Genomic DNA, 136,540 nt, shown 5'->3' with positions numbered 1-136,540 from the left:
TAATGAGTGGGAGTTGGAGTAGGGGCTTCAGAGAGATCCTTAAGAGTGGTCATCTAGAATTGATGTTTAAACTAAGATCTGAAAGAAAGAAGTTAATCATGTGAACAGCCAAAAGAAGAGCATTTCGAAAAGAGGTATATGAAGAAAAATAGGAGATATGCATAGAACTATAGAAGAGGGAATGACCAGGGCAGCTTGCTACAGGTAGAGGAGTGTAAACATCAGGGAATAAGTAGGGAGACAGGCTAGCTCCTAGGAAAGTAGCTGCCTGTGACTACTGAGAGGATCTAGAAGGAAAAGGAAGGTCGTATGGTAAAAGATAAGCAGGAGAGGCCGGGCATGGTGGCTGACACCTGTAATCCCAGCACTTTGGGAGGCTGAGGCTGGCAGATCACCTGAGGTCAGGAGTTCAAGACCAGCCTGGTCAACACAGTGAAACCCTGTCTCTACTAAAAATACAAAAATTAGCCGAGCGTGGTGGCAGGTGCCTGTAGTCCCAGTTACTTGGGAGGCTGAGGCAGGAGAATCGCTTGAACCCAAGAGGTGGAGGTTGCAGTGAGCCGAGATTGTGCCACTGCACTCCAGCCTGGGTGACAGGGTAAGACTTCATCTTAAAATAAATAAATAAATAAATAAGCAGGAAAGACGAGAAAGTGTTATCAGAGTTGAAATAAAGGTATGTCTCAACCCTCTTCTCTCCCACCCTCACCCCCACCGCTACCACCCCCAAGAAAAACAAACAGGAAAGGCCTTGCTGTGGACAGCTCCGCTTTCTCACTCATCTGACAGTATCTGTGTGTGTTCTATGTACTAGGTAGTGTTTTGAGACAGTAGGCGAGAACATAAAACAAAACATCTCTGGTGGTGTTGACATTTTAATTAGGGGTAGGTGTGTACAGACAGTAAACAAAATTAAAAAGTAAAAACGTCGGGAAGACAGAGCTGCGAAGACAGCTGGGAGTGCAAGGGCTGGAAAGTGTGGAAAGGATGGTGAGAGTTATGTTTTATTTTATTTTATTTTTTAATTTTTGAGATGGAGTCTCACTCTGTCGCCTAGGCTAGAGTGCAATGGCATGATCTCAGCTCCCAGCTTCACGTGATTCTCCTGCTTCAGCCTCCCAAGTAGCTGGGATTACAGGCATGAGCCACCATGCCCGGCTAATTTTGTATTTTTTTAGTAGAGACAGAGTTTCACCATGTTGGCCAGGCTGGTCTTCAACTCCTGATCTCAAGTGATCCACCTGCCTCGGCCTCCCAAAGTGCTGGGATTACAGATGTGAGCCACCATGCCTGGCTGAGAGTTCTGTTTTTAGACAGGATAGCCAGGGAAAGCCTGGCTGAGAAGGGGGCACATCTGAGCAAAGACTTGGAAAAGGTGACAAGAAAGCCACGTGGCTATCTGGAGCACAAGTTTTTGCGGCAAAGGCCCAGTATGGCCATGACCATCTCCATAGGCCTATGAGACCAAGGAGTGGTCTCTATGTGAACCTTCCACTAAATCCCATCTGCCCATCCACACATGCCTACAGAAGTACTTCCTGCACCCTCTCTCACTTCACCTTCCTGAATATCAAGTTTCCATGGCTCTCCACCTCCATTCAACCGGAAAATCACATCAGGTTTAGGAAATAAAAGCCCTGTTCACAAAGAACAGAATGAGAAATGGCTGTTTAGGATAGAAACCCATTGCCACCTCAGGGTTTAGTAGCAGTGCCTTACTTTCTAGGGGGGAACATGAAACTGTCCAGAAAGCATTTGCTACTTTCCAGAATCACATACACAGCTCTCTGAAGGGAAGTCAGGGCAACTTTCTAGAAAATCTGAGTTAGGTCTCTTTGAAGTGGTTCACGTGTTCTTTCCCTGATGAATATCTGGGAATGTCCTCCATATGGACCTGGTGTTCTTGTGGGTTGAGGGAAAGTTCTTGGCTTAGAGCAGTGGAATATGGAGAAGGTTCCACACCTCAGGAACAACCCCATGAAGCCATTTTCGTTTATAGCTTTAAAAATAATGAATTTGTATCCGTTAATTATATTTCTGTGCAATTTTGTTGATTTTGATGAAAATACAAATTCAACTGGAAGAGTTTTAGATAATATAAAACACAACTATAAACATCAATAAACAGTTTTTTAGAAATCCTTAAAAAGATAAATTATGATGGCTTTGGCTTTTAAAAATGCAAAATAGGCTGGGCGCGGTGGCTCACACTTGTAATCCCAGCACTTTGGGAGGCTGAGGCGGGCAGATCACCTGAGGTCAGGAGTTCAAGACCAGCCTGGCCAACATGGTGAAACCCTGTCTCTACTAAAAATACAAAAATTAGCTGGGCGTGGTGGCGGGCGCCTGTAATCCCAGCTATCCAGGAGGCTGAGACAAGAAAATCGCTTGAACCCGGGAGGCAGAGGTTGCAGTGAGCCAAGATTGTACCACTGCACTCCAGCCTGGGGGACAAGAGCAAGACTTTGTCTCAAAAAAGAAAAAAAAAAAAGAAAAGTAAAATAGTGAAATGTATAAAGCCTTCATTTTCTGTATTTAGTTTCTAAATGCATTATGAAATGCATAAGACATACAAGAAGCATAAAGACTAAAGCAAACACCTATGGACCCACCACCTAATTTAAGAAATAAACATTAACACTAAGATTGAAGCCCCTCCCTCATCTCCTCTCTTCCCCTCCATGAGGTAACCACTGTACTAAATTTGGTGTTCATTACTCCATATATTTTAAAATGTGCTTCCTCATTTTATTTGCAGTTTTAAAAATATTTTAAAACATTCTATGTTCACTGGAGACAACTAGGAAGTATAAAAAGGAGATAGGCCAGGCACGGTGGCTCACACCTGTAATCCCAGCACTTTGGGAGGCCGAGGCAGGCGGATCATGAGGTCAAGAGATTGAGACCATCCTGGCCAACACAGTGAAGCCCTGTCTCTACTAAAAACACAAAAAATTAGCTGGACGTGGTGGTGCGCATCTGTAGTCCCAGCTACTTGGGAGGCTGAGGCAAGAGAATCACTTGAACCTGGGAGGCAGAGGTTGCAGTGAGCTGAGATCGCGCCATTGCACTCCAGCCTGGTGAGAGAGTGCGACTATGTTTCAAAAAAACAAAAAAAGAGATGGAATACTATGCAGCCATAAAAAATGATGAGTTCATGTCCTTTGTAGGGACATGGATGAAGCTGGAAACCATCATTCTCAGCAAATTATTGCAAGGACAAAAAACCAAACACCGGGGGGAGGAGCCAAGATGGCCGAATAGGAACAGCTCCGGTCTACAGCTCCCAGCGCGAGCGACGCAGAAGACGGGTGATTTCTGCATTTCCATCTGAGGTACCGTGTTCATCTCACTAGGGAGTGCCAGACAGTGGGCGCAGGTCAGTGGGTGAGCGCACCGTGCGCCAGCCGAAGCAGGGGCGAGGCATTGCCTCACTAGGGAAGCGCAAGGGGTCAGGGAGTTCCCCTTCCAGAGGTGACAGACGGCACCTGGAAAATCGGGCCACTCCCACCCGAATACTGTGCTTTTCCGACGGGCTTAGGAAACGGTGCCCCAGGAGAGTATAGCCCGCACCTGGCTCAGAGGGTCCTACGCCCACGGAGTCTCGCTGATTGCTAGCACAGCAGTCTGAGATCAAGCAGCAAGTCGGCAGCGAGGCTGGGGGAGGGGCGCCCGCCATTGCCCAGGCTCGCTTAGGTAAACAAAGCAGCCTGGAAGCTTGAACTGGGTGGAGCCCACCACAGCTCAAGGAGGCCTGCCTGCCTCTGTAGGCTCCACCTCTGGGGGCAGGGCACAGACAAACAAAAAGACAGCAGTAACCTCTGCAGACTTAAATGTCCCTGTCTGACAGCTGTGAGGAGAGCAGTGGTTCTCCCAGCACGCAGCTGGAGATCTGAGAACGGGCTGACTGCCTCCTCAAGTGGGTCCCTGACCCCTGACCCCCGAGCAGCCTAACTGGGAGGCACCCCCCAGCAGGGGCAGACTGACACCTCACACGGCCGGCCAGGTACTCCAACAGACCTGCAGCTGAGGGTTCTGTCTGTTAGAAGGAAAACTAACAGAAAGGACATCCACACCAAAAACCCATCTGTACATCACCATCATCAAAGACTAAAAGTAGATAAAACCACAAAGATGGGGAAAAAACAGAGCAGAAAAACTGGAAACTCTAAAAACCAGAGTACCTCTCCTCCTCCAAAGGAACGCAGTTCCTCACCAGCAACGGAACAAAGCTGGACGGAGAATGACTTTGACGAGCTGAGAGAAGAAGGCTTCAGACGATCAAATTACTCCGAGCTACGGGAGGATATTCAATCCAAAGGCAAAGAAGTTGAAAACTTTGAAAAAAATTTAGAAGAATGTATAACTAGAATAACCAATACAGAGAAGTGCTTAAAGGAGCTGATGGAGCTGAAAACCAAGGCTCGAGAACTACGTGAAGAATGCAGAAGCCTTAGGAGCCGATGCGATCAAATGGAAGAAAGGGTATCAGCCCTGGAAGATGAAATGAATGAAATGAAGCGAGAAGGGAAGTTTAGAGAAAAAAGAATAAAAAGAAACGAGCAAAGCCTCCAAGAAATGTGGGACTATGTGAAAAGACCAAATCTACGTCTGATTGGTGTACCTGAAAGTGATGGGGAAAATGGAAACAAGTTGGAAAACACTCTGCAGGATATTATCCAGGAGAACTTCCCCAATCTAGCAAGGCAGGCCAACATTCAGATTCAGGAAATACAGAGAACGCCACAAAGATACTCTTCGAGAAGAGCAACTCCGAGACACATAATTGTCAGATTCACCAAAGTTGAAATGAAGGAAAAAATGTTAAGGGCAGCCAGAGAGAAAGGACGGGTTACCATCAAAGGGAAGCCCATCAGACTAACAGCGGATCTCTCGGCAGAAACCCTACAAGCCAGAAGAGAGTGGGGGCCAATATTCAACATTCTTAAAGAAAAGAATTTTCAACCCAGAATTTCATATCCTGCCAAACTAAGCTTCATAAGTGAAGGAGAAATAAAATACTTTACAGACAAGCAAATGCTGAGAGATTTTGTCACCACCAGGCCTGCCCTAAAAGAGCTCTTGAAGGAAGCGCTAAACATGGAAAGGCACAACCGGTACCAGCCACTGCAAAATCATACCGAAATGTAAAGACCATTGAGACTAGGAAGAGACTGCATCAACTAACGAGCAAAACATCGAGCTAACATCATAATGACAGGATCAAATTCACACATAACAATATTAACTTTAAATGTAAATGGACTAAATGGTCCAATTAAAAGACACAGACTGGCAAATTGGATAAAGACTCAAGACCCATCAGTGTGCTGTATTCAGGAAACCCATCTCACGTGCAGAGACACACATAGGCTCAAAATAAAAGGATGGAGGAAGATCTACCAAGCAAATGGAAAACAAAAAAAGGCAGGGGTTGCAATCCTAGTCTCTGATAAAACAGACTTTAAACCAACAAAGATCAAAAGAGACAAAGAAGGCCATTACATAATGGTAAAGGGATTAATTCAACAAGAAGAGCTAACTATCCTAAATATATATGCACCCAATACAGGAGCACCCAGATTCATAAAGCAAGTCCTGAGTGACCTACAAAGAGACTTAGACTCCCACACATTAATAATGGGAGACTTTAACACCCCACTGTCAACATTAGACAGATCAACGAGACAGAAAGTCAACAAGGATACCCAGGAATTGAACTCAGCTCTGCACCAAGCAGACCTAATAGACATCTACAGAACTCTCCACCCCAAATCAACAGAATATACATTTTTTTCAGCACCACACCACACCTATTCTAAAATTGACCATATCCTTGGAAGTAAAGCTCTCCTCAATAAATGTAAAAGAACAGAAATTGTAACAAACTGTCTCTCAGATCACAGTGCAATCAAGCTAGAACTCAGGATTAAGAATCTCCCTCAAAACCGCTCAACTACGCGGAAACTGAACAACCTGCTCCTGAATGACTACTGGGTACATAACGAAATGAAGGCAGAAATAAAGATGTTCTTTGAAACCAACGAGAACCAAGACACAACATACCAGAATCTCTGGGATGCATTCAAAGCAGTGTGTAGAGGGAAATTTATAGCACTAAATGCCCACAAGAGAAAGCAGGAAAGATCCAAAATTGACACCCTAACATCACAATTAAAAGAACTAGAAAAGCAAGAGCAAACACATTCAAAAGCTAGCAGAAGGCAAGAAATAACTAAAATCAGAGCAGAACTGAAGGAAATAGAGACACAAAAAACCCTTCAACAAATAAATGAATCCAGGAGCTGGTTTTTTGAAAGGATCAACAAAATTGATAGACCGCTAGCAAGATTAATAAAGAAAAAAAGAGAGAAGAATCAAATAGATGCAATAAAAAATGATAAAGGGGATATCACCACCGATCCCACAGAAATACAAACTACCATCAGAGAATATTACAAACACCTCTATGCAAATAAACTAGAAAATCTAGAAGAAATGGATAAATTCCTCAACATATACACCCTCCCAAGACTAAACCAAGAAGAAGTTCAATCTCTGAATAGACCAATAACAGGAGCTGAAATTATGGCAATAATCAATAGCTTACCAACCAAAAAAAGTCCAGGACCAGATGGGTTCACAGCCGAATTCTACCAGAGGTACAAGGAGGAGCTGGTACCATTCCTTCTGAAACTATTCCAATCAATAGAAAAAGAGGGAATCCTCCCTAACTCATTTTATGAGGCCAGCATCATCCTGATACCAAAGCCTGGCAGAGACACAACAAAAAAAGAGAATTTTAGACCAATATCCTTGATGAACATTGATGCAAAAATCCTCAATAAAATACTGGCAAACAGAATCCAGCAGCACATCAAAAAGCTTATCCAACATGATCAAGTGGGCTTCATCCCTGGGATGCAAGGCTGGTTCAATATACGCAAATCAATAAATGTAATCCAGCATATAAACAGAACCAAAGACAAAAACCACATGATTATCTCAATAGATGCAGAAAAGGCCTTTGACAAAATTCAACAACCCTTCATGCTAAAAACTCTCAATAAATTAGGAATTGATGGGACGTATCTCAAAATAATAAGAGCTATTTATGACAAACCCACAGCCAATATCATACTGAATGGGCAAAAACTGAAAGCATTCCCTTTGAAAACTGGCACAAGACAGGGATGCCCTCTCTCACCACTTCTATTCAACATAGTGTTGGAAGTTCTGGCCAGGGCAATTAGGCAGGAGAAGGAAATCAAGGGTATTCAATTAGGAAAAGAGGAAGTCAAATTGTCCCTGTTTGCAGATGACATGATAGTATATCTAGAAAACCCCATTGTCTCAGCCCAAAATCTCCTTAAGCTGATAAGCAACTTCAGCAAAGTCTCAGGATACAAAATCAATGTGCAAAAATCACAAGCATTCTTATACATCAATAACAGACAAACAGAGAGCCAAATCATGAGTGAACTCCCATTCACAATTGCTTCAAAGAGAATAAAATACCTAGGAATCCAACTTACAAGGGATGTGAAAGACCTCTTCAAGGAGAACTACAAACCACTGCTCAAGGAAATAAAAGAGGATACAAACAAATGGAAGAACATTCCATGCTCATGGGTAGGAAGAATCAATATCATGAAAATGGCCATCCTTCCCAAGGTAATTTACAGATTCAATGCCATCCCCATCAAGCTACCAATGACTTTCTTCACAGAATTGGAAAAAACTACTTTAAAGTTCATATGGAACCAAAAAAGAGCCCGCATCGCCAAGTCAATCCTAAGCCAAAAGAACAAAGCTGGAGGCATCACGCTACCTGACTTCAAACTATACTACAAGGCTACAGTAACCAAAACAGCATGGTACTGGTACCAAAACAGAGATATAGATCAGTGGAACAGAACAGAGCCGTCAGAAATAATGCCACATATCTACAACCATCTGATCTTTGACAAACCTGAGAAAAACAAGAAATGGGGAAAGGATTCCCTATTTAATAAATGGTGCTGGGAAAACTGGCTAGCCATATGTAGAAAGCTGAAACTGGATCCCTTCCTTACACCTTATACAAAAATCAATTCAAGATGGATTAAAGACTTAAATGTTAGACCTAAAACCATAAAAACCCTAGAAGAAAACCTAGGCAATACCATTCAGGACATAGGCATGGGCAAGGACTTCATGTCTAAAACACCAAAAGCAATGGCAACAAAAGCCAAAATTGACAAATGGGATCTAATTAAACTAAAGAGCTTCTGCACAGCAAAGGAAACTACCATCAGAGTGAACAGGCAACCTACAAAATGGGAGAAAATTTTCGCAACCTACTCATCTGACAAAGGGCTAATATCCAGAATCTACAATGAACTCCAACAAATTTACAAGAAAAAAACAAACAACCCCATCAAACAGTGGGCGAAGGACATGAACAGACACTTCTCAAAAGAAGACATTTATGCAGCCAAAAGACACATGAAAAAATGCTCACCATCACTGGCCATCAGAGAAATGCAAATCAAAACCACAATGAGATACCATCTCACACCAGTTAGAATGGCGATCATTAAAAAGTCAGGAAACAACAGGTGCTGGAGAGGATGTGGAGAAATAGGAACACTTTTACACTGTTGGTGGGACTGTAAACTAGTTCAACCCTTGTGGAAGTCAGTGTGGCGATTCCTCAGGGATCTAGAACTAGAAATTCCATTCGACCCAGCCATCCCATTACTGGGTATATACCCAAAGGACTATAAATCATGCTGCTATAAAGACACATGCACACGTATGTTTATTGCCGCATTATTCACAATAGCAAAGACTTGGAACCAACCCAAATGTCCAACAATGATAGACTGGATTAAGAAAATGTGGCACATCTACACCATGGAATACTATGCAGCCATAAGAAATGATGAGTTCATGTCCTTTGTAGGGACATGGATGAAATTGGAAATGATCATTCTCAGTAAACTATCGCAAGAACAAAAAACCAAACACCACATATTCTCACTCATAGGTGGGAATTGAACAATGAGAACACATGGACACAGGAAGGGGAACGTCACACTTCGGGGACTGTTGTGGGTTGGGGGGAGGGGGGAGGGATAACATTGGGAGATATACCTAATGCTAGATGACGAGTTGGTGGGTGCAGTGCACCAGCATGGCACATGTATACATATGTAACTTACCTGCACATTGGGCACATGTACCATAAAACCTAAAGTATAATAATAATAATAATAATAATAATTACAATAAAAGAAAAAAAAAAAAAGAAAAAAAAAAAAACAAAAAAACAAAAAACAGTTGAATTATATAAACTTATAATTAAAAATTATGTTAAAAATAAAGGTGACACATATTGAAAAAAAAAAAAAAAAAAAAACCAAACACCGCATGTTCTCACTCATAGGTGAGAATTGAACAATGAGAACACATGGACACAGGAAGGGGAACATCACACACCAGGGCCTGCTGTGGGGTGGGGTGAGGGGGAAGGGGTAGCATTAGGAGATATACCTAATGCTAAATGATGAGTTAGTGGGTGCAGCACACCAACATGGCACATGTATACATATGTAACAAACCTGCACGTTGTGCACATGTACCCTAAAACTTAAAGTATAATAATAATAAAATTAAAAAAAAAGAGAGATAAAGAAAAGTGTATAAACTGGCCTGGCACGGTGCTTCATGCCTACAATCCCAGCATTTAGGGAGGCTAAGGCCAGTGGATCACCTGAGGTCAGGAGTTCATGACCATCCTGGTCAACATGGTGAAACCCCGTCTCTACTAAAAAAAATACCAAAAATTAGCTGGGTGTAGTGGCACATGCCTGTAATCCCAGCTACTGGGAAGGCTGAGGCAGGAGAATTGCTTGAACCTGGGTGGCGAAGGTTGCAGTGAGCTGAGATTGTGCCACTGCACTCCAGCCTGGGCGACAGAGCAAGACTCCATCTCAAAAAAAAAAAAAAAAGAAAAAAGAAAAAAAGAAAAAGAAAAGTATATAAGCTTTCTAGTCAAAGATAATTAGGGGTAATATCTTGGTGTTGGTCCTTCTTTTTCTATGCATATATGTGGAACTATATTATAAATGTATTCAAGTTCCAAACACTTTGTAACCTGCTTTTATCATTTCGCAATATATCATCATCTTTCTAACTCCGTAAATATCACTGCTAAATGTCACTGATAAACTCCAGTGGAGCCTTCTCAGGCTTTGTCTTCCTTGATTACTTGGCAATTTTGAGTGCTTTTCGACCATTCCCTCTTTCTTGAAAATCTTTTGACTTCTGTGACACGGCTGTCCCCTGGCATTTCTCTGACCTCTCTATCTCCATCTACTCATTCTCCTCTCGTCCGGTCTTCACGCCCGTTAAATCTTGATCTTCTGTGACCCATCACATGAGATCAGATGTGGAATTTTCCACTTGTGGCTTTAGCTCAGCACTCAAGAAGCTTCACATTTTGGAGCATTTTGGATTTCAAATTATAATGGTCAATCTGTATATACATTTCCCAATCCACTCAAACCCTTGTAAAAGCATTTCAGAGAAGCCCCCTCACTAGGATCCCCATCACCCAACTCAACATACCTACTTTAACTTTCTTTTTACCACAGGAGTCTTGCCTCACTAACATAGACCACTTAGGAACTTGACATCCACTGCAGTCAATCTCTTAGACTTCCTGAGGAATCGGTTATAGCTGGTTATTGAAAATGAACATATTTATCTTGTCTAATGGCTGGCACCTGGTATCTTTGCTTCCTTCTTCAGCTCTGTGTGATTTATTATGTAAGACTTGCAGAGGGGGTTATTCTTAGAAATGCAGGCCTGGGGAGGAGGGGGTGGGTGTGCCTGAGCCCAGAAGCGGGCCAACCCTCCCGCTGGCCACCCTGGCATCGTGACACCCCAGATGCATTTCTGGGATTGGTGGGCCTGACAACTGTCTGTGCCAGGCTGCGGTGCCCAGCTTTCTGCCATCTGCCATATTCTTTCCATCGCAAGATTCTCTAGCATTGCCAACCTTTCTTTTGATTCATGGAATGCTTCTGTGTCTTTGTGTGGCAAGCACTCAATTCTCTCTTAAAACTTAGAGTTTGGCCAGGCGCAGTGGCTCACACCTGTAACCCCAGCACTTTGGAAGGCGGTGGTGGGTGGATCACCAGGTCAGGCATTCAAAACCAACCTGACCAACATAGTGAAACCTCGTCTCTATTAAAAATACAAAAAATTAGCCGGGCATGGTGGCAGGCACCTGTATTCCCAGCTACTGGGGAGGCTGAGGTGGGAGAACTGCTTGAACCTGGGAGGCGGAGGTTGCAGTAGCCGAGATCATGCCACTGCACTCCAGCCTGGGCGACAGTGCGAGACTCTGTCTCAAATGAAACAAACAAAAAACAAAAACTTGTCATCAGTAATATTATTTCTTTGAAACTCCTTTTAAAGCTTGACATCAGTGATATTACTTCATTTATTTGAGGCTCAAACCCCTGCAAACACTATCGAGTCATTTTTGCTTTATACGTTAAGAATGCTGATATTCTTCCAATTTGATCAATTTCTAATTCCAAGATTTGATCCTACTAATGGCCATTAGGTGAAGCCAATACCCCAAAATTTAAGGTCTCCACTACTACATGCCATATTGGGAGATATTAATTAAAAGGTAAAATGGCCATTTCCTATTTTTAGAAGGAAGTGGAACAGTATCCACATTAAAAAAAAAAAAAAAAAAAAAGCTCTGATAACCAAATTTAAATGGGAAACAAAGGGAAAACTATCAAATCCATACCCCACTCTGTCTCCATTACTAATGTGCTCAAAAGTCCATTGGTATCTTTTCTGAAGATAATAGAGTAAAAAAGAGGTCCATTGGAACCCTAAATTTGTTCCAATCTCATCTTGCTGAAAATGGTAGAATGTATTAGAGAAATACCTGACCCTCAATTTACTTTTAACAAGGCAGTAAAAATTCGGAACTCCCAGAGACAGTCATCAGCCAAAAGTTTGTCAAGTCTCTTTTATTTCCTACTTGACATTATTTAGCAATATCACATATAGTCCACACCTATAGATTCTGTTGCGTGTTTTTCCTCAGGTTGCTTTCAAAAGTCCACAGATCAAGTCTTCCCTGCTGTTTGTCTGCTCTAGGGTGGACAGAGTAATAGGGTTGTTAGTAGGTTGGGGAGGGTCTGTGTAATTCAGCTTCTTGAATCTGACTTGAACTTCCAGAGGAAATCCATCTCAATTCACTGGGAATCACGTAGGACAATCTAATTCCAGACAGCCTTTCACAACCAAGTCCTTTTCTGAGCTTCACCCTAAGCAAAGAGCAAGAGAATGCAGATGCCTAGAATCAAGGTCATCTAGTGCCTAACCTTTAATAAAATAAAAATATAGGCCGGGCGGGGTGGCTCATGTCTGTAATCCCAGCACTTTGGGAGGCCGAGGCGGGAGGATCACAAGGTCAGGAGATTGAGACCATCCCAGCTAACACGGTGAAACCCCGTCTCTACTAAAAATACAAAAAATTAGCCAGGCGTGTTGGCGGGCACCTGTAGTCCCAGCTATTTGGGAGGCTGAGGCAGGAGAATGGCGTGAACCTGGCAGGCGGAGCTTGCAGTGAGCTGCACCCCAGCCTGGGCAACAGAGTGAGACTCTGTCTCAAAAAAAAAAAATAAAAAAAAAAAAACAGGACTGGGCCCAGGGAAGAGAAGAGTTTTTGGAGTCAGGAGGTAAAGTTCGGCAATGGGGATCATGTTAAGGCAGACCTTAAATATTCACATAATTTTTCACTAAATAGGGAGCTATTTTAGGTCTTGAGGAAGGCAGTGATGGGCAGGGAGGGGTCATTTGCAAAGACTGGCTTAACAGTAATATGCAAAATGTAACTGCGATAGAGGCTCTTGGTATTAACCAACTTTCGAGGTGCTTGTTTACTTTCCTAGCTTCTAGGTGCTGGGTTCTGGCTTATTAGATGTGGACAGAAGTGATGTAAGCCTGGGTCTAAGAAAATATCCTACAAATTCCTCTAGCTTTCTCTTCCTTCCTTGTGGTGACTTTGGAAGCCAGATGTTCCAAATAATGAGGATAGAATAAGACAGAGTAGTTCTCATCAGGTTTTAAGGGAGACATAGCTCTCTGTGGGCTTGTTACTGTACCACAGCTTAGCACATCCCTCTTCAATAAAGCAGGAAGAATTGGAATTAGGAAGCACTGCTGCCAGGAGTGGGAGCTGGGGATGATAAAAGTATAGGCTGGGCTGTCAATTCAGAGAAAGTATGCAAATCCAAGAGGTGTTTTGAATGGAGAGAATTTGGTAAGTAGAAAAGTCATTCACTCATATAAATATTTATTGAGCACCTATTAGCAAGGCACTGTGTGAGATACAAAGACCTGTAAGTCACACCTCCAAGTGCTTACAATCTAGTTGAGAGGATAATACATATACATAAATTATAAAAGAAACAAACCATCGAGCATAATGGTAAAGAGAATAGACTTTGAAGGTGGACCTGTCTTCAAGACCTGGCATCACTTTTTACCAGCTGGTTCACCTTGGGCAAGTGATTGAATCTCTCTAAACCTCAGGGTGCTCATCTGGAGATGCAGATGGTAACAGTGCCTATTTCATATGGTTGGTGACAGGATCAATTAATCTACTTCCTGTAAAACCCTTAGCTGAGTCTTTACCTCATCGCAGGTGCTCAGTAAGTGCTAGCTACTAGCAGTGGAAGTAAGAGATCTAAAAGCTGGGACACAAGAGATCAAGATTAGTGCCCCAAAAAGCTCCAAGAGAGGGGGACTAACAGCCATCAAAACAACTGTTCTGAAAAAAAAACAGTACTGCTCTGATATCATTCTGCCTTTCCCTCCTGTTGCAGCCTCCAGTTTCTTAAAGTGCAGTGATAGCTGGGGCCTAGGTTCTCAGACAAGAGGTGTGCCTCCTCCTAACATCTATCCTATGGTCTGACAAACCTCTTCAAAATTTTGTATCTTTAGAGTCATCTCCATGGCCTTCCCTACAGTTCTATAACACAGCAGGAAGGGAGCGCTTATTAAACACTCTGGCACAGAGGCGGGACAGGACAGCGGCAGCCAGAGCGGGTAGAATGAGCAAATGGCAGCTTTAAGATAGGGGAGATCTATCTCAAATTTGTATGGAAGTTCTTGTCCTACCCAAGCTTTTGACCGACTCAGTCTATTCCCTGTTTGGCATAACGCCGTTGATGTTGAATAACAGAAGATTTTGAACTGAAAACTTTCCCACACACACTGCATTCAAAGGGCTTCTCTCCCGTGTGGACGCGCTGATGCCGCGTGAGCCGGCACCGCTGGCTGAAGGCTTTCCCACACTCACTGCATTCATATGGCTTGTCTCCAGTGTGGATCTTCTGATGCTGTGTAAGGGATGAGCGGTCAAAGAAAGCTTTGCCACACTCATTACACTGATAGCGAGGGTCCCCAGCATGAGCTTTCTGATGTCTATTCAGTGACGAGACACCATAGAAAGCTTTCCCGCACTCGTTACACTCATAAGGCTTCCTGCCAGTGTGGATTAGCTGATGGCGAGTAAGAATGCTTTTCTGGCTAAAGGCTTTCCCACACTGATGACATTCATAAGGACTTTCTCCAGTGTGAATTCTCTGGTGTCGAGTAAGGGATGAACGGTCAAAAAAGGCTTTTCCACACTCATTGCACTGAAAGGGTTTCTCTCCAGTGTGAATTCGCTGATGGACAGTTAGGGACGAGCGGTCAAAGAAGGCTTTTGCGCACACGCTGCACTCATAGGGGCTCTCCCCAGTGTGTGACATCAGATGTCTGCTGAGGCTGCTCCTGTGGCTGAAGGCTTTCCCACACTCGCGGCAGTCGTAGGGCTTCTCCCCAGTGTGAGTCCTCTGATGGCGGGTGAGGGATGAGTGGTCAAAAAAGGTCTTCCCACAGTCACTGCATTCCTGGTGTCTCTCTTTAGTGAGAATTTCCCTGGGCAGGGCTGACCCTCGCCGCAAGCCTTTGTCCCGGGAGAGGGATTTCTTATGAGTCTCCCCTGAAGGGCTTTGCTTTTCTGTTCCCATCCTGCCATCGGGTGTATGAACTTCAAATTTAGGACACAGAGGACTTTGCCTTCCAAGGCATTCCCTCAATGATCCTTCTGATTTTTCGTTTGAAGCATCATGAATCTCAGGCTTAGTTTCCCAGTCTGGAACAAACAGAAAACAGATGCAGTTTTTTTCCTGGGCTAGGAAATATTACAGAAAGAAGAAATGCTCCGATGAGTCTGAAAGTAATGTATGGTCACTGCATTGCTTGCTCCCACAGATAGTCTTACACTGCAGGGAGGGACTAAGACCTGGGAGTGAAGAAGGTGGCAGGGAACAGAATGGATGGTGGACACCTCAGAAAACAGGAGAATGTCCACTGGGAGCATGGCCAGGACAATCAGGAGAGCATGCCGAATGGACAGGATGGCACTCAATAGAAATAGCAAAGTGTGGCCGGGCACAGTGGCTCACACCTGTAATCCTAGCACTTTGGGAAGCCAAGGTGGGCGGATCACCTGAGGTCAGGAGTTCGAGACCAGCATGGCCATCATGGCGAAACCCCGTCTCTACTAAAATGCAAAAATTATCCAGGCGTGGTAGTGGGTGCCTGTAATCCCAGCTACTTGGGAGGCTGAGGCAGGGAGAATTGCTTGAACCTGAGAGGTGGAGGTTACAGTGAGCTGAGATAGTGCCATTGCACTCCAGCCTGGGCAACAGAGCGAGACTCTGTCTCAAAAAAAAAAGAAATAGCAAAGTGTGAGTGCACAACGTTACAGACATGAGAAAGTAACACTTGGTGAATATAGATGAATAACACGTTAAGGTGTCGAGGGAAAAAAATGAAAGCTATTGGGTGGTATACAATAAATAATAAAGCAGAAGACTTGAATTTGAGAGAAAGATGATATCTGTTATTTCCCCCATCACCCAAATAACAAAAAGCCAAACAAAATTCCATTCTGTCTTGTTCACACTCAGTTACCTAGAGAGACACTCTCTGGCCATTCTCTCTCCTCAGACCCATGAAGATCTACCATCCACGGCTTGTCCCCTCTCTTCAATTGGAAAATCACATCAGGTTGAGGAACTGGAAGGCCTGCTCAAAGAGAAAGAAACAAAGCAGGTGGCTGTGTGTGATAAAAATAATATCACTCTCCCAAAGCTCAATCCCAGCCTCTAAGACTTTTTTGTTGTTGAGACAGCATCTCACTCTGTCACCCAGGCTGGAATGCTGTGGCCTGATCTCGGCTCACTGCAACCTCCATCTCCCAGGTTCAAGTGATTCTCCTGCCTCAGCCTCCCAAGTAGCTGGAATTACAGGCGGGTGCCACCACACCTGGCTAGTTTTTGTATTTTTAGTAGAGATGGGGCTTTGCCATCATGGCCATGCTGGTTTCGAACTCCTGACCTCAGGTGATCCACCTGCCTCGGCCTCCCAAAGAGCTGGGATTACAGGCATGAGCCACTGTGCCTGGCCACAGCATCTAAGTCTTTTAGAGAGAAAATGCAAAAGGCAGAACACACAAGCCAAGAATGCAGAGTCCAAAGCAGAGGAACCTCTGGACGGAGGCCAGGACTCAGGCTATAAAAGGAGCAAGTGGCACACAAGGTCAGAAGGTTGAGAGAACCCGTGTGGATTCGTGTGTGTGTATTCTTCCCTGTGAAGTGAATGGGAAGTTCCCAGTGTTAGCAATGGTAGGATGAAGGTCGTTGGCTTAGGGGAGATGAGAATGAAATTAAGTCACCTTGAGTAAAAAGTGTATCCAAACTGCCCATTTTTGTTTATTTGTTTGCCTTGAGCATTATGCTTTCATTGAAACAAGTCCATCTGGTTCATTCTAGGAAAATTAGAAGTGTATACAAGCAAAAAGAAAAAATCACCTTGCGTACAGTGTATTTTCTTTCTTTCTATTCAGATATCCAAAGATACCCATAGATACATTCTGTTAAAAACTGGATAATGAGGCTGGGCACACTGGTCCCGCCAGTAATCCCAGCACTTTGGGAGGCCGAGATGAGTGGATCACCTGAGGTCAGGAGTTCGAGACCAGCCTGGCCAACATGGTGAAACCCCGTCTCTACTAAAAATACAAAAATTAGCAGGGCGCGGTGGCCCATGGCTGTAATCCCAGCTACTTGGGAGACTGAGGCACGACAATTGCTTGAACCCTGGAGACGGAGGTTGCAGTGAGCTGAGATTGCATCATTGCACTCCAACCTAGGCAACAGAGTGAGACTCTGTCTCAAAAAAAACCCAAAAAAAACCAAACCTGGATAATGAAATGATGCTGATTTGTAAACTTGATTTTTTTCACATAATAAATTTAAAATACTATTTTATTTCAATCAGCACTGATCGACTTCACCATTGTAATGGCTACGGGATATGACATTGTATGGATAACATAATTTATTTAACGAATTCCCTTATGATAGAAATTTAGACCATTTTTAACGTTTTGCTATTAACAAACAATAGTGTGATGAACATCTGCATACACCATGGACTGCTAGTCCTATTATTTCCTTAGGATAAATTCCCTGAAGCAAATCTATCCATTTTTGGTTATATTAAAAAATAGATCCTGGAAATAGGCTTGGGCTCTAAACTTCCCTTTTGTTGAGGCCCCAACTTGGGAAACAGGCACTTTCTTATTGGGCCCAAGGATTGTCTACCAGGTTTTCTGTGGATTCTCTGTTGACAAAATGGCCACACCCAGCATCTCCCTGTGGCTGTCTGTCCCTGACCTCAGGGGTTCTATTTTCCTCAATATGCCATCTACTAAAGCCTGTAACAAATGCTCCTTTGATGCCTCCTGAATATTCCATTCTGTTTGGGAGACAATTGGCCTGATTAAGTTAATCTGGGGGGTGTTAGCCTTACTTTTTGACCTGCCTGGTAGGAAATCTGCAATGTGACTCCTTTTACTGCCATCTGCTGCTTATTTTAAGCCGGCTTCTCAATCTGGGCACTCTCTCAGCCTCTCGTGAAGCTCCTAAGAGGTTCTCATAACCTCCAGGAGCCCAACTTTACTTTTCACTAACACCAGAATCAGCAGTGACTTAATTTCTCTTTGTCACACAAGTCTCTATAATTACAAAGTGTCTTCTGTGAGCATCTAAGACTGTACCTAAGACAAATATTCAAAATCAAACCTATATCTGGTGACCTCAGAGGCACAACCCTGAATTCCGACAAGATGGCCCCCTGCCCCAGCGCATACTCCTCTGGGTGAGCTGAGTTACCTGACTGGGGAATTGGGAGAAGAACTGGGCATATGGAACTCAGTGTCTTCTGCCTGCCCCTCTGGAGAGCCAGCTCCCTGTCTCTAACACACCTTCAGCTCCGTCCCTCAGCCCTCGCTGGCCCTCCCTGGCCCTCCCTGCATTTTGCCAGGGCTGGCTGCTGAGCAAGAGAGCCTATGGTCGTCCAGCACTGCCCATGGCTGGGGAGGCATGTCTGCCCAATGCTGGGGTACTGAGCCCGCCGTTGCTGTACTCTGATGCCACATCTTTCAACTCTTACTTTCTCTCTCAGGTGGCTCAGAACTCAGCGGGGAGGAGAACGGTATTAATTCCTCAGCCCTCTCAGCCCCACATTAGCATAGTACAGACTGTACCTCCTCATGGAGGCTCCCCTTACCCAGTGACACAATGCTGTTATAGTTCTCCAGCATCACCTCCTTGTAGAGGTCCCTCTGTGTGGGGACCAGATGACTCCACTCTTCATCTGTGAAAACCACGGCCACATCTTCGAATGTCACTGATTCCTGAAAATACAATCACATTCTCCCTTACTCTTAACCCTTCTCTTTACTTGGACCAGACCAAAAATGTCAAAGATGACAGCCCTGGAGGACGCATGGTGGGAGGGAAGAAAAACAGTTCCGACTGAGTAGAACTTTAAAGCATTTGGGAAAAGTGGCCTCATCACCCAAGACATGAAGTTCTTGGTCAGAATCTCACACCACTATACTTACAGCTGAGCTTCTGAATATCAGACTCTTTTTTCAGACTTCTAAAAACAGCACAAAAAAAATTCATGTGTACCCTTCACCTGGCTTCCTCAACTGTCAACATTTTCCACATTTACTTTATTTTTCTGTCTCTCTCTAGATACACATTCTCCTATCCTTTTCCTAGGCCTCTTGACTAACTTGTCAACATCATGTGTCTTTAATCCTAAATATTTCAGTGTGTATTTTGTAAAAACAAGGTCGTACTGTTGTTATAATCACAATATAACTATAAAAAACGGAGAAAATAGCATTGATCTTATACTATTGTCTAATCTACAATCTTACTCAAATTTCACCAATTGTCTTTTTTTTTTTACAAATCCTTAGAATAATGGTGTTGATTAGATCATCTGTAGGATCCCTCTCATTTCATTCTAATGCTCTGTGATTCTGTAAGATTGCATCTCTTTACCTCTAGTTCTAAAACCTCAGATGAGTCTCCAGTGTGTCTGCAAAGTTCTAGGCCAGGATGCAGAATTTAAGACTCTGCCCTCGGGCAGGAATGGAGCAAGCCACACAGTCTCTAGCACAGGAGACTCTCTTCAGGGCTCTTAGCACCCCACAGAGGTGCTCTACAGTGTGTATCACATGCTCCAGCCTAGCCCCACACTCCCCGGAACACTGGGGCCTCCTCTCAGTCCACACATGAATGTACCAAAGGGACAGTCAGGACCAGAACCAGCCCACTATTCCCCAAACCTTCCAATCAGACTCTACCATTGGCTTCTAGGCAAAATCACTCACAGTGAAGGCTCCAGGAGTTGTAAGCCTGGTGACAAGCTAATGGGCACATGCTCACAGCAAGAAAAGGTCACTAAAGGATACCTCAAGTCAAATAGGAAAGAAATACTCCCTATGGAGTCCTTCAACTGCCTGGCTGGGTCTGCTCAAAGAGGCTCCAGGATACAGAAAGAAAAGTGGTTACATTCTGGAGACGAATGAGTATTTCGGAAACACAAAGTCCACCTCACCTGGCATCTGGTGGTCGGAGACACAGCAGCCATTCTCTCCTGTGTGCTGTCCTTGCAGACAAGGGCAGAGTCCTAATGAAGCAGAAGTGGGGGATGAGAAAGAAGGTAGGAGAAAGACCAGTCCTGTCGCATAGTCTTTTGACCCATGAAGCACATATCCCAGGGGGATATGTCATTCTCAATACCTTACAAAAGGGGGTCCAAGTAAAGCAAGGCCAGGAACAATCCCAGACCACCCCAGAATTAGAGCCAACAACCATGGAATTGAGAGTTAGACCACAATGTGGTGGTGGTTTTTACCACGATGCTAGAGGCAGAGTTCTATTCCTGAGAGTCAAAAACTGTGTAAGATTCACACAGTACGTATAAATTCACATTCAATATTGCCCTGAATGATTACTGGGCAAAAGACATAAGCAATTTTGTAAATGACTAAATGGACAAGACATATCAAAGACAATCCAGTCTCTTCAAAGGAAAAATACCCCACTCGTAGCCCTTGCTAAAGGAGCATCCCTTGGGCAGCCAGGTTTTGTACCATGTGACCCTGTGTCTCATTCCCGGAGCCACACTGATTAGGCCACAGGTGGGTAATGCATACATGACTAGTAGACTGAGATGTGATCTGGCTTGAAAAGATGACATCCTTCCTTGGGAATGTGAACTAAGAAATGTCAGGACAAGTGGGTGACGAGCTGAAAGGATATCATGAGGTCCCGAAGTAGCCACAAGGATCGGGGAACCAAAGTTACCAGCAGCAGAACCCATGGACACATGGGAGGTAAAAGGTAGAGAAAAGGTCATAATAGACCACGGGACCAGAGGCAGGCAGGGGGAAGCCCAGCACAGTGCCATCAGTGGTGAAACACTGACGCAAAGACCTAAGAATTCCTGGGGAAGCCCTCATCTTGCCTAGCACCATCCATGGGCTCCAATTTCCATGCAAACCAGCCTTATTTATTCATAGATTGCCATAATACTCTAACCCTCTTGGGCTCTGTGCAAGATCTTATCACTAATTCCCTTTACTGGGATTAGCTAAGTCTCAGTTTTTCACAATCAAGAGTCTAATTAAAACAACAGACCAGGCACGGTGGCGCATGTCTGTAATCCCAGCACTTTGGGAGGCCGAGGTGGAAGGATCACTTGAGGCCAGGAGTTCTCGAGACCAGCCTGGGCAACATAGCAAGACCTCTGTCTCTATAAAAATAAAAAAATATAAAAATAAAACAGGAGCATTAAATCCCACATTTCTGGGATTTATGGTGGCTGGGAGATGGTGTGATCCTGGTGAGGAGGAGGAAAAGGCATATTTGTGGTGCACTGACCATAAGGGGATATGGTCACTGCTTCTTGTGACTCACTCATCCTTCTACTCAACCAGCATTTATTCAGCACCAACTACTTATATCAAGCACAGAAAAACTGTCAGACACTGTCTTTGTCCTCCAGAAGCTATAGCTTAGCACAGAGAACAAACAAGTAAATGAAATAATATTTCACTCCAGGATGTGTTAAGAGCAGCAAAGCGATATGCACAGCAATCCATGAGAGCACCTCAGAGGCTCACCTAACCCAGCAGGGAGGGATGGAAGGAGGAACACTGCAGCTTTCTTGACAGGAGTGGGATCTAAGCTAAGTTTTCATTTGTGGGAGGAGCTAGAACATTCTAAATCTTGAGAAAAAAACCTCAAGTTTTTCAAAAAGAAGGAGGCAGGTCTTTACATGGAAAGGATTAACAACAAAAATTAGCTTAGAATGGTAGAAGTCTAGGCTGTGAGCAGTGCTGTGGGGAAGATGAGGGAAAAGAGGTAGGCAGAGGCCAGTTTCATCGAGGAGAGCTTTGCACGGCCCTTTCTCCACAAGCATAGAGATTACTGAAGGATTTGAGTGTGGACATGTCATCACATCTGTGCTTTAGAAAAATCACTGTGACTTATAGCAAGGGCCTTGAAACTATACTGTTTGACCCAGCAATTCTCTCCTAGGAAGTTATACTAGGAAATAAGTAATAATATATACACAGCTTTTTATGACTCATCATTAACACTAACCCTTATTGACAGCTATGTTCCAGGGTACTTCCTAAGCACTTTATATGTATTATCTCATTTAATCTTTTCAATAAGGCAGCAAAAATTTGAAATACCTTAAATATCTGGAGACTTGGTTAAATAATTTATGGCCCAGTCCATACATACAATGGAACACTATTAAACATCATCTTGGCCTGGCACGGTGGCTCACGCCTGTAATCCCAGCACTTTGGGAGGCTGAGACAGGCAGATCATGAGGTCAAGAGATGGAGACCATCCTGGCCAAAATGGTGAAACCCCGTCTCTACTAAAAATACAAAAAAATTTAGCTGGGCGTGGTGGCGTGTGCCTGTAGTCCCAGCTACTTGGGAGGCTGAGGCAGGAGAATTGGTTGACCCTGGGAGGCGGAGGTTGCAGTGAGCCAAGATCGTGCCACTGCACTCCAGCCTGGCGACAGAGCGAGACTCCATCTCAAACAAACCAAACCAAAACAAAAAAACCCATCATCTTAATAACAACTAGCATTATTGAGTATTTTCTATTTGCCAGGTATTGTGCTAAGCGCTTTTTATAAGGCGAATTTAACTCCATCCTCATAAATCAATAAGGTAGGCACTATCTTACAGATAGGAAATTAAGGCTTTGTAAGAATCTGAGGTAGAACTTGAATCCATGTCTGCCTGGGAGGTTTTAACTTTCATGCTATCATGATTTATTTTCATGAAAAGATAGCCACATCAATTACAGACCAATAGACTAGAACAGAAAATCCCAAAACACATCCAAACATTAGGGAAGCCTGATGTATGACTGAGGTGGCATTACAAGTCACTGGGGAGAAGATCACTAGTGATAAACTGCAAACAACTTCAATGTCCATTAATCAGATAAAGGATTTGTGAATATATATACATATATGAATATCATACATTATCTCATGTTAACAGAGATAAATTGCAAAAACATAATTACTGGGAAAAAAATAAGTTACAGAATTACTGTATAATATTTACATAAAATTTAAAAACAGGTAGATAATACCTACAAAAATCTATTAACACATGGGACAGTAAGCACCAAATGTGTACATATCTGAGAAGAGAGGGAAATAAGACTGGGGAAGGATACCCAGGATACTTCAGCTTTATCTGTAATGCTTTGTTTCTTATAAAAAAAAAAAAAAAATCAACAACTGAAAAAAACCCACAAAGAACGGCCAGGCGCAGTGGCTCACACCTGTAATCTCAGCACTTTGGGAGGCCGAGGCGTGTGGATCACTTGAGGTTAGGAGTTCGAGACCAGCTTGGCCAACATGGTGAAATCCCGTCTCTACTAAAAATACAAAAATTAGCCAGGCATGATGGCACGTGGCTGTAGTCCCAGCTACTCCGGAGGCTGAGGCAGGAGAATTGCTTGAATCCGGAAGGCAGAAGTTGCAGTGAGCTGAGATCACGCCACTGCACTCCAGCCTGGGTGACAGAGTAAGACTCCATCTAAATAAAAAAAAAAAACCCACAAAGAAATTCAAAACATACTAAGTGAAGAATGCACACTTTTAAAATTACATATTTGTACATGCACATTATGTATAGAAAATGGAAGAACACATATTAAAATGTAAATGAAATTTGAGTGGTGAGTTATAAGTTATTTTTATTTTCTTACTATTCTTTATATATTTTTTTCAACAAGAGTATGTCCTTATTTTGGTGTACAGAAAAAAATAACAGGAAGGAAAGAAGGGTGGTGTGCAGAAAAGTTATAGCAGACCTGAGACTGCTATTCCTAGAAAGTTCTGCTTGCATGCTGGCCCTTCGCTGGCAGCTGGAAACTTCGATTTTGAGAGGGTTCCCCAGTTCCCTAAGAGAGAACGGGGGTCTACTATGCCTAAACTATTTGTGCAAACAATGTGGTTTATGGTGAACATGTGCTCTCCTATTGGAGGGTCTGGGATTTTGGTATGTGTTAGGCAGACAGTGCCTATGTGACTAGCCCTCAATAAAAAACATGGGCTCTAAGTCTCCAATGAGCTTCCTTGAGCAGAGACATCACACTTGTTGCTGCATTTTCATTGCTGGGGGAAGGAGTGTGCTCCATGTGACACCCTCATGGGAGAAAGAGAATAGAAGCAAGCCTATATACGGATTCCTCTACCCAGCTTGTCTTTTCCCCTTATGATCTGGCTGCCTATCCTTGCAGGGTCATCATCATACTCTTAGCCAGAAGTACAACTACGGGTCGAGTCTTGAGTCCTTCTAGTGAATCCCTGAACCTGGGGTGATCCTGGGGACCCCAACACAGGTGGCCACGCCACACTGAGTGGCTATGGTGTGATGGGATTACAGGAAGGAAAGAATGGAGGTGAGTAGACCATTGATGAGAGTGTTATAATTAAATAAGAAAGATGACAAACTGAATGAAAGCTGTGAAAGCAGAAATGGAGGAAACTGCTGTCAAGCTATTAAGAAGAACAGACAGGCTGGGCGCGGTGGCTCATGCCTGTAACCTCAGCACTTTGGGAGGCCGAGGAGGGTGGATCACGAGGTCAGGAGTTCAAGACCAGCCCGGCCAAGATGGTGAAACCCCATTTCTACTAAAAATACAAAAATTAGCCAGGCACAGTGGTGGGCACCTGTAATCCCAGCTACTCCGGAGGCTGAGGCAGGAGAATCGCTCAAACCCGGGAGGCAAAGGTTGCAGTGAGCCGAGATCACGCCACTGCACTCTAGCCTGGGTGACAGAGCAAGATTCTGTCTCCAGGAAAAAAAAAAGAAGAAGAAGAAGAACAGACAATACACTGGCTGGAAGAAGAGGCTGAAGGTGATGTGGGCAAAGATGATGCCCCAGTTACCAATGCAGCATGGATAACGATGCCGTTCATGGAGATAAGGAACAGAGGAGGACTGAAGGGAAAACCAATGAGTACAGTTTTGGACATTCAGAATTTGAGCCGACCCCCCATCTTTGAATATGAAAACTCAGATGACTCTGGCTCCCACTAGCCAGATAAATAATAAAAATCACTAGTGCTAAATAAAATAATTTGAACTTTGAAGGACTATGAGTTTCATACTCAAAATAGAAAAGTTAATATAAAGTATGCCATAAAAGTTGTAATACAAGGAAGGCAATGTTTAAAACTTTACTTATATAAAAAGGTACTTTTTTCTATTAATTGTATGACTATTCATAAAGTATAGATGTACCCTTGGGATATATACTTGTATCTACTCATATAAGTATGTAAAAACAAATTTGGAATGGGAATAAACCAGGTAATTCTAGATACAGAACTACATACCCCAAACAGGGAGGATTAATCAGTACTGGGGCTACACGTAAGTATCAAGTAGAAAGAGAAATGGGCTCTACTAACAATGAACCAACCTCTGGTTCCAAAGAGGCATAGTAACTGTGCAGACTTCATCCTTTCTCCCTTAGGAGATGTCTCCCTACAGCTAGACTTATGAATCAAAGACAGAAATAAGGAACAATTAAGTTTTCAAAAATGTCAAAAGACCAGATCAATAGATATTTACTGGTCTGTTTGGTAGCATTTAACTCTATTCTATAAAAGGTCTATCATATTCTTGGATATTTGGGGATTTTCTGTTCTAGTCTATTGGTCTGTTACCTATGCTATCTTTTCATGAAAATAAATCACTATAGCTTAGAGTTAAAAGTTGCCAGACAGCTCAGGGTTATTTAACAATGGGTTCACACTGGCCAAGCAAAATTTTAAAAGAATATTACCTTGAGTGTGAATACCAGTTTGCAAAAACTATGTGAAAAGCAAAAACTTATTGGAAAAACAAGTTTAGCTAAGTATAAGCAAAAAACATGTAAACAAAAAAACACCCCCAACCTAACGGGAAGAGATTAGGGTTTGAATCTTGCCGGGAGGAGGCAGATACAAACACAAACAGAAACAAAGACATGTCAATTGATAACCAGAGCATGCAACATGTGTTGTCTAAGAGTATTCTTTTCCTTTTTGGTCTGTTAAGATTCATCCATCCCAAGAGGGTATCCAAATATTATTCTTAGGCCCTAGAAAGAAGTCAAAATTAGCATTTAGAGATACAGGAAAGTGTAGTCATTGGGAGTACAGGCTCTGGAGACAGACTACCTGAAATCAAAATCCACCTCTGCCTCTTCCTACCGGTGCTACCTCAGGAAAGTTTCTTAACCTGTCTCAGTCTGCCTGTTTGCAAAAGTGGAATAACAGAAGTACTATCTCTTGCAGTTATCTTGATGCTTAAATAGGGTAATACATGTAACACATTTAGAATAATGTGTCAAGTAAAGTTAGTAAAAGCTAATGTAATGTAATAAGTAATGTTATAATTCTAGGAAGGCAGACATACTGAAAATATTAATTACACTGAGTTGTTGCATTTTTTTGTTTTGTTTTTTTGAGACAGGGTCTTGCTCTGTTGCCCGGGCTGGAGTGCAATGGCATGATCTCGGCTCACTGCAACCTCTGCCTCCCGGGTTCAAGCAATTCTCCTGCCTCAGCCTCCTGAGTAGCTGGGATTACAGGTGCTTGCCACCATGCCTGGCTAATTTTTGTATTTTTGTAGAGGGTTTCACCATCTTGGCCAGGTTGGTCTTGAACTCCTGACCTCAGGTGATCCACCCACCTCGGCCTCCCAAAGTGCTGAGATTACAAGCATGAGCCACTGCGCCTGGCCGAGTTGTTGCTATTTCAGAGTAGGTTTAAATGTTAAGTGTAGTAATAACTTTGGAGTCAAAGTATTTGTATATGTTTGTCTAAAGCACTGGAGCTTTTTGAACAAATCAAACCATATCCAAAACTGAGTCGAAACTGCTCAGTTAAATGTTTAAAGACAATTTTCAAAGTTTTGTTTATTAGATTACAACTTTAATCAAACTGAGCACTGAACGAATTACAAATGGTGGTGAGCATATAAGCTCCCCAGCTATTAAACAAGCAGTGGATGTTCCCATAGTGCTCTTCATCCATAGGTTCCCTGTCAAGTAGACTTCTCTCCCCATTAGGTTTAGACTCCGCCAGCAATCACTTCAGTAAGCTCACTGACACTGAAGACTTCTCAAATCCACCAAACTCACAGGCAGTTACTGCTAGCCAAGAACCACCTCCACTTCTGTGTTCTCTTTTCCTATCCCTGGATCTCAGAGCATCACAGAGTATCTAAATTCAGTCTATATCTTCAAATGAGCCCTTGACATTGTCCAGAAAGCTTTTACTGCTCCCATCTTAGCTACATAGCTATTCCAAACCTCCATGAGTACCATTCAATTTCTGCATAACTTTTGTCTTCTACCACACCAAAGATTCCCAGGAATGAGTTTCAAGGGAAGCAGGGTTATATGGTAGAAAGCACTCCACAGGCATGGAATTATTAACCATGAAGCCTTGGATGAGTTACTTAAGCCAACAGTTGTTTACTACCTAACTCACAGCATAGTTATAAATGGTGAGACCATTAATATAAAGCATTTATCATACAGTTCATTCAACAAATAAAAGTTCTCTTCCTTTCTACTGCCCAATGCAATCCATCGACTCATCGCACTATTCGATGAATATGTACCAAGTAGCTGTTATGTGCTAGGGCAGCGAGATGTGTGAGGTCAACAAGACAGAAATGTCTGTCTCCACGACTTTACCTTTGTGTCCTATACCCTGTGTTCCACTGTTTTTCACATTGCTTCCTCTCAGAATTTGTCCCTGCACTTCCCAGTATTTTATTTATTTTTTTTTTTGAGACGGAGTCTGGCTCTGTCGCCCAGGCTGGAGTGCAATGGCGCAATCTTGGCTCACTGCAACCTCTGCCTCCCAGGTTCAAGCGATTCTCCTGCCTCAGCCTCCTGAGTAGCTGGGACTACAGACGCGCGCCACCATGCCCAGCTAATTTTTGTATTTTCAGTAGAGACAGGGTTTCACCATTTTGGCCAGGATGGTTTCAATCTATTGACCTCATGATCTGCCTGCCTCGGCCTCCCAAAGTGCTGGGATTACAGGCATGAGCCACCACGCCCAGCCCCCAGTCTTTTTTTTTTTTTTTTTTCAGCATTTTCCACCCCAGTAGTACTTTCTTTCGACATCTTCAAAGACATACAAGCCTCCTCTACCTGAAACTATTTTCACTGAATCCCATGACCTCCTTCTAGCAAAACAGTTCTCATTTAGGTTTTCCTTTCATGATCAAACTTTTTGGAGAGTAATACAAACCTACTGACTCCACACTGTTACCACTTACTCTTCTCCAGCCCGTTTTTCAGCTTTTGTCCCTCACACACCTGAAATGGCATGCTTGAAAACTACCTGTTTTTTTTTTTTTTTTTTTTAATGGAGTTTCACTCTTGTCGCCCAGGCTGAAGTGCAATGGCATCATCTCGGCTCACTGCAACCTCCGCCTCTCAGGCTCAAGTGATTCTCCCACCTCAGCCTCCCAAGTAGCTGGGATTACAGGCACCCGCCATCATGCCCAGCTAATTTTTGTATTTTTGTAGAGATGGGGTTTCACCATGTTGGCCAGGCTGGTCTTGAACTCCTGACGACCTCAAGTGATCTGCCCACCTCGGCTTCCCAAAGTGCTGGGATTACAGGCATGAGCTACCGCACCTGGCCTACCAATGCGTTTCTGATTTTATTATCTCTATTTCTTTCTTTCTTTTTTTTTTTTTGAGACGGAGTCTCGCTCTGTCACCCAGGCTGGAGCGCAGTGGTGCCATCTTGGCTCACCGCAAGCTCCGCCTCTCGGGTTTATGCCATTCTCCTGCCTCAGCCTCCGGAGTAGCTGGGACTACAGGTGCCCACCACCACACCCGGCTAATTTTTTGTGTTTTTTAGTACAGACAGGGTTTCACCGTGTTAGCCAGGATGGTCTCGATCTCCACCCGCCTCGGCCTCCCAAAGTGCTGGGATTACAGGCGTGAGCCACCGTGCTCGGCCATATTATCTATTTCTCTGTAGCTTTCCACTGTTCTGACAAGCTTCTGCTTATTCGAGTGGTTACTGTAACTGTTACGATACTGCACTAGCCTTTCTTCCAACCACTAAAATTGCTGTCTTTCTGTGACTCTTTTTCCCCACTTTTGCCTTGGAAATATGGATGCTGCCCATAGCTCAGTCTTTGTACTTTCTTCGTTTTTGCCATTCAGGGCTCCATTTTCAAACTCTACAAATGTCCATGTCCTGTAATTGTATTGTAATTTTACAATACATCTGTATTGCATTCTTCCAAACTCATCCTGCATTTCCAAATGACTGCAAACCTTGAATTAGGCGTTCCACCATCACCTCAAAACTATCTTCCTTTAGGCAATTCCCCACATCAACGCCTCTTCCTGGCTTTACATTTGTATCAGATGTTTTATTATACTCCCAGGTGTCCCAAATTCAAACTCTTACCTCACTCTCTTTCCTCCCAAATCTAGTCACCAGGCCCTTTTGACTCTTCTTTTGCAGTGTCATCTGTATCCTTCCCTTTCACTACCACCACCATAATTCAGGTCCACAACATCTTACTTCAAAACTACCATACATTCCTAACTGGCTCTCTGCTACTGGTCCCTTCCCCTCTCTAGTCCTGAATGTGACCTGTAGAATAACTGTCCCCAAATAGTTTCATTCGTGTCGTCCCTGGATCACACCTATACAAGCCACCTTGCCTACTGAGTCTTGTCCTGATTCTTTGAGTCCCGGGCCCTGGCTCCCAGGGTACCTTTTCTTCAACCTTGTCTACCACTGTTCTTGCATTTCTGTAAAAACTGTCTCCAGCTCAAAACTGCCTAACGCTTAGCTGCTTCTTTCGTGGTTTTTGTTTTGTTGTTTTGTTTTTTTTCACGTCAAATCCCACCTCCTCCATGAAGCCCTCCAGCACTAGTGCGGAGGCCCAGGGCAGGGAGCTAAATGAGGCAATCTGAGGCGCTGTCTGGGAAAGAGGGAGCGGCAGCATCCTAGATTTGGTGTCAATTCCACCCACGTTCATTAAGCACCCATTATGGGAAGAAGAAACGGGAGAGGCGGAGGAAGACTGCAAACCTCCAACCTTAAAGTCCGGGACCGACATACAATGGGTGCTCAGACCCCACGGGACACACGCACACACGGGGGTGGGTGCACAACTTTCCGTCCGCACCGAGACGTCGCGACACACGCTCTGCAGGCTGGCCTCGCCCGTGTCACCCCGTTTTGCTCCCACAGCACCTTCCCAAAGTTCTCATGTCCCCTCTCTCGGCTGCTGCGCTCACTCCGCTCCTTGAAGACACACACCCACAACCCTCACCTCCGGCACAGAGTGCTCGGGACCCAGGAAGACGGCGCCTCTTCAGGTCGGGAAACCAACGCGCCTGCGCAAAGGGTCCTGGCGACCGCGCTCCCAATCAATGCGTGGCCTTCGAAAGGACTTCATCTCCCAGAAGTCTCGGCGCCCGGTGCGCTTTAATATGACGTCCGAAAATCTGTGCAAACGCCGGCTCCGCGTGGCTGAACAGGATCCAAAATGGCAGCGCTGTCGCCTTAGCTGGGAGAGCGAACCGTTGTGGGTGTTTGGGAGACTTATGGTCACCCTGAAGTACTGCCTGCCTGTAGTGTCGCGTCCCTCCAGTCATCCGATGGGAGCGCCGCCCACAGGGAATGTGTCTCTCTGATCATGGTGCCCCGTGCCCAGCCCTGGGGAAGACCGAGTCGAAATCGAGTCAGCTGGCGTTGGGAGAGGGCTTATTTCCGCTTCCGCTTGCCCACTTTCAGGAATTTGATTCTGAGAACAGGGCTGCGGTTCCAGGCAGGGTTTGTGTACATATTTGTGTTGGAAGGAGAGAGGAGCCTAGGACGCATATGTATTAACTGTGCGGCTGGTCCGACTCCCGACAGCTTCAGCGCACACCAGCCGGCCTTGGAGTTGCTGGAAGGGCCCTGGCTGCAAGCTGGAATCACCCGGAGAGCTTTAGACATTGATGCCTGAGGCCCAGCTGTGGAGCGACAGTTTGAAAAGAGCTGCAGGTGACTATAATGTGCAGCTAAAGCTAGGAACCACTGAGCTACATCTCAGGGAAGACTGAAAATTACAAAGAATATGATAAAATCCTACTTCACGAACAAAACTACATTTTTCCAGGTTAATTTATTAGTGGTTTGGTTTTTTTTTTTTAAGTTTTTTGTGGGTACACAGTAGGTGTAAACATTTATGGGCCACCTGAGATATTTTGACACAGGCATGCAATACGTAATAATCTCGTCAGGACAAATGGGATATCCATCACCTCAAGCATTTGTCCTTTGTGTTACAAACAATCCAGTTATGTTCTTTTAGTTACTTTAAAATGTACAATATTATTGGCTGTAGTTACTCCGATGTGCTATCAAATACTAGTTATACTATTTCTTATTCTATTTTTTGTACCCATTAACTATCCCCACTTCCCCACCCCGCTAACCCTTCCCAGTCTGTTAACCATCCTTCTACTCTCCATCTCCGTAAGACTACACTTTGATTCATAAGCAAGGCACAATTACAAATATGAGTAAGTTACTGCCCCAGATGAACTCTTGGTCCAATGGAAAAAATCAGAATGTAAAATCACAATAGAGGCAGTATGTTCTATAATTATGTCACATTCAACATACTATGAGCGTACAATGGAGGAAGCTATTAACTATGGCCGGGAGAGGTGGGAAAGGATTCCTTTCACTGGTATACTTAAATACTTAAGAAAAAAAAGTGTGATCTAAACAGAGAATAGTATATGCAAAGGCATAGTTCAGAGGATAAAAGTGAAAAGAATTAGTAGCAAAATGAATGCCTTGTGGATGAGGTTTAGGGGCCAATAACTGTCTTGAGATAAGGCCAGGTTGTGGCTGCCTTTGTGTTGTACTAAGGGGTTTGGACCTTCCTAGGAGATTAGAGCTTGATTAAAGTCACAACATCCACAAGAGAAATATTTTCTTTTTGTTCCTTTCGGTGTGGTGGTTTTTATTATTTAGCCTTATACTGAGGGTGGAAACTGGGGTCCTGAAAGTGTTTCCTTCTAGAATATTCCCCACCCACTGGCAGGCCCTAGGCTTTGTCTTTACTGCTTCCAGGTAGCTGCCAAAGTGGAAGTTTATGTGCTCTAGGATTTAGCAGTCTAAAAGTCAGGTTTGTTGCTCGATTCTCAGAATTGTAGCTCTCACTTTATTTATTTATTTTTTGAGACAGGCTCTGGCTGTGTCAGCCAGGCTGGAATGCAGTGGCATGCTCTCAGCTCACTGCAGCCTCCACCTCCTGGGCTCACGTAGTCCTCCCATCTCAGCCTCAAGAGTAGCTGGGACTACAGGCATGCACCACCATGCCTGGCTACTTTTTGTATTTTTTTGTAGAGATGGCGTTTTACCATTTTGCCCAGGCTGGTTTCAAACTCGGGGTCAAGCAATCCACCCTCTTCGGCCTCCCAGAGTGCTAGGATTATAGGCATGAGCCACTGCGCCTGGCCCATTTCACTTTATTTTTTTAAATGTTTACAAATTCCTCACTTTCATGCCTGCTCATCAGTGTGTTTATAAAGATGTTTGCAATTTTTCAGCATTTTTAGTTTTTTTATTAAGAGGGCTGTTTAGGCCATCTAATCGGCCATGTTACTGGGAAGATTAAGAGAATTTTAACTGATTTTCTCAAAAGAGTTAGGAGAAGCATATGGAAGCTAAGCAGCCAAGAAGTGACATACGTCCATCTTTTTAGAGTAAAACAGGTATCTCTTGGGCCCAGAAGCTTGTAGGCTCTGCCAAATTGCAGGATGTTATGGCCATCTGATGCTGTTTAACCACTCCAAACTTAGTGGCTGAAAACAACAATTTTATTAGGCCAACACGTTCTGTGGGTCGGGAACTTGGATGGGCACAACAGGGATGGGCACACAGGGATATCATTTGGATATCCCCTCCAAATCTCATGTTGAGATGTAAACTCCAGTGTTGGAGATGGGGCCTGGTGGGAGGTATTTGGGTGATGGGGGCAGATCCCTCATGGCTTGGTGCTTTCCTTGCAATAGTGAGTACTCCTGAGATCTGGTTGTTTATGTGTGTGACACCTTCCTGCCCTCCCCAACTCTGTTTTGTTCCCGCTTTCACCATGCAAAGTGCAAGCTCCCACTTCACCTTCCACAGTGAGTGAAAGCTCCCTGAGGCCTCCCCAGTAGCCAAACAGATGCCATTGCCATGCTCCCTGTACAGCCAGCAGAACCAAGAGCCAAGGAAACCTCTTTTCTTTATAAATTACCCAGTTTCAGGTATTTCTTTATAGCAGTGCAAAATGGCCTAACACAGCTTGTTTCTGCTTCACAATTTCTGGATCCTAAATTGGGAGGACTATATCTGGCACCCAGATTGGCACCCGTGGCTAGGCTCAGCTGGGACTGTTGGCCAGAGTCCCCGCATGTAGCCTCTCTTTGTGCTTGGACTTCCTCACAACATGGTGTCCTCGGGGCAATCAGGCTTCTTGCACCTCATTTCAGGGCTCTAAGAGGGTCCCAGTGAACAAGACAGAAGCTGCATGGCTTTTTTTTTTTTTTTTTGGAGACAGAGTTTTGCTCTTGTTGCCCAAGCTGGAGTGCAATGGCATGATCTCGACTCGCCACAACCTCCGCCTCCCGAGTTCAAGTGATTCTTCTGCCTCAGCCTCCCGAGTACCTGGGATTACAGGCGTGTGCCACCACGCCCAGCTAATTTTGTATTTTTACTAGAGACAGGTTTTCTCCATGTTGGTCACGCTGGTCTCCCAACCTCAGGTGATCCGCCCACCTCGGCCTCCCAAAGTGTTGGGATTACAGGCATGAGCCACTGCACCCGGCCAAGAAGCCAGTTTTCTTTTCTTTTTTTTGAGACAGAGTCTTGCTGTGTCACCCAGGCTGGAGTGCAGTGGCGCAACCGCGGCCCACTGCAGCCTCTGCCTCCCGGGTTCCAGAGATTCTCCTGCCTTAGCCTCCTAGGTAGCTGGGATTACAGGCGCACGCCACCACACGCGGCTAATTTTTGTATTTTTAGTAGAGACGGGGTTTAGTAGAGACAGGTGTGAGCCACTGCACCCGGCCGCCAGTCTTAAAAATTTACAAACTGTATGATTCCATTTATGTGACATTCAGGAAAAGGCAAAAATATAGGAAAGGTAACAGAGCAGTGGTCACGGGTTGGGGTGGAAGAGGCATTTGACTGCAAAGGAGCAGTAAAAGGAATGTTGAAGGTGGTGGAGAGTGTATAGGTGAGGACTGGAGCTCCACCAACAGTGCTTTGAGATCAAATGGTGCACTAGAGCACTGAGCAGGAGAGAATATTCCTGCGGTAATGGATGTGCATTGTAACAAACAAGGGCCTCTGGATCAAGATCTGTCCCAAAGGACACAATGTAAGAGTAGGGAATTTCAGACACTGCAGCAGGCCCACAGGATGGGCATCAGGGAAAGGCAGTGGCCCTCAAGTTCATCTGAAGTAGTTCCATCTCTAGTTCTGTTGAGCCATCAATGAGATGAAAATCTTTTCTCATTTGTCCATCCCCTCACCTTTTTGGTTCAGAGCACCGAAGATGGAAAAGCTCCTATATCAGCCATGGTTCCCAGACAATGTCCCCCTGCGTGGAAGAGGGCTTTGCTTGCTGCGCCATCCTGGCCATCTGTGCCACTAGAAGTGCTGGCAGAAAAGTGAAACAGAGACTGCAAAAGCAGGAAAGGAGAATGGTCTCTTTGCCTTGATTTTGTAAGTTATTTTGTCTTTGCCTTGATTTTGTAAGTTATTTTGTCTTTGCCTTGATTTTGTAAGTTATTGTGTCCTGAACTACTAAATAGGGTTGATAAACCAATCTCTCTGTCCTCACAAGTGGCCCTTCTCTGGTTGAGGACTGCCTCCAGAAAACCACCGTTTTAATACTCAGACTGTGTCTTAGGCATTGGCACTGCTATAACAGAGTATCTTAAACTGGGTAATTTGTAAACAACACAAATTTGTTGTTCACAGTTTTGGAGGCTCAGAAATCCAGTATCAACGTGCCAGCCAGTTCAGGGGCTGGTGAGGGTACGTTTCTCATAGATGGCACCTTCTGTGTCCTCACATGGCAGGAGGAGCAAAGGGGGCTTAAGGCCCGTTTTTATTTTTATTTTATTTATTTAGTTTATTTTTTGAGACGGAGTCTTGCTCTGTCGCCCAGGCTGGAGTGCAGTGGCACGATCTTGGCTCACTACAACCTCTGCCTCTCAGGTTCAAGCAATTCTCCTGTCTCAGCCTCCTGAGTAGCTGGGATTACAGGCGTGCACCACCACGCCCAGCTAATTTTTTAGTATATTTTTGGTAGAGACAGGGTTTCACTATGTTGGCCAGGCTGGTCTCAAACTCCTGACCTCAAGTGATCCGCTCGCCTTGGCCTCCCAAAGTGCTGGGATTACAGATGTGAGCCACCGCGCCCGGTCTAAGGCCTGTTTTTAAAGGGCACTAATCTCATTCATGAGGACAGAGTCTTCCAAAGGCTCCACTTCTTAATACTATCACCTTGAGAGTTAGGTTTCAACATATGAATTTGAGGGGGACACATACATTCAGACCATAGCAGGCCGTTTCTCCATTTCTTCTGGGTCCTAAATGATATTTGTTTCTGTAGCAGGAGGGCGTTCAAAGTCCTCTTTTGTTCTCCATCACCTTTCGCTGAATTCAGGGGCAGACGGAGAAAGGCAAGAGGCACGGGACAGTCTGTAGAAGCAGTATCTAGCAGTGAGTCCCCAGTATCTCCTAGGCAGGCCAGGAGAGCCTCCTGGAAATCCTCACTCAGCAGATCCAGGGTAGGACCGCGGCTTCTGTTGAATAGCCTTACATCGAGATATGCGGGTTGGGGGCGGTGGCTCACACCTGTAATCACAGCACTTTGGGAGGCTGAGGCGGGAGGATCATCTTAGGTCGGAATTCGAGACCAGCCTGGCTAACATAGTGAAACCCCGTCTCCACTAAAATACAACAAATTAGCTGGGCGTGGTGGCGGGAACCTGTAATCCCAGCTCCTACGGAGGCTGAGACACGAGAATTGCTTGTACCCAGAAGACACAGGTTGCGGTGAGCCGAGAGCGCGCCCCTGCACGCCAACCTGGGCGACAGAGCAAGACTGTCTCCCCCCTCCCCCCAAAAAACGAGAGAGATATGAGGCTCAGCTACCAAAGTCACGCGCGAGAGGGGAAATGCTTGTAGCTCCCGGCCCTTGGGGGAGAGCGAGGTGAAAGCCGGCGCATGGCCGGCGCGCACGGCCCCTCCCAGCGGAGATCCTACAGGCGTCCGCGAGCCCCGCCTCTCCAGCCTCGCCGCGCCAGCACCCCGCCACCGGCGCTCGCTCTGAAGGGCCCGGCGGCGGCCGCGTCTGCGCAAGCTCGGGACGGCCTCGGGAGGCGGGGCTGGCGCGGGGCGGACGCGGGGCGGGGCCTGGTCCTGTGAGCGTTCGGAGACTGCGGGCGCGTAGACCTGTACTGGGCCCGCGCCCCGGCCCCTGACGGAGCTGGGCGTGTCCCTCCGAGTGCCCCCTGCTAGGGACTGTGCAGGCCGGAGCTAGGCAGGGACAGCGGGGCGAGCCGGGCTGATAGGGTCGGTCCCTGCTCCTGTGAGGCTCTCACCGAATCCCTGCTGTCTCCGGGCAGCTGAAGAGCGCTGGGCCCTCGCGTCGCTGGCGTGGCTGTGGCCGTGTCTCCTGGTGGTCTGAGCCCACTGCGCGTGTGGATCCACGTGGGAGCTGGGTTCCAGAGCCTCGTCCTGAGGCGGAGCCAAGCCGCGGGTAGGAAGCCGGACTTGGCGAGGGAAGAGCACGACCCCGGGCCAGTGCGCCGCGCCGGGCGCACCCGGGTTTGCCAGCCCTGCTCTGGGCCCTGCAGGTCCGCTGGCCCCGCCGCGCCTAGTGGGGATGCCTCGTGTCCCCCAGGCAGCCCCAGCCTGCGTCCCGCTGCCTGAACCCTCGGGAGGACCACAGGGCTGTGGCCGAAAGACAGAGATTTGGACCTAGTGAAAGGACGCCGCTCCTTAGCCCCAGCTATGGACTCCACAGCATCAGGTTTGGCTCTGGAGCGTGCAGAGGGCCAGGAGCCCTCATGGGAAGCTAGTACCAGGCCCGATATCAGGAGGACCCCAGGAAGAGGCCGGGGAATCCCACTGAAGGGTGAGGCTGTACTTCATCTGCCTTCCGTGTGGCGACATCTAACGTTCCAGACCCAGAAGGCTGAAGCCGCAGTCTCCTGGGTCTGGCAGGGGTCTCTAGATGCCCGTGGCGGAGGTGGAGGGGATGGCCACGGAAAATTGTCCCAATGGCCAGAGGAGAGAGAGGAGAGCAGAAGACGATCCGATCTCTTCCTGCTGCGGCAGGGAGAGGGCAAGCAAACCCAAGAGGGAGTGGCCCTTGGCCAGGGATCAGAGGACAATAGGGCCATTTGGAGCCTTGTCGTCCACCTCCTTAATCACCTCACTAATAAGGTTCTTCCAGTCGTTCTAGCTCAGCGGTGTCTAAGGTCAGCAGTGTACATGGTGGGCACTTCCTCTGAGCCCCTTCCCCCAATAGCTTTGGGGGCAGGGCAATCCAGGTGACCTAGGAGGTTTTAAGCCAGTCCTAAGTTTAGAACGTCCTGTCTCTCACCAGGTGGGCATTTTAATCCGACTGTTCATCCTTCAGTGCACGTGCTCAAGGACACATAACTGGCCAGTGGAAGAACTGGGCCCAGTCTGTGGGCCTCCCACCCCCTCTTTTTTCCTTTATACCCTTGCTAATCAGTGTGGCTCTGGGACCAGCAGAGGCATTGCCCAGAAGCTCTCTAGAATTGCAGACTCTGGGGCCCCACACATCCTCAAACAGGGTCTTAGCAAGTCTTGAGCCAGAGTTTAACAAGATCCTCAGGGATCCACACACACATGAAGCTTGAGGAATGCCGACATGTGCTATGCTTACACCCATGTTGTTAGCCTTAACTACTTCTCTGGCATGATTTCGGTTAGCTTTTGTTTGTTTTAAGGCTTTTATGAACAGTATGATGCAAAGCTTTATAATGAAGGAGCTCTCAAGTGTGTTGCAGAGACCTAACAGAGCTTGGGAACACCAGGGGCAGCTTCTCAGAAAGAGGTGGCCTCTGAGCTGGGTTCCCAAGGATGAGGGGAGAGGTGTAACTTCCTCCCTTTAAAGCCTCATAATCCTGCATGGCCTTGCCTTGGGTCTTGTGTAATTGTTAACCTGTAGGCTAGGTTTAAAGTTCCTTGAAGGTCTTTTCCATCTTTATATTTCCAAAAGTCCTAGGAGATGTCCTGCATACAGTATGCCCAGTAAATAACTTCAGTGGTATGGCCAGACTGGTCACGCTTCACTCACTTATAGACTGATGTGGGCTGTGGACAGGTGGGAGCCTCATGCAGCTGTGTACAGGGGCACTTCTCTCAATGTTTGAAGGCTAGAAGCTGCCTCTCAGATCCTTTTGATCCACTGGGGTCCTCAGGACAATGGAGGTGACATTCAGAGCTGTTCTGGGTCTCAGCTTGGGAAGTCTGAGAGCTGTGTGTGCCGGCAGGGTCAGCTTCCCTTATGTCTCCTTCTGCTTTCCCAGCTTCCCCTTCTCAGAATCCTGCTCTTCCTCCAGAGAGATTCCCAGGAGAAGAGGGAACAACCAATTCATTCCTGAAAGCCAGACCTTGGGTGAGTTGTGTTCTTAATTTTTCCTCAAATGCCTGAACGATGGTTAGCTTTGCCTACTTTTCACCAAAAAGTAGCCTCTTTGTTCACTAAGGGAACTGACCCAATGCTGTCTCTGCAGGAGGCTGAGCCCATCCAAGTGAATGATGGCTCCCTGCCCTGTCCGGGGTGTTCTCTTCTTGCTGTGCACCCACTCAGATCGTTTGGGCTTACTCTGGCATATTTCGGGAAAGGGCACTGTGGTGACCACCAGGTAATATGACAGCCCTGGCCTTGAAAGAGTGTCACAGCCACAGTGGGAGAGGACCCTGACACCCATCGCAGCCACCAGTAACAGGATGTGAACGGTTTGATGCCAAATGGAGTGGCACAGACAGGCCTTTCCATCGAGGTTCACGAAAAGGGGAATTGGCCTGTTCTGGAGAGGTTGGGAAAACTCATGGAGAACTGGGGACAAGCAGGTTTTAAGGGTATGGACAGGTGGGCAGGCTGTTTGAGGCTGGGTCCCCCTGGATTAGGGAGGAGACACACTTAACTTTACTATTTACAGGCTGTGTGGCCTTGGATGAGTCACCTAACCTCTCTATGCATTGGTTTGCCACCAGTAACATGTTAAGCAGGCAGCAATAACGTGAAGACTATAATAATGTTAATGATGATGAAAATAGTTATTATTTATGGAGAACAAAACCTGTATCAGGAACTATTCTCTACAATTTACACATACTAATTCATTTTGTCTCTAAAACATTCCCATAAATGGTTACCATTTTGAAGAATGGTAACCGAAGTGTGGAGAGGTTAACTGAAGAAGTCAAGGCACAGAGAGAGAAAGTAACTTGCTCATGGTTATCTAGTTAGTGAGGAAGGGACCCCAATTTTACATCTAGACTGTCTGGCTCTGAGATCTTAACCACTCAATCATAGAGCCGCCTCATGTTGTTGTTAGAGTCCGCTGGCAGTTCCGCTGGCAGATAGTAACTGCCTAATCCTTGTTGGCATCAGGGATCGTGGTGACTGGCCCTCAAGGGGGATTCAGGTTTGTCTCTAGTGAGCTGGATGTGGAGGGGTACAAATGCCAGCCTCCGGGGTTTCCCAGCATCCAGGATAGGCATGGGATTCAGGCTTGATGATAGACACTGACATTTAACTTTCAAGCCAAAAGGGGGAACCCCCCTAGTAATGAATTTAATCAGTAAAGTTATAAATAGCATTTAAATCTTTTTGGCCCTGATGTACATCATTCAGAGGTTTATCAGAGCACTTAGGTGGGTTCAGTGTGGTAATGACAGCCCCACATCTCAATGGCTCGCAGTTAGAAAGAGTGTCTTTCTTCTTTCTGCTGTCTTTGTCAGTAGTGGGCTGACTGTGACTCTACTTCACACCCTCTTCTCTCTGAGCTTCAGGCTGAAGGGTCAACTCCCTCTGGGATATGCTCTTCTTGTATCAGAGGGAAAGAGCAGTGTGAGAACCCGGGGATGGCTCTTTGGGCTTCCACTCAGAAGCGGCACATGTGGCTTCTGCTCACAACCCCCTGGCTGCTGCAGGTCCCGTGGCCAAGCCTAATGTTAATGAAGTGGGAAGTATTAGCCTCCTAGAGTGAGGATCCTAAAGGGAAGGGCAGGGATTACGTTAAGCAAATAATTCATCCATCACTGTATATTTTCTTACCCATAGATGTTCACTTCCCTCTCTCCTGCACACAAAATGCCCTCCAAGAGAAATAACCCAAGAGCTGCATCCAGTCAGAGCATCATGATCGAAGTCCTGGATGGCACAATAGTCTGGATGGAGATCCCGTGGGTCTGGATACCTACAAACTAAAAGGACAATTACCTGAATCCATATATCCAGTATACAATGAGCAATGGGGACAGGATGGCCATGGTAGACACTCCTTTGCAGGAGAGGGAAGCATGGGAAGAGTCAGTCCTGGGTCCATAACAGTCATGAAATTCCACTGGACAGACACTGTGAGGACCCTTGGTCTTGGGAGTGGGAAAGTCTGCAGGTTACACCCTGGTTCTGCTCCCTGGGTGGAGCTCCCCGGCCTAGTGTTTTCCTTGGCTGTTGGTTTTGCCCTTGGGAAGTTCCTTCCTTTTGATACCTCCTTGGTGTCATATGAAGATGATACTGGAGAATAAGCTTTCTTGGGGGCAAAGCAGCTTTTTCATCCTGCTGGAGTAGGTTGGTGGCCCAGGATTGTTTTAAGTGTACCTCTAAAAAACTTAATCAGCTTTTTATGAATTTGTTTCCAGTTGGCTCCATGTGTCAGTGGTTTGACCCACAGTTCTTTTTGAAATATGCCCCCTTCTTTGGCCTTAATTGTGGAGTTTTTGGATTTCCTTGGGAAATCTATACTTTTTTCACTCTGAACAATTTGGTCCTACTGAAAGCCTTTACTGGGAGCTTTTTGAAATTACTGGGAGATTTACTGGGAGCCTTTTGAAATTACTCAGAGGTTTAAACAAAAAGGTTTGACAACCACATCCATGATTTGGTCCCTGATAATGGACTGAGTTTTAATTAGCCGTTGTCACGCAGAAGCTAATGTATATTGTCTTTGGCCAGTTGGAAATGAGAATTGGTTGTCTCCAACCCTGCAAGTCCTAGCATTTCTGGACATTTCCTATTGCCTTCCATTTTTGTTTTGCAAACCACAAACTCTTGAGCTCATTTTTTCTTGTAATATTTTGTCAAACTCAGCCAATAACAACCAACTCACACTACTAATGTTATGTTTCCAGCCTCTTCTCATAACATCGCAAGCTCATGCTTTCATTGTTCATCTTTCAAGTTATTGAAGGCAATAGTTTCATCAAACAGTTCACCACCAAATTACATGGGTTGCCACCTTGCGAATAAGTTTCTTCACTGCCTGGCCTGGATGCCGGTGTCATCTATTTTTGGCTTTTTGTTATGGCAGAACTCCACTTTGAGTACCAGTTTTTTAAGGAGTCAGTATAGGCTAGTTATGCCATGATAGCAACAGCAAACCCTTAGAGACTTACGCCATGAAAGGTTCCCTCTTGCCCATGTTACGTGACAGCTGTGGCTTTGCCCACATCTTCACTCATATCATTTGCCATTCTCAAGGCAGACAGGAAAGGACAACTGCAGAACCCCCACTGGCTCTGAAGGCTTTTGCTCACCTGTAGCTCGTGTCTTTCACGTTCAGTTTGAGAAAGCAGATGACAGCGCCCCACCTGGGGCCGGGGGAGGCAGAAGCTCAATTCTTTAGGGAGGGCCAGTGGATATTTTGGACAAATAATATAACCTATCAAAAGAGATCACTATAGTAGTGAATTTTTCATGTTTGATTATTTTGGATGATTTTTATATTATAAAATTGTTACTTCAGCTTTTCTGTGGAATCAGTATCTAGATGGGATGTGATTTTTAAATACTTTGGGGTAAAAGTAACAGGAATTTATAGTACTTTCACCTATTTTGCTCTTTAGTGGATTGCCATACAATATAAGCTAAATGGGAGGTGTTCTAATTACTGAGATTGAAGGTGACAGGATAGTTCTGGCCAGGACCTATAGAATAATTATGCTTTATAATGGTGACGTGGGATCCAGGGTTTCATGCTCAGCTTTATAAACTTAGGAACTGAGTAATGATTAGGCTTTGGGGGAAAGTATCATGCTAGTCAAACTCACAAAACTTATTGTTTCATCATAAAGCCACTTGTGATTTCCTTTTGCTGAACTGTGTGCTGGCAGGCAGGTGGAGGATAAATTATCATAAGCCCCAGATTACTTGATTTGGCCTTATTGTTGTTAAAATCATAGGTCACAAGTTTCAAAAATACTTTATTAGAAAACTGTTGATCCTTGTGCATTTGAGAATGCAAAGCATATTCATCTGTTAATTCTAATTGATTCCAATTAAATGTAACTAGATTGAGAATAAAACCTTTTGACAAATGAGGAAATGTATTACATTTACCTCCACCTAAGAAGAATGTCTCTGTAGGCCTGATTCACCTAAGACCCTGGTTATATTTCCTAGCAGTTTTCATACTGATAAGCATGTAAGTGGACATTGGGTGGGATACCAAGTAGTAAGGACGGTACAATCCCTGGAGCAGCTTAAAATATTTTTGAGATAACAAAACCCACAACTCTGTGGGCACTGGGATAGCTGCTGGGCACTCAGAATCCTTCTTGCACATCCTGAGGTTCTCCTTAGATGCCTGCCTGCTTTTCTCCCCAGGGCCATGAGGGTGCTCCTTCAGAGTACAGGAGTGTCTTCTGTGTTTCAGGACCTGATGACATTTGAAGATGTGGCTGTGGAATTCACCCAGTGGGAGTGGGGGCAGCTGAACCCTGCTCAGAAGGACCTCTACAGGGAGGTTATGCTGGAGAACTTCAGGAACCTGGCCTTTCTGGGTGAGCACAAGGCCTCCAAAGCCCAAAGCCTGCCCAGCAGGACTTCTTGATTTCCTTGATGTTTAAGAGCTAGTGGTGTTTGGGCCGGTTGGCTGAGTTTTGCCCTGGGTTTCCTTGGGAAGTCTGGAATCAGACATTTACATTCTCTTTGGGGCCCAATGATACAGTATTTCTGTTCCTAGTTCTAGGAAACATCCAGCTACTTACGGAGTTGAAATAGGAAGTTACCTGGCTGTGTTCCTGACTTTTCACAATGCCTGTTCTCTGTAGGCTTTCCATGCCTACAGTATTTCTCCACCTTGAAGATGAATATCCAAAGACTTGGCCACTGGCACACACAACCAAAATCCTTTTCCTTCTCTACCGTCAGGGCTTCTAGTATCCAAACCATATGTGATCTGCCAGTTGGAGGAAAGGGGCGAGCCCTTCATGGTGGAGAGAGAAATCTCAACAGGAGCCCACTCAGGTGAGTGAGTGAGAGCATTGCATATGATAAGGCCCAGCTGGGGTGGGAGGTAGCCCAGAGTCTGTGGTCAGGGTGCTGTCCTTTCAGAAGATGAGGTCACTTGGCAGGAGCCCTCAACTCTGGTATGTTGAATTTTGTAATTATTTCTGGTGTCAGGAGAGGAGATGTTCCTTTGCTTTTCTAGTCTTTATGCTTTGTTTGGTTCCCATCTCTGCCCATGCCTTCTGGGTTATTGGTGCCACGCAGCATCAATAGATGTCTCATAGTCAATGTTAGATGGATTAACAATCATATAGGGCCAGGCAATCCTAGATCAGCAGAGTTAAGGGAGTTAGTGAGAGATCAAACAGAAAAGTTGAGCACCCCAGAAATGAAGCGGTTACAGGCAAGGACAGACAGATGTCAGGAAGATCCAGGTGAGGACACTTCAAGCTTGATTAAGCTGAGTCTCAAAAAAAGTGGTTCCAGGAACAAAGACTACTCCTTGACAGCTGTTGACAGCATCCCTTTGAGACCTTTGATTCTTAGGTGACTTGAGAGTACCTGGTAGGCTATATGCCTTGGGGCAGAATTCTTGACTCAAAGCTTTCCTGACTGCCGTGTATAACCCAAGCACACTGGAGGCACGTGACAGTCTATGCCAGTTCATTTCCATGAGCCAGAATCTTACCCATGGCCAGAGCTGAAGCTCAAGAAAGTGGTGCTAAATTCCTGAGAGGATAGGCTGGGTTATGACAGAGAGGGAAGATGCTGATGTCCTCTGTACTGGTACTTACTTGATCTTTTTTCCTTCCGAAATGAGATCAAGGGTCTGACATCTGGATCTAGTCATTTATTTATTTAACAATGGTATATGAGCATGGCTATGTTTCAGAATGTCCCAGGGAGCTTGTTAAACATTCGGGTTCCCAGGAGCCACACAAGACCTATTGACTCAGAAACTCTGACTGGCCCCTGGAACCACTGGTTAGGCATTACCAGTCATTTCCTTCTTCAAAAGTGTGCTTGTTATTATTATTTTATTAATTTTCCACTGTGGCTGAAACAGAGTAGCACAAACTTGGTGGCTTTAAACAACACAAACTCATGTCATAGTTCGTAGGTCAGAAGTCTGGCACGTGTATCACATGGTTCCAACCAAGATGTCCACAGGGCTGTGTACCTTTCTGGAGTGGCTGGGCACCTTTTTTCTTTTCATTTGGGTTGTTGGCAGAACCAATACCTTGCAGTTATAAAACCGAGGTCCTTGTTTTCTTGCTGGCTATAAACAGATGGATGTTCCCAGCTTCTAGAGACTGCCAGATTACTTGGCTGAAAGTGCCCCTCCTCCATCTTCAAAGCCAGCAATGGCTTACACATCTTTCTGCCCAGCCAGGAAATGCTCTCCGATTTTAAGCGCTCATGATTAGATTTGACCTATTTAAATAATCCAGGTCCCCATCTCCAGGTCTGTACCGTTAATCACATCTGCAAAGTCCCTTTTGTCATATAAGGTAACCCACTCACAGGTTCTTGTGATTAGGACACAGGCATCTTTAGGGGAGAGTTTCTCTTCCTATCATAATTATATAGAGTAATATGATACATGTTATATGTATATGTGCATAATATATAATAATATAGGGTGTGCACTAAGGTGTTAAAGGAATACTTCGTGGAGGACATGAGCTTGTCCCTGAAAGGTATGCAAAGTCTTAAAGAAAGAGAATGGTGAGAGGGGCAGTGGATATATGGGAAACAGGAAGGCAGCCAGTTTCTGTGCTCAAGGCACTTGCTGAAAAAGAGGACAGGACCTGGTAAAGTATTATAGAGCTATAGTGAAAGATTAAGGGTTTATCCTGTAGGCACTGGAGAGCCTTTGGAAGATTAAGACTGGGAAGACCTTAAGGAAATGGGCATTTGGAAAAGAAGAAAGTGAAGGGTTTCAGGAAACCTGGAGGTAGGAAGACTGGGTAGAATTCTGTTACAATTATGTAGGCCTGAAGAAATTGTGAGAATATAGAATCTGTACCTGGGTGACTTACAATCCTATACTTGGTTTATTGATTTTTGTCCCCATCCCTTAAACTTAGTCTATTTCCTTGTCACCCTTCCTACCCTCCTCTCATCTTTAGTCTTTGGACTTACCTTGTGTACTGGAATCTAAACACATATATCTCAGATTTTCTTAATCTCCAGTCATCTGCTCATAACTCATTCTCGATACTCCAAAACCATCTTCAGACATAAGCCATTATTGAAAAAATCTGTACGTCCCTTTTAGGTGTTATTTTAAAGGTTAATTATTTCACATTCATTATTGGGAGCTTGGTTTTCTTGCTACATAGGACATTCTACATACTAGAATGTCGTCTTCTTCTTTTTTTTTTTTTTTAACAGACTGGGAGAGAAGGTCTAAATCCAAGGAATCAATGCCAAGTTGGGGAATTTCCAAAGAAGAATTATTCCAGGTAGTATCAGTGGAAAAACATATTCAAGATGTGCTGCAGTTCTCCAAGTTTAAAGCAGCCTGCAGTTGTGATGGCCAGTTAGAGATGCAGCAGATAAAACAGGAGAGATACCTGAAACAAATGTCAACCACTCACAAATCTGCCACCACCCTTAGCAGAGATTATAAATGGAATGGATTTGGGAGAAGCTTAGGTTTAAGATCAGTCCTTGTTAACCAACACAGCGTTCTCATGGGAGAAGGATCTTATAAATGTGATACAGAATTCAGGCAGACTTTAGGGGGAAACAGCTCTCAGAGAACCCATCCAGAGAAGAAATCTTTTAACTGTAATGAATGTGGGAAGTCCTTTCACTTCCAGTCAGAACTTAGGCGCCATCAGCGATGTCACACTGGAGAAAAGCCCTATGAATGCAGTGACTGTGGAAGAGCCTTTGGTCATATTTCATCCCTTATTAAACATCAAAGAACTCATACTGGAGAAAAGCCCTATGAATGCAGTGAATGTGGGAGAGCCTTCAGCCAGAGTTCGTCTCTTGTTCTGCACTATAGATTTCACACTGGAGAGAAACCCTACAAATGTAATGAATGTGGACGAGCTTTTGGTCACACTTCATCCCTTATTAAGCATCAGAGGACTCATACTGGAGAAAAGCCCTATGAATGCAGGGAATGTGGGAGAACCTTCAGCCAGAGCTCATCACTCATTGTGCATTACAGATTTCATACTGGAGAGAAACCTTACAAATGTAATAAATGTGGGAGAGCCTTCAGCCAGAGTTCATCTCTCACTCAACATTACAGATTTCACACTGGAGAGAAACCCTACAAATGTAATGAGTGTGGAAGGGCCTTTGCTCATACTGCATCCCTTATTAAACATCAGAGAAGTCATGCTGGGAAAAAACTCCTATAAATTCAGTGAATATAGACGGGCTTTCAGCTGGAGTGCAGACATCACCAGAACTTAAGGAATTCATATCAGAGAGAGATCCTAAAGGTGTAATGTATGTGGGAAGACCACATCTTTTCCACATCAGGCAATAATTACTAAAGAGAATCCCTATCAATGTCAAGAGGGGGTGGGCTTCCCCTCTCTTACCAAACACGAGAGAATCCATACTAGTGAGAAACCACGTGAATGTAATGAATGTGGGAAGGCTTCGATCAGAGGATGCATATTATTCAGCATCAGACAGCCAACACTGGGGAGGAGCCTTATCAATGCAGTGAGTGTGGCAAGCCTTCAGTTACATACTGATTCTTTAAGAAAATCAGATAACTTGTAGTGGAGAGAAATTCTACTAGTGTGGTAAGTACGGAAAAATCTTCAGTTGTATCTCTTCCTTTACTAAGCATCAAGAACACATACTAGAGAGAGGCCCTATGAAAGAAGGAAATAGAGGAAGGCCTTCAGTCAGAGCTCATCCCATATTAAGCATCAGAAAATTCATACCTGAGAAAAACCTGTGAATGTGGGCAATGTGGGAGAGCCTTCAGCCAAACCTCATTGCTTTATAAACCCCTTAGAACTCTCCCTACTAGCTGGAAACTCTGGTGATGTGATGAGTGTGGGAAAGGCTTTGGTGGATGTTCCACCAAAACACGTTAGAGAATTTGTACATTAGAGAATTTGTGCTAGAGCAACTCTTCAAATTTAGTGAAACTAGGAAAATGCACTAGTATAGTTCAAGCCTCAGTATTCATCTCAAAGAGAAACCTTGGGAACATGATGAATGTGAGGAAAGTTCCTTTCCAACTTGAGATGTATAAAACTAGAGCTGAAAAGAAGCTGAGAAATCACCTTGTCTGGTGATTTTCTGCCTGGTGGGGCCATTTGTATAACCACACTTATGCATTGCCTCCTCATGCTGTTACTGACGGGGCAGGGTGTCCTGCGTGGGCGCAGAGGATGGAGGCTGAGAAAGGTAGACAGCTACCCATGATCTAGCCCAGTCGTATTTTAGAGCTAATAAAACTGATGTTCAGAAAGTGACATGCCTTGGCCTATAGTCTTAACTGGGCTGGGCCTCTTTCCTGTGGTTCACAGCTGTAGTATGGAGATTAATAGACTGGACCTTTCCAGTACAACACCTCCATGCACTTCTTTCTCTGTAGCACATGTTACCTTTCTTTGTGAGGCAATGGAGTGGTTTAGGATTGAGCAAAAAGCAATTTTCATTACATCTTTATGATAATAGATTTAGAATTTTTGAAATGAAACCTTGTTTAAACATTAAAATTACTAAAATAGGCCAGGCGCGGTAGCTCACGCCTGTAATCCCAGCACTTTGAGAGGCCGAGGCGGCAGATCGCAAGGTCAGGAGATCGAGACCATCCTGGCTAACAGGTGAAACCCTGTCTCTACTAAAAATACAAAAAAATTAACCAGGCGTGGTGGCGGGCGCCTGTAGTCCCAGCTACTGGGAAGGCTGAGGCAGGAGAATGGCGTGAATCCGGGAGGTGGAGCTTGCAGTCAGCCAAGATCGCGCCACTGCACTCCAGCCTGGGAGACAGAGTGAGACTCCGTCTCAAAAAAAAAAAAAAAAACAAACACTAACATATGGGTATTATACACAATCTAGATCTCAAAAACATGATTCTAAGTGAAAGAAGGCAGATGCCGGAGACCACGTATTTTCTAGTACCATTTTAGGAAATGTCCAGAAATGGCAGATCTTCAGAAACAAAGTAACTGCAAATGTTACAAGGAATCTTTTTGGGGTGACGAAAATGTTCTAAAACTAGATGGTGGTGATGGTTGAACAATTTGGTAACTTCACTAAAAATCATCGAATTGTTCACTTCATATGGGCAGATATTATGGTAAATATACCTCAATAAAATCGTTTTTCAAAATCAAATTTACACATATACCAACCATTGCTAAACACATATTCCTGTTTTGTTTGTTACTTCAAGCCATCTGTGCATTTTTGGTATCACTTCTTACTTTCTATAACAGTTACCCCTACATTTACTGGGTCTCAGAACCTTGTCAGGCTCTTCTTTAAAGTTCCTACCATGTTGGCTCTGTAACTCAGGTGGAGAAGCCTAGACCAGGAGCTGGTATAGACCAAAGGATACTTGCCTAATAAGGATTAGCTTATACTGAGGAAAATCCTGTAAGTATTTAAAGTCCAGATGAGGAAGTTGAGCCCAGAATTCAGGGAACCAGCTCAAAGTGGGCCCATGCAGACAGGCTGGGTCTAGAGTCCACAAGGTTGGCCAGGGCAGGTAGGATGCACAGGAGGCATCTGGATCTGGAAGTACTTGGACAGCTGAGGTCAAGATGCAAGTCTTGGAGCCTAAAAATCACACAGAAATTTCTTCCTGGACAGCCAAGGTTTACAGGAGCAGAAATAGCAAATATTTTCTTGCTCCATCTCTCCCTTTTTTCCCAGTGCCCTTTTCTGTACCTACCCAGATCACTTTATACCTAGACATCTGTCACAATTTTGTAACTGGTCTTCATCCAAAATCTGTCTCCTCTTCTCATGTATCCTTGCCATATTAACCATACTCATCAGTTTGAACCCAGTGTCCTGCCCTCTAAAAATCCTTTGCACTGCCTAAAGGATAAATCCTTACCCCCGTGTGTGGTATATAATGCCCTCTTTAGGCTACTCCAACCTCCTGCGGCTCCTGACAGAAGCCTCTATTGCACACAAACGCTCTCTTGTCATCCCTCAGACATGCCTTTCCACATCTCAGCCTGTAAACCTTTACCTTAGCCATTCTATCAGCCTGGGGCACCTTCTCTACCTACCTAAAGCCTACATAATCAGTCAGAAACCTGTGTTAATTTCCCTTCCTTGGAGAGGTGTTCTCTTGAAAACTGATATAAAGTCATATCTTACCATTTGTAATATAAACATATTTGCGTAAGTTTTTAAAAATGGACAATATTTAGACTTGTGGTAAATCTTATCACTGTCTTGATCTATTTAAATAATTTTTTATCACTTTACCACTTTCTTATTTCCTGAACCAGATGACAACGGAAAAAGTCAAATGGTAGAATATTTTAGGAGATTTATTCTGAGATAAATATGAGTGACCTGTAGGCACAGTTGACCAGCATTTGCCTTAAAACAGAGACCTTAAGACTAACAAAAACAGACTCTTTGTAGCAATAACAACATGACAGTAAGTCCTGAGAGAAATCAAAGTGTTTTACGCCAAAATAGATTTCTTTTAAGTCCGTTAAGAAACAAGTCTGACACAGCCCCAGGAGATCCTGAGAGCATGAGCCCAAGGTGGCTCTTGTCAGGAGCAGCAGCAGGTTGGGGCAGCCTGAAGAGGACATTATATACCAAACACGGGACTGAGGATTTATCTTGTGGGAAGTGCAAAGGATTTTTGGAGGGCAGGACACTGGGTTCAAACTGACGAGTATGGTTAACATGGCAAGGATACGTGAGAGGAAGAGACAATTGTGCTGTCAGGCTACAGCTTGGTTTCATGCATTTTTACATTTTAGCGGAATGTAAGACATCAATACATGTAAGATTTACATTGGTTCGATAGAGAAAGGCAGGACAACTTGAAGCTGGTGAGAAAGGGACAGGGACAGAGGGAGGGCCTTCCAGGTTATAGGTGGATTCAAAGATTTTCTGATTGGCAGTGGGTTTATCCAAAGATCTGGAATCAATAGAAGGGAATGTCTGGGTTAAGATAAGGTATTGTGGAGACCAAGGTTCTTACTGTGAGATGAAGCCAGAAGGTAGCAGGCTTCAGAGAGAATAGATTGTAAATGTTTCTTATCAGACTTAAGAGAAATTTATTTTAGGATAAAATACTTAGATTTCTCTCAGGGCCTGTTATCTGTCGTGTTATCTTATTGCTACAAAGAGTCTGTTTTTGTCAGTCTTAAGGTCTCTGTTTTAATGTTAATGCTGGTCCACTGTGCCTGAATTCCAAAGAGAGGAAGGTATAATGAGGTATGTCTAACCACCCATTCCCATCATGGCCTGAGCTAGTGTTTCAGGTTTACTTTAGAATGCTCTTGGCCAAGCGGAAGGGTCAATTCAGTTGGTTGTGTGCTTAGAATTTTATTTTTGACTTACACAGACCATCAGCTGCTTCGTGTCACATCTCATGCTTCTCTTGTGTTGCCCAGTTTTCTCAGTGCTTCCGACTGCATGTTTTTGTACTATATGAAAAGCCTTCTTTCTAGAAGACTACCAATTAAATATTTCTTTAGAAAAATGTAATATTGCTTACTGTAGTTATTTTTCAAATTCAAATATAGATTAGCACTGTTCCATCTTTTAGGGATAGATTAGGGTGTGTGTGTGTGTGTGTGTGTGTGTGTGTGTGTGTGTGTGTGTGTGTGTGTGTGGTTACATAGAAATTCAGTGTTATTTTGTAGCACTGTGATGACTTCTGATAACAATTACCCAGAGTTAAGCCAAATTTCATGTGTTAAGGACACAGTAGCCCACAAGACTGCCCTCACTTCAGATAACAGCCATGAATTTGGGAGTTCCCAGGCTACCTTTACTTATAACCAATTGGCTACAAATTCAGGAATTCTCATGATCCCTGCAGGTTGATAACTTTCTAGAATGTATATCAGAACTCAGGAGAGCACTATATTTATGATGACAATTATAGAAAAAGGATACAAATCAGAACCAGCCCAAGGATGAGATGCATAGGGAAGAGTATAGGAATACCCCAAATGCAAAGCTTCTGTCTCCCCAGCAGCATGTTACCCTGCTGGCACACTGATGTGTGACAATGCACAGAGAAATGCCTACCATGGAAGCTCACATGAGTTTTGGTGTCCAGAGTTTTTATTGGGGTTTTATTACATAATCATGAATGATTGAATCATTGACCTCACAGTTGAACTCAATCACCAGCTCACCCTCCTCTCCCTAGAGGTTTGGCTGATATTACATGGCTGAAAGCCCCAACTCTAATTACATGCTTGGTATTTCTGGCATGACCAGCAGCCATCCTGCTATCTCATTAGCATAAAGTAGAGGCCAACTGTGAGTCACCTCTTTAGCATAAACTATCAGAAAATGCGGGGGTCTGTCCCCGCAGACCCTGACCCAACAATGGATGAATAAAGTACACTGACACACAGATACTCTGCTTTGCCAGTCCAGCTGAGTGTCTGGGCTGCTTACAGACTCCAAGCAGAGTGCTATCAATGGTTGGGACTGCTGCCCTGACCAGCTAGTGAGACTTGCATTTATTCAGTAAAGATTAATTGACAGAGGCTTGAGTCAACACCACTAGATGGTAATTGACACTGTGGACTTCCCAAGTAGAAAGCACTTAAGCACCCACTGTAAATCAAAGGTTAGTCTTAGGACCACATGAATAAACAAACTAGGTAAACTCCCCACATTCCTTTCTTTCTACTTTAATTTATTTAACTAAGAGGACAAGGCTGCCTTCAGCCAAGTTTATTACTGGAGCAAGCCCTCCAGGCCTTCCAAGAAGATTTGCATCATATAATTTTCCCCACCATCCTGACTGAACCCCCACAAGATGTGGCCCACCATGAATAGTAAAAGGCACTTCTATCCCTCAGGAAATTCCAGTGATCTAGAGGTTATTTCCCAGGAACTAGGGATAAAGTCCAGCCAAGTTCTTTATTTTTATTTTATTTATTTTGAGACAGAGTTTCACTCTTGTTGCCCAGGCTGGAGTGCAATGCACAATCTCGGCACTGCAACTTCTGCCTCCCGGGTTCAAGCAATTCTCCTGCCTCAGCCTCCCGAGTAGCTGGGATTACAGGCATGTACCACCATGCCCGGCTAATTTTCTGTTTTTAATAGAGATGGGTTTCTCCATGTTGGTCAGGCTGGTCTTGAACTCCTGACCTCAGGTGATTCACCCACCTCGGCCTCCCAAAGTGCTGGGATTACAGATGTGAGCCACCACACCTGGCCCAAATTCGTTATTACACAAGCACACACCCTCAAACAAATCAACATGAAAATGATTCAATTATCATTCAAATAAGTCACAAACACTAAGACTGTCAAGGACTTCCCTTTTGATCATTCTCTTTGTTGAGAAAGATTGACCAGTTCAGAGAAGGCAAGAGATCCAGATCTTCACCACTTGGAGATTGTTCAGTTGTCTCTGTAGTAAACTGTACCAGGATATCTTCTTGATCTTTTTGTTCTATCATTATGGCAATCATCTGAGCAAAGAAGTGCGTTCTTTAAGGTGATGTATAGCTTATTCTACCATGTCTGTTTCATTAATCCAAGTAGAGAAAGAAGTAGTAGCAATGACACAGATGCTACCATGATTAGCCAACAAATAATCCTAGCAATGCAATTGTCCATCACAACTTGTGCCAGTAAGTTGAGACAGATCTGTATTCCATCTAGGGAAGAGGTGGTGTCATTCATAACTTCGGCCAGAGTTAGTGATAGGTCTTTTTCAGTCTTTTTATTTCCCACCATTGGAACACTGCTCTGTTCACATAAACAGTAAGTAAGCAATTCCTCAAGTAGAGTGCCTGAATAATCACGGGTGATCTCATTTGGAGCTCCTGCCTGAGTTGGAATTTCCAGCATTGGTGACTAGAGTTAGGATTTCAATACACAGGCAGGTCTTGTAATACTATTCCTTAATCTGGGGAAAATAAGATTAGATGTCCTGGGAAAAATGAAGTGAACCTGGTAGGGGCACATAAAACTCCAGAAAAAAAGGGAGTTGTTTCATGGCTCGAAATTGGAACAAAGGCCTTACATTAACTGTGTTACAAATTTGGATTCCTATTAATGTCTCTTCCAAGTGATAAGTAACTAACTCATCACCCTATGAAGTTCATTGGATTCAAATTTAGAATTACCTGGAGTCAGATCAATATACTATCATAATTGGTTCTTTTTCTGGGAGAGGACACTAGTAAAACCACAGCTGGGTTTATTTAATGTCATTTGTTCTGTAGGTGCAAGTGAAAAAGCCATTGCCTATTATTCCCTATAGACTCATTTGATGAGACTAGAGCTTGTCAAATGTATTTATCATGGTGGTCTGGTGACGGATGGTATAACCAATGTTGGTAAGATTGAGGGTACTGGCTACTGTTTAGGATAATGTAAGAATGGCATTAGAATGAGCATGTTCTGACGTAACAATTATAACAAAAATGAAAGAAAAGAGACAAAGGGCCACTGTGGGTGGATGACAACCAGGGGTCTATAGAAAATGAAAAGAAGAATGACCATAAGCAAGCAGATGAAAAACAAAACAGAAGTTTTACAGACGTCTTGGTCTGATATCTTGGGCAGAGGCTATCTACTATTCAAGATAATTTATTCTGAGGGTCTTGAATTATCTGTATAGTTCTGAAGATCAGCTATGTATAGAATACCCTGGAGAATCCTAGTTTTTAATTTTCTATTGGAGTAGCCATCTTGTTGTGTCAATTCTTAATTGTTTCCTTAGTTGCAAAATGAGTACAACTTGACTCCCTAGAGTTTGATTGATTTATTCCCTGGAGTTTCACTGCTGTATTTTTTGCTAATGGTACCTGATAATGTCCCTCACAATAAGGTTCAAAAACAGTTTTTCTTGGATGACTCTTCCAGTAGACAAAATCTTATGATTTAACATTATAAAGAGGCTGTTTAGGAAGATGTGGGAAGGTGGCCTCAACCTGTTGGTGATAAGACTGTTGGTGACAGTACTTGAGTCCTTTACCCTATTTTGCCATGCCTTCATACAGCATGGTAGAGTATAGTATTGGAGGTAAAATCCCTAAATAAGTGGGCCTTCCAATTACCAGTTCTTAGGGGGAGAACTGATATGTCCCCAGGGGAGTGAACCAAATGGCCATAAGGTATTCTGGAAGTACCTTTGCCTAGAGAGTGCAAGGATTTCTGAAAATTTTGTTAATTTTAACTTAAGGATGCTATTTATTCTTCCAAGCTTTCCAGAAGATTGTGGATAATAAAAGAAGTATAATTTTTGAGTAAGGGTTAATGCCTTATGGAGTTTTGTTACGTGGTTCCTGTATTAGGCTGTTTTTGTATTGCTATAAAGAAATACCTGAGACTGGGTTTTTGGGGAACAGGTGGTATTTGGTTACATGAATAAGTTCTTTAGTGGTGATTTATGAGATTTTGGTGCACCCATCACCCAAGCAGTATATACTGTACCCAATGTATAGTCTTTTATCCCTAATCCTCCTCCCATCCTTTCCCCTGAGTCCCTGAAGTCCATCTATTGTATCGTTTCTTTCTTTTCTTTTTTTTTTTTTTAAGACAAAGTCTCACTCTGTTGCCCAAGCTGGAGTGCAGTGGCGTGATCTCGGCTCACTGCCACCTCCACCTCCAAGGTTCAAGCAATTCTCCTGCCTCAGCCCCCTGAGTAGCTGGAACTACAGGCACACAACACCATGCCTGGCTAATTTTTGTATTTTTAGTAGAGACGGGGTTTCACTATGTTGACCAGGCTGGTCTCCTAACTCCTGACCTCATGATCTGCCTGCCTCAGCTTCCCAGAGTGCTGGCATTACAGGCGTGAACCACTGCACCTGGCTCCATTGTATCATTCTTATGCCTTTGCGTCCTCATAGTTTAGCTCCCCCAACATCCCAACATATATATATATATATTTTTTTTTCAAGATGAACTCTTGCTCCGTCAACTAGGTTGGAGTGCAGTGGTGCAATCTCGGCTCACTGCAACCTCTGCCTCCTGGGTTCAAGTGATTCTCCTGCCTCAGCCTCCCTGGGATTACAGGCACATGCCACCACACCTGGCTAATTTTTGCATTTTTAGTAGAGATGGGGTTTCACCATCTTGGCCAGGCTGGTCTCAAACTCCTGACCTCAAGTGATCTGCCCACCTCAGCCTCCCAAAGTGTTGGGATTACAGGCGTGAACCATTGTGCCTAGCTCCCCAACATACTTTTTAAAAAAACGTTAAAAATTTTTTTCTGGCCTTTTATTATTATTATACTTTAAGTTCTATGGTACATGTGCATGGTGTACAGGTTTGTTACGTAGGTATCCATGTGCCATGTTGGTTTGCTGCACCCATCAACTCGTTATTTACATTAGGTATTATTTCTCCTAATGCTATCCCCACCCCCAGCTCCCCCCACCCCCTGACAGGCCCTGGTGTGTGATTTTCCCCTCCCTGTGTCCAAGTGTTCTCACTGTTCAATTCTCACCTATGAGTGAGAACGTGTGGTGTTTGGTTCTCTGTCCTTGTGATAGTTTGTGAGAATGATGGTTTCCATCTTCATCCATGTCCCTGCAAATGACATGAACTCATCCTTTTTTATGGCTGCCTCCCCAACATACTTTTAAATGACAAGATCTTGTAAGCACTTTTTCCATTCATGAGAACTCCACCCCCATGAACAAATCACCTCCCACCAGGCCCCACCCTCAACATTGGTATTACATTTCAACATGAGATTTTAGTGTGGACAAATATCTAAGCCATTTCATTCTGTCCCTGGCCCCCTCCAAATCTCATGTCCTTCTCAAATTGCAAAATACATTCATGCCTTCCCAATAGTCTTCCAAAGTCTTAACTCATTCCAGAGTTAACTCAAAGGTCTGAAGTCTCAAGTTTCATTTGAGACAAGGCAAGTGCTTTCACTTATGAGCCTAAAAAATAAAAAAACAAGTTATTTACTTTCAAGATACAAGGGGTGTATAGGCATTGGGTAAATATTCCTATTCCAAATGGGAGAAATTGGCCAAAAGAAAGGGGCTACAGTCCCCATGCAACTCTGAAACCCAGCAGGGCAGTCATTAAATCTCAAAGCTCCAAAATAACCTCCTTTGACTCCATATCCTGCATCCAGGGCACACTGATGCAAGGGGTGGGCTCCCAGGCCTTGGGCAGCTCCACCTCTGTGGCTTTTCCATGCTGAGATTGCAAGCTGCTGGTGGCTCTACCATTCTGGAATCTGGAGGGCAATAGCCCCCTTCCCACAGCTCCACTAGGCAGTGCCCCATTGGGGACACTGTGTGAGGGCTCCAACCCCACATTTCCCCTTGACAATGACCTAGTTGAGGTTCTCTGGGAGGGCTCCACCCCTGCAGCAGGCTTCTGCCTGGGCACTGAGCCTTTCTCATACAGACTCTGAAATCTAGATGGAGGCTGACAAGCATTCTTCACTCTTGCACTCTGCACACCAACAGGTTTAATACCATGTGAAAGCTACCAAAACTTACTGCTTGCATTCTCCAAAGTGGCAGCTTGAGCTGTACCTGAGCCCCTTTGAACCACAGCTGGAGCTAAAGCAGCAGATATAGGCAGCACTGTCCTGAGGCTGTGCAGGAAAGCATGGCCATGGGCCTGGCCCATAAAACCATTCAGTCCTCCTAGGCCTCAGGGCCTGTGACGGGAGGGGCTGCCACAATGGTCTCTGAAATGCCTTAGAGGCTTTTTTCCCATTGTCTTGGCTATTAGCACTTGGATCCTTTTTAGTTATGCAAATATCTCTAGCAAGTAGTTGCTCCACATCCTGCTTGAATTCTTCTCCCAATAAAGCTTTTTCTTTCTCTGCCACAAAGTCAGGCTGCAAATGTCCCAAACTTTTACACTCTGCTTCCCTTTGAAATATAAATTCCAACTTTAAGTCATTTATTTGCTTCCACATCTGAGCATTGGTTATTAGAAGCAGCCAGGTCACATCTTGAATGCTTTGCTGCTTAGAAGTTTCTTCTGGCAGACACCTTAAATCATCACTCTGAAATTTAAACTTCCACAGATCCCTAGGACATGGATATAATACAGCCAAGTTCTTTGCTAAGGCATAATGGGTGACCTTTGCTTCAGTTCTCAATATGTTTCTCATTTCCATCTGATACCTTGGCAGTGTGGACTTCACTGTCCATATCAATATAAGCATTTTGGTCACAAGTACTTAACTAGTCTTTAAGAAGTTCCAAACTTTCCCTCATCATCTTGTCTGCTTCTGAGCCCTCCAAACTCTTCCACCCTCTCCCTGTTACCCAGTTACAAAGCTGCTTCTGCATTTTCAGTTATCTTTATAGCAATGTCCCACTGCTGGATACCAATTTTCTGTATTAGGCTGTTCTTGCATTGCTGTAAGGAAATACTTGAGACTGAGTAATTTATAAGGAAAAGAGGTTCAACTGGTTCATAGTTCTGCAGCCTTTACAGGAAGCATAGTGCTGATACCTGTTCAGCTTCTGGGTATGGGCTCAGGAAGCTACAATCATGGTGGAAGGTGAAGGGTGAGTAGCCACATCACATGGTGAAAACAGGAGTGAGAAAGAGTTGGTGGGAGCAGGTATTACCTAAATGACCAGATCTCATGAGAATGCACTCCATTCATGAGAACTCCACACCCATGATCCAGTCACCTCCCACTAGGCCCCAGCCTTAACACTGGTGATTACATTTCAACATAAGATTTGGGTGGGGACAAATATCCAAACTATTAATTTATCAGTTTCCCTAAAGTGTGTGTGCCTTGATCACTTGCTATAAAAGTTTGGATGTTCCAGGTTGGAAACTTCTTAGTGGCTGTAAGGACTGCAAATTTTCAGAAAGGAAATGCTTCAACCCATTAATATAATACATACGATACTAAAACATACAATAACTAAAACATATTCAAATATCATGAAGGGAGGAGGCTGGATAAAATCCATCTGAAAGTTTCCAGAGGGCTCCTGAGACTTTGGTTCCTGGCCATGTCCTGCCTTTACAGTTTTTCCAGGACTATGTTGACAGATGGTGTACAGCCTAAAAATACTGTTAAAAAGCTGTTCTTCAAAGTTTCTTCATCAATGATAATTTAAGATAGTAACAGTCATATGTACCATAATGGATAATATAATGGAGAAATTTAGCTGATATCCGCTTGAAAAAACCTGGCACAACCACATGGCCATTTTGGGAACACTAGGGATTATTTGAGTGAAGGTTATAATTTTTAACACTTTTCATTTCCAGAATCAGGGCCTTAATGTTGATATTTTTGAATCTCTTGGAATTCCTCCAGAGATGGATCCTTTGAGGGTTCAGTTAGGAACATAGCCTTGGTTAAGGCTGCTTCTTTGGCATGGTAATCAGCTAGAGCATTTTCTTTCACTTCCATATTATCTTTTTCATATTTTCACTTCTCATACTATCTTTTCATGAGCCTTAGCTTTCATAACAGCTACAATCTAAGAAGTAGGAGTGCATCTACCTAATAAAAGTTCTTTAATTTGTTGTTCATTTTTGAAGAGGGTTCTATCTGAGGTTAGGAAACCCTCTTTGTTTTTAGAGTACCCTAAAGTCATATACTCCTCCCAAGCATGTCCGCTATCTGTATATATGTTTACTCTCTGGTATTTGGCTAGTTGATGAGCTCTATATAGTAAGTGAGATAAGTTCTGCCATCTGGGCTGATTTTACCTCAGATAGGGGACTATATTCTAAAGAGAACTTAAATTAGTAATAGCTTGTCCTGCTTAATAACCTCCAGTTTCAGTTTTAAGGTATCATCCATCATAAACAACAACAAAAATATTAGGCCATGGTTCTCACAGGAGTCTCTAATGGATCTGAGTGAGGTACAGAAAGTTCCATAACTTTCTGTTAGGTAAGACAATTGTGAGGTCCCTCTTTTCTTTTTTTTTTTTCTGTTAGGAGCAGGAGAATGGCAGGATTCAGAGTGCTGCAGTGGTGAACAGAAATGTCAGAGGGAGAGAATAATAGAGCCAGGTGCGGTGGCTCATGGTTGTAATCCTAGCACTTTGGGAGGCAGAGGCAGGTGGATCACCTGAGGTCAGGAGTTCAAGACCAGCCTGGCCAACATGGTGAAACCCCATCTCTACTAAAAATAAAAAAAAATTAGCCAGGTGGGGTGGTGTGTGCCTCTAATCTCAGCTACTCAGGAGGCTGAGGCAGGAGAATCACTTGAACCTGGGAGGCAGTGAGCCAAGATCACACCACTGCACTTTAGCTTGGGCAACAGAGTGAGACTCCATCTCAAAAAAAGCATTGTAAATGTTTAATTAGTTGGTTGAACATGAAAAACTATTTCTATTCACAAATGATATGATCTTGTGTATAGAAAATGCTAAGGAATCCATTAAAAACCTTTTAGAGTAAATGAGTTTAGCAGCATTGCTTGATATAAGATCAATATACAAAAATGAATAATATTTATTTACTTAATTAATTTAATTTTTATTTTTTTGAGACGGAGTCTCACTCTGTCACCAGGCTGGAGTGCAGTGGTACGATCTCGGTTCACCGCAACCTCTGCCTCCCAGGTTCAAGTAATTCTCCTGCCTCAGCCTCCAGAGTAGCTGAGAATACAGGCCACCACACATGGCTAATTTTTGTATTTTTAACAGAGAGGGGGTTTCACCATGTTGGCCAGGATGGTCTCGATCTCTTCACTTTGTGATCCACCTGCCTCGGCCTCCCAAAGTGCTGGGATTACAGGCATGAGCCACCGTGTGTGGCCAAAAATGAGTAATATTTCTATACATGTGTGATGAACAATTCAAAAATAAAATTAAGAAAACAATTCCAGACCAGACGTGATGGGTCATGCCTGTAATCCCAGCACTTTAGGGGGCTGAGGCAGGAGGATTGCTTAAGCCCAGGGATTCAAGACCGGCCTAAACAACATAGTGAGACCCTGTCTCTACAAAAAATACAAAAATTAGCCAGGTATAGTGGTGTGGGCCTGTAGTCCCAGCTACTTGGGAAGCTGAGGTAGGAGGATTGCTTGAGCCCAGAGGGTTGAGGCTGCCATGAGCCATGATCATGCCACTGTACTCCAGCCTGGGCAATAGAGCTGACCCTGTCTCAAAGAAGAGAAAGAAAAAGAAAGAATGAAGGAAAGAAGGAGGGAAGGAAGGAAGGAAGGAAAACAATTCCATGTGTAATACAATGGCATCAAAAAGTATAAAATACTTAAGGTATAAATTTAACAAAAGAAGTGGCAAAACATATTCTGAAAGCTACATGATACTGTTGAAAGAAATTAAAGAAGATATAAATAAATGAAAAAACATCTCACGTTCATGGATTGGAAGACTTACTATTGTCAAGATAACAATACTACCCAAATTGATCTACAGATTCAAGGCAATCCCTATAAGAATCCCAGCTATATTATTGGTAGAAATTGAAAAGTTGATTTCCAGCATTTATATGAAATTGCAAGGGATCTAGAATAGCCAAAACAATCTTGAAAAAGAATAATGAAGTAGAAGGACTCACACTTACTAATTTCAAAACTTACTATAAAGCAACAGTAGTCAAGATAGTATGGAAACGGTAAAAGTGTGGACATACAGACCAACAGAATAGAATTTTGAGCTCAGAAATAAACCTATGTGTCTATGGTCAACTAATTTTCAACAAGAGTGCCAGGACTATTCTATGGGGAAGGAATAGTCTTTTCAACAAATGGTGCTGGGACACCTGTACAGCCATATGCAAAAACTGGACTCTTACCTAACCCAATATACAAAAATAAATGCAAAATGCATCAAAGCTAAAATGGTAAAACTCATAGAAGAAAACGGATAAATTTCGTGACCTCAGATTTGGCAGTGGGTTCTTAGTTAAATTAGTGGTTTCTTTAAGCTAGGGCGACAGACTGGACGAAGTTTAGGGGAGAAACAGCTAAAGGGTATGGGGTTTCTTTTCACAGTAATAATAGATGTTCTAAAACTGCCTCTGTTCATGGGTGCACAGTCCTGTGAATATACTAAAACCCACCAAGTTTTACACATTAAATGAGTGAATTGTGTGGTGGGTGAAATATATCAAAATGTAGCTGTTATAAAAGGGGATGAGGTCAGCCCTAGGGAACCGGGGAGCCTTAACCACGGCCTGAACTGCCTGTATCTGGTTCTCCGGAGCATTGGTAGCGAGTCCTTCCAGGGAAACACCTGGGAGGGAAGCCTTAAAAAGCAGTTCGAATAACCAGGGTGCAGAAATAGGGGTGATCCCTAAGACTGAGGCCTAATTTGCTGGCCTGGTTTGAGCAAATGAGTAAGGGTGATGAGATGTGGCTTGGACATCCAGGGACCACCAGAAAGAACCTTTGTAAAAATCACAAAGTTTATGATTTTTGAGAGGCTATCAACTCCCAGTAAAAAAATATGGCCAAGATTCTTGGTAGGGAAAAAGATTCCTTTAGTCCTTGGTATAAGATATCCATTCTCATGGTCAGCTGAACTTTTTTGAGTTCATGTACTTGTTACATTAAAATTTTTATTTGGAAATAACTGTAGATTCTCATGCAGTTGTGAGAAATAATACAGAGAAATCCCATGTACCCTTCACCTAGTTTTCTTCATGGTAACACTTTGCAAAACAATAACAATATGACAACCAGCATATTGACATTGATACAGTTAAGTTACAGAATATAGTCATTCCTCAATATCCCTGAGGGATTGGTTCCAGGACCCCTGTAGATACCAAAGTCTGCGACTGCTCAAGTCCCTGATACAAAATGACATATAATAGTATTTGCATATAACCCATGCACAATCTCCTGTAGACTTTAATCTCTAGATGACTTATAACACCTGATACAATGTAAATGCTATATAAGTAGTTGTTATACTGTATTGCCTAGGAAATAATGACAAGAAAAAAGTCTGTACATGTCTAGTACAGACACAACCATCCTTTCTTTTCTGAATACTTTTTATCTTGATTGGTTGAATCCACAGATAAGGAACCCATGGATTTGGAGGGCCAGCTGTACTTCCATTACCACAAGGATTCACGTTGCCCTTGTATAGCCACACCACTTCCCTCCTGCCGCCACCCCCTTCCTAACTCCTGACAACCACTCATCTGGTCTCCATTTCTATGTTTGTCATTTCAGGAACATTGTGTAAATTAAACCATGCAGCATGTGACCTTTTGAAATTGACGTTTCCTTTTTCTTTTTGAGACAGGGTCTTGCTCTGTCGCCCAGGCTGGAGTGCAGTGGTGTTGTCGCAGCTCACTGCAGCATCAACCTCCTGGGCTTAAGCGATTCTCCCACCTCAGCCCCTCAGAGGGCTGGGATTGCAGGCATGAGCCATCGTGCCTGGCCAAGATTGGCTTTTTTTCATTTAGCATAGTTTTCTGGAGAGTCACCCAAATTGCGTGTATCAATGACTTACTCCTTTTTATTGCTGAGTAGGAGTATATGACATGGATTTACCAGAGTGTGTTTAACCATTGACCCATTGAAAGATGCATGGGATGTTTCCAGTTTGAAGGCTATTACAAATAAAGCTGCCATGAACGTTCATAAACAGGTTTTTTTTGTGTGTAAATAGAAGTTTCCATTTATCTGAGATAAATTTTCAGGAATGCAATTGCTAGGCGTAGTAGGGTAGAAGCATGTTTAGCTTTTTTTTTTTTTTTTTTTTTTTGAGACGGAGGCTTGCTCTGTTGCCCAAGTTGAAGTGCAGTGGCGTGATCTCAGCTCACTGCAACATCTGCCTCCTGGGTTCAAGCGAGTCTCCTGCCTCAGCCTCCTGAGTAGCTGGGATTACAGGCACATGCCACCACTCCCAGCTTATTTTTGTATTTTTAGTGGAGACGGGGTTTTGCCATGTTGACCAGGCTGGTCTTGAACTCCTGACCTCGTGATCTGCCCACCTTGGCCTCCCAAAGTGCTGGGATTACAGGTGTGAGCCACTGTGCCTGGCCTGCATGTTTAGCTTTTTAAGAAACTGCCAAAATGTTTTCCAGAATAGCGGTACCATTTTATGTCCCCACCAGCAATGTATGAGTGATCCTGTTTCTCACATCCTCATCAGTTTATGGTGTTTGGCACTACTTTTTACTTTAGCCATTTTGATAGGTGTGTAGGGATATATCATTGTGGGTTTGATTTGCATTTCCCTAATGGTTAATGTGGTGGGACATCTTTTCATATAGCTCTTTACCTTCTGTACATCTTTTTTGGTGAAATGTCTTTTCCTCATTTTCTAATAGAATTGCTTGTTATTTTACTGTTGAGTTTTGAGAATTCTTCATAAATTCTAGATACTAGTGTTTTGTCAGGTATGTGGCTTGCAGATATTTCCTCCCAGTCTGTAGCTTGTCAGTTAATTTTCTCTCTCTGATTTTTTTTTTTTTTTTTTTTTTTCTGAGACAGAGTCTTGCTCTGTCGTCCAGGCTGGAGTGCAGTGGCACAATCTTGGCTCACTGCACCCTCTGCCTCCTGGGTCCAAGTAATTCTCCTGCCTCAGCCTCCTGAGTAGCTGGGATTACAGGTGTCTGACACCACGCCTGGCTAATTTTTGTATTTTTAGTAGAGACAGCGTTTCACCATGTTGGCCAGGCTGGTCTTAAACTCCTGACCTCAAGCGATCTGCCCTCCTCGGCCTCCCAAAGTGCTGGGATTACAGGTGTGAGCCACGGCACCTGGCCCATTTCATTCTCTTAATGGAGTCTTTCATTGAATACATGTTTTATAAAAATTATTGTGGAAGTCTAATTATTTGATAAAGTATAAGGTTCAGGTTGTGGCTTGCTTATTTATTTTGCCTGTGGTTGTCCAGTTCTTCCTGCACCATTTGTTGAAAAGGCTATCTTTTCCTCACTGAATTGCTTTGGCCTCTTAGTAAAGAAATCAGTTGGGCATTGTTTTAATGCCCTCTCATTCACTCTGTTGGTGAGGGGAAGATTCCAGCTCTGGGGTTTAGGGATGGCTGAACACCTGACACCCGAAACTGGAAAGAAGAGCTCCACAGTGGTTTATGACTCACATGTACTGAGAGAAGGATACCCCATGCCCACTGGGCAACATGGAGGCTGCATTTGGGAACAGAGTGAACCAGCAAGGGCTGTGGGAAACAGGCTTTGTAGTATTAAGAGGGAGAAACGACTCCTGGTTCCTGTGGGAGGATGTACTGGTTTGTTTGAATAATTCTGTGGGCTGGCAGGAACTGAACTCCATTACTCTGAGATAAGCAGGAACTGTGCCTGGTCCCTTTGTTACAGAGCATTGCTTGGTTCTTATCCACAAGGAAGAGTGGGGAGTAGATCTTACAGTTAGGCCATTAGGAGCCTTCCTGATTTCACCAGATGTCAAGGCAGCAGTCCATATTATTGGGCTTTAATTTTAGGCCTTACACAACAGGCATATTTGTGTATTGCTGGATTTTCTAATCTGTTCTGTCAATCTGTCTATCCTCCTGTTGCGGGAAGTCAGGGACCCCAAACAGAGGGACCGGCTGAAACCATGGCAGAAGAACGTGGATTGTGAAGATTTTATGGACATTTATTAGTTCCCCAAATTAATACCTTTGTAATTTCTTATGCCTGTCTTTACTGCAATCTCTAAACATAAATTGTAAAGATTTCATGGACACTTATCACTTCCCCAATCAATACCCTTGTGATTTCCTATGCCTGTCTTTACTTTAATCTCTTAATCCTGTCAGTTGAGGAGGATGTATATTGTTCCAGGACCCTGTAATAATTGTGTTAACTACAAAAATTGTACAGCATGTGTGTTTGAGCAATATGAAATGTGGGCACCCTGAAAAAAGAACAGGACCTTAACAGCAATTGTTCAGGGAATAAGAGAGATAACCTTAAACTCTGACCGTTGGTGAGTCAGGCAGAACAGAGCCATATTTCTCTTCTTTCAAAAGCAAATGGGAGAAATATCACTGAATTCTTTTTCTCAGCATGGAACATCCCTGAGAAAGAGAATGCGCACCTAGGGGCAGGTCTCTGAACTGGCCCCCCTGGGGGCGTACCTGTCTCTTATGGTCGAGATTGCAGAGGTGAGATAAATCATACCTGTCTCTTATGGTCGAGATTGCAGAGGTGAGATAAACTCCAGTCTCCCATAGCGCTCCCAGGCTTATTAGGAAGAGGAAATTCCCGCCTCATAAATTTTGGTCAGACCGGTTGATCTCAAAACCCTGTCTCCTGATAAGATGTTATCAATGACAATGGTGCCCGAAACTTCATTAGCAATTTTAATTTCGCCTCGGTCCTGTGGTCCTGTGATCTCGCCCTGCCTCCACTTGCCTTGTGATATTCTATTACCCTGTTAAGTACTTGATGTCTGTCACCCACACCTATTCGCACACTCCCTCCCCTTTTGAAAATCCCTAATAAAAACTTGCTGGTTTTTGTGGCTTGTGGGGCATCACGGATCCTACCAATGTGTGATGTCTCCCCCGGACACCCACCTTTAAAATTTCTCTCTTTTGTACTCTGTCCTTTTATTTCTCAAGCCAGTTGACGCTTAGGAAAACAGAAAAGAACCTACGTGATTATCGGGGCAGGTCCCCCGATATTCTCCTCCAAAACCACATATTCTTGATTATAAATAAATAAATAAGAGACCCCTGGAGGCCTCTTAGGTGTCTCTTTCTGGCTGACCTAGCTGGCTGTGCTTAAGTGCTGTTACCAGACTCCTCCTACTTGCTGACCAACAAAATCACTGTTCTTAAGAGTTCCCTTAGGTTTGAACTTCCCCAAACTCTGTTTTAAATAAAGTCAATTCCTTGAGGGGTAGCTTTGGAGCTCTCTAGTCTTGTGGACTCTCTCTCCTACTGGGCAAAATCTCTGAGCCTCTACTCCCAGACAGTGGGTGGGGGTGGTAGCCTCAGGTCTTCTTGGCTTGATTCTCCTGGTGTGGAATCCCTGTCCAATGAATGAACTGAGATGAGGGCAACGGGAGCCCCTGTCTCCTCAGCCTGGTGCACCAGTGATCCAGGCTTATCCTGTAAGTGGGGGCAGTTTGGAGGAAGGAAGCCTCTGATCTCTCAGCTGCACACAGTAGGAATTTAGCCTCTTCAACTAGGAGTTGGAGGTGATGAAGAATCTTGTGGTCTGCCTTTCCCAGCGAGACACCACATCCCTTGATTGGGAGCTGAGGTGAGCCCTGTCTTCTTCATCACACCTGTCGAGAATGGAGCCTTCATCAAGCTGAGCTGGGAAGGAGGGTGCTGAGGGTTGGAGTGGATTGTAGCTCACATGCCATGGACTCTTTTGTTCTTATTGAGTTTTAGTAGATCTTCCTGAATAAATGTTTCTTCATTTGCTGCACGTCCTTAGGACAATTTCCAGAGATTAAAAAGCTTCTTAATAGTTTTCACCAATTATGCTTATTTCACTGGGGAGTGGGTCTGCATAACTCCTCACCATGCCACCCTGGAAGTGAAACTCCTCCTTAAGCAAAACTTTCAGAGTCAATGTTTTGGCTAAAGAGGCTAAAAATGTCACCAACAGTTTTCTTCGTAGACTGACAGAAGTGTAGGCCCAGAGTGGCCTATACCAGAGGAAACTGAAATACCAGAATTTCCTTGGTATACTACAGAAGAAGCGATCCAAAGGCTTGGGGAGATTAGAATGATGGAGTGGATTTATCTTATGAGACCTGCTCACCCACCTTGAGAGTGTCGGAGGATCCTCCTTTCACCACAGTTGTGAGAAATAAGTTGTGAGATGAGCTTCAGCGTCCTTGAAGAGCTCTGTGATGGCTCTCTTTTTCCACCTCTCCTTCTCCTCCTGTTCCTCCTCCTCCTCCTCCTTCTCCCTCTTCTTCTCCTCCTCCTTCTTCTTCCTTCTTCTCCTACTCCTCCTCCCTCCTCCTTCTTTCTCCTTCTTCCTCCTCCTCTTCCTCCTTTTTCCTTCTTCTTCCTTATTCCTCCTCCTTTTTCTTTCTTCTTCTTCCTCCTCCTCCTCCTCTTCCTTCTTATTTCTTCTTTTTCTTGAGATGGAGGCTCACTCTGTTGCCCAGGCTGGAGTGCAGTGGCACGATCTTGGCTCACTGCAACCTCCACCTCCTGGGTTCAAGCAATTATCCTGCCTCAGCTCTCAAGTAGCTGGGATTACAGGGACACACCACCATGCCCAGCTATTTTTTTTTTTTTTTTTTTGAGATGAAGCCTTGCTTGTGTCGCCCAGGCTGGAGTGCAATGGTGGGATCTCAGCTCACTGCAACCTCCACCTCCCAGGTTCAAGCAATTCTCCTGCCTCAGCCTCCTGAGTAGCTGGGATTATAGGCGCCTGCCACCATGCCTGGCTTTTTTATATTTTTAGTAGAGATGAAGTTTCACTATGTTGGCCAGGCTGGGCTCGAACTGCTGACCTCAGGCAATCCGCCCATCTCGGCCTCCCCAAGTGCTGGGATTACAGGCGTGAGCCATTACGCCCAGCCCTAATTTTTTATTTTAAAAACTTTTTGTAGAGGTGGGGTCTCACTATGTTGTCCAGGGCTGGTCTTGAACTCCCAGACTCAAGTGGTCCTTCCACTTCAGCTTCCCAAAGTGTTGGGATTTACAGGTGTGAGCCACTGCATGTGGCCATGGCTCTTTAGGTCAAAAATACAGAGGGAACAGCTACCATCAAACTAAAACACTAGGACGGGTGCGGTGTCTAACGCCTGTGATCCCAGCACTTTGGGAAGCCGAGGCAGGTGGATTACCTGAGTTCAGGAGTTCAAGACCAGCCTGGCCAACAGGGAAAATCCTGCCTCTACTAAAAATATAAAAATTAGCTGGTCGTGGTGGCAGGCACCTGTAATCCCAGCTACTCGGGAGGCTAAGGCAGGAGAACCACTAAGGCGGAGGTTGCAGTGAGCCGCGATCATGCCACTGCACTACAGCCTGGGCAATAAGAGCAAATCTCTGTCTCAAAAAAGAAAAACACAAAACACAAAAAACAAAAACAAAAAAAACAAAAACAAAAAAACAAACACAAAAACAAAACAACCAAAAAACCCCAAAAAACACTAAACACAATGAAGACAGTGAGGTGACAGGCACTATGTGGTGGCACTTAATCACTGAACAGAAGTTGGGTATGGTTACCATATAGACAGTAGAACAAACACAGTCTTCAGAATGGCCAGGCTCACCAGGACCTTTGGTGTTGCTACCTTTGGTGTTTCTGGAAATAAAAGAGATGGAGAACCTACTGAAGTCTTACTGGATTTGTATAGGCAGAAAAGATCTAGGCCTAGTGAACAGAAGAATCACCAAAAGAGGGAGTCATGTCTCCTCAATCAATTCCCAGACTTGAGTGAATTCACAGATCCAGAGTCCCTTGAGTGAAGGGCAGGCTGGGTCCCCTTTCAGGAAGGGCATTGGTACACTACCAAAAACGTACAGTTAATCTTCCTTTCAGCCTTCCCCAAAGGTACTTGTAGCCATTTACCAGGGTGACTATGCATTAAGGACAGAGAAATATCCAGATGTTTTAAGGATTACTCAACACTGGCTCTGAGCTGACACCAATTCCTGGAGACCCAAAATGTCACAGTGACCAGTCAGAGCACAGGCATAAAGAGATCAGGTGATTGATGGAGTTTTAGGTCAGGTCTGTCTCACGGTGGGTGCAATAGATCCCAGAACCCATCCCGTGGTTATTCCTGTAGCTATGGGAGGCCAAGGCAGGAGGATTGCTTGAGGCCGGGAGTGTGAGGCTGCATTGAGTTATGATAGTGCCAGTACACTCAGCCTGGGCGATACAGCAAGATCCTGTTTCCAAGAAAAAAGAAAAGAAAATGGACTCACATGTAGAATATACAAAGAATTCTCAAAACACAACAGTGAAAGAAACCGAACAATCCAACTAGAAAATGAGCAAAAGACATGAACAGACATTTTACTCAAGAGGGTATACAGATGGCAATTCTAGAAGCACATGAAAAGAAATTCAACATCATTAGCTATTAGGGAAATGTAAATTAAAACCATGATGATATGTCACCATACCAATGAGAGCAGCTAAAAAAATGGGGACAACACTGAATGTTAGTGAGGATACAGAGAAACTAGATCTTTCACACATTGCTGGCAGGAATATAAAATGGAATGGCCACTTTGGAAAGTAGTTTGGCAGTTTCTTTCTTTTCTTCTTCCTTTCTTTCTTTCTTTTTTTTTTTTTTTTTTTTTTTTTTTTTGAGATGGAGTTTCACTCTTGTCGCCCAGGCTGGAGTGCAATGGCTCAATCTTGGCTCACCGAAACCTCCACCTCCTGGGTTCAGGTGATTCTCCTGCCTCAGCCTCTTGAGTAGCTGGGATTACAAGTGTGCGCCACCACACCTGGCTAATTTTTGTATTTTTAGTAGAGATAGGGTTTCACCATGTTAGCCAGACTGGTTTCTAACTCCTGACCTCAGATGATCCACGCACCTTGGCCTCCCAAAGTGCTGGGATTACAGGCGTGAGCCACCGTGCCCGGCTGGCAGTTTCTTTAAAAACTAAACATATACTTACCACACAATCTAATAATCTCATGGTTTGACATTTATCCCCCCAAATTAAAACTTATAGCCACAGAAAATCATGTACATGATGGATATATTTCAAAATAATTGAAAGCAGAAATTTGAAGAGATTATCTGTACACTCATGTTCACAGCAGCATTATTCACAATAGCCAAAAGCTGAAAGCAACCCAAGTGTCCATTGACAGATGAATGGATAATAAAATACGATCTATTCATACAATGGAATATTATTCACAATATTAAAAGTAAGGAAATTCTGGCACATGCTATACCTGGATGAACCTTGAGAACAACATGCTAACTGAAATAAGCCAGTCACAAAAGGACAATACTATATAACTGCACTTACATGAGGGGAGAGGGGAATGGGGAGTTATTGTTTAATGGCTGCAGTTTCAGTTTTGAAAGATAAAAGACTTCTGTGGATAGATGGTGGCAATGGTAGCACAACAACGTGAATGTACTTAATGCCACTGAACTGTACACTTAAAAATCATTAAGATGGGCCAGGCGCGGTGGCTCACGCCTATAATCCCAGCACTTTGGGAGGCCAAGGTGGGCGGATCACGAGGTCAGGAGATCGAGACCATCCTGGCTAACACGGTGAAACCTGTCTCTACTAAAAATACAAAAATTAGCTGGGCGTGGTGGTGGGCGCCTGTAGTCCCAGCTACTCAGGAGGCTGAGGCAGGAGAATCGCTTGAACCCAGGAGGCAGAGGTTGCAGTGAGCTAAGATCATGCCACTACACTCCAGCCTGGGTGACAGAGTGAGACACGAGACTCCGTCTCAAAAAAAAAAAAAAAAAAAAAGGATGGCAATTTTTATGTTATGTGTATTTTACCACAATTTTAAAATTTCTGGTTGGGCACAGTGGCTCATGCCTGTAATCCCAGCACTTTGGGAGTCTGAGGTGGGTGGATTGTTTGAGGCAGGCGGATCGCTTGAGGTCAGGAGTTTGAGACCAGCCTGGCCAACATGGTGAAATGCTGTCTCTACAAAAATACAAAAATTAGCTGGGCATGGTGGCACAGGCCTGTACCTAGCTACTCAGGAGGGTGAGGCAGGAGAATCGCTTGAACTTGGGAGGGGGAGTTTGCAGTGAGCCGAGATCGTGCTACTGCACTCCAGCCTGGGCGACAGAGTGAGACTCTGTCTCAAAAAAATAAAAATAAAATAAAATTTCTAAATATCAAAAAATCACATACATGAATGTTGATGGCAGCTTTGTTTGAAATAGTTAATAACTGGAGACAGGCTGGGCGCAGTGGCTCACGCCTATAATCCCAGCATTTTGGGAGGCCAAGGTGGGTGGATCACTTAAAGGCCTGGAGTTTGAGACCAGCCTGGCCAACATGGTGAAACCCCATCTCTACTAAAAATACAAAAAATTAGCTGAGTGTAATGGGACACGCCTGTAATCCCAGCTAATCGGGAGGCTGAGGCATGAGAATCGCCTGAACCCAGGAGACGGAGGTTGCAGTGAGCTGAGACTATGCCACTGCACTCCAGCCCGGGCAACAGAGAGAGACTCTGTCTTAAGGAAAAAAAAAAAAAAAAAAAGGAAAAGGAAAATAAAAATAATAATTTGAGACAAACTAAATGTCCTACAATGGGTGAATGGTTAAACAAATGTTAGTGCCATGGAATACTACTCAGCAATGTAAAGGAAGAAACTATTGGTACATGGAACTACTTGGATAGATGTCAAGGGTATTATGCTGAGTGAAAAAAAGCCAGTCATGAGATCATGTATTATATGATTCCATTTATATAATGTTCTCAAAATGATAAAATTATAGAGATGAGAAACAGATTAGTGGTTGCCAAGGGTTAAAGATGGTGGAGGAGAGGATAAAAGAGGGGGTGGGTTTGACTCGAAGGGAGATGCACAGGTGGTCTTGGAGATAGAACAGTTCTGTATCTTGATTGTGGTGCTGGATACAGAAATCTACACGTGACACAATTGCATAGAACTATACACACATACACAAATGAGTGTATGTAAAACTCATAAAATCTATGGATTGTACCGATGTCAGCTTCCTGGTTTTGATGTTGTACTATAGTTATGTAAGATGTACCATTTGGGGAAACTGAATAAAGGATACATGGGACCTCTCTGTACTATTTTTGCAACTTCCTATCTGTATCTTTGAATCTGTAATTATTTCAAATTTAAAAGTTAGAAACAAACGACTAAGTAATCAAAACTTGCTTTGGGCCTTAACAGAGTCTGAAGGCTTGACCATTGACCAGCAACTTACCATGCAGTTTAAGCTGCTCATCATGAACTGGCTGTTGTATGATCACCAAGCCATAAAGTTGTGTGTGCACAGCAACACTCCATCATCGAATGGAAGTGGTACATATGAAACTGAACTGGAGCAGGACCTGAACATGTAAGCTACACGTTCTTCTCTCTCTCAACCCCTACCCACAGCTTCATGAGGAATTACCTGTGACCAGTTGCCTGAAGAAGAAAACTCTTGGGCTTGGTTTACTCATGGTTCTGCATGATCTGCTGGTATCACCTGAAAGTGGAGAGCTGCAGTACTGCAATCCCACTCTGGGATGCTTCTGAAGGACGGCGGTGAAGGGAAATCCTCCCTGTGGGAAGAAGATAAGAGTAGTGTGCCTGGTTGTTCATTTTGCCTGGTTAGAAGTATAGATCTATACTTTTTCATGAGCAGTGGCTAATGGCTTGGCTGGATGGTCAGTACTTGAGAGGAACATAATTAGGAAGTTGGTGACAAAGAGGTCTAGGGAACAGGTATGTGGATGGACTTCAGCCCAGAATGTGAAGATAATTATTTCCCACATGAGTGCTTATCAAAGGGCGACCTCCACAGAGGATTTTAATGAGGTGGATAGAATAACCCATTTTGTGGATGTCAGTCAGCCTCTTTACCTAGCCAAATGGACTCATGAATAAAGAGCTAGGGATGGAGGTTATGCATGGGGTCAACGTGGACTTTCACTCGCCAGGGACAATCTGGCTACAGCCCCTGATATGACAACACTCCTGGGGGCTCAGCCAGCTATCTGGTTGTAGGTTGATTACATTGGACCATGGAAGGGGCAGCAATTGTTCTCACTAGAATAGACATTTTGGATATGGATTTGCTGTTCCTGCCCACAGTGCTTCTGCCAAAACAACTATCCTTGGACTTAATACTTAATTATTTCACACACTGTTGCCTCTGACTTAGGAACTGACTCCACAGCAAATGAAGTGTGGCAGTAGGTCCTTGCCCATGGAATTAGCTGGTCTTACCATGTTCCCAATTATGCTGAAGCAGTTGGCTTTACACATAGGTGTAATCAATCTCTTTTCTCTTAATTTCGCCAACTCAATATATAAAAGGTCTGTTGAAAATGGTGTGCATCAAAATAACCTGGAGTGAAATAAGTTGTCTATTTCAGCAAAGAAAATGGGAAAATAATAGATGAAACAACTGTGTTCCTCTTGATAATCGTTAACTCTAGCTTGTCAGTATTTTTACTCTTCGGTATGTTTGAAAATTTTTATGCTAGACTCGAAAACCAGACGTTTATCTGAGCAGGCTACCCTCTTACAAGACATTGTGCCCTTCTGTGTTGCAGGTGTGTGGGTTACTTGAGTAGGCGTAGATGGTATGGAGGCAATAAAAAAACCATGGCCCAGGGCTGAGATATGCATGTGTGACCAAACGTTAGAATCGGTATGAATCCACAAGTGTATGTGAAATGCAGGTCATTTAAGTGCTTAATCTAATGAAACTCAGAGCTTTACTGGAGTTGGGGATGAACACCTTCTCTACATTCCTGGCTTATTCATCCCTTGGATCCTCATTGCACTTGGCCCCCTTCCGTGCTTCTATGAACCTCGCAGGGGTCCGCAGTGACAGCTCGGGTAAATCCGAGGGTCCCCTGCCAGCGGACCCCTCCAGAGCCCCTGCACCAGCAGCCAAATCCACCCGACCGGTCGTACCCTCTCTCTCCGGAGCTGCAGGCGCCAGCCAGCCCCGCCCACGCCCGGCCGCTAGTCCAAGCCCCGCCCTCGGGTCCTAACGCGAGGCTCCCGCGGGGCTGTCCGCGACTGCGCCGGGCTCCGCCTGCCGTGTGGCCCGTCGGGACAGTCCCTCACCCCGGCCTGCCCTGCTGCGTGGACTCGGGCCTCAGGAATTCCGCTGCGGCCCAAGGCTTGCCGTTTGACGAGGAGCAGTCGCGGTAGGCGGTGGGCAAGGCTGCCCTGGGCGGAGGCCGAGGTCCGGCTCGGGCTCCAGCATGGCGACCGCGGTGCGCGCTGTGGGCTGCCTCCCCGTGCTGTGTAGCGGGACGGCAGGTGAGAGCTGGGACGCCGGGAGCAGGGGCTCTGAGCGGGCCGGGCGCTGGGGGCTCGCCTGGGGCCTGCAGAAGCCGGGGCGGAGGGAAGCGAGAATCCGCGGCCCCCGGCTCCTCACGCCGTGCCCGCACCTTCCCCCGGAGCCGCTGTGTGACCTTGCGCGCGTCCTCTTCCTCTCTGGGTCGCGGAGCTTTTGTCTGTAAAATGAGGGGGAACTGGACGTCGTTCTTCAGGGTTCTTCCCAGTTCACGAAACCGCTTGAGCGTGCTTGGCGAAGAGGAGCGGAAACTGGCAAGCATCGCCTTTGGGGCGCCTGCGACCCCCGGGTTCATTTGATGTTGGCGTGGGTTTATCCTCCAGCATAACGTTTATCTCTAGGAAACGCTCCGTGATTGACTTTGCATTTTCTGTTTGCTCAATTTTACTGGAAGTCCGCAATCCACCGTTTGTAGTTTCGAAATCTGAAGAGCCCTAAAGCCCGAATATGTGTATTTTAAAACTCATTTAGCTGCAATCTTTGACCTGAAGTCATTTGGCAGAAAATCTGACTTGAACATTGTTTTGTCCATGTTGTCTCCGTCTCCTCCTTTGTTTTTTTGTTTTTGTTTTTGTTTTTTTTGAGACAGTCTTACTCTGTCGCCCCGGCTGGAGTGCAATGGCGCGATCTCAGCTCACTGCAACCTCCCACTCCCGGGTTCAAGCGATTCTCCTGCCTCAGCCTCCTGAGTAGCTGGGATTACAGGCGTCTGCCACCACGCCTGGCTAATTTTTGTATTTTTAGTAGAGACGGGGTTTCACCATGTTGGTCGTACTGGTCTCGAACTCCTGACCCTGACCTCGTGATCCATCCGCCTCAGCCTCTCAAAGTGCTGGGAGTGCTGGTGTGAGCCACCGCGCCCAGCCGTCTCCTGCTTTTTCAAGGCCCTGTTCAAATGGCTCCTAGCTGTTGTAGCTTTCCTTCATTTTCCTCACCTTATCTTCGTGAGGTATATACTGCTATTCCCATTTTACAGATGAGGGAGTTAAGGCACACAGATTCAGAAACTTGCTTAAGGTTAGGCTAGGTGGACATCAGGTTTTTGCACCCATATCACCTGGCTCCAAAGCCTGTTTTTTGTTTTTGGTAACAGTTTCCTTGTTGAGACATAATTCACATACCATACAATTAATCCGTTTAAAGTGTACATTTCAGTGGTTTTTAGTATATCACCAGAGCAATGCAGCCAACATTATAATCACTATAAAAAGAAAACCTGTACCTTTTAGCTGTTACTTCCCAGCTTCCCATTGGCCTCCAGCACAACCACTGATGTACTTTCCCTGTTTCTCTCTGTAGCTTGCCTGTTCTGGACATTCCATATAAGTAGAATCATGTAATATGTAGTCTTTTGTGACTGGCTTCTTTCATTTAGCATAATGTTGTAAAGGTTCATCCTTGTAGCATGTACCAGCACTTCATCCTTTATGGCTGAATAATATTCTATTGTATGAATACCACATTTTGTTTATCTGCTTATCAGTTGAACATTTGGGTTGTTTCCACCTCTTGGCTCTTAGGCCTATTTTGCTAGAAACATTTGTATGCGATGTTTTTGTAAGTATATTTTTATTTCTGTTGGGTATATACTTAGGGTTGTAATTGCTAGGTCATATGGAAACTGTGTTTAATGTTTCTTTTTTAACCCCCTTCTGTCGCCCTGGCTGGAGTGCATTGGCACAATCACGGCTCACTGCAGCCTCCATCTCCTGGGCTTAATCCATCCTCCCACCTCAGCTACCCGAGTGGTTGGGACTACAGGTGCATGCCACCATGCCCGGCTAGTTTTTCTTTATTTTTTGTAGAGTGGGTCTCACTATGTTGCCGAGGCTGGTCTCTAACTCCTGGGCGCAGGCAGTCCTCCCGCCTTGGCCTCCCAAAGTGCTGGGATTATAGGTGTGAGCCATACATGTGACATATGTGTTTGGGTGTCAAGGAACTGCCAAACTGTTCTCCAAAGCTGCACCATTTTACATTCCCACCAGCAGTATATGAGGCTTCCAATTTCTCTACTTCCTTGCCAGCACTTAATGTCTATCTTTTTGACTATAGCCATCTTAGTGGATGTGGGTTTTTGTTTTTTTTTTGAGACAGGGTCTTGTCCCATTGCCCAGGTAGAAGTGCAGTGGCACAGTTGCAGCTCACTGCAGCTTCAACCTTCTGGGCTCGGGTGACCCTCCCACTTCAGCCTCCTGTGTAGTTGGAACTACAGGTGTGTGCCATCATGCCTGGCTAATTAAAAAAAAAAATTTGTAGAGACAGGGTTTCGCAATGTTGACCAGGCTGGTTTTGAACTCCTGGGCTCAAGCAGTCCTCCCGCCTGAGTCTTCCAAAGTGCTGAGATTACAGACATGAGCCTCCTTACCTGGCCAGCCCAGGGGATGTGAAGTGGTATCAGTTTGTGGTTTTGATTTGCATTTCCCTCATGAATAAGAAGCATATTATCATGTGCTAATGGCCATTTGTATATGTTTTCTTTTGTTTTGTTTTTTTTTTTTGAGAAATAGCTATTCAAATATGTTGCCCACTTTTATATTGGGTTGTCTTTTTATTGTTGAATTGTAGGTATTCTTTATGTTTTTTAGGTGCAAGACCCTTATATCAGATATATGATTTGCAAAATTTTTGTCCCATTCTGTGTGTCTTTTCACTTTCTTGGTAGTATTTTTGAAGCCACAAGTTTTAAATTTGGATGAAGTCTCATTTATCTATTTTTTTTCTTTTTGTTGCTGTGCTTTTGGTGTCTCATCTAAGAAGCCATTGCAAAATCCAAGGTCATGATGATTTATCCCTATGTTTTCTTCTAAGTTTCATCGTTTTAGCTCTTACCTATAAGTCTTTGGTCCATTTTGAATTAATTTTTGTATATGGTGTGAGGTAGGGTGCCAACTTCATTCTTTTACGTGTTGATATCCAGTTGTCCCAGCACCACTTGTTGAAAACATGATTCTTTCCTCATTGAATGGTCTTGATACCCTTGTCAAAAATCACTTGCCCATAAATGCTGTGTCAGAGCCTGTTCTGGAGTATCACACTGTGTAATGGGGTACACAGTACAGTCAGCGTGGTGCTGCGGGGGTTCCAGAGGGAAGGGGGAACATTGTAGGATCAGGGAGGCTTCACTAAGAGGTGATGTTTCAGACAAACAGAGAACCTTGCAGAGACACAGAAGTATGCGAGAGCACAGTAGGTTCAAGACTGACTACAAGTCTGGCATGGCCAGAGGGAAGGTGGAGGAGAGAAAGTTGGGGCAGCAGGCTGGTGTGGAAGCTTGGGGCCATGTGGCAGGCCTGTAGGCCATGCTGAGGAGTTTTGACTTTGTTCTGAAGATAGTAGGGAGCCAGAGAATAATCTGTCAGAGCTGTGAAGTGACCAGACCTGTTATTTTAGAAAAGCCATGAAGCAGAGGGGGAGAGATTGAAATTGGGAAACTGCTAGGAAACTTGTCACTCTGTGGCTGAGTGGTGATAAGGCTTGAGCAAAGAAGGGGCATTGAGGCCACAGGAAAAGGTGCAGCTGGCAGGTGGATTGATTTTTGAGGAGACTGAAGGGCTTGGTAACTGGTTGGATGTGAGGGTGAAGGGAGAAGTTGAGGTATGGTGTCAGCTACTTGACAAGTTGTCCTGGAGCCCAGAAATTACTTACTCCCTTGTCTTGGTTCTTTATTCTATAGATAAATTTTGTGGGTGTTACTGTTTAAAATGTTCCTTTTCATGTAGAAATGTATCTTAAATTTTTTTTTTTCCAATTTGCAGGTCATTTATTGAGGAGGCAGCATTCCCTAAACACCTTACCAGCAGCTTCCATTTTGGCATGGAAGAGTGTTCTCAGCAATGGTGAGATTCATTAATGCTACTACCTTTTCTCATAAGATCTAATGTCGGAGTAGTTTCTGTAGTTTTAAAAAATATAAGTAATCACCTGCTTTTTTCTTTTCTCTCTTTTCTTTTTTCATTTTTTAGCCTGGTTAGTCTTACTGCAATAATCACATTCTTTATGATGCGATTACATAGGATCTGAAGAGTATTTTCAGATTTCTTATGATTGCAATTGTTATAGTTCAAGGCTTTACAAAATAGTAACTAAATAACAATTACGGAGTAGTTTCTGTGTATTAGGCTTAGAGCAGGGACAAAGAAGAGTTAAATTTTCAATTTATCAATTGTTATGTTAATTGAAAATTTAACTCTTCATTGTCCCTGCCTTCTCCAACATAGTTATAAGCACAATTTTGATGAATCTCTGGTCAGTGTTTTTATTATTAAGTTTGTGTATATATTTACAGCTGAGTTAAGTAGAATTCTATCATTACGTTTTCTTTTTCTTACAACAGTTTCCTTAGTACCTGTTACAGTATTTTTCTAAATGCTGCAATAGATTGGTCAGACAAATAGCAATAATTTTCTAAAATCTCTCAAACACATCACTGATCAGCTGGTTTGATTTAATAGATGAGATTTGAATTAGGAGGAAGAAGTTCATCATGGTGAAAACTGTAAATGCAGAAACAAAACCCTCCTCGAGGTCAGGCTATGTTTCTTTTTTTTTTTTTTCTTTTTGAGATGGAGTCTTGCTCTGTTGCCCAGGCTGGAGTGCAGTAGCTTGATCTTGGCTCACTGCAGCCTCTCCCTCCTGGGTTCAAGCGATTCTCCTGCCTCAGCCTCCCGAGTAGCTGGGACTACAGGCATGTGCCACCACACCCAGCTAATTTTTGTATTTTTTGTAGAGACGGAGTTTCACTATGTTGGCTAGGCTGGTCTCGAACTCCTGACCTCAAGTGATCCACCCTTATCGGCCTCCCAAAGTGCTTGGATTATAGGCATTACAGGCATGCGCCACCACACCCAGCTAATTTTTGTATTTTTAGTAGAGATGGGGTTTCACCATGTTGGCCAGGCTGGCCTCTAACTCCTGACCTCAAATGAGCCACCTGCCTTGGCCTCCCAAAGGACTCTGCATGTCTTTGACTTGAGCCACAGGAGGGTGCATTTTGGGCTTGGCCCATTTTGGATTCCAGGGCAATTGTTTCCTGAGATGGGGACTTCATGGTCTGGAATTAATAATAATTCAGAGAATAAGAATAAAACTAAAACTGGTAATTGATCATTGATAATCTGTAACTGAGTAGTTTAGCATAAGCTGATGCCATCTCCTGTTATAAAAATTATAACACGTTTTAAACAAAGTTAGTTGTAACAGTGTATTTTAAGTGACTGTTTCTCAACTCTAAAGTCAATTTCTTTCTGCTTTTGACAGTTGGACCTTTTAAGGTACATTATTAGATAGGAGAAGTATTTCAGGCTTTCAAAAAAAGTTAAAGAATTCTAGGCCAGGCGCGGTGGCTCACGCTTGTAATCCCAGCACTTTGGGAGGCCGAGGCGGGTGGATCACGAGGTCAGGAGATCGAGACCACAGTGAAACCCCATCTCTACTAAAAATAAAAAAAAAAATTAGCCGGACGTGGTGGCGGGCGCCTGTAGTCCCAGCTACTCGGAGAGGCTGAGGCAGGAGAATGGCGTGAACCCGGGAGGCGGAGCTTGCAGTGAGCCGAGATCGCGCCACTGCACTCCAGCCTGGGTGACAGAGCGAGACTCTGTCTCAAAAAAAAAAAAAAAAAAAGAATTCTAAATTTATTAGTAATGATTTTACACTTTTTGAAGTATATCAGAGATTGCAATACTAAACAGTACAAGATTAATATCTTATTTAATATTAATATAAGTAACTTAATATTAATATAAGTAACTTAATATTAAATAAGATATTTTGTTGAAAATTAAAGAGCTGGCCAGGCGCGATGGCTTATGGCTGTAATCCCAGCACTTTGGGAGGCCAAGGCGGGTGGATCACGAGGTCAGGAGTTTGCGACCAGCCTGGCCAACATGGTGAAACCCTGTCTCTACTAAAAATACAAAAATTAGCTGGGTGTGGTGGCGGGCACCTGTAATCCCAGCTACTTGGGAGGCTGAGGCAGGAGAATTGCTGAACCTGGGAGGTGGAGGTTGCAGTGAGCTGACATCGCGCCATTGCAGTCCAGCTTGGGTGACAAGAGCAGAACTCCATCTCAAAAAAAAAAAGAAAAGGAGCATACAAGAAAAGCTAAAGCTAAAGTGTATGCTGCATGATGGAATTTAGAATGATGAAGTCCTGAATTTAAAAATGAAAAGCCAGTATTTCCTATCTACTTTTTATTGACTAATTCATTAAGTGAGCTAAGAGGGAACTCAGTGTGTCATCTGTCTGCCTCTGTGCAGTTGAGTAACTCATCTGGAATTAGAATTAGTGTTTAAATCCCACCTACTAACTAGTCTTGTGACTTTTGGCAAGTCCCTAACCTCATAGGCCTAAGTTTGTTTTGTAAAATGAAAGGATTGGATTAAATAATTAATTTAATTAGATCATTTAAATTAAAAGAGGAATAACCTCCTTTTAATTAAATTAGATATTTAAATGATTTTAAAGATCATCTAATTTAATTAAAAGGAGATTATTCCTTTATTTTTCAGTGTCTATATGCAATGGAGATATTTCGATAGCCTACTGTAACCATTTAATACTACTTGTTATTGCCACGTAAGATCATTGCTGGTGTATGGCCCTCTGTGGCCATAAAGCAGCTGTTACCATCTTCTTCATAACTTCACATAGACTTGAAAATAGCTGTTGTTGTCACTGTTTGGTTTTCTATTTTTCAAGCCTAATATTCTTAAATCTTTTTTTTTTTTTTTCTCAAGGGTTGTTTTAATTCCCTTCATCACTTCTCTTGGAGTCACTAGTTTCTCTGTTGAAATGCAGAGCTTAAGAGTGTGTACACTGTTTTTGTTAGCAGTGTTCCCATTTCTTCACATCCACCAATTCTCAATCTCCGCTCTTCCTCACAGAACTTTACCCTCCATGAATTGATTAGATGCTGCCTCTAAGACATGGATGTTTAAAAACTTTTTAAGTAGTATGTGCGCTTGATGATAACAATTCCAAAAAACACAAAAAAGCAAGTCCCTCATACCCAGTTTTAAATGTATCAGATTTCTTCCCCAGAGGCAACCGTTGTTTCCAGGTTCTTACATACTTCTGGGTTAGTCTATAAAATGCATTCACACCCGCTCCTTGTTTTTTAACATGAAGAGTAGGATAGTGTACATGCTCTCCTGCACCTTGCTCTTCTGACCTGGCCAGTTGCAGGTCTTTCCACAGCAATATGTTGCTGGCTGTTTACAGCAGAGGGTGCCAATTGCCCAGAGTAGACTGCTGACCTAGGTTAGCGAAAGCAGTGCTGAAACCGCGGTATGGACAAATCTACTTCTTTCTTTACCCAGCTGCCCCCATTGTGCGGATCAACTATAACTTTCCCAGCTAGGCTGGGCATTTAGGTTGTTATTGGTCAAAAGTTTTATTTTTAAAAGAAAGACTGTCCTAAAAATCTGATTCTTAAAAGTTCAGGATTTTAGTGACTTATTTTTGTTAGTAATGATTATTTGATGCTAGCAGTGTTTTTCCACAGCTGTGAAACATCTAACTCAAAGTTTAACCCATCTGCCTACAGGCCATTTGTCATCACTGGGAACCAGAGACACCCATCCGTACGCCAGCTTGAGCCGTGCACTGCAGACACAATGCTGTATTTCTTCTCCCAGTCACCTGATGAGCCAGCAGTATAGACCATATAGTTTCTTCACTAAATGTATGTAGAATGGCCACAAACTTCCTGTTTCTTGAAACAGGAAAAGGATTTCTTGTATCTGAATTTTTCTTCTTTTTTACATGAATTAAGATTTTAGTGATTAGTTTACAATGTACTGTTAAAATGAAAATGTTCCTTGATGTACATCCTAGAATTATCTCACATGCTACCAGTTGTATTCTGGGGAGTACTAGTTTGCTTTAGTCCCCTCGTTTGGGGCACCTGAGGCCTGAAGGGTATTGAATCATGGCCCATATCTCTTGCTGACTTAGATTCACACAAGAATATACTCAGTTTTCATTCGTGCCTTAGTTGAGGAGACAGGACATCTAATTGGAAAAAGTTAATTGTAAAGAGATATTGTTCACTAATACTACTCTTATTTGTGATAGCATTTAAAAGAGTCTAATCTGAACTGAGACTAGCTTGTCAGGTAATAAATGGAGATTGAATTTCAAACTCAGCATTAGGCAGATTAAAAGAAATTAGGATTGGCTGGGCGCGGTGGCTCATGCCTATAATCCCAGCACTTTGGGAGGCCGAGGCGGGTGGATCACAAGGTCAGGAGATCAAGACCATCCTGGCTAACACAGTGAAACCCCTCTATTAAATATACAAAACCCCTCTATTAAATATACAAAAAATAAACCCTCTATTAAATATAGCCTCTATTAGAAAAAACTGGGGCTATGGACACCAAGAGGAGAGACTAATGGCCCCAACTCTATCCATCTCTCTTCTCTCTATCCATCCATCTACCCCAACTACAGATACAGCTGAATCTGTAGTTGCAACTAAGCCTATGTTGCTTAATCCTCCACCAAGTCTTTTCTGTGTTGTTGCTACACAAATGACCTAGTTACTAGGAGACTTCCAAATTAAAGTGAGCTGTATCCATACAATGAAATACTCTATGGTCATAACGTCGCACTGCAGAAGTCCACGGAAAAATGCAATATATTACATTAAAAAAAGCAGAAGGCCAGGCACGGTGGCTCACACCTGTAATCCCAGCACTTTGGGAGGCTAAGGCAGGTGGAACACAAGGTCAAGAGATCGAGACCATCGTGGAGATAGAGGTCTTAATAGAGGCTATATTTAATAGAGGGTTAAATATTAACCCTCTATTAAAAATACAAAAACAAAATTAGCCAGGCATGGTGGCGGGCGCCTGTAGTCCCAGGTAGTCCCAGCTACTTGGGAGGCTGAGGCAGGAGAATGGCGTGAACCTGGGAGGCGGAGCTTGCAGTGAGCTGAGATCGTGCCACTGCACTCCAGCCTGGGCGACAGAGCGAGACTCTGTCTCCAAAAGAAAAAAAAAAGAAATTAGGATTATAAAGGCAATTCATGATTAGTTTAGAATATTTGGTAAATACAGAAAAATAGAAAAGAGATAATCACCTGTATTCCTACTATGAAATACTGAGTTTGCTGCCTTTTGTTTTTTTTTTGGGAGATGGAGTCTCGCTCTGTCACCAGGCCGGAGTACAGTAGTGCCATCTCGGCTCACCGCAACCTCCGTCTCCCTGGCTTGAGCGATTCTCCTGCCTCAGCCTCCCGGGTAGCTGGGGCTACAGGGGCGTGCCACCACACCCAGCTAATACTTGTATTTTTAGTAGAGACAGGGTTCCACCATGTTGGCCACGATGGTCTCGATCTCTTGACCTTGTGTTCCACCTGCCTTAGCCTCCCAAAGTGCTGGGATTACAGGTGTGAGCCACCGTGCCTGGCCTTCTGCTTTTTTTAATGTAATATATTGCATTTTTCCGTGGACTTCTGCAGTGCGACGTTATGACCATAGAGTATTTCATTGTATGGATACAGCTCACTTTAATTTGGAAGTCTCCTAGTAACTAGGTCATTTGTGTAGCAACAACACAGAAAAGACTTGGTGGAGGATTAAGCAACATAGGCTTAGTTGCAACTACAGATTCAGCTGTATCTGTAGTTGGGGTAGATGGATGGATAGAGAGAAGAGAGATGGATAGAGTTGGGGCCATTAGTCTCTCCTCTTGGTGTCCATAGCCCCAGTTTTTTCTAAGAGTTGACTTTGTACTTTAGTGGGTATATCAGATTTACAAGCCTTGGGAATTTTTATTTATTTTTATTTATTTATTTATTTTTGAGACGGAGTCTTGCTCTTGTCGCCCAGGCTGGAATGCAGTGGCGTGATCTCGACTCACTGCCACCTCCGCCTCCTGGGTTCAAGCGATTCTCCTGCCTCAGCCTCCTGAGTAGCTGGGACTATAGGTGCGTGCCACCACGCCCAGCTAATTTTTTGTATTTTTAGTAGAGACGGGGTTTCACCGTGTTAGCCAGGATGGTCTCGATCTTCTGACCTTGTGATCCACCTGCCTCGGCCTCCCAAAGTGCTGGGATTACAGGTGTGAGCCACTGCACCTGGCTGGGAATTTTTATTTTTTAATCGAGCTTTCCCTGTTCTAAAAAGACTTGTTCTAGAGGTGGCCTTACTCTCCAAGACCTCATCCTTCACGGTTGTCCCACCCCTGCCTCGGACTCTCTTCATTCACTGGTGTTCTTCCTCTTCTTCCTCAGTGACATGACTCAGTACTTTTTTTTTTTTTTTTTTTTATTGAGACGGAGTCTCCCTCTGTCACCCAGGCTGGAGTGCAGTGGCACAATCTCGGCTCACTGCAAGCTCCACCTCCTAGGTTCATGCCATTCTCCCTCCTCAGCCTCCCGAGTAGCTGGGACTACAGGCACCCACCACCACGCCCGGCTAATTTTTTTGTATTTTTAGTAGAGATGGGGTTTCACCGTGTTAGCCAGGATGGTCTCGATCTCCTGACCCCGTGATCCACCTGTCTCGGCCTCCCAAAGTGCTGGGATTACAGGCGTAAGCCACTGCGCCTGGCCTGACTCAGTACTTATGTGGGTTTATGGCTCCAAGTCATAGTAAGATTTGCTCCAGTGGGGCCAACTCAGTTGAAACTAGCATGGGGCTAGTTTTTGCTGTTTCAGTAGGAAATAGTCTTTGATTTCTGAATCTCCAGGAAATAGAAGGACACACTTTTTGAAAAATGATTTCCTATGAATATTGAATCTTACACTTATAAACCTATCTGTTTTCTGTAGAGGATCCACTGTTTAAATCCCTTTGATTCAAATTAGCAATCTGTGTTACTTAGCATGATTAAGAGGGAAATAACTCCATGTATAAGATTAGACACTACAGTGGATTTATGTATATGTGTGTGTAGATATATATATAACATGAGGCCGGGTGCAGTGACTCATGCCTGTAATGCTAGCACTTTGGGAGGCTGAGGTGGGCGGGTTACCTGGGGTCAGGAGTTGGAAACCAGTCTGACCAATATGGTGAAACCCCGTCTCTACTAAAAATATAAAGATTAGCTGGGCTTGGTGGCGGGCACCTGTATTCCCAGCTACTTGGGAGACTGAGGCAGGAGAATCTCTTGAACCTGGGAGGCGGAGGTTGCAGTGAGCCGAGATCGTGCCATTGCACTCCATCCTGGGCGACAAGAGTGAGACTCCATCTCCAAAAAAAAACAAAACATGAACTTAATCTTTTATAACTATGATAGTTAATAGGTGTATATATTAACCTAACTGCACCCTTCTGGAAAAATGACAGAAAGAATTGAAATGATATTAGATGTGTTCTGACTAGCCTTTTAGGTTATTTAGAATCTTAGACCTGAGGTAAAAATAGTAAAATCTCTATTGAAAGAACTTAATTCACCTTGCAGCCATTACAAAATTATGTTGATGAATAATATTTAAGAATATGGGAAAAGACTCACAATGTAATATTAAATAAAAAAAAAACAGGATACAAATGTGCATATGGTATAATTCTGCTTAAATATATACTATGTATGCATGCATAAAGAAAAAGGCAGAATATACATTCTTATCTAACAGTGGTAATGGGATTATGATTATTTTTGCATTCTGTATTTTCCCGATTTTTAAAAATAACTATTTTATAATTTGAAAAAGGATTAAAAACATTTTTAATAGCATAATGGCATTCAAAGATTGACTAATGACTTGCTGTCTTTTTCAAATATAGTTAGATATTTTATTTTCCTCTTACTATATTATATAAAAGAGCTAAACTCTTAATTCAGTCTTTTTACATTTTTGTCTCAATGTCAAGTTCTTTTTAAAATTGAGTCTCTTTTCATCTTAATGAGTGATTTATGAGTTCTGATTCTAAGTGAAAGAAAACTCTGTGATTGATTGACCTCTTAGTATGCCTCCATTACAAGTGAACTTTCAAGTTTTCCGTGGCGTTTATAGGTACCACCATTTTTTAGCACTTAGGGAGAAAAATCAAATCCTTAGTGAGAGTTTGGTTGGAGGTTGGTACTTTTATTTTGAGCCTGTGGTCTTTTAAAGTGAATGAGAGTTGGCTTAAAGTTGAGCTGAATCCTTTGTTCTGATCAGGGATGTCCAAAACAACATGTGATGTGGAATCTCACTTCCCTGAGCCTCACTTACGAAGACCAGCTGTGATATATGTGTGTGTTTTTGAAAAATTGGATGCTATACAGATATAAAGCATTTAAAAGTATTATAAACCAAAGCATTTTTCTCTTTTCGTGTTATCTACCTGGAGGATCAGCGTAAGACCTTGCAGGAAGCAAGTAGGTAGAAGTTTTAAACTCTAAACATTCATAAGAGAATGAAGGTACTCATTTATCTTCTAGAATTTGTTTAGTATTTCAGTTGTATAGTTATAAATGTGTCTTAGGTTTTTTACTGTTATAACATTTTGTGGTTCCGATTCTTTATTAAAGAAATTGGTAATGGAACAATTATTTTTTTGAAGGCAGGGTCTCACTCTGTCCCCAAGGCTGGAGTGCAGTGGCATGATTATAGTAACCTCAAACTCCTGGGGTCAAGCGACCCTCCCACCTCAGCCTCCCTAGTAGCTGGGACCATGGGCAGATGCCACCACACCTGGCTAATATTTGAAGTTTTAGTAGAGATGGGATCTCACTATGTTGTCCAGTCCGGCCTCCACCTCTGGCCTCAAGTGATCCTCCTGTCTCAGTCTCCCACAGTTCTGGGATTACAAGAATGAGCTACTGTACCTGGCCAACAGTTGATTTTATAACCATAGATTGTGTTCCATATTTATGGGTTCAGATTGAAATGTTGATTCTTGTTTGGACTAGAAAACTTAGGAAGGATAGTTATTAGTTATCTTAGTGGTTATAATGGAGGCAAGAGGACAGGGAAGACACCTATATCATGGTTGATAAAATGTCAGGGAAACGAACCTATTGGTAAGTAACTGAGATTTGAATGCTGGCTTTTAAGCAGTTAGAAGGAAAAATAAAATATTTAGTGAGAGTTTTGTGGAGGAAAGTAATAGAATTGTCTCTTCTTGGGCTTTCCAAATGTAACCATCTGATGTGTGCAAAGGATGATTTAATTTTCTTTCATTACCTCAGTGATGCATGGGTAAAGCTGTAAGCTGACCTCCACTTCTCTTATTATTCAATAGGAGATCATAGACCATTGCTTGAAAACTACAGAATTAAGAAAAGAAACCCTGTTTCATTACAGTGACTGCAGATGAGCTGTGGAAAGGCGCTTTAGCAGAGACTGGTGCTGGAGCAAAAAAAGGAAGAGGCAAAAGAACTAAAAAGAAGAAAAGAAAGGATCTGAACAGGGGTCAGATCATTGGTGAAGGTAAACTTATTTATAAAAATAGCTAAAGTGCTTTTTAAGTTTCTTACGCCAGATTTTATAGATATTTTACAAACTAGAAGCATCAAAACATTTCTTATGAAGGGCACTACGATCTATGGTTTTAGAATTCAACCAGGTGACTTACTCATTGCCCCAGGATTCTGGGCGAGGAAAATCCCATAGAAATGGATTTATTCATTCAGCAAGCATTAAATGTCCCTAGGTGTCATCTCCTATAATAGTGCCTGCCCTCAAAGAGGTTATAATTAGTGATAAAATAGAGACTAAATGGAGAGTTGGCGAATATTCCCTGCAAAGGGAAGATAGTAAATGTTTTTGGCTTTGTGAGTTACATAGTCTGTTTTGCAGCTGCTTAACTCTGCTGTTGTAGCACAGAAACAGCCACAGATAACACATAGTCGAATAGGCATCACTATGTTCCAGTACAATTTCATTTACAAAAACAAGTCACGAACTGAGTTGGCCTGTGGGCCTTAGTTTGTTGACACCTAGAACATGTGATTGTTTATACTCGTGCTTTTGGAAGAGTAAAAATAGTGTAGTGTGCTTCAATCAGCCCGTCTTGTACTGTGCTTGCTGACAAACCATCTTTGATAGTAATAGCCTTTAGGGATAAAGAAAACACCTGGCACCACACTTCCAGCATTGCATGTCCACTTGGATATTTTTCTTTATTACTTATATCTTATTTTTTTTAACACTTTTTTTTTAAATTAAAAGAATCATGTATGTATACTTTCTCAGTGAAAAATGTAGATTATAGAGAAACCTGAAGTCCCCCTGGATGCTTCTTCTACCTTCTTCAATCCTATTGTCTCCCTCAAGGAAAGCACTGGCCTCATATTGGTGTGTTTCCTTCAGTTTTTTAATACATAAATGCCTAAAAAGGTATTTATGTATTAAATTTTAGGTATTTATACATAAATACCTAAAAAGATTAATACAAAAGGTATTATTTATTAAATTGTTATTAATTTATACATAAGTACCTAAAAAGAAATAGATATCTTCTTTTTTAAAAAAAATTTAGATTATATCACATGGTACATGCTGTCTTACAGTTTACTTTTTTCACTCAATAATAGGTCTTGGAAATCATTCCACATCAGAACCTAAAGAGTTACCTTGTTCTTTTGATTTAGTGCAGTGTTTCCTATGCTGGAGACGCTGTGGTTCATTTAACCAGTCCATAATTGCTGGACATTTGTATTAGTTGCATTTCTTGCCTTTGCAAATAATGTTTCAGTGGACGTCCTTGTCCAAGCATCCATATGCCTTGTACCTGTATGTGAGTGTTTCTCTAGGTAATACCATGAAGTATATTTAAAATTTTGATTGTGCCAAGTGACCTACCAAGTTAATAATGTTAGCTTAAGCTCCAGTGAACAGTGTATCATCATTATCTGTAGATGCATTGCCTGACATTTTAACACTTGAAAAATGAGTACTTTAAAAAAATTATTATTTATATTTTTAAACCTTCAGGGCGTTATGGTTTTCTATGGCCTGGACTGAATGTCCCTGTTATGAAAAATGGAACAGTGCAGACCATTGCCCAAAGAAGCAAGGAAGAGCAGGAGAAGGTGGAGGCAGACGTTATCCAGCAGAGAGAAGAGTGGGAACGAAAGAAGAAGATGAAGGTTAAACGGGAGCGAGGATGGAGTGGAAACTCATGGGGAGGCCTCAGTCTTGGCCCCCCTGACCCTGGTCCCAGTGGAGGTAGCAGACTCCTGGTTTTGTTTGCCTTTGTGACAGAGAATACTTGTAGTTTAGAATTTCCTTGAAATGGTATTATTACTTGTCTGTTTATACTACCTTTTTCCAAAAAAAGATTTGAACATCTTTGAAATAACGTATCACATCAATATCCCAACTGTATTTTGTGGAGTGCAGAAGTATTCCACTAACAGGATAGAAAGTACTGGGTTCCTGGTATTTATCATGTACCTTCTCAGATCCTTAAATGTGGGGATGTGCACTGTGGACCTACAGGAGCTGCCTATAGGATACATTGTTTCCAAAACACAGGTGGCCACAGGGGTACCTGTGGAGCAGCATGGCTTGGGAATGCTGTTTCTGTACTAGAAATCAGCAAAGCAGATAGTTGTCATGTTAACCCTGTAAAAGCACAAATGAAGCAAAAATTGAAAATATTTAGGCCAAATTTGAAAACAAAAGTTTCCCCCAGCCCTCCTTGAGTATGTAAAGCAGTAAAAATCATCCAAGAGACGTGTTCTTGTCAATGAGTGGGAGAAGAGGAAATAGGTAAGAGTTTCGCTGCTTTCTTAAGAAGTTTGGCTTAAAGAGGAGGGGAGAGGTTGAAACTGGAGGGGAGAGATTCCAAAGAACATGCTTAGAACTGATCAAAATGCTTCAGTCAGGAGGATGAAGGTATGGAAGGGAGAGAACAAAATCCATGAACCAAGTCCGTAATGACAGCCCAGATCCAGAGTCTGGAGAAGCGGCTTCACCTGCTCACAGAAGAAAGGGCAGGGCACAGAATCAGGGGAGCCTGTGGGGTTGTAGTGGAAAGGTAGGTGGGGGTGTTGCGTGATGTGGCCGCAGTTGGTCTGTAAGGAAGAGGCGGAATCATCTGCGGAGAGTGAGATGGGGACATTGATGATTATGGCCTCCAGATTATTTCTTTATGAAAAGGTAGAGTATCTGAAACTGGCTTCAAAATTATCCAGTGGAGTGAGAGTTGAGCAGAGTTTAGAGGAAAGAAGATTGGCTGTAAGTTGATGCGTGTTGAAGCTGATTAATGTATACATAAGCTTTCTGCTGTTCTATTTTTGTTTGATTGAAATTGTCTGTGATAAAAATATTTAAAAAATAAAAGAACGTAGAGAGTCTTTGAAATGGCTGCAGTGGTGAACGGAGAGAGACCTAACCGAAAGGACATAAAGGCCAGCTGGCAGCAGGGAGGACTTGACGGAATTGGGGTTCGTGGATTTTTAGTGGGCCCTGTGTATGCATACTTTGACTTCTTTCCAGCAGCACCCAGCAGGTCAGGAGTGGCCAGAGAGCTGCATGGATTCAGGCCTGGCTAGTGTGGTGGAGAGAGCAAAGGGTGAAGGGGTTGAGGGCATCACAAGGTGTGGCGGAAATGATGGACTGTGGTGTCTTGGCCTAGGGGGAGAGGCTGTGAGAGGGAGGGAAGCAGAAGGGAGAGCAGGGATCCAGGGTCTGGAGGGGCCAGGAGCTGATGAGAGATGGATGGGGAGGAAGGTGCAGGTAGGGAGATCAGTGACTGAGTTTATGAACTTACTGGTGGAGCAGTCTCTAGTGATGACGGGCGACTGGGGCATGGCCTTGAGAGTGGTACCAAAAGACTGAGATTCTTTCTCCCTGAAAGGTCTGTGATGGTGCCTGTGTTGAAAATGCTTTCATGTTAGTTGTGTACACACATTTCATCTGTATCCCTGTTTCTTTTCTCCCTACAGAAACATATGAGGATTTTGATACCAGGATACTTGAGGTAGGCATGCAGAATTAAATACCTGGTTAAGCCTTTGGGGAGGTTGGGGTGGGTGGGGCAGGGACAGGGCAAGAGGAACTGTAAGGGAAGGCCTTGGATGCATGACTATTTCTGACACACAGCTGATCTGGGTAAGGAAAATTATGCAACTTTAATTTCAGTTACTTGATACTGGCTCTTCTGACTACTACCCTCTTTGTCGGGGGGCTACCACTGAGGTCTCATGATAAGGTGGTATTGTTAACTACAGGATTTGGAGATGAGGTTTAAATTTTCTCCTTCCTAAGGCTAAAGTGGCATTGGGAGTCTATGTTTGAATTATAAACCAGCTGTATCTAGCAGTCTGTGCAGGGATCTGGGATTACGGGGAGCCCTGGGCAAGGTAGAAAGCTTAAGAGTTGTGGTGCATGTCTGGTTCTTGATGGGGAAATGGTCTCTGGGTTGTTCACAGGCCCTTGAAACTAAAGCCTGTATCAGGTAAACTATAGTCGCTTTCCGGAGCATTCTCTAAAATAGTCAACTTCCCTTTGAGCTGGCACTGAATGCTTCGTGTTAAATACCATGTGGAATAATCATTTATTGAGTTTGTTATTGAGCCTCTGAATATATGTATTGTTTCCTCAATATCAATTGCATTGTAGGATTTAAAATGTTTACACATATTATGTCTTTGGTATTCCCACTTACAGCTTTTGGAAGTTAATCTCTTTGAAGAATTCGTATATATGTGGGTGATTTTCTATAAGATCCACAGAGGTGGATTCAAGCTCCCATTTCTTTTAACCCCATTTTATCGGGAAGAGACAGCTATGCACCAGAGAGCCAGCTGCCACGTAAGCAGTTTAGTTAACAGTTCAATAGTTCCTGGCTTTTTTTTTTTTTTGAGGCGGAGTCTTGCTGTGTCGCCAGTCTGGAGTGCAGTGGTATCGGCTCACTGCAAGCTCCACCTCCCGGGTTGACGCCATTCTCCTGCCTCAGCCTCCCGAGTAGCTGGGACTACAGGTGCCTGCCACCACACCCAGCTAATTTTTTGTATTTTTAGTTGAGATGGGGTTTCACCGTGTTAGCCAGGATGGTCTCGATCTCCTGACCTCGTGATCCGCCCGCGTCGGACTCCCGAAGTGCTGGGATTACAGGCGTGAGCCACTGTGCCCGGCTGTTCCTGGCCTTTTAAATACACAGAAAAAAATACACAGAATAAGCAGGTATTTCCAAATATGTTAATCTTTAGTGTAGAGGCCAGTCCTGTGCTGGTTATGTCTATATACTGCATATCATAATTTCTAAGGTGTACATTTTCCTCACATTTTAACATCTCTGACATTGGGATACATCTTACAATCAGTGATAAATTACATCAAAGTTTGATCAGCAACTTTTTTCCTTCTTGTAATACATTCATTAAGCTAGGGTGTATTGCGATGTATAATGTCAAATTCCTTTAAAGGTTTTCTCAGTTAAACCTTCTCATAAGCCTGTGAAATGAAGAGAAAGTCTCATTTCTGTTTTCTTCCGGAAACAGTCCAGGAGGAGGTTTTGTTTGGAAAAAGGCTGTTACTTGTGCTCAGGAGTTGGAGGATTGTGTGCCTGTTCTCTGTGTGTGCCTGTTCACCGTGTATGCCTGCAAGGAAGGGGGCTCCCTCCAGTTCCCTCCTTCAGATTTTCTTAATGTACAATATTTATGAGACATTTTGCCTTTTAGGTAAGAAATGTTTTCACTATGACTGCGAAAGAGGGAAGAAGGAAATCGATCCGTGTCCTGGTGGCTGTGGGGAACGGAAAAGGAGCTGCAGGTGAATGGGGAGTGATGGCATCACAGTGGCGGTGGTGTGCAGGGAAAGGCGTGGCACAGGCCGTGCTGTGGAGCCCATGGGCTCATGCTGCTGGCCAGACTTTTTCCATTGATTAAACCTTTTAGTGGTTTGGGTTCACAAAGCTTGTGGTAAGTCCGTAACTTCCCTTAGAGAGAAAAGAGAGAATAGATTCTACTGTACTTGCCTTTTCCTCTGAGGAAAAGGAATGTTATAAAAGGCTGAAGACATTATTTTATTATGTATAATAGTGGAAAATTAGGGAGAAAAACACTAAATATTCAATAGGGCCATGGTTATAAAAACAGTGTAGCCATGCACTGTAATATTCTGTATCCATTAAAGAATTATGGGAAATTACTTTTAAAATAATGCTAAGTTTAAAAAAAACACAAAAACATTATATAAGACCATATAAAATCCTAGTTTTGTTTTTTCTCTTTTAAAAGTATATTTATATGCCAAGAAAAGACTGGAAAACTATACACCGTAAAGGTTAATAGTGTTTACTCCAATTAGTAGGTTCACTGGTGATTTAAATTTTCTCCTATGTATAGTTACCATAGTGGATACCTGTTTTTGAAATGTATTCATGTCTATTGAAGGAAAAGAACACAGGAAAATGGCCTAGTTAGCCCATACTGACATTTAACAAAAGTAATACATATATATATAGTATGTGGCCAAAGGAAACCAGGCCTAACAGCTACTTTTGTAATTTTCCTAAATTTTGTGTTCATATTATTATCATACATCTTTAAAAAAATTTACACAAAGGGATCACATTATAGCCATAATTTTGCACCTTGATTTTCTTACCTAGTATTATATTCAGAGATATTAATACTCAGATTAACATAAACATTCTCCTTGATTCTTTGTACTGGTTGCAAAGTGTTCATTGTGCATGCATAAATTTTGTAACCTTTTCCCTGTTGCTGAATATTTACGTTTCCAAATTTTTACTAATTATAAAAAACAGTACGGTTCGTGTATGTGTAATTTGTTTTACTTCTGCAGGTATATCAATAGGGGAAACTTCTTGCAGTAAAATTGCTGCCCCAAGGTTATATGTATTTTAAGTGCTGATAAATATTCCTAGATTGCCTCCCCACAAAAGGTTGCATCAATGTGTGTGTTCCTCTACACCATCTCACCCTTGTCAGCCTCGGGTTTCATCAAACCTTACTGATTGTCAGTATGATCTGTGAAACAAATCTCTCAGTTTTGATTTGCATTTTTTAAATTATGAGAGCTTGAACACCATTTTACATGTTTATTGGCTGTTGTTATTTCCTTTTTGAGATCTGTTCGTTATATGCTTTGCCCATTTTTCTATTGGGTGGTTATTATTTTTCTTATTGAATGATATAAGCTCTTTGTAAGTTAAGGACATTAGCCCTTTGTCAGTCAGATATTTTGACTTAGGTTTTAATTTTTTTCCACACAGAAGTTTTAAGCTCTGTGGCAAATTTATCAGTCTTATATCACTACAGGGTTATAAATATTAGTTATCACTTCGGGTTTGTGTCTTGCTTAGAAAGCCTCATTTGAAGATTGTAAATGTTAGTAAGTTTCCCCATATTTTCCTCTAGGACTTCCATGGTTTAATTTGTTTTGTTTAAACTAGGAGTTGGCATTCACATCCTCTTTTGTCCCAGGTCTCAGAGGTGCCTTGTATCTTATAGAGCAGTATTGTTTTATGTTATTTTCCCATGTATAATTTAAAAACAAAATACGTTGTTCAAAACAAAATACAGTGGCAGCAGATAATGGCAGTATCTGTGTAACTGCTGGTAAACTGTATTTCATAGTGAAGTGTTCATAAACTAAAGAGTCATTGATTTGGTTTCCTGGCTAATTAAAATCTGAATTCCACTTGAAGTTCCATTGAAATCATGGTTTTACTCTATAGCAGTGGATGTTTTTTCCCAACCTTTCTGATATTTTTTTCCTTTCTGAGACAGGGTCTTGCTCTGTCACCCGGGATGGAGTGTAGTCGCACCATCACGGCTTACTGCAGTCTCAACCTTCTGAGCTCAAGTGATCCTGCCACCTCAGCCTCTTGAGTAGCAAGGATTACAGGCACCTACCACTGTGCCTGGCTAGTTTTTATATTTTTTGTAGAGATGGGGTTTCACTATGTTGCCCAGGCTCATCTTGAACTCGAGCTCAAGCAGTCTGTCCTCATCTTGAACTCGAGCTCAAGCAGTCTGTCCATCTTGGCCTCCCAAAGTGCTGGGATTATAGGCGTGAGCCACCGCATCTGGCCCCTTTCTGATTATTTTAATCTATCTTTAAATGTTCAAAGTGATTTGCCTAATTAATTTAGAGCATATTTAGTTTTTTTTTAAATTGAGTGTATTTTATCTAGCTATTTTTAAAAGGCAGCATCTAACCTTGGATTTTATAAATACATCTAAATTTGTTATTTCCAGAATGCTTCAGAACAGATCTCTGTAGCCTCATGCTTTGTTATTGTTAGTTTTTTTTTGTTTTGAGACAGGGTCTTGCTCTATCTGGAGTGCAGTGGCACAGTCATAGCTCACTGTACCCTCAAACTCCTAAACTCAAGTAATCCTCCCACCTCAGCCTCCTGAGTAGTTGGGACCACAGTCATGCACCAACATGCCTGGCTAATTTTTAAAATTTTGTTCTTAATAGAGACAGAGTCTTGCTGTATTGTTCAGGCTGGTCTCAAACTCCTGGGCTCAAGCGATCCTCCCACCTCAGGCTCCTAAAGTGCTGAGATTATGGATGTGAATCATCACACCCAGCCTGTTACTGGTTTTGTATAGCAAGTCTTTTGTGGGTGGTGGAAAAATGAAGTGCTATGAAATATTGTAGGAGCAGAAACTTGAAATGTGGCAAAAACCACATGGGCCAAATTTCTGTCTCTTTTCTTATTTTTGCTTTTTTGTTTAAAGGTTTTGCTATTGGGAAAGCCACTGATCGGATGGATGCTTTCAGGAAAGTATGTACATTTTTTTCTTTGTTGACACTCAGTAAAAGATTAATAAGTTATATGCCAGACGCAGTGGGAACCACAAAACAATAATAATTTGTCCCAGAACCTTCCCATGAGGCTTGCTGTCAAGGGTTAATTAGCTCATAAAAATCAGTTTCAGAAGTACTTATATTCCTTTACACCATTTTTTATCAGATTTGTAATTGTCTAGCCAAGTTATGAGACAACTGTGGAAGTTTGAATACTGACAGAATGTTTGAAGATACTAAGGAATTGTTAATTTTTTTTTTTTTTTTTAAGACGTTGTCTCGCTTTTGTCACCCAGGCTGGAGTGCAGTGGCACAGTCTCGGCTCACTGCAACCTCCGCCTCCTGAATTCAAGTGATTCTTCTGCCTCCGCCTCCCAAGTAGCTGGGATTACAGGTGCCCACCACCACACCCGGCTAATTTTTGTATTTTTGGTAGAGATGGGGTTTCTCCATGTTGGTCAGACTGGTCTCGAACTCCTGATCTCAAGTGATTGGACTGCCTCGGCCTCCCAAAGTGCTGGGATTATAGATGTGAGCCAACACGCCTAGCCAGGAATTATTGTTAATTTTTTTAGGGGTGATAGTGATATTGTAGTTAAGAGTTTTAAAAAATAAGTCCTTATATTTTAGAAGTATATACTAACCTTTTTGCGTAAGTGAATTTTTAATAATGAAACATTTTTATTAAAAGTGTTTTTGGAATCCTTGAAAAGATGTACATTTCAACAATAGAGTTAAGAAAAACATTTTCCTTTCAGGCAAAGAACAGAGCAGTTCACCATTTGTATTATATAGAACGATATGAAGACCATACAAGTGAGTGTTAATCTATTTTTTTTTTTTAATTTGCAGGATTACATTTGTTAAAGTCTGTGTGACAATGTATCTCTATAGGTATCTTTGTGTTTCTCTCTTATTACATTCTTACAAATATATGAAGTGTGAAAACAAATCTCCTAAGAAGGTTACTAAAATGAATGAAATCAGAGCTTACCATTTATCTTTGGTCAATATGTGCTGGCTGTTGAGGCTAGTATACATTGCTTTGTGATATTTGCAAAGGCTTATTAAAGCCACATACCTAATCCTTCTGTGTTTGTTTTTACCCTCCAGTATTCCATGATATTTCATTAAGATTTAAAAGGACGCATATCAAGATGAAGAAACAACCCAAAGGTAACTTTAAAACTCTTACCATTTGTTGATGATAAAGCAGAGAAATGATAACAGTTCTATCCTCTCCTCTATTTTTGTTCATCTTTAGTTGAACTTATCTTGGAAACACCAAAATGTGAAAGGCTTATGTTAGATTTAAGAACGATGAGGCTCTTGGAGAAATAAGAATAGTCAAGGCACACAGGCTACTGTGAGCACAGGCCTGTTCCAGGAATAATTTACGGTGGGGAGAGCGCATTGGAAATAGGAAATAGCACCTGAGTGAGTAGTAGGGTTTGGACGAGTGGGAACATTAGTTCCTCATAGGGAATTCATTGATGCATTTAGGTGTTTCAGTTCTGACTCAGGTCCAGGTGTTTAGTGCTCATCAAATTCTGATTGGATGCCTTCTGTGAGCTAGGTGCTATGCTAAGCACTAGGGATGATGCAGAGATGGCCTTTCCTGTTTTGTGGACAAGCAGGCAGGCAGGCAGAGTTCAGGTCATGGGCTAGGGCAGTCATGCCTAGTGGTCTCTGAGTGTAGGATTCTTTTTTTTTTTTTTTTTTTTTATGACGTATTTATTGATGATTCTTGGGTGTTTCTCGGAGAGGGGGATATGGCAGGGTCATAGGATAATAGTGGAGAGAAGGTCAGGAGATAAACACATGAACAAAGGTCTCTGGTTTTCCTAGGCAGAGGTCCCTGCGGCCTTCTGCAGTGTTTGTGCCCCTGGGTACTTGAGATTAGGGAGTGGTGATGACTCTTAAAGAGCATGCTGCCTTCAAGCATCTGTTTAACAAAGCACATCTTGCACCGCCCTTAGTCCATTTAACCCTGAGTTGACACAGCACATGCTTCAGAGAGCACGGGGCTGGGGGAAAGGCCGTAAATCAACAGCATCCCAAGGCAGAAGAATCTCTCCTAGTCAGAACAAAATGGAGTCTCCTATGCCCACCTCTTTCTACACAGAGACAGCAACAATCTGATGTCTCCTTCCTTTCCCCACACTTCCCCCTCTTCTTTTCAACAAAACTGTCATCGTCCTCATGGCCCGCTCCCGATGGTCGCTGTCTCTTCGGAGCTGTTGGGTACACCTCCCAGACAGGGCGGCCGGGCAGAGGCGCTCCTCACTTCCCAGACAGGGTGGCGGCCGGGCAGAGGCGCTCCTCACCTCCCAGACGGGGCGGCCACCTCCGAGACGGGGCGGCCACCTCCCAGACGGGGCGGCCGGGCAGAGGCGCTACTTACTTCCCAGATGGGGCGGCCAGGCAGAGGTGCTCCTCACTTCCTCCCAGACGGGGTGGCGGCCAGGCAGAGGCGCTCCTCACCTCCCAGACGGGGCGGCCGGGCAGAGGTGCTCCTCATCTCCCAGACGGGGTGGCGGCCGGGCAGAGGCACTCCTCACCTCCCAGACGGGGCGGCTGGGCAGAGGCGCTCCTCACTTCCCAGACTGGGCAGCCGGGCAGAGGCGCTCGTCACTTTCCAGATGGGGCGGCCAGGTAGAGGTGCTCCTCACTTCCCAGACGGGGCGGCCGGGCAGAGGCGCTCCTCACTTCCTCCCAGACGGGGTGAGTGTAGGATTCTTGAACCTGCTGATTTGCATTTCACCTGTAGTTCTACAGTAAAAAATGATTTTATATAACTTTTGGTATATAAGTCTCAAAAAGTGTGAGCCAGAAGAGATAAAACATTATATTTAAAATTTCATATCAAAGCTTCTAATACAACGTTGCTAGAGCCACGGCTTGGAAATAAATCGGGAAAAAACCCTCAAATACAGAATCAGTTGTGTTAATGCACCAGAGCTTGCCTTCTGCTTTAAAGCCATAATTAATCATTTAAATGCTGGATAAAAACCATGTGTTTTATCATTAGAAAAGGTGTTGAGTGGACTTCAAGGTTTAGATCTGTGCTGTTCCATACAGCAGTCACTAGTCACTAGCCGGCCTGGCTATTGAGCACGTAATATGTGGCTATTGAGATGTGCTCTAATTGTAAATACACACCAGAATTCAAAGACCTAGTACAAAAAAAGAACATAAAATATCTCAAAAATATTATTGTATTGACTACATTTTAAATGATAATGTTTGGACATATTGGGTTAATAAAACACATCACTAAATAAACTTTAAAAAAAAAAACTTTTCAAAATGCATCTATGAGAACATTTGAAATTATGTATATGGCTTCTGCTTACGGCTTGGATCATGTTTATGTTGGGCAGCATAGTTTAGACACATTTATATCTCAATGATGTTTGAATGACTGCTACAACTTTTTTTTTTTTAATTTTAAAAATAATTTTTGCCCGGGCACGGTGGCTCATGCCTGTAATACCAGCACTTTGAGAGGCCAAGGTGGGCGGATCTCGAGGTCAGGAGATTCAGACCATCTTGGCTAACATGGTGAAACCCCATCTCTACTAAAAATAGAAAAAATTAGCCGGGCGCAGGGCGGGCGCCTGTAGTCCCAGCTACTCGGGAGGCTGAGGCAGGAGAATGGGGTGAACCTGGGAGGTGGAGCTTGCAGTGAGCCGAGATATCACCACTGCAGTCCAGCCTGGGTGAAAGAGTGAGACTCGTCTCAAAAAAAAAAAAAAAATAATAATAATAATAATAATAATAATTTTTATTTCTCTGGCAAGGTTCCCATATGTTTATGTATTATATTCATGTTTTCTTTCTTTTTTTTAAATTATACTTTAAGTTCTAGGGTACATGTGCACAATGTGCAGGTTTGTTACGTAGGTATCCATGTGTCATGTTGGTTTGCTGAACCCATTAACTCGTCATTTACATTAGGTATATCTCCTAATGCTATCCCTCCCCCACCGCCCCCAACCCATGACAGGCCCCAGTGTATGATGTTCCCCGCCCTGTGTCCAAGTGTTCTCATTGTTCAGTTCCCACCTATGAGTGAGAACATGCGGTGTTTGGTTTTCTGTCCTTGCGATAGTTTGCTCAGAATGATGGTTTCCAGCTTCATGTCCCTACAAAGGACATGAAACTCATCCTTTTTTATGGCTGCGTAGTATTCCATGGTGTATATGTACCATATTTTCTTAATCCAGTCTATCATTGATGGACATTTGGGTTGGTTCCAAGTCTTTGCTATTGTGAATAGTGCGGCAATAAACATATGTGTACATGTGTCTTTATAGTAGCATGATTTATAATACTTTGGGTATATACCCAGTAATGGGATGGCTGGGTCAAATGGTATTTCTAGTTCTAGATCCCTGAGGAATCGCCACACTATCTTCCACAATGGTTGAACTAGTTTACAGCCCCACCAACAGTGTAAAAGCCTTCCTGTTTCTCCACATCCTCTCCAGCACCTGTTGTTTCCTGACTTTTTAATGATTGCCATTCTAACTGTTGTGAGATGGTATCTCATTGTGATTTTGATTTGCAAAACCAGTGATGATGAGCATTTTTTCATGTGTCTGTTGGCTGCATAAATGTCTTCTTTTGAAAAGTGTGTGTTCATATCCTTTGCCCACTTTTTGATGGGGTAGTTTGATTTTTTTCTTGTAAATTTCTTTGAGTTCTTTGTAGATTCTGGATATTAGCCCTTTGTCAGATGGGTAGATTATAAAAATTTTCTCCCATTCTGTAGGTTGCCTGTTCACTCTGATGGTAGTTTCTTTTGCCATGCAGAAGCTCTTTAGTTTAATTAGATCCCATTTGTCAATTTTGGCTTTTGTTGCCATTGCTTTTGGTGTTTTAGACATGAAGTCCTTGCCCATGCCTATGACCTGAATGGTATTGCCTAGGTTTTCTTCTAGGGTTTTTATGGTTTTAGGTCTAACATTTAAGTCTTTAATCCATCTTGAATTAATTTTTGTATAAGGTGTAAGGAAGGGATCCAGTTTCACCTTTCTACATATGGCTAGCCAGTTTTCCCAGCACCATTTATTAAATAGGGAATCCTTTCCCCATTTCCTGTTTTTGTCAGGTTTGTCAAAGATCAGATGGTTGTAGATGTGTGGTGGTGTTTCTGAGGCCTCTGTTCTATTCCATTGGTCTATATCTCTGTTTTGGTACCAGTACCATGCTGTTTTGGTTACTGTAGCCTTATAGTATAGTTTGAAGTCAGGTAGCGAGATGCCTCCAGCTTTGTTCTTTTGGCTTAGGATTGTCTTGGCAATGCGGGCTCTTTTTTGGTTCCATATGCTCCATATGCACTTTAAAGTAGTTTTTTCCAATTCTGTGAAGAAAGTCATTGGTAGCTTGATGGGGATGGCATTGAATCTGTAAATTACGTTGGGCAGCATGGCCATTTTCATGATACTGATTCTTCCTATCCATGAGCATGGAATGTTCTTCCATTTGTTTGTGTCCTCTTTTATATCATTGAGCAGTGATTTGTAGTTCTCCTTGAAGAGGTCCTTCACATCTTTTGTAAGTTGGATTCCTAGGTATTTTATTCTCTTTGTAGCAATTGTGAATGGGAGTTCACTCATGATTTGGTTGTCTGTTGGTCTGTTATTGGTGTATAAGAATGCTTGTGATTTTTGCACATTGATTTTGTATCCTGAGACTTTGCTGAAGTTACTTATCAGCTTAAGGATATTTTGGGCTGAGATGATGGGGTTTTCTAAATATAAAATCATGTTATCTGCAAACAGGGACAATTTGACTTCCTCTTTTCCTAATTGAATACCCTTTATTTCTTTCTCTTGCCTGGTTGCCCTGGCCAGAACTTCCAACACTATGTTGAATAGGAGTGGTGAGAGAAGGCTTCCCTGTCTTGTGCCAGTTTTCAAAGGGAATGCTTCCAGTTTTTGCCCATTCAGTATGATATTGGCTGTGGGTTTGTCATAAACAGCTCTTATTATTTTGAGATGCGTTCCATCAATACCTAGTGTATTGAGAGTTTTTAGCATGAAGGGCTGTTGAATTTTGTTGAAGGCCTTTTCTGCATCTATTGAGATAATCATGTGGTTTTGACATTTGGTTCTGTTTATGTGATGGAGTATGTTTACTGATTTGCATATGTTGAACCAGCCTTGCATCCCAGGGATAAAGCTGGCTTGATCATGGTGGATAAGCTTTTTGATGTGCTGCTGGATTTGGTTTGCCAGTATTTTATTGAGGATTTTTGCATCGATATTCATCAGGGATATTGGTCTAAAATTCTCTTTTTTTTGTTACGTCTCTGCCAGGCTTTAGTATCAGGATGATGCTGGCCTCATAAAATGAGTTAGGGAGGATTCCCTCTTTTTCTATTGATTGGAATAGTTTCAGAAGGAATGGTACCAGCTCCTCTTTGTACCTCTGGTAGAATTTGGCTATGTATCTATCTGGTCCTGGACTTTTTTTGGTTGGTAGGCTATTAATTATTGCCTCAATTTCAGAGCCTGTTGTTGGTCTATTCAGCAATTCAACTTCTTCCTGGTTTAGTCTTGGGAGGGTGTATGTGTTGAGGAATTTATCCATTTCTTCTAGATTTTCTAGTTTATTTGTGTAGAGGTGTTTATAGTATTCTCTGATGGTAGTTTGTATTTCTGTGGGATTGGTGGCGATTTTTTTATTGCGTCTGTTTGATTCTTCTCTCTTTTCTTCTTTATTAGTCTTGCTAGCAGTCTATCAATTTTGTTGATCTTTTCAAAAAATGAGCTGCTGGATTCATTGATTTTTTTTGAAGGTTTTTTTGTGTGTCTATTTCCTTCAGTTCTGCTCTGATCTTAGTTATTTCTTGCCTTCTGCTAGCTTTTGAATTTGTTTGCTCTTCCTTCTCTAGTTCTTTTAATTATGATGTTAGGGTGTTGATTTTAGATCTTTCCTGCTTTCTCTTGTGGGCATTTAGTGCTATAAATTTCCCTCTACACACTGCTTTAAATGTGTCCCAGAGATTCTGGTACGTTGTGTCTTTGTTCTCATTGGTTTCAAAGAACATCTTTATTTCTGCCTTTATTTTGTTATTTACCCAGTAGTCATTCAGGAGCAGGTTGTTCAGTTTCCATGTAGTTGAGCGGTTTTGAGTGAGTTTCTTAATCCTGAGTTCTAGTTTGATTGCACTGTGGTCTGAGAGACAGTTTGTTGTGATTTCTGTTCTCTTACATTTGCTGAGGAGTGCTTTACTTCCAACTATGTGGTCAACTTTGGAATAAGTGCGATGTGGTGCTGAGAAGACTGTATATTCTGTTGATTTGGGGTGGAGAGTTCTGTAGATGTCTATTAGGTCTGCTTCCTGGATATCCTTGTTAACCTTCTGTGTCATTGATCTGTCTAATATGGACAGTGGGGTGTTAAAGTCTCCCATTATTATTGTGTGGGAATCTAAGTCTCTTTGTAGGTCTCTAAGGACTTGCTTTATGAATCTGGGTGCTCCTGTATTGGATGCATATATATTTAGGATAATTAGCTCTTGTTGAATTGATGCCTTTACCATTATGTAATGGTCTTCTTTGTCTCTTTTGATCTTTGTTGGTTTAAAGTCTGTTTTATCAGAGACTAGGATTGTAACCCCTGCTGTTTTTTTGCTTTCCATTTGCTTGGTAGATCTTCCTCCATCTGTTTATTTTGAGCCTATGTGTGTCTCTGCATGTGTGATGGGTCTCCTGAATACAGCACACTGGGTCTTGACTCTTCATCCAATTTGCCAGTCTGTGTCTTTTAATTGGGGCATTTAGCCCATTTACATTTAAGGTTAATATTGTTACGTGTGAATTTGATCCAGTCATTATGATGTTAACTGGTTATTTTTCCCGTTAGTTGATGCAGTTTCTTCCTAGCATCGATGGTCTTTACAATTTGGCATGTTTTTGCAGTGGCTGCTACTAGTTGTTCCTTTCCATGTTGAATGCTTCCTTCAGGAGTTCTTGTAAGGCAGGCCTGGTAGTGACAGAATCTCTCAGCATTTGCTTGTGTGTAAAGGATTTTATTTCTCCTTCACTTATGAAGCTTAGTTTGGCTGGATATGAAATTCTGGGTTGAAAATTCTTTTAAGAATGTTGAATATTGGACCCCACTCTCTTCTGGCTTATAGAGTTTCTGCTGAGAGATCCGCTGTTAGTCTGATGGGCTTCCGTTTGTGGGTAACCCGACCTTTCTCTCTGGCTGCCCTTGATATTTTTTCCTTCATTTCAACCTTGGTGAATCTGATAATTATGTGTCTTGGGGTTGCTCTTCTCAAGGAGTATCTTTGTGGCGTTCTCTGTATTTCCTGAATTTAAATGTTTGCCTGCCTTGCTAGGTTGGGGAAGTTCTGGATGATATCCTGAAGAGTGTTTTCCAACTTGGTTCCATTCTCCCTGTCACTTTCAGGTACACCAATCAAATGTAGATTTGGTCTTTTCACATAGTCCCATATTTCTTGGAGCCTTTGTTCATTTTTTTACTCTTTTTTCTCTAAACTTCTCTTTTTGCTTCATTTCATTAATTTGATCTTCAATCACTGATACGCTTTCTTCCACTTGATTGAATTGGCTACTGAAGCTTATGCATGCATCACGTAGTTCTCGTGCCATGGTTTTCAGCTCCATCAGGTCATTTAAAATATTCTCTACACTGTTTATTCTAGTTAGCCATTTGTCTTATCTTTTTTCAAGATTTTTAGCTTCCTTGTGATGGGGTTTGAACATCCTCCTTTTACTTGGAGAAGTTTGTTATTACTGACCTTCTGAAGTCTACTTCTGCCAACTTGTCAAAGTCATTCTCCATCCAGCTTTGTTCTGTTGCTGGTGAGGAGCTGGGATCCTTTGGTGGAGAAGAGGCGCTCTGGTTTTTAGAATTTTCAGGTTTTCTGCTCTGGTTTCTCCCCATCTTTGTGGTTTTATCTACCTTTGGTCTTTGATGATGGTAACCTACAGATGGGGTTTTGGATGTCCATTTTGTTGATGTTGATGCTATTCCTTTCTGTTTGTTAGTTTTCCTTCTAACAGTTAGGTCCCTCAGCTGCAAGTCTGTTGGAGTTTGCAGGAGGTCCACTCCAGACCCTGTTTGCCTGGGTATCACCAGTAGAGGCTGCAGAGCAGCAAATATTGCAGAACAGCAAATATTGCTGCTTGATCCTTCCTCTGGAATCTTCGTCTCAGAGGGGCACCCGGCTGTATGAGGTGTCATTCGGCCCCTACTGGGAGATGTCTCCCAGTTAGGCTACACGGGGGTCAGGGACCCACTTGAGGAGGCAGTCTGTCCATTCTTAGAGCTCAAACACCGTGCTGGGAGAACCACTGCTCTCTTCAGAGCTGTCAGACAGGGATGTTTAAGTCTGCAGAAGTTTCTGCTGCCTTTTGTTCAGCTATGCCCTGCGCACAGAGGTGGCGTCTACAGAGGCAGGTGGGCCTCGTTGAGCTGTGGTGGGCTCCACCCAGTTCGAGCTTCCTGGCCGCTTTGTTTACCTACTGAAGCCTCAGCAATGACGGACGCCCCTCCCCTAGCCAGGGCTGCTGCCTAACAGTTCGATCTGGGACTGCTACGCTAGCAGTGAGCAAGGTTCCATGGGCGTGGGACCTGCTGAGCCAGGCCCGGGATATAATCTCCTGGTGTGCTGTTTGCTGTGACCATTGGAAAGACGCAGTATTTAGGTGGCAGTGTCCCGGTTTTCCTGGTAGTCTGTCACAGCTTCCCTTGGCTAGGAAAGGGAAATCCCTGGACCACTTGCGCTTCCCGGGTGAGGCGATGCCCTGCCCTGCTCCATGGGCAGCACCCACTGTCCAACCAGTCCCAGTGAGATGAACCAGGTACCTCAGTTGGAAATGCAGAAATCACCTGTCTTCTGTGTCAGTCACGCTGGCAGCTGCATCTTGGAACGGAATCCTATTCAAATGACTGCTGTAATTTTAATTTAATTGAGGAAGCTACCTTTTAAAATCTTTCCTGTCTTCTAATCAAAGCTGTATTTTTCAGGTTTTTGTATTATCTAGACCATTACCTGTGTATCGGGGTTAATCTGATTTTGAAGCTAAAACAGTATATAATACTTTTAGATGTTTCCTGAATACATACACATTTATAGACATTTTGTACATACATGTACAAATAGGCATTTCCTAAACGATGTGCCCATGTGTTACTAGTTCTGTAGGAGATAGAAAAGGTTTTACTCCAAAAAGGATGCCAAATGGCAGAACTGGATTAAGGAAAGGCACCAAAAGTGTTTTTGCATCTTTGTGAATGTTGCAGTCTTTAATGCACTGCCATGCATTATGAATCTCCCAAGAGAAATGGAGGGTGTGGTGTTCCCAAATGTATTTAACCATGGAACACTTCTACCTCGGCTATAGAACGGTATTCAGTTCCACACACAGCACTGCAAAACTTTGCCATATTTATTAAACAAGTGTTTTTTGACACAGTCTCTGCCTGGAAGGTAGTCAAATCATTACCATAGGACTATGACCACTGTCACGTGGGTGTTTGTGTATGTGTCACACAGTGGCCAGTGTTCATGCAGTGTCGTTGCTGGTCCAGGTACTGTGTATTACACATCATCTTGGTGCTCACCAGCAGCACTGCCAAGTAGGTGTTTTAGGGAGGCACCTTCTTGTCACAGTCATTCAGCGAGCAGTGGCAGGGTAGAGGCTGCCTCTCAGCTCCTTCCAGAATCTGCATGATACCCCCGTCCACGTGTACCTCTCTCTAGGTGCGTGCACACCTGTGCTCATCCAGACATGGGTGCATTGTGTTCACACGTCGGCAGCACCTGTTCTGTGTGTACATAACTCCACCTGGAAGAACAGAGGACCCCATTGTGACCTGTCTTTAGCTATCCTCTTAAGTTCTTGCATGCTCTGGCATAATTATGGAGGCCACAGTTCATTGGCCCTTTCAAGTAGAAGGAATAGTTCTTGACCATAAAAAGTCAAACTAGAAAGCCAGTAATGTCCAACTTCCAGAGTAGATCGTCTGCCTTGGAGCAGAAGAGGTGTGTGCTGAGTTTTATGTCTGGTAAATAATATTAGAGGCCAAACTTGGGCCCTGCAGCTCCGTCACTCCACCTGCATTTGCCAGGTACTGCTCTGGGCTCTGGGGACACCGCAGTAAACAAACAATATCCTGGCCTTTATGGGAGCCATCTTCCACTCAGGGGAAGCATTGGATAAACAGGTTTCGTTGAGTGCCCTAATCAGGGTACTGTGTTAGAGTAGGAGGGAGGAAGGCAGAAGGAAGGATGCCACCTTGAATAGCATGGTCACAGAAGGCCTGTCTGAGGAGGAGCAATTTGAGTGGGACCTTGAAGGTGAGAAGGAGCCAAGGGGGCAGAGCTGGGAGGACATTCCAGGGAGAGGGAATCCCAAGTGCAGTCCTTAAGGTGAGGAAGCCAGCAGGAGGTGGCGTGTCTCTAGATGAGGTCAGGGAGGTGGGCAGGACTCAGGCACAGAAGGCTCTGAATAGGCCATGGCGTTCTTTATTTTAATCTCAAGAACAGTGGGAAGGAGGGATCTTTAAATGGGGAGCAACGTGTTTGGTTTGTGTTTTTAAAGCTCTCTGGAGAAGGAATTACAGGCAGAAAAGGGTAGGGCAAGTGGCTGGAGGGGAGACCCCCCATGATTTAGAGGCCAGCAAGGAGGAGAGGACAGGCCAATAGCTAGGAGGAAATCCAGGAGAGGATGTGTTACCAAAACGAAAAGAGGAGCTTCTCCAGGAGGAGGAAGTGGACCCTTTGCTCAGGGCAACGGAACTATCAAGGAGGGTGAGAAGAGATGTGTCCCTCCATCCTTAGTTAAATGAGTCTGGGGTGCCAAGAATTTTCATGCATGTTTATTAATCTCAATAACAATCCTGTTTTTTTGCCCTCAAAATGTGTTCAAGATATTTGTAGATGTCATCTTTTTAATCCTTGTAGTATCCTGTTTGACTAAGTGTCATCCTGGAAGTTAAGTAAGTTGTTAAGGGTCAGCTCACTAGGAAGTGGTGATACCAGAATATGAACCAGTTTCCCGAAGCCCAGAGCCTGAAGCCATGCGAAAGCCAGCAGGGTGACTCCTCCCGCTGCAGGCGAGTGGGCTGTGTTTCACCCGGTTTCTCCTTTCCTAGGTTACGGCCTCCGCTGCCACAGGGCCATCATCACCATCTGCCGGCTCATTGGCATCAAAGACATGTATGCCAAGGTCTCTGGGTCCACTAATATGCTCAGCCTCACCCAGGGCCTCTTCCATGGGCTCTCCAGACAGGTAATCCTTTCCCGGGGTCTGAAACAGAAGTTCTAGTTTGTATTTCACTTGTGTGTGTTGGGGGTACGATGCCCTGGGGCCTCCTGGAGATGCTTTCCTGGGGCCACCTGAGGAGTTGGGCATTCTTTGCTGTCTGTGACTGCATCAGTTTAGTTAAATCCACTGATGAGTTCATGAAAATTACCTTTTAAAAAGTACTTCATGGGTTTTTCTAAGCAGCATTTTTAAAGCCAATAATTACAGTCTACATGTTATTATGAAAATAACACCTGCTTGTTCTAAAGCTCCAACAGTATGGGAAAGTAAAATCAAAAGAGAAAGTCCATTTCCTAATTTAGTCCTTTCAGTTGGGGCTAGGATGAAGCACCCAGGGCACCTCTGCACTCAGGGCAGGCACAATCAGTTCCCTGTTACCTGTGTAGGTGGTTCGGACTGATGCCTGGGTTGGTAGGGAACTATGAACATTAACATACCAGGTTACTTTTCCTCATACGTGGGAGCCCTGGGCCTGGCTCCCAATCACCCACCATGGAGGGCAGGGCTGTGACTGTACCGGGCCCCCATTCTCGGGCAGCTCCCCTACCTGCCCAGGAGGGCTGGCCTGTCTCCTGAAAGGATGGGTAGACCTTAGCATAGGTGGATGAACAGAAAAAACAACCAGGTTCAATAGGCTCCATTTGCTGAACTCTGTTAGCTGAGGACTTTGGCAGGCTTCCTGACATTTCAGGAGTACAGTGGTGGGTTTTAGTTAAAGTGATCCATGGAGTAATTTTACATGTCTCTGTTTAAAATAGGAAAATTAAAAGAAAAAGGCGGCTTTGGGTAAAAGCTTTCTGTTTTCTGAACAGCTTTTGTGTGTGTTACTGTCTAAAACACCCTTCAGAGCACTTGTAAATTGAAACATTAGAGGTTTAATTAAGATGTTGATTTTAGATAGGTTTTATTTATGATCCAGTAGACTTGTTCTGTTTTTGGTTTTTTGTTTGTTTTTGCTTTTTGAGACGGAGTCTCGCTTTGTCACCAAGGCTTGGAGTGCAGTGGCTCCATCTCAGCTCACTGCCACCTCCGCCTCACGGGTTCAAGCAATTCTCCTGCCTCAGCCTCCTGAGTAGCTGGGACTACAGGTACGTGCCACCATGCCCGGCTAATTTTTGTATTTTTAATAGAGATGGGGTTTCACCATGTTGGTCAGGCTGGTCTTGAACTCCTGACCTCGTGATCCACCCGCCTTGGCCTCCCAAAGTGCTGGGGTTACAGGCGTGAGCCACCGCACCCAGCTTAGACTTGTTCTTTTATGTGATATCTTTGTTTTCTGTTAGTCTTTTAAACCTTCTGATATAGTTACCATATGTCATCTCTCCTAAAATGCCATCAGCTATAAAAGGTTGCATTATTTAATATGTCACTCCAAAAGGAAAAGATGCCACCACTTTAGGTGATATGCCTTTGATTGAAAGATACACCAATATAAATTATTTTATTTTGTTTATGAAATGGCAGTATCTCTTTTCTAATTTCAAACATACTGCAAGGCATTAGATATATAATTAGAATAGTGCAAGGCAGCCATAAGGCCTGGGATCACGGGATTGACATAGCAGGTATGTCATTGTACCATGAATAACGTCTACTGAACTAATCTGCCTGCTTCCAGATCTCTGTGGCTTCCCTCTACAATGAATCCCCATGGCCCTGTTACCCAGCTCATGACCAGTCTTTCTTCTTAGTACCACCCCCAGTTATTTAGAACCAAATCTCAGACATTTTATTTCAACCCTAAATATTTTAGTATGTATCTTCGAAAAGATAAGGATTTTAAAAAATACCCTGTAATACTATTATCATACCTAAAAAGTTAATAGTAACTTGTATCATCAAACATATCCAATCATTGTTCATACAAATGAACAAATTCCATTTGTTAGATTAAAAAAAATTTTTTTTTTTTTTACACAATGTGTTTGAATCAGGTTGCAGAACAGGTTAATGTATGTTTTTGCTATGCCTTTTAAATAGGTTCGCCTCCCCCCGCCCCACCCCGCTTACGATTTTTTGTTGAGGAAACCAGGTTGTTTGTTTTGTAGTGCTTCCTGGCCTGTTGCTGACTAAAATACCTATAGGGTCCTTAATGTCTTATCTCCCCCTATATTTACTGTAAATTGGTAGTTAGATCTAGGGGGTTGGTGAGATTCAAGTTCAGTGTTTGGCACAGCATGGTGCATAATCAGGAGGGTTTAGAAGGCAAGAGACCAGAGGCCAAGGCCCTTCCTCTGTCCAAGTTTGGGGTGGGCAGATGCAGCAGATGAGGCTGAAATGACTCCACCCATGACAGGTTATCAGAGTTTAGCCACAAATCACATTAACCCAAATCCACTAAAATGGCCTTTGAATTCCCCCAGGCTGTACTGTTGTGGCCTGTGGAAGTTCCTGCTCTTTATGTTGCAAATGTACTTCAGACCTAACCTGTTCTGAATTTGGTCTTGCCTAGGAAACCCATCAACAGCTGGCTGATAAGAAGGGCCTCCATGTTGTGGAAATCCGAGAGGAATGTGGCCCTCTGCCCATTGTGGTTGCCTCCCCCCGGGGGGCCTTGAGGAAGGATCCAGAGCCAGATGAGGTTCCAGACATCAAACTGGACTGGGAAGACGTGAAGACTGCACAGGGAATGAAGCGCTGTGTGTGGTCTAATTTAAAGAGAGCCGCCACGTAACCTCTCTGGCCTTGTGCAGCCAGTTCCTGTGCTGCCCTGCACCTAGGAGAGACTCAACCCCTCACAGCTTGGGGTGTTGTCTTGCCTTTTGTTTGTTTTGAGGAAAGTTTAATCTTTAAACTCTTTAGAAATAAATAATTATAGCTTTCGTTTATTGAGCACATGTTCTATGCCAATGTGATAGAACCTTTACATACATATCTTAGTTCAAGACTACTTTAAATATTCATCCAAAGTAACAAAAGTAAATGAATTAGGGAGATGGGGTTAATAATTTGACCCAATCAGTAATAATGTACACAATGATAATTGCTATAGTAATTATAGCTAATATATATGAACTCATTCATCCAAAGTGAATGTGATTAACTTCATTTTACAGAGCAGTTAAGTAACTTGACTACCGTGAGGAACTTCCAAACCATTTTCCACAGTGGAAATGGAAGTTGTAGGCTACTATTGGGAATGTTAAATGGTATATTAATTGTATACCATTGCAATTTTGACTTGTATTTCCCTGATGGCTGATGATGTTGAACATCTTTTCATGTGCTGATTGGCCATTTGTGTATGTTTTTTGGAGAAATGTCTATTCAGAGCCTTTGCCCATTTAAAAAGTTATTTTTTATTATTATTGAGTTCCTTATAGTTTCTAGATATAAGCCCCCCTATCAGATACATGCTTTACAGAAGTTTCTACCCATTCTGTGGAATATATATTTTTTTATTTCTTTGCATACTGTTTCTGCCCCACCCACATCCTCTTTCTGGGAGACTGATGACCAAAATGTTAAATCTTTTCCTATTGTCCCGTGAGTCCCTGAGGCGCTGTTTATTTTTTTTCCAGTCTGTTTTCTCTGTGTTGCTCAGTTTAGGTAATTTCTATTGTTTTATCTTCAGAATAACTGGTTATTTTCTCTTTCCTTTCCATTCTGCTCTTGAACCATCCATGCAGTACTTTAACTTTGGCTGTCATTGTATATTTAAGTTAAAATTTCCATTTGATTTTTTTTTTATATCTTATCTTTCTTTGCTGAGGCTATTTGCTGAGACTGTTTTTTTTTTTCTTTAAATGGCTTCAAGAGTGTTTATAATTGCTCACTGAAGCATTTTTATGGTGGCTGCTTTAAAATCCTTGTCATCAGGTGGGTGTGGTGGCTCACACCTGTAACCCCAGCACTTTGTGAGGCTGAGGCAGGAGGATTGCTTCAGCCCAGGAGTTTGAGATCAGCCTAGGCAACAAAGTGAGACCTCATCTCTACAAAAAGTAAAAGTAAATTTAAAAGTTAGACACACATGGTGGTGTGCGCCTGTAGTCCAGCTACATAGGAGGCTGAAGCGGGAGGATCATTTGATTGCAGGAGGTTGAGGCTGCAGTGAGCCTTGTTGATGCCACTCCAGCCTCGGTGGCAGAGTGAGACCTTGTCTCTAAAAGAAAAAAAATTGTCATAAAATTTCAACATGTGTGTCATCTTAGTGTTGACATCCCTTGAGGTTTTTTCTCATTCAAGTTTATAATGTCCTGGTTCTTGTTATGGTGAGTGACTTTGGCTGTATCCTTGACATCTTCACTGTTATGTTGTTTAAATCTCTCAGCATGCTTCCTCTGATGGTGCTGTTATGGGATGGGGCACTGCCTCGTTACTGCCTGTGAGGATGGAGATCCAGGTTTCCTCCTGTTGCTGTCCTTGGGACCTCTGCTGAGGCCTTTCTGCTGGAAGTAAGAGGAGCACCCTAATGGCACCATGGGATAGGGAGCAGGCCATATTAGGCTGGATGGTGAAAGTTTTCAGCCTGTGACGTTGTCTGGTGTGGGTGGGCCCCCTTTTTTTGTGTGTGGTATTTTGCTAGAGTCAGGTAGTTATTTCCTAAAGGTTATCTGTCTTGTTAGTTTTCCTTCTTTTCTTAAATACCCAGCAAATATAAAGACAATGAACTTCAAGCAATAAAGGACAATGATCCTTTGGAGAGGGGAAACAAAATTATCCGTACTTACTATCTGTGGAGAGTCCGTGGTTCTAGGAAGGGTTACCCCATCAGGACCTGGCGGTCTCCTGGAGTTGAGGTGCAGTTGGGCAGTCGAAATGGCTAGAGTTCACAGGGGAGAATGCCTTTGAGGAGAGAGTTGCACAGCAGGAGAACTAAGATCTGCAGAGAGTTTCTATCAGATATTTAGTTACACACTAACAGTGCATGCCTGTGAGGAAACTCACCCAAAAGAATTAGCGGGAACAGTGTTTGGAGTGGAAAATAGTGCCTGTTATCAACAGTCACAGTGGAAAACTTTGTAATCTAGGTGGCATTGGAAGAGAACTAAGATGCCCTAGTAGTAGAAAAATTAACTCTGCATAAAAACTACCCTTGGTCCCAACTCAGAAAGCTTAGAAACAAGACCAAACTGGAACACAACTGTTTACAAGTAACTTAATTGAGTTCTAGAACAAAGCTCAAGAATATAGGAATACAAAAAATATACCCAATAAAGTAAAATATACAATACTTGGCATCTAATAAGTCACTAGGCAGCCAGGCGCGGTGGCTCATGCCTGTAATCCCAGCACTTTGGGAGGCCCGAGGCAGGCAGATCACCTGAGGTCAGGAGTTTGAGACCAGCTTCACCCACATGGAGAAACCCCATCTCTACTAAAAATACAAAAAAATTAGCCAGGCGTGGTGGCACATGCCTGTAATCCCAGCTACTTGGGAGGTTGAGGCAGGAGAATCACTTGAACCAGGGAGGTGGAGGTTGTGGTGAGCCAAGAGCACGCCATTGCACTCAGCCTGGCCAACAAGAGCGAAACTCCGTTTCAAAAAAAAAAATACTACGCATGCAAAGAAGCATGAACATAAGCTCATAATGAAGTGAAAAATCAGTCCATCAAAACTGACCCAGGAATGGCACAATGACAATCAGTAGACAAGGACATTAAAGCAGGTATTATGACTGTATTCCATACAGTCATAATTCAGAAAGCTAGAGAGAAAAACATGGAAGATAAAAAACACCAAGTTGAACCTCTAGAGATGAAAACTGCAATATCTGATGAAAAACGCTGAATGGGGTTAACAGCAGATTGGACATCTCAGAAAAAGATGAAAGAATTTGAAGACAGCAACTGAAACAGGAAAAAGACTGAAGAAGAGATGGTAGGAGAAATTGGGCATTAGAGAACTATGGGACAACTTTGGGAGCCAAATATGTATATAATTGGAGTCCCTGGAGAAAGGAGGTATAAAAAACAATTCGAAGAAATGGCCAGGCGCAGTAGCTCACGCCTGTAATCCCAGCACTTTGGGAGGCCGAGGCGGGTGGATCACGAGGTCAGCAGTTCCGAGACCAGCCTGGCCAACGTGGTGAAACCCTGTCTCTACTAAAAATACAAAAATTAGCCAAGCATGGTGGCAGGCACCTGTAACCCCAGCTACTCCAGAGGCTGAGGCAGGAGAATTGCTTGAACCCAGGAGGTGGAGGTTGCAGTGAGCCGAGACCGCGCCATTGTATTCCAGGCTGGGTGACAGAGCAAATCTCAAAAAAAAAAGTTTTTTTGAAGAAATAATAGCTGAATTGATGGCAACTACTGAGACCCAAGAAATATAATAACTGTATCAATCAAATTTCAACTAGCAATAAAGATGAAATTTTAGAAGTGAGGAAGAGAGAAGATTAGGTACAGAGGAACAAAGGTAAAGATGACAGCAGCTTTCTTGTAGGAAACAACGCAAGGTAAGAGATGGGGAAACACCATCTTTAAAGTATGTAGAGAGAGATATTACCAACCTGGAATTCTTTACCTAATGAAAATATCTTTCAAAAATGAAGGCCAAATGGAGGGTTTTCCAGACATAAAATCTGAAAGAATCAGCAGACCTGCCTTATAAGAGTTGTTAAAGGAGGTACTTTGTGCAGAAGAAAGATAGTAACAGATGGAAACCTGCTTCTATGCAAATAAATGAACACTAGAAATGATAACTAGGTAGGTTATTATATGCATAAAGGATTTCATATATCCTTTTATTTAGATATCTTTAACACCTAATTGACCACTTAAAGCAAAAATAATGTGGTTTTCAACATGTAGAAGTAAAACATGATAATAGCACAAAGGCAGAGGGGAGAAATGGAAATACGTAGTCATGCGGTTCTTACATATTTGAGGTCCTGTAGTATCATATGAAGGTAGATTCGTTTAAGTTAAAGATGTGCACTAAAAATTTGCCCTAAAGGAATCACTGAAGTAACACAGTTACAGCTATTAAGCCAACAAAGAGGATGCAAATGCAATCTTAAAACTTTTTTATTAATAAGTTTTCAGATTGTATTCTAAAAGAAGACAGGAAAAGAGGAACAAGGAACAGGTAAAATAAATAGAAAACAAGACGCAAGATAGTAGATTTAAACCCAGCCATATTCATAATCACCTAAAGTGTAAATGGTCTAAATGTGTTCATTATAACCAGTTGGTTGATGGTGGTGGTAACTTTCAACTGTGTCCTTACTGATGTTCCTCCTGCTAGATCTGTCCGTTTCTTGAGAGGGGTGTTGATGTCTCTAACCTATAATACTGGATTCCTCTATTTCTCCTTGCAGTTCTCAGTTTTTGCCTCATGTATTTTTTGATGCTCTGTTGTTCATTAAAGATTGTTATCCAACCTAGGCAACATGATGAGACCTCGTCTCTACGAAAAGTTACAAAATTAGCCAGGCACGGTGGTGCGTGCCTGTAGTCTCAGCTACAAGGAAGCTTAGGCAGGAGGACTGTTGGAGCCTGGGAGGTTGAGACTGTAATGAGCCATGTTTGTACCCCAAAAAACAAGGATATGTCTTCTAGGAAAATTGACCCCTTATCATCATGTCATCTTCCCATATCCTTGCTAATTTTCCTTGCTCTGAAGTCAGCTCTGTCTGAAATTAATATAGCTACTCTCTTGATTTGTGTTAGCATGATATATCTTTCTCCATTCCTTTACTTTTAATCTACATACATTTTTATATTTAAAGTGGGTTTATTGTAGCCAGTATATACTTGATTTTTGATCAAGAATCAAAATCTGCCTCTTCTGACAATCTGTCTTTTCATTCGTGTATTGAGACCTTTGACATTTAAAGTGATTCTTGATAGAATTGAACTAATGTCTGCCATAACATTACTGTTATCTGCTGCCCTTGTTCTTTGTTCCTATTTTTGTTTTCTACTTTTTCTGCCTTTTGATTCCATATTCTCTCCTTTCTTGGCATATACTCTTTTTTTTTTAAACTTTCCTTAGTGGTTACCATAGATCTTGCAGAACACGTTTACAACTATCCAAGGCCAACTTCAAATAACAGTATATTGCTTCTTGGGTAGTGCGAGTACCTTGCATTAATAAAGTATTCCTAATTCCCCCCTCTTGTCCCTTGCTGTCATTCATTTTACTTATATAAACTATACTCATCAAGTACATTGTTGCTATTACTACTTTGAACAAACTGTTATCTGTTAGATCAACCAAGAAAAATGAAAAGTTTTTATTTTCCTTTCACCTATTCCTCCTTTGATGCTCTTCCTTTATGTAGAACCAAGTTTCTGACTTTTGTCATTTTCTTCTCTCTAAAGAACTTTTTAACATTTCTCACAAGGCATCAAATTCCCTGTTGTTTGTCTGAGAAAATCTTTATTCTCCTTTACTTTTGAAGGATAATTTCACAGGATACAGAATTCTAGGTGGTGGGGTGTTTTTTTCTCTCTCACTACTTTAAATATTTCACTCCACTCTTGCTTGCATGGTTTTTGGGGAGAAGTTGGATATAATTCTATTTTTGCTCTCTATAGGTAGGATGTTTTTTCCTTTAGCTTTCAAGATTTTTTTAAAACTCTTTATGAGAAATACTGCACATTCATGATGCTCTCTAGTCAGAAGTTCTTTGAAACAATGCTGTCGCCTTGGCCATTCAAAGAATGGAGTAATCTGACTCATTCGTTGTGCAAATGGCCTTGCAGATAGCATAGGTTTTGTTTCTGTTTTTGTTTTTTTGAGATGGAGTCTTGCTTTGTTGCCGAGGCTGAAGTGGAGTGCAGTGGCGCGATCTTGGCCTACTGCAACCTCCACCTCCTTGGATTCAAGCGATTCTCATGCCTCAGCCTCCCCAGTAGCTAGGATTACAGGCGTGCACCACCACGCCCAGCTAATTTTTGTATTTTTAGTACAGACGGAGTTTCACCATGTTGGCCAGGCTGGTCTTGAACTCCTGACAAGTGATCCGCCCACCTTGGCCTCCCAAAGTGCTGGGATTACAGGAGTGAGCCACTGCACCTGGCCAATAGCATAGGTTTTAAACTGGCCATTAAACCTGTCTGCAACCTTGTCAACTTTGGCCACTTTATCTGGATGGACGTGAGGTCCTTGGCACCAATGCCACAGTTGCTGGCAGAGTATTTCCATGGCACATTCAGGTCCATGAACTTGCAGGCATTGTTTTGCACATTGAGGCTGTGCCTGATGCCACCATGACACGTGCGGGCAGAGAAAGCTTTCAAGGTTTTTTCTTAATTTTTGATTTTCTGTAGGGTGAATATGACGTGTAGGTGTACTTTTTTGGCACCTTTGTGTGTGTGTGTGTGTGTTTGTGTGTGTGTGTGTGTTTTCCTGGATCTGTGGTTTGATATCTGATGTTAATTTGGGGGAATTCTGAGTCATTATTGCTTCAAATCGTTTTTCTGTTCCTTTTTCTCTTTCCTCTTTCTGATATTCCCATTAGGTGTATGTTACACTTTTTGTTGTCCCACAGTTTTTAGATATTCTGTTCCAGTTTTTTGTTGTTGTTGTTTAGTCTTTTTTCTCTTGGATTTTCAGTTTTGGAAGTTTCTACTGACATGTCCTCAAGCTCAGAGATTCTTTCCGCAGCTGTATCCAGTCTACTGAGGAGTCCATCAAAGGCATTCTTCATTTTTGCTACAGCACTTTTTACAATCTCTAGCATGTTTTTTACTCTTTCTTGGAATTTTCATCCCTCTGCTTACGTTACCTGCATGTTTTTGCAGGTTGTCCCCTTTTTCCATTAGAGCCCTTAGCATATTAATTGTAGTTGTTTTAATTCCTAGTCTGATGAGTCCAACATCCCTGCCATATCAGAGTCTGGTTCTGATGCTTGCTCTGTGTCTTTAGACTGTTTTTTGTCATTTAGTATGCCTTGTAATTTGTTGTTGGACAAACATGATGTACTGGGTAAAGGGAACTCTTTCAAATAGGCCTTTAGTGATCTGGCGAGTTAAGGTGAGGGATAGAAGCAGCTTCTCTAGTCCTGTGATTAGGTCTTAGTCTTTTAGTGAATCTGTGGCCTTGGGCCATAATCTTTACAAGTACTCCTCGGTTTTTACCCACTTAGAACAGGATAACAGAGTTGAGTATTTCCCTTCTCTCAGGTCAGATAGGCTCTGATAACACAGTTTATCATAAGGGCAAGACTTTTTGAGAACGCATTCTGTCGTATTTCAAAATGGTTACTTTCCCTGTTTCCTTGCCGGAAGCAGGAGGAGCCTGGTAGGTGTTCACTGTGGGAACATGGTAAGTTCCTGGAGGTAGAACTCGTAGAAATGTTCCCCACCATGACTGGGTCCGCCTGGAGTTTTCACCTTTCAAACTTGGCCACACTGAGCCTCTAGCAATTCATCAGTTACAGTTTAGGTTTCCCTACCCTGAACTTCTTCCTGGAATGGTTCTGCCAGTGGGTTTCTGCTCTGGTAAGTTGTGATTCTTTGAATCTAGCCAATTTCTCAACTTCTGGAGACACCAGTTTGCCTTGTGAACTCAATTCTTTGATAAATCTAAGAAGAGGTTTTGATTTTTCAGTTTCTTTAAGTTTTTACTTATTAGTATGGAGTGTTGGCCCCCAGGCTCCTTATACACCAGACCAGAAACCAGAAGTCTAAACATGTCAATTAAACAGTAGAAATTACCAGATTTCATTTTTAAAAAGCAAGACCCAACTATATGTTGCCTATAAGAAATCCACTTTAGATATGAAGACTGATAGGTTAAAAGTAAAAGGGTGGAAAAATAAACCACGCTAATGTAAGTTCATAGAAAGCTGAAGGATATGTTAATACTAGACAATGTAGATTTCAGAGCAAGGACTATTACTAGGGATATAGAGGGCCATTTTATAATAATAATTCATCAGGACAACATAGCAGTCCTAAACATTCAGACACCTACAAATAGAACTTCAAATACATAAAGCAAAAACCGATTGGACTACAATGAAAAATAGAGCCACAATTAATAGAGATTTTAACATCCCTGTCTCAGTAATTGGCACAAATAGAATTGGTAAGGATATAGAAGATGTGAGCAGCATTATCAGCCAGCTTGGACTTCATTGGCTTCTTTTTTCTTCTTTTCTTTTTTAAGAAATGGGGCCTCTCTCTGTTGCAGAGGCTGGAGTGCAGTGACACAATCATAACTCACTGCAGCCTCGAACAACGAAACTCAAGGGATCCTCCCACCTCAGTCTCCTGAGCAGCTGGGACTGTAGGCATGTGCCACTGGACTCAGCTGATTTTTAATTTTTAATTTTTTTGTAGAGATGGGGGCCTTACCTTTTTGCCGATGCTGGTTTTGAACTCCTGGCCTCGACCAATCCTCCTGCTGTGGCCTGTCATTGACTTACAGAACACTCTACCAACAACAACAAAATACATACTGTTTTCAAGGGCATACAGGACAGTTACCAAGATGGACTATGTTCTGGGCCATAAAACAAGTCTCAATAAATTTAAAAGGATTTAAGTCACACAGAGTATATATTCTGATCACAGTGGGTTTAAATTAGAAATCAGTAGCATCTGGAAAATCCAAATATTTGGAAACTAAATGACATCTAAATAACCATGAGAAAGAACAAAAATAAAAAGGGGGAAATTAGCACTTTGAACTGAACAGACTAAAGCTACAGTCATTGACCTTGTGGTACCAGTGAAGATAGACACAGATCAATGGAAGAAAATAGAATATAGAAATACACCCTCCAAATGTGGTCAGTTGAGTTTTGACAAAGATGCAAAGGAAATTCAGTGAAGAAAAGATAGGAGAATAGGAGAAAGATAGGGGTGGTGGAATAGATGGATATCCATATGCAAAATATGAGCTTTGAACCATATATCACACTATATACAAAAACTAACCAATGATGTTTCAGACCTACATTTACAACCCAAAACTAAAACTGCTAAAAACCTAGATGCAATCTTTGTGACCTATAGCTACAATATCAAAGGCACAATCTGTATGTTGATAAATTGAACTTTATCAAAATTCAGAATTTCTTCTCTTGAAAAGATGTGTTTGAAAAAGTCTTCCACAGACTGGGTGAGTCACACATGGAAGAAAATATTTGCCAGACATATCTAATAAAGGACTTGTATTCAGAATATATAAATCTCAAAACTCATAATTAGAAAATAACAATAAAAATGGGCAAAATATTTGGACACTTTACCAAAGAAGATATAGATATGGCAAATAAGCCTATGAAAAGGTGCTTATCAGTCATTAGAGAAATGCAGTTAAAACCACTGAGAGATACCACCACATACATTAGAATGTCTAAAGATCCTTCTGCCAAATGGTGAAGATAGGATGAAATAACTGGAATTCTTGTATATTGTTAGTGGGAATGTAAAACGGTACAGCCACTTTGGAAAATACTTGGGCAGTTTCTTAAAATGTTAAAGATACACTTGCCACATAACCTGATCATTCCCTTCCTAGGTATGTATCCAAGAGAAACAAAAGCATCTGCCCTTACCAAGACTTGTATATAAATGTCCATAGCAGTTTAATTTGTAATAAAAACTGGAAACAACACCAATGTATATCAACAGGTAAATGGCTACATTTTTATTGCTGAGTAATAACTATTGTATGGATATACCACAATTTGTGTAGCCATTTACCTGTTGATATACATTTGATAAACGAACGATCAATAAAAATGGACTACTGGGCCGGGCACGGTGGCTCACGCCTGTAAACCCAGCACTTTGGGAGGCCAAGGCAGGTGGATCATGAGGTCAGGAGATCGAGACCATCCTGGCTAGCTTGGTGAAACCCCGTCTCTACTAAAAAAAAAATACAAAAAAAATTAGCGAGGCGTGATGGTGGGCACCTGTAGTCCCAGCTACCTGGGAGGCTGAGGCAGGAGAATGGCGTGAACCCGGGAGGCAGAGCTTGCAGTGAGCCGAGATTGCGCCACTGCACTCCAGCCTGGGCAACAGAGCAAGACTCCGTCTCAAAAAAAAAAAAAAAAAAAGAAAGAAATGGACTATTGATACACAATACAGATGGATCTCAAAATGCATTGAGTGTAAGAAGTAAGACCAAAAAGTGAGCACATGCTGTATGATTTCATTTCTGTAGAATTCTAGGAAGTGCGAACTAGTCTATAATAACAGAAAGTGGATCAGTGGTTGCCTGGGGCTGGGAGGGGGTAAAATGGGTGTGAGGGAGGGATTACAAAGGGGCATGAAGCAGCTTTTGCAGGTCAGGTGACAGATATGTTCAACAAATTGGTTGTGTGATGGTTTCGCAGTGTGTATATATATATATATCAAAACTTAACCAAGAGTACACTTTTTTTTTTTTTTTTTGAGACAGAGTCTTGCTCTGTCGCCCAGGCTGGAGTGCAGTGGCACGATCTCTGCTCACTGCAAGCTCCGCCTCCCGGGTTCATGCCATCCTCCTGCCTCAGCCTCCGGAGTAGCTGGGACTACAGGCGCCCACCACAACGCCCGGCTAATTTTTTGTATTTTGAGTATAGACGGGGTTTCACCGTGTTAGCCAGGATGGTCTCGATCTCCTTACCTCGCGATCCGCCCTCCTCGGCCTCCCAAAGTGCTGGGATTACAGGCGTGAGCCACCGCGCCCAGCCAAGAGTACACTTTTTAGTGTGCAGTTTATCTAAACATCTTTACAACCACCAGGGGACAGGAAGAGCTTCCCAAATATAGCAGTCCCTGTTTACTGAATGCTGCAATGTAGACATTGATGATTTTAGTAGAAACCTATCTCTCCTTTCAGTGAAATAGTTTGCAGTTAGAAATGCTTGTGTCTGGGCCAGGCGCGGTGGCTCACGCCTGTAATCCCAGCACTTTGGGAGGCTGAGACGGGCAGATCACGAGGTCAGGAGATCGAGACCATCCTGGCCAACATGATGAAACCCCGTCTCTACTAAAAATACAAGAATTAGCTAGGCTTGGTGGCACATGCCTGTGATCCCAGCTACTCGGGAGACTGAGGCAGGAGAATCACTTGAACCAGGAAGTCGGAGGTTGTAGTGAGTCAAGATTGCGCCACTGCACTCCAGCCTGGGCTACAGAGCGACTCCATCTCAAAAAAAAAAAAAAAAAAAAAGAAAAGAAAAGAAATGCTTGTGTCCTACAGAGGTAATCACTTCTGTTTGAAATGCTAGATGTGTGATCTTCAAGGGCTGTAAATACCTACTAGCAACATGATTCCAGATTTGCATGACAAAGACTACCTTGAAAGAATCGCATTTCCTTCTCTTCCTCTCCTGAGCGGTTTTCAAACACCTTTCAGCTGCAGATCATGCATTCACACTGCAGTTTATCACTAGCCTAAAGTGTAAGTCAGGGTTGTGGGGCAGAGGCAGGACGCACACGGGATCTGGGGACTGCAGCTTGAAAACTCATCAACTTGCTGTGTGACGTCAGTCGTGTTGCTTAACTCTTCTGTCCGCCCCCAGCACCCTCCACCACCATCTTAGCTTTCTGAAAGTAATGAGCTCTCCATCGCGTGAGTGTTACATAAAATCCACACTGTCAGCCAGTATAGCATGGGTGGAGAGTAAAGCGTCCTGCTGGGTGTCATCGGTGGCTGATGGGCTGCAGGGGACAAACAGCAGCTCAGGGAGTGGAGCCTTCTGAGCTCCTCCTAGACCTGTGGCATGTGAGTTGGAGTCAGCATCTCAACAGCCCAGTGCTGCTACTTCTAAGAGGCTCATTTTTAAAAAAATTTTTGATTTTTTTAGGGACAGAGTCTCGGTCTGTTGACCAGGCTGGAGTGTAGTGGTGTAAACAGCTCACTGCAGCCTCGACTTCCTGGGATCAAGTGAGCCTGTACTTCAGCCTCCCGTGTAACTGGCTACAGGCACATGCCACCACACCCAGCTAATCTTTTTTTTCTTTTTGTAGACACAGTATCTCACTTTGTTGCCTAGGCTGGTCTTGAACTCCTGTGCTGAAGCAATCCTCCTGCCTCAGCCTCCCAAAGTGCTGGGATTACAAGCGTGAGTAACTGCGCCCGGCCAGAGGCTCATTTATTTTTAGAAAGAGGCCAGCAAATGAGAGCCGAGCTCTAGGTGCAGGCAGAAGCAATGAGTGTCTATGCTGCACAGTGCTGTCACTGGCTGCCACAGCTCTGCAGCCTGCGACAGGCAGAAGCACCTTGGCCTTTTTCTTAGCACTCAAATCAGTGATTCTGGACCCTCAGAGATTTGCTCATTACTTTGATGTTGATTGAGCTCCTCATTCTTAACTAGAATATTGTTTGGTGTGTGTTAGTGTCCTGTGACTTTAAGGTTTTTTTTTTTCAATGTGCTGACATTTATTGAACACTTGACATGTGCTTGACAGTGTTGTAATCCACTTACATATTTAAATTAATAACCTTGAGCACTTATATCCCCAAATTAAAAAACTTGCTCAAAGTAACACATAGCTAGTAAGAGGTGAGGCCACGGTTGACATCCAGGCAGGCTGGCTTCAGTGCCCAGCTCCTAAGACAAGCTGCCCCATTGAGGCTGGACAAGTTCCCTTACGTGGGAATCCCAGCTCAGAGAGTTGACGGGAGGCAAGTGTTTCAAAGGCCTTTGAAAGAAAGCTCAAGGATCGCTGAGGAGTGAAAGGATTTTTGCGTAGGGTCATAAGGGACAGTAGGAGGTGTGTGCGTGCATGTGTGTGCACACACTGGGTAGAGGGCCAAGGGACTGTGGCCTTGGGGAGCTTATGGCTACTTCAGAGCTGAAGCTGGATTGTGTGTGCACGTGGGTCCCGAGCCATCTGTCGTGAGCGGTGCAAATGCAAGGATAACCAGGTCCGCACATGTTTTGTCTTTCCACAGTGTCAGACTTTGATTGATGTTATTTCAATCACAGGAGCCATGAGCACCGTGGAGTTCCCCAGGGGGCAGTTGTCCTTAGTACTTTCTGTTCACTTCCCAAGTCAGAGCACACATGCTCAAGCCACTCCACAAGCCAGTCAGTATTACAAGCCATGCAGAGTCATATATACTTAATCAGTATATAAATGTTATAGATTAAACATTCCACGGCACACAGTAACATTTAACATGAAGAGAAGGGCGGTAGGAAAAAGGTTAACAAACCAGTCCAAGGAGAGTAACAGAGAAAAAGAAATCTCCTGGTGTGGGCTGGTGCAATCTTCGGTACTTTTAGGAAGTGTCTTTGATGTGGGCAGATGTCAGGTGCTCATCACCAGTGACTGTTAAGACTGGGTCTGTTAAGACGGCCATTTGGGGCTGCTGAAGTCCTGCTCTTATGGCCACAGTGTCCTCTGATGAGGACTGAGTGGAGGAGTGTGCTTGGTTATGTCCTTGTCTGGCTGGATGCAGTCTTTATTGATCAGGCGAAACATCTGGTCCCTGTTAGCGAAGTGTCCTATGATATGTAAGATGCAGTCTTTTTCTAAGATGGAGTTAGTTATGTCAAGGGTGCTGTGTACAGTGGGACACATAGTGGTTGCGGAGGCTTGTGGGGAGGGGGAACGGAGAGGACCCCGGCAGCTGCACAGGCCCCTGTAGGGTGGGCGGGACGCCCCGCCACAGTCCTGGGGCCCTCTGATCCCCCCAGCTCTGCCCAGCGGGCTGTTGAGCCCTGGTGGGGTCCCTGCAGGTGGGGGGCGCCCCGCCAGGATAGCGGCCAGGAAATCCTCTGTTTCGCCAGGCGCTCTAGGAGGCGCGGGCGGAGTGCGCTGGCGTTTGGGACGCTGGTGGCGCCTGCTGGGACTTGGGGAGCGTCCCCTGCCCCCACCCTCGGGCTGGCGGCGCGCTCAGCCGCAGGAAGGAGCCTTTGTTCCTTGTCCCCGGCAGTATCATCCTCTTAGCTGCTGCTGGTTTGTGGAGGGTTCTGTGAGGGTCTAGACGCCCCCGCCTGAACAAGCTCGCTTACTCGCCGCACTCGGTGTTTGCTCCGCGAACGCCACCTGCTGGCCCGAACTGGGTTGGGCACTGGAGTTTCACGAGAGCGCTGAGGCGCCGGTCCCGCCAGGTGAGCTGCACCCAGGAGGCACCCTCCTGCCAGGGGTGACCTAGTGGGCGGGGCCTGCCTGAGGGTAGCCAGGAAGGGGTTCCGGGAGGGAGGGAGGTACTGCTGGCCGAGGGCTCAGCACTCTGCACTGATTGTGGGGTTTTTTTTTCACTGTTTTTGTTTTTTGAGACGGTTTTTCGCTCTTGTCGCCCAGGCTGGAGTGCAATGGCGCAATCTCGGCTCACTGCAACCTCCGCCTCCCGGGTTCAAGCCTCAGCCTCCCGAGTAGTTGGGATTACAGGGACCCTCCACCACGCCCGGCTAATTTTTGTGTATTTAGTAGAGACGGGGTTTCACCATGTTGGCCAGGCTAGTCTCTAACTCCTGACCTCAGGTGATCCACCCGCCTCGGCCTCCCAAAGTGCTGGGATTACAGGCGTGAGCCACCGCTCCCTACCGACTGTGGTTATTTAAACAACCTGAAGTAGAAAAAAACCCATGAGCTTTACTTTCAAGCATAAAGTAGGATACAGGGATTGGGTGGCATTGGAAAGCTTCAGAACGTTCTTTCTTGGATGCATGGCGCAGTGAGAGACCTAACAGACCAAGGGTTAGGAAGAAAAAACAATTTACTATTCAAATAATGAGATATGGGTCCAACCTCTGCAGCGTAGTCAGTGCATGAATAATAAAAAGAGGGTTGTGTGGCCTGGGGCTGCTCTTGCTTCCTCTGGGTCCTCAGTTTCCCCATCTGTAAAACAAAGGGACAGACCAGACCACATGATCCTTAACTGGGGCTGAGGCTACAGCCTTAGGCTTCCAGGGTGCAGATCTTGATATTGCCTGGGCACAGCGCCTGAGCACAGGTTCCTTTGTGGGGAGATGGACTCACATCCCTGGGAACCCTGCTGGAAGTATCTGCCCAAGCAAGCAGCTCTGAGCCCTTACCTGAAGGTTCATCTTTGGCAATGGGATTCCTTGGAAAGAAAGCTGCCCCTTAACCCCGGGGGCTGCCATGGGGTGCCCACATAGCAGGGCTGTAATATTTTTTTCTTATCCCTGGAGAGCAGCTCAATTCATGTCCAGTAAACACAAACCCGGAGGCCCTTTCTTGATGAACATTGCAGATATAATGAAAAACTGGCTCAGATCTGCATCTTACAAATGCAGCTGCTGCTTCAGACATGGTGCTTCCCCCAGGCTTATGGGGATTCAACTCATAGACTCATGTAAACACACATGTAACCCATGGCACCCTCAGGGCCTGGGACAGCAGTCCAGAGCGGGCTCTCTCTGCCTTCTAAGGCTGGCCCTGGAGAAGTCGCTTGGGGCAGATGTCAGGGGGGTCACCAAAGGGAGGGGGAATCGCCACCAGCACATCTAAGATCATTCCTAGAAGGCAAGCAGCAACCTCCGTGCCAGGCTTTCTGTGGTTCTCAGGAAGCCCTTGGATGCCTGTCCGTTAAAAGAGGAGTCATTCAGGCCCTTCACGAATGCTGGTGCCACAGTGGCCTTCAGAGGAGGCCTCATGGCCCCTCCTGACGTCCCCTTGGTGCTTGGCTCCCCAGCCCTCTGCAGTCTCGTCTGGAACACTGACTGCTGTCCTGCTCCTTCTAGGGGTTCTGTGGCATTGCCCTTTTCAGCCCGGCCTGAGCTCCTAGGCAGCAAGTCTTCCCCTCCGACCCCCAGCAGCCTTCACCCACCTGCCCTGGGGGCTTTGTTCCTGCCTCTGGGACCCAGGGCTGTGATCATGCCTCCAGGAGCCTTCGTCACCTGCTCCCAGGGTTGGGCAGGGTGTCCCTCCCAGCAGAGCCATCCTGGCTGCCCTCAGGCTGTGGCTCCCACCAGAAGCTGACAGCCTCCAGCAGAGCCAGAAATGGCCCCCTTGGCGGTTCCACCTGGCCCTCCCTTCCGTTGACAAGAACGCGATCTGAGTTGTTGCTTGTTGTTACCTCTGTGCAGCAGCTTCCAAAGAAACTGCTTCAAAGCCCGGGGCAGGGAGGGCTCCGCAGGGTTTGGAGGCGGAGGCAGCCTGAAAACAGGTGGCAAAGCTCTGAGGGCGGGTGCAGGAACAAAGCTGTGTGCGCTCTGCCTCGTGAGTTCCAGCAAAACAGGATGTCGGTTGATGGAGAAGGAGCAAAAGTGCCTCTGAAGTGTTCTTGAGAAGGTCGTGGTTGCTTCTCAGAAAGGGCATTTGCCACGGACCAAGCAGAATTTCCCAGCTGGGCGCCTGGGGCCTGGGGATCGTGCTGTTGAGCACAGGGGCATCCGAGAGCATTCGGACACTGCTGGCCTTCACCTCACACAGCCTCAGGTGTCTGGTGTGCTCTCCTCTCCAGATGGCCATATGGCCATGGCTTCTTGTGCCCTTGGGCTGCGCAGGAGTGAAATCTCCTTTCCTCCCCGCAGGAAGCCACGTGGGCTTCAGTGGCTGTTTTGATTTGCACCTATGAATCAGACGCTGGCCAGATCACCCTCCATAGCCCCTGCCCACGCCTAGGGAAGGACCATGGGGTCAGCCATGCGGTTGGCCAGGTGTTGAGGACTTGTTCATGGTGTCTTTGTGGGCCTGACAGAAGCCTTTGAGGCCATTAACACCCAGACCTTCCACTCAATGTTGGGCAGGCTGAAAACTCTTCTAAGAATCTAGGAGTCAGCCTGAAGTATCGGGTGGGGTGGGGCTTCACTAGAATGGCAGCCACGGTGCCCTCACCCTCACCCCAGGCAGTTCCATGGTCAAAAGGCTCACTCTGTCCCAGGCCCTCCTCTCTAACGTTGCCCTCCCTGTCACAGACTGGGATGACTCAAGTCCTGGACCGCCCCCGGGCCAGCTGTCACCCAAGTGGGGTGGGAGTGGGGTGACTGCCTGCCCAGCGGTCAGGGCAGCAGCCACCCAGCTGCTCATTAACTCAGAGGCGGCCACTGGCTCCAGGGAGGCCCTCTCCCCAGGACTTCCCACCCTGTCCATGCTTGAAGAGCTCTGTTTAATAGACATATATTTTAAATTCGCACATTGGTCCTCTACCCAAGACAGATGTTAATAGTAGGTACACTTCTAGTAACTGTCGATGGAGATATAGGTTTGTAAAAAGCTGCTCTGAGGTTAGTGGTATTTTTAACATAGGCACCATGAACACAGGTATACATTTTGAAAAACAACACTGGAGGGTATAAGGGGCTTGGACTGCAGATGAATGCGCAGAGCTAGTTCCCAGAGCCCTCAGGATGGAAGCCACAGGTTTAGAGTCCCCTTGAGTCCCCAGTGAGAGCTGGACTCAGCAGTGTGCACCCAGACACACACATTCCTGCTCCACTTGGGCTAGAATTAGCGGTGACCATGCCATCTCTGAGACCTTCCAGGAGCCCTTTGATCTCAGTGATGATGAGGCTGAGGCCAGGACCTTCCAGTACCTTCTCAGTCAGTGGTTTTCAAACCTGGCTGACCATAAATGAACCTTCTGAAAGAGCTCTTTAAAAATGCAGATTTCTCGCCAGGTGCAGTGGCTTACCCCTGGAATCCCAGCGTTTTCAGAGGCTGAGGCAGAGAGACTGCTTAAAGCCAGGAGTTTGTGACCAGCCTGGGCAACATAGGGAGACCATGTCTCTACAAAAAATAAAAATTAGCTGGGCATGGTGGCATGCACCTGTAGTCCCAGATACTTAAGAGGCTGAGGCAGGAGGATGCTTGAGCCCAAGAGTTCAAGGCTGCAGTGATCTGTGATTGCACCGCTGCACTCCAGCCTCAGCAACAGAGAGAGAGAGAGAGAGAGAGAGAGAGAGAGAGAGAGAGAGAGATGCTGTCTCAAAAAAAAAAAAAAAAAATGCAGTTTTCAATGTCCATCACCTGGCAACTGGATCAGAATTTCCAAGGCTTGGGTCCTGGGCTGCATTTTTTAAAGCTCCCAAGTCCAGGCAACACACAAAGAAAATGGCATGTGAATTCCATGGATGCATCCAAAGGCGAAAATCCCAGAAAAATTATGGCACATCTATAGAACATTACAGTAGTCCTGTGGTGGAACTTTCTGAAATAAGAATTATTCCCTTTTCTGGGTGAAGCTTTTCTTTGATTCCTTTGGTATCTGACAGATGAAGTTTTGAGACACCAACAGATGGAGGCCAGTTAAAAGGCTGCTCATCTCTGGTCATCGCTCTTTCAAGGTGCAATTTCTCCTGAGCCTAAATGTCCTGGACTTCAGAACTGGCGGCTCATGTGGCCCCACAGGGGGACACAGATGGGTTTGGCTGCAATCCACAGGCGGGCTCTGAGAGTGGGACCTGGTGGGCATGGGGTGTTCTGGCTCTTGGTTATAACTTTTAAAGCAGAAAGCACAGGTCTGGGCCATAGTCTTGCTTGATTCCTTCCTTCAGGACCTGAAGTGGGTATCTGGTCACTAAACAATAAGCAAACACAGCCTCCAAAGACGGATCCAGCCAGGAAACTGCAGACCCACATGACGCAGCAACCTGAGCTGACGTTCCCAGGAAGGGGATCACAGATCGTGGTGGAACTTGCTTGAGTTCATGGGCCCTGATTTGATCTCTCAGCCTTTCTCCCTGAGAAGGAAAAGTCCTCATATGATGGGGTTGGGGTGTCCCTAGGGCTGCCAGAACAATGGCCCCAGGACTGGTTGAACAATAGTCTATGACTGTAATTTTCTAGGGCATCAGTTTAAAAGAAGGAAGCCTTGTGATCAATCTGCTCCAAGAAAGACCCCTAAAAACTAATAAAAGTCACACCCATTCTTGATAAGTCTCTTGGCAAACTAGGAGTAGAAGGGAACATTGTTGAGATAAATGGTGCTTACTAGAGTAAGCCTGGGACTGAATGGTGAAACCTTAGAAACATTTCTTCTTTTGCTGTAGGGAACAGGGCATGCATGCCTGCTCGTTAACCACTCAATTCTGTCTTGGGAGCTGACCCAGCACAGCAAGCCAAGAGGAGGGACAGAAAGGAACAAAGCAGTCTTCATTCCAGGGGACATGATTGTCCACCCAGATAATCCAAGAGGATCAATGGCAGACTCTTAGAGCAAATACAAGTAAGGCTCAAGGTGGCCCGATACAGGTGACCCCATAAAAAATCATAAGGTGGCCAATGCCCCAGCAATAGCCAGTTAGAAAAAGTAACATAAAAGAGATCCCAGGCATGGAACACAAGTTACAGAGACCACAGGAAGCGGGAGGACTTCATGCTAAGTGAAATAAGCTAGACACAGACCAACAAATACCATATGATCTCACATGTGCAAGCCGAGAAAGTTGAACTCATAGAAGCAGAAAGTAGAATGGTGGTTACTTCGAGGAGATAGTAGTCAAAGTATACACAATTTCAGTGGGGAAGAATAAATTCAGGAGTGATCTGTTGCACAACATGGTGACAATAGCTATAATAATGTATTGCATTCTTTAAAATTGCTAAGAGAGTAGATTTCAAATGTTCTCACCACAGAAAAATACGTGAGGTAATGCATATGTTAATTAGCTTGAGTTAGCCATTCCACAATGTACACATATATCAAAACATCATGTTGTACACCATAAATATATACAATTTTTGTTGGTTAAGTATTCTTTTTTTTTTTTGAGATGGAGTCTTGCTCTGTCGCCCAGGCTGGAGTGCAGTGGCACAATCTAGGCTCACTGCAAGTTCCGCCTCCCGGGTTCATGCCATTCTCCTGCCTCAACCTCCCAAGTAGCTGGGACTACAAGTACCCACCACGACGCCCGGCTACTTTTTTGTATTTTTAGTAGAGACGGGGTTGTACCATGTTAGCCAGGATGGGTTAAGTATTCTTAAATTTAAATATATATATATCATATATAATATACAATGTATATTTAATATATAATATATAATATATATTTAATATTGAATATGTATATTATATGTATATTATATACTTAATGTGTATAATATATATTTAATATATAATATATATTTAATATATATAACATATATTAAATATATAATATATTATATATATTTAATATATATAACATATGTTAAATACATATATTATATATATTATATATATATTTAATATATATATATATAGTACTCAATGCCAGACATTCTTTTCAGTGTGTTGACTATTCTGTTCTTGCAACACCTTTAAGAAGTTGGCATCATTTCCAGAATAGGCAAAGAAATTAATGGAACAGGCCAGGCGCAGTGGCTCATGCCTGTAATCCCAGCACTTTGGGAGGCCGAGGTGGGCGGATCTCCTGAGGTCAGAAGTTCGAGACCAGCCTGGCCAACATGGTGAAACCCCGTCTCTACTAAACATACAAAAATTATCTGGGCATGGTTGCGGGCACCTGTAATCGCAGCTACTCAGGAGGCTGAGGCAGGAGAATCTGTTGAACCCAGGGGGCAGAGGTTGCAGTGACCCGAGATCACGCCATTGCACTCCAGCCTGGGCAACAAGAGTGAAACTCCTTCTAAAAAAAAAAAAAGAAAAAAAAGAAAGAAATTAATGGAACAGGATAGACAGTTGGAATGTTTACTATATATGCATGGGAATTTAGAAGATCTTTCAGGTTATCTGTTGGAGCAATTGTTTATCCAATTTGGAAATAAAGTCAGACTCCTACCCCACAATACTGACTAATTAACTTCATGGAAAAGTAAAAGCAATGATAACCAAATTCCACTGTTAATACCACTATGTTAATAATTGTTAATGTGTATGCCTGTTAGTGGTTGGTATGCTAGTTAACAGCAGTCATCTGTGAGTGCGCTAAGTGCTGTGTGGGCCTGGCGCTCCCCTGCATCATCTCATTTGATCCTCACAGCAGCCCTGAGAAGTGGACACAGGCAGGTCAGGTCCCCGCCCGGTGTTGTCAGCTAGTGAGTGGAGGAGCCTAGGATGTGAACTCAGACTATGGGGTCTTCTGGAGCTTGGTTATAGCCCTGAAAGCAGAAAGCACAGGTCTGGGCCATAGCCTTGCTTGACTTCTTCCTCCAGCACCTGAAGTGGGTATCTGGTCACTAAACAATAAGCAAACACAGCATCCAAAGACAGATCCGACCAGGAAACTGCAGACCCACATGACGCAGCAACCTAAGCTGACCTTCCCAGGAAGGGGATCACAGATCATGGTGGAACTTGCCTGAGTTCATGGGTCCTGATTTGATCTCTCTGCCTTTCTCTCGGAGAAGGAAAAATCTTTTTCCTTCAACAAAATAACATGTGTATAAAGTATTTATTGTAATTTGAGTAAAAAACTAAATGAATATGCTTGTGGCCTAGAAATAGGGAAAGTTGGCTAATCTCAAAAAATCCGAAGCCATGATGTCACGATTGACAATTTGACATCCATGCTAAAAACTTTCCGCAACAAATTACATCCTCAATGTTAAAACATGAGGGACAGATTGGAAGGAAAGGACAACCCAGTAAAAAACTAGGCAAAGGATATAAATAGATGATTCTCGTAAGAAGAAACACAAATAACCAATATGTGTATGAAAAAGGTGCAGAAACTCACCAGCAATTAGAAAAATGTGAGTTCAAATGACATTTTTTTTACAAAAATTAAAAATATTGATAATATGTGTTGGTGAGAAGACAGAACGAAATAGACTTATACATTTTGGGGTCACATTTAACATTATCTGTCAAAATTTAAAATGCACATATATCACCTACTACAGAGAAGTTTCACTTCTTGGCATCTACCCCGAGAAATGCTCCCAGAAGGGATTCACGATAGTCCTGGTACTGTTTTTAAACAGTGGTAACAATTAAATGACTGTTGACAAAAGTCCTCATCAACAATGTGTAATATGCATCTATCCAGACGTGCAGAGTTCTGTAGGACATATGATCGTGTGGAGAAAAGTGTCTGAAAACAAGCTTGTGGGACACAAACACGCCCCCGCCCATAAGCAAATAAAATATCAGTGTGCGTGCCTCTCCAGACCCTTCCAATGGATCCGCCTAGAGATCACTTCACTTTACAGATAGGAGCTGATGAAATCCTTCAGCCTAGGGGGTCAGGTTTGGACAGCTGTGCACCAAAGAGATGACCACAGCCACCTCTGGGGAGGTCCTGGCGGGGGAGTGATGGGAGAAGAGGGATTTAATTTTATCTGTTGTGGTTTATTTATTTTTTTATTTTTAGGAGAAAATGTGGTCATGGCCTCCTTGCTTCCCCTCAGAGCTGCATGTGAGCCCTCCTTTCCATCCCTTTCATGGATCCATTTCTTCATTGTTATGGGCTGTATTTTGTTCCCTCAAATTCACATGTTGACGTCCCAATCCCCAGAGCTGCAGAATGTTACTGTATTAGGAGACAAAGTCGTTAAAGAAGTGATTAAGTCAAAATGAGGCCGTTAGGGTGGGCCCTAATCCAATATGACTGGTGACCTTATAAGAAGAAATCTGGACGTGCAAGGGACCAAGGGGTACAAGTGGACAGAGGGCCAACCATGTGACAAGGCAGCAAGGGGGCAGCCATCGGCAAGCCAAGGAAAGCAGCTTCAGCGCGAAACCAATCCTTGGAAGACTGAAACGTTTTTTTAAGATTGGGAACAAAGCAGCCAGGCGCGGTGGCTCAAGCCTGTAATCCCAGCACTTTGGGAGGCTGAGGCGGGCGGATCACCCGAGGTTGGGAGTTGGAGACCAGCCTGACCAACATGGAGAAACCCTGCCTCTACTAAAAATACAAAATTATCCTGGTGTGGTGGCACATGCCTGTAATCCCAGCTACTCGGGAGGCTGAGGCAGGAGAATAGCTTGAACCTGGGAGGCGGAGGTTAGAGTGAGCCAAGATCGCTCCATTGCACTTCAGCCTGGGCAACAAGAGTGAAACTCTGTCTCCAAAAAAAAAAAAAGATAGGGAGCAAAGCAAGGACGCCTGCTTTGGCCACTTCTATTTACATAGTACTGAGTCTTAGCCAGAGCAACTAGGCAAGAAAAAGAAATAAAAGGCATCCAAATGGAAAAGGAAGAAGTAAATTATCTCTGTTTGAAGAAGATATGATCTCATATGTAGAAAACCTGAAGATTCCACACACACACAAACCTATTAAAATAAATGAATTCAGCAAAGTAGCAGGGTACCAAGTAAATACACCCAAACCCATTGCATGTCTGTATACTAATTATGAACAATCTGAAAAAGAAATTATGAAAAAATAATACTATTTACAATAGTACTACAAAGCAGCTTAGGAATTAACTTGACTAAGGAGATGAAAGATTTGTACAAGGAAAACTACCAAACATTGCTGAAAGAATTTTTTTTTTTTTGAGACACCCCAGAGTCTTGCTCTGTCACCCAGGCTGGAGTGTAGTAGCATGATCTCGGCTCACTGCAACCTCCATCTACCAGGTTCAAGTGATTCTCTTGCCTCAGCCTCCCTAGTAGCTGAAATTGCAGATGCACACCACCACGGCCAGCTAGTTTTTTGTATTTTAGTAGAGACTGGGTTTCACCATGTTGCTCAGGCTGGTCTCGAACTCCTAAGCTCAGGCAATCCACCCGCCTTGGCCTCCCAAAGTGCTGGAATTACAGGTGTGAGCCACCGCGCCCAGCCAGGTTGTTTCTTTTCATGTTGCTGAGTTTCAGCAGTTCTCTATATATTCTGTATATGAATCTCTTATCAGATACATGATTTGCAAATATGTTCTCCCATTCTGCTGGTTGTGTTTTGCTCTGTTCATGTTGCCTTTTGGTGCACAAAACTTTTAATTTTTTTTTTTTTTTTTTTTTTTTGAGACAGAGTCTCGCTCTGTCTCCCAGGCTGGAGTGCAGTGGCGCGATCTGGGCTCACTGCAAGCTCTGCCTCCCAGGTTCACGCCATTCTCCTGCCTCAGCCTCCCCAGCAGCTGGGACTACAGGCTCATGCTGCCACGCCCAGCTAATTTTTTTGTATTTTTTTTTAGTAGAGATGGGGTTTCACCATGTTAGCCAGGATGGTCTCGATCTCCTGACCTTGTGATCCACCCGCGTCGGCCTCCCAAAGTGCTGGGATTACAGGTCTGAGCCACCGTGCCTGGCCTTTTAAATTTTTATGAAGTCCAATCTGCTACTTTTTCTTTTGTTCCCTGTGCTTTTGGTATCATATTCAAGCAGTCATCGCCAAACCCAACATTGTGAGCTCACAGTGTAAACAAGTGTTCTTTTTGTTGCCTGCGTAGTGCCCCTTTTTTCACATTTGGTGGTTTTGTGTTCAATGGCCCTCAAGCACAGTGCTGAAGTGCTGTCGAATGCTTGAGTGTGCTTGCAGAGAAAATACACGTGTTAGACCAGGTTTGTTCAGGCATGAGTTACAGTGATGTTGACTATTATTTCAATGTTAATGAATCAATGACATATGTTAAATAAGAGTGTCTCTAAACAGAAATTCACATAAAACAAGGTTACATATTTCTCAGCTGATAAAAATATTGTGACCATAGGCTCATAAGAACCTAATCCTATATTTATCGTATGAGCAGCAGTTCAGTATTCTCTAATTCAGTGTTTGTGTTGAGTTTATAGAACATAACTACTGTGGTTAACAAGAATTGAGTCTGTCTATCTATCTATCATCGTCTAACAGAAAATATGCAAAAGATTTGAATGCACACTTCACAAAAGAAGCTACACAAACAGCCAATAATCACATGAAAAATTGTCCAACATCATTAATTGTTGGGGAAATGCATATTAAAACCTCAAAGGCCTACCACTATGTACCCATAAGAATGGCTAAAATTTTAAAAGATTGATAATAGAAGATGTGGAGAAACTGGAACTCTCATACATTTTTGATGGGAATGGAAAATGGTACAACCATTTCAGAAACCATTTTGATGGTTTCCTAAAAAACCTAAGATTCACTGACAATTTGACTTGGCCACTCTACAACTAGATATGCCCACACAAAGACTTTTATGTGAATGTTCCTAGCAGCTTTAGTCATAATAACTAAAACCGAACCAAGCCAAATGTCCATTGGCAGATGGATGAATAAATAAAGACATATTCATACAATG

General features: G+C 43.5%; 3 protein-coding genes across 7 annotated transcripts; 2 read left to right on the top strand and 1 right to left on the bottom strand.

The window, feature by feature from the left end:
- Positions 1–12,746: 12,746 nt before the first annotated feature.
- Positions 12,747–30,824, bottom strand: ZNF2 (zinc finger protein 2). Of its 2 annotated transcripts, XM_054472773.2 has the most exons (5): positions 30,371–30,824; positions 20,056–20,127; positions 18,709–18,835; positions 16,048–16,161; positions 12,747–15,223 (listed from the first exon to the last, which is right to left on the bottom strand). In XM_054472773.2, the coding sequence occupies exons 2-5, from the start codon at positions 20,086–20,088 to the stop codon at positions 14,220–14,222; spliced, it is 1,278 nt and encodes a 425-aa protein (XP_054328748.1). In that variant the 5' UTR covers positions 20,089–20,127; positions 30,371–30,824; the 3' UTR covers positions 12,747–14,219. The 2 variants fall into 2 exon arrangements, with proteins under 2 accessions (XP_054328748.1, XP_054328755.1); XM_054472780.2 differs by lacking the exon at positions 20,056–20,127.
- A 5,662-nt stretch (positions 30,825–36,486) lies between these two features.
- Positions 36,487–51,271, top strand: ZNF514 (zinc finger protein 514). 3 transcript variants are annotated; one of them, XM_054472754.1, is made up of 6 exons: positions 36,512–37,231; positions 38,658–38,746; positions 38,865–38,996; positions 43,014–43,140; positions 43,511–43,606; positions 45,986–51,271. In XM_054472754.1, the coding sequence occupies exons 1-6, from the start codon at positions 37,108–37,110 to the stop codon at positions 46,969–46,971; spliced, it is 1,554 nt and encodes a 517-aa protein (XP_054328729.1). In that variant the 5' UTR covers positions 36,512–37,107; the 3' UTR covers positions 46,972–51,271. The 3 variants fall into 3 exon arrangements, with proteins under 3 accessions (XP_054328739.1, XP_063505102.1, XP_054328729.1); XM_054472764.2 differs by lacking the exon at positions 38,865–38,996 and having other exon boundaries at positions 36,487–37,231; XM_063649032.1 differs by lacking the exon at positions 38,865–38,996 and having other exon boundaries at positions 36,503–37,126.
- Positions 51,272–74,284: 23,013 nt separating this feature from the next.
- On the top strand, positions 74,285–111,447 carry MRPS5 (mitochondrial ribosomal protein S5). 2 transcript variants are annotated; one of them, XM_054472736.2, is made up of 12 exons: positions 74,285–74,585; positions 78,378–78,458; positions 82,166–82,303; positions 87,866–87,991; positions 89,498–89,731; positions 91,456–91,490; positions 93,193–93,283; positions 96,229–96,275; positions 97,057–97,114; positions 97,412–97,474; positions 108,443–108,579; positions 111,068–111,447. In XM_054472736.2, the coding sequence occupies exons 1-12, from the start codon at positions 74,528–74,530 to the stop codon at positions 111,287–111,289; spliced, it is 1,290 nt and encodes a 429-aa protein (XP_054328711.1). In that variant the 5' UTR covers positions 74,285–74,527; the 3' UTR covers positions 111,290–111,447. The 2 variants fall into 2 exon arrangements, with proteins under 2 accessions (XP_054328711.1, XP_054328718.1); XM_054472743.2 differs by lacking the exons at positions 74,285–74,585; positions 78,378–78,458; positions 82,166–82,303; positions 87,866–87,991 and having other exon boundaries at positions 89,514–89,652.
- The last annotated feature ends 25,093 nt before the right edge of the window (positions 111,448–136,540 follow it).

This window comes from Pongo pygmaeus, chromosome 12 (assembly GCF_028885625.2).
Source record: "Pongo pygmaeus isolate AG05252 chromosome 12, NHGRI_mPonPyg2-v2.0_pri, whole genome shotgun sequence".
Classification (NCBI taxonomy): domain Eukaryota; kingdom Metazoa; phylum Chordata; class Mammalia; order Primates; family Hominidae; genus Pongo; species Pongo pygmaeus.
The sequence above is the reverse complement of the archived record's forward strand: the minus strand, read 5'-3'. Positions and strand labels throughout refer to the sequence as shown.

Bases quoted from the DNA above. Each gene is read 5' to 3' on its own strand.
- MRPS5 (XM_054472736.2), top strand. From the start codon at position 74,528: ATGGCGACCGCGGTGCGCGCTGTGGGCTGCCTCCCCGTGCTGTGTAGC. The intron at 87,992-89,497 runs GTAAACTTATTT...TTAAACCTTCAG, and splicing joins GGGTCAGATCATTGGTGAAG to GGCGTTATGGTTTTCTATGG. The intron at 108,580-111,067 runs GTAATCCTTTCC...GGTCTTGCCTAG, and splicing joins TCCATGGGCTCTCCAGACAG to GAAACCCATCAACAGCTGGC.
- ZNF514 (XM_054472754.1), top strand. From the start codon at position 37,108: ATGGACTCCACAGCATCAGGTTTGGCTCTGGAGCGTGCAGAGGGCCAG. The intron at 37,232-38,657 runs GTGAGGCTGTAC...CTGCTTTCCCAG, and splicing joins CCGGGGAATCCCACTGAAGG to CTTCCCCTTCTCAGAATCCT. The intron at 38,747-38,864 runs GTGAGTTGTGTT...CTGTCTCTGCAG, and splicing joins TCCTGAAAGCCAGACCTTGG to GAGGCTGAGCCCATCCAAGT.
- ZNF2 (XM_054472773.2), bottom strand. From the start codon at position 20,088: ATGGCTGCTGTGTCTCCGACCACCAGATGCCAG. The intron at 18,836-20,055 runs GTGAGGTGGACT...TTGTATTTTCAG, and splicing joins CTCCGACCACCAGATGCCAG to GAATCAGTGACATTCGAAGA. The intron at 15,224-16,047 runs GTAACTGAGTGT...TGTTTGTTCCAG, and splicing joins GCCAGAGAGTGTCTCTCTAG to ACTGGGAAACTAAGCCTGAG.